The sequence below is a fragment of the Schistocerca serialis genome, chromosome 5 (genome assembly GCF_023864345.2).
Source record: "Schistocerca serialis cubense isolate TAMUIC-IGC-003099 chromosome 5, iqSchSeri2.2, whole genome shotgun sequence".
NCBI lineage: Eukaryota > Metazoa > Arthropoda > Insecta > Orthoptera > Acrididae > Schistocerca > Schistocerca serialis.
In genome coordinates this window covers 368,848,875-368,993,053 of record NC_064642.1, presented here as the reverse complement: position 1 = coordinate 368,993,053, position 144,179 = coordinate 368,848,875, and the positions used below count along the sequence as shown (strand labels likewise).

Genomic DNA, 144,179 nt, shown 5'->3' with positions numbered 1-144,179 from the left:
GAAAACTGTAGAGGAAGACAGAGACTGGAATTATTCCAGCAGATAATTGAGGACGTAGTTTGCAAGTGCTACTTTGAGATGAAGAGGTTGGCCCATGAGAGAAATTCGTGGCGGACCTCACCAGAGCAGTCAGAAGACTGTTGACTCAAAGAAAAAAAAGCACCAGAGGTTGACCAACCTGTTACTGACTTGTTCAATTTGTGATTCTCTTTCTCTTGAATAAATCATTCATTTCTTCTGAAATTGTGATCACTTGTTTGTCTGTACATGTACATAACATCTAGCGATTTCCGTCCCAATCGGATACTTCCTTCGCGATGCGTCGTTTTTTCTTTTTTTCCCTTGGAATGTATTTGGGGCATAATTCTTTTAATTAATCTTATTATATTTATTTCTATTTTTAATGACATTTATGATTTATTTTGTTCCGCTAGGTTTTTCGTAGTACTATTCTTCTTATTATTGCGTCAAATGAAAAATACGTTAATTTGAAATTGTACTGCTAATGCGGTGTTATATCAGATATATTTATAAGACGTGTTGCAGGGAACTAGATAAATTGATAGCCTAAATAAAATGCTAAAAAGAAGATAAAAGGCGTAAAGAACTCTCTGATTGTGACTATATTACGGACGTGAAACATGTTACGAAAGGCCGTCAATTGCGAGTATTCAGACCGCCAGCAAGAAGATAAAAAAGAAAGTGTTGAGGTCTGACGTCTCGCCACTGCGCAGTCGCGCCGCGGTCTGCGGCACCGTTGGAGCGACACCTGCGTCCAGAGACTAGGGTGACGTGTCAGGCGGCCCGTGTGAGCGACATGTGCGGCGCCATATGCCGGCAGACACACGGCCAGAGGCGGCCGGCAAGCCGTCGGCCGCTGACACGCCATCGATCGCGAGACTTACTCACTAGCCGCCGCACCGCAACGTGTTTGCCTGTCCTCGGCCACAAGCGGACAGCTGCCGCCGCAGCTCACTCCCGTCCCGTCTTCGTGTCCACCCGTGCTGTCCGCGGGCGCGCCGCTCGCCACGTGCGAGGAAAGTGCAACTTCCCCTCACGAGCCGAAACGTTATAACCACCTGTTTTATACGTAGTGTGTTGGTATACCTTTGGAGAGCAAAACAGCAGCGATTCCGTGCGGCTAAAATTCGACATGCCCCCTTGGTAGAACTCCATAGCTACCGGGTGTCTACCCTACTGGCTATTAAAATTGCTACACCAAGAAGAAATGCAGATGATAAACGGGTATTAATTGGAGAAATATATTATACTAGAACTGACATGTGATTACATTTTCACGCAATTTGGGTGCACAGATCCTGAGAAATCAGTACCTAGAACAACCACCGCTGGCCGTAATAACGGCCTTGATACGCCTGGGCATTGAATCAAACAGAGCTTGGATGGCGTGTACAGGTACAGCTGCCCATGCAGCTTCAGCACGATACCACAGTTCATCAAGAGTAGTGACTGGCGTACTGTGATGAGCCAGTTTCTCGGCCAGCATTGACCAGATATCTTCAATTGGTGAGAGATCTGGAGAATGTGCTGGCCAGGGCAGCGGTCGAACATTTTCTGTATCCAGAAAGGCCCGTAGAGGACCCGCAACATGTGGTCGTGCATTATCCTGCAGAAATGTAGGGTTTCGCAGGGATCGAATGAAGGGTAGAGCCACGGGTCGTAACACATCTGAAATGTAACGTCCACTGTTCAAAATGCCGTCAATGCGAAGAAGAGGTGACCGAGACGTGTAACCAGTGGCATCCCATACCATCACGCCGGCTGATACGCCAGTATGGCGATAACTGATACACGCTTCCAATGTGCGTTCACCGCGATGTCGCCAAAAACGGATGCGACCATCATGATGCTGTAAACAGAACCTGGATTCATCCGAAAAAATGACGTTTTACCATTCGTACAGCCAGGTTCGTCGTTGAGTACACCATCGCAGGCGCTCCCGTCTGTGATGCAGCGTCAAGGGTAACCGCAGCCATGGTCTCCGAGCTGATAGTCCATGCTGCTGCAAACGTCGTCGAACTGTTCGTGCAGATGGTTGTTGTCTTGCAAACGTCCCCATCTGTTGACTCAGGGATCGAGCCGTGGCAGTGGCTGCACGATCCGTTACCGCCATGCGTATAAGATGCCTGTCATTTGCATATCACAGCATCTTCTTCCAGTCGGTTAAATTTCGCGTCTGTAGCACGTTATCTTCGTGGTGTAGCAATTTTAATGGCCAGTAGTGTATAAAGTGCAGCTATTCACGAAGGTCCAGAAGGGGCTATAATTATCTTATTCCAACGAAACTTGGTAAATACACTAATGAGCGAATGCGGAACCGATTTATATTGGAAAAAAATTACTTCCAATTTTGGCCACCAGGTGCACATCTGGCGCTTTAAATGCTAGAAAGACGAGTAGAGAGGATTAGAAAAAGGACGTGGGCAGAAAAGGTCCAACAAATGAGAAACGCCTATAAAGCAATTTACGCAATTTGTTCATTGAGCGTGGTGGCTTTAATCTCGGCGGCATGGTATTCCACAGGCGCCACTAACTACTCGGGTTGCAGATATCGATTTCAATGTATGTCGCGAGCTAAAGTCTTTGGTCGAGTTGTATGTGTTGTTGTGTTCGCGGGGCCTGTGGAGTCAGTTGACTGGAGAGCACGTGGATGGGAAGTTGTTGCTCTTGGAGGACTCCGAATATTCGGTGCGGGTCTCGAGAAGCCGTGAATGGTTAAATCGGTCTGGAGCAAGCCTCACCGGCTCACTTAATTGGTAGGGGCGAGCTGCGGGAAAACCTATGGACGTCGCATGTAACCTGGTCGGCAACTTCCCGTCCTACTGTGCAAGCTTAAATTTTACAGCACCTCGACGACTACCTGTACTGGTTGGAGGCAATAACACCCTGGCTGGAATTCTGCAAGTCACAGCACCTTCACGCCTGAGTGGAGTTAAGTGTTGTTTTCTTGTTTTTGAGAAATTGATATTGTAGGACCATGTCTGTGTTATGTCGAATTGGCCCTGTTACATCGAGTGCACAATCATCAGTCAGTGTTACTGATTGTACTTTGTGTTCTGGGTCATATGCTATGCAAGTGTATGAGTATTCCCTGTTGTAAGTTCCGTGGACAGAATTAAATTGTAACATAACCTGTGTAGAAAACAAAGCAACCTTTGTAGATGAGTGTGCTTGAGTTATTGCATCAGCAGGTGCTGATATTTGCGCTACTGATTAATGTAACTTTAAGGAATGTTAAACTTGTAGGTTGTATTGGTAGTGGCTTGTGTCATTAGTTCAGATTTTCTGCCCCTTAGGCATTCTTATGTGGAGCCTTGTTTGCTCAGATTACTGTATCCTTTTGACGTGTGTTGGTAGGGTAACTTGGCAGCAGACGACGCTTACTGTTCCTCGGCCCGGAGCAGAGGCGTGTTTGCCTTTTGCCACGGGCGGCACTTCCATCGTAGCACAGCGTCTGAGTTGGCCGTCGTTCAGGTATCTCCGCCAGCCGCGTCGTGGCGGCTCAAGCAAAGTTGATCGCTTGGTGTGTGCCACAGCGAAGTGTCGTCGGTTAAGCGGGAACCAGTAGACTGCTCTATTTAGTGGATGTAATAAGGTCAAGAGGTTTAATGGCTCTGAGCACTATGGGACTCAACTGCTGAGGTCATTAGTCCCCTAGAACTTAGAACTAGTTAAACCTAACTAACCTAAGGACATCACAAACATCCATGCCCGAGGCAGGATTCGAACCTGCGACCGTAGCGGCCTTGCGGTTCCAGACTGCAGGTTTAAGGCATCTCTGGCAAGCCCGACGGTCCTCCTCACTATATCGCCTTAACTACTCGTTTAAACCTTCATCCTTATTACCACTTCTCAGCGTGTTAAGATTACGGCATGCTACTTGTCAATATAAACTGTCAAATCTTGCCTTGATCCACTGTCATTAGCAATCTCCATTCATTGTGAAACTTGGCTGCTCATTCTTTGTTGGCTGTAGTAACGGTCTGCTGTAGCCCTCAACTTACCTTGAATTTTGGACAATTGTATGTTTATCAAAGGACGTTGTCAACGTTTCTGCTGGTCTCTACCAGTTAGGAAGTAAGTGTAAATTGCAGGTTCTCACAACGTATCTTAAATTTCTGGCAACTGTATATTTATTTAAGGTCACTATCAACGTTCTGATCTATACCAGTTGGGAGCTACATTTAAATTGCATCTACTCCCAACGTATCTTGTATTTTGAGACATTGTATTTTTATTTAAGGGTCATTTTCAATGTTTTGTTGGAGTGTGCCGGTTGAATTTATACTTAAATTTTATACGTTCACGGTTTGTCTGTTTTGGGGGATTATGTATTTTACTGCTTAACGCTTCCTTTTTGTTAAGGCTTATACACTGCCAAGCAGCCTTCCAACAGCCGCAGTCAGTGGCATGACTTGTGATTCTTTCTGTTTTGGATGGCTGGTATCGTACTGTGTAACAGTTACCAAAATTTCGAAATCGTTAGTACATTTAACAGCTGTCATTGTAATGAATTTTGTTGATAAAATTTTTGTTGAACTTGCTTGCAGCCACGATCAGTTGGTGTGACTTTTCCTGTTTTTGAGAACTGTATACTTCCGGTTTCAAGCCCTGCTCTTAGTGATACAAATTGTTAAAATTTGTTTTTAATGAATTAAGCCTGCTCAAGTTTCTAAGATTGTGAGAGTTGTGATTCTTTGAAAAAATTGTTTTGAATTGTAATGATAATATTGTTGTTAAATAATGACGTGTATTCCATGAAAAAACAGATGACGAAAAATGTGAGACCACCTTCCATGTGTTTTCCTTGAAACTATCTCAACCCCAGTTGTGAGGTATCATTCAGTACGAGCAACGGAGACGTCGAGGATAAACTGCATCTAAAACGACGTGATGGACAGTTGTTCGCAGTAGTTGCATGGGGGCTTAATTAAATTTTGATATGCAAATAATTTAATTTTAGTAGCTGACTGTCCGGTTACGCTGCCTCGTAAACGGTTGGCCCTGACTAGTATTTGTACGCAATCTGACTGCATAGAACAACAACAAAGAATGAAAGAAAACTTCCGTTAACACAATTAAGTAATTAAGTCCCCAGCAACTATAAAACCTACAAAACAACAAAACACAAGTGTAGCTGTTCTGTGTGTGGAAGTGTGATTCAACGTACACATCTGGCACGGTTCTTCCTCAATAAGACCAGATATTTTAAACACCATTTATACTGAAGTAATTAAAAAAAACCAGAAATACTACAATTGCACATAGGAACCAGAAATACAGTCTAACACAAGAACACGAGCCAGATGCTTTGTTGACTGAACCTGTGACCAAGAGGCATTATTGTTTAAGACATTGAAATAAATAAAAAAAGGAATTTTTTTACCTTCATATATATTGACGAAAAGCACATTACAGCATCCCTAATTCAACAACATCTGGTGTCTAGCCCATCAAAACAATACTACAAGTTCTGAACAAGCACTCCATGGGAACTTCTCAACAACGACTCACCACTGCTACATCTCAACAAGCACTGCCTACTGCTACTTCTCAATAAGCATTCTCCACCACGGCTTCTCGACAAGAACTGCCAGTGGAGGCGGCTGAATAATACTCTTTGGCGCAATCTCTGGCGCTGTGGCTCAGTGTAGCCACCCAACAACAAGGAATGAAAGGAAATTTCCGTTAACACAATTAATTAATTAAGTCCCCAGCAACTATAAAACCTACGAAACAACAAAACACAAGTGTAGCTGTTCTGTGTGTGGAACTGTGATTCAACGTACACATCTTACACGGTTCTTCCTCAATAAGACCAGATATTTTAAACACCATTTATACTGAAGTAATTAAAAAAAACAGAAATACTATAATTGCACATAGAAACCAGAAATACAGTCTAACACAAGAACACGAGCCAGATGCTTTGTTGACTGAACCTGTGACCAAGAGGCATTATTGTTTAAGACATTGAAATAAATTAAAAAAAGGATTTTTTTTACCTTCATATATATTGACGAAAAGCGCATTACAGCATCCCTAATCCAACAACATCTGGTGTCTAGCCCATCAAAACAATACTACAAGTTCTGAACAAGCACTCTCCATGGAAACTTCTCAACAACGACTCACCACTGCTACATCTCAACAAGCACTGCCTACTGCTACTTCTCAATAAGAACTGCCAGTGGAGGCGGCTGAATAATACTCTTTGGCGCAATCTCTGGCGCTGTGGCTCAGTGTAGCCACCTTTCATAGTTCTGATGGAATCTGAGCAACATGTTCGTGTATACAGGCCTCCAGAGCAAGTAGAGACCAAACATGGCCCTGGTAAACTCGCTCTCTTTGATATCCACAGAGGCGAAAGTCACATGGATTCTTGTAGGCCATGCATCTGGAAAACCTCTATAGATAACATATGCAAATGACATAAGGTATTTCCTCATCTTACATGAAAACAGTGATTTCCACTCAGTTGCACTCTTCCAATGCCGGAATCAGATGCTGTACAAGAAGGTCTCGATAACGTGCGGACGTCATGGTACTCCTGACAGGCTGAAAATAAAGGTGCTTGTGAATCCACATCTTACAGTCTCATATGGTGAGTGTTAAGGCGCGTCTTGCACAACACATAGTTTAATAGCACCCCGAATTCGGCAGTTCTGTGTATTCCCTGCAGCTTGATGTGTAAAATGTGCCTTGTCAATAGACAAAATATTGTCTGGTCACGTGTCATCAACTTTGATCCATGCCAGGAGCTGAGAGCAGATTCAGAATGTTGCTGTGGATTGTGAGGTTTGCCGGCCGTGGTGGCCAAGCGGTTCTAGGCACTTCAGTCTGGAAACGCGCGACCGCTGCGGTCGCAGGTTCGAATCCTGCCTCGGGCATGGATGTGTGTGATGTCCTTAGGTTAGTTAGGTTTAAGTAGTTCTAGGTTCTAGGGGACTGATGACCACAGATGTTAAGTCCCATAGTGCTCAGAGCCATTTGAACCATTTGATTGTGAGGCTTCAGCTGCTGCACCGTCTGAATCTAGTACGGGTGCCACAGTAAAATAGACTGCAAAACTTCCTGTAGTGTTGTCAATTGGATAGATAATTCTTCTGACGTTGCACAAGCACTAGCACCGCCCGGAGCAGGTGCTGCTTGGTCAGCAGCAACAACCTCGTCAATAACTTCAACTAGGATAGGAAGTCTTCTCTTACAAGTGACACTCAGAGCTCACCTTTGTTTTAGAATTTCGTTAACATCTTATTTAAATCATTTAATGACATCGGGCCTTTTATTAGACCCTGCAGCCGGAGATACATTCTCAATACAGCACTGTCATTGTTGCCGTTCACATAAAACAGTTTCACTAGCAGTGCATATCTGTCTTCTTGATAGCCATACTACTCACTCACGTTATCGCTTGTCAAATGACATAGTAGATGTCATCCTATCGTGCAGACAGTCTACAGCGACTGATTTGCACCTGGTGACCAAAATTTTTTTTCAGTGAAAATCGGTTCCGCATTAACGCATTAGCATATCTGGCGAGTATCGTTGCCATACGATAATAATAGTCCTCACCGTACCTCCGTGAATAGCTGAGACTTTAATTACAGACACACGGTATGTGGCACGAAGTGTCTACACACAACTTATACAGTCCCAGTAAATTAGGTGCATTGGTTCCGGGAGCCGAGCTGCCGCTCGACAGCATCCCAAATGAGTTCCATCAGGCTCTGGTCTCGTGACATGGATAATTATTCTGCTGGAGGACGATATTACCCACGGGGAAGACACCAAGCACGAAGGGATGCAGATAGTCCATGATAATGTTGACGTAGTCCACAGCTGTCATGGCACTTTTTATTACTACCAAAGGTCCCAATGGAACCTGAAGTGACTGTCTTCCATAATGGCCTGCTTCCCTGGTACAGTGAAAATTTCGAGCAGCCGCTCGCCTAGGTGATGGTTATGCAGTCACGAACATCTACATCTACATGACTACTCCGAAATTCACACATAAATTACTGGCGGAGGGTTAGTCGAACCAGTTTCAAACTTTCTCTACTGTGCCACTCTCAAACAGCTCGCGGGAGAAATGAACAGTTAAATCTTTCCGAGCAAGCTCTTATTTCTTTCATTTTATTGTGATGTGTAGGTGGACATCAACAAAATATTTTAGCAGGGATCTGATGTAACAAGAAACGTGATTCATCCGACAATGTGACGGATTTTCATTGACCCAAGGTCGTTGAGTCTATGCCCACTGCAATCTCAGCTGTGAAGTCGTGTCAACGTGGGAACACGTCGGGCTCGTCCGCTGCAGGGTCCCATGTTCTACAATGTGCACCAATCCGTGAGCTCTGAGATATATGTGCTGCTCTAGCGCTGTACTGTACTACCACAAATCGCCACCTACCCTGTATTAGAGAGTGAACAGGACTCTGAACTCGACATTCAGTAACGAGGCCTGGACGTCCAACGCCTTGTCGCCTACTCTTCACCCCCCTCCCCTCCTTCCCCCCATCAAACAGTTTCCATAGATGCGGACAGCTGACCAGTTTCACCATATCATTAGATGCTCGTTTCCAGACACCAGGACTTAACAATCTGCTCTTTGTCACAGTCGCTTACGTCAGTGGATTTCCCCCTTTGAGGCCCGTATCAGTGCTATAATGATTAAACTACTTTCTCTGACGCACTTATAAAGGGTGTTTCATGAGGAATGCTAAATATTTTAGGAGGTAGTAGTATAGACGAATTGTAATATAAAATGCTGTATAACATGTGTCCGATTTTTATTGAATACAGAGATACAGCTTTCGAATATAACCCAAACAAACTTAAAGTAAAGGCAAATGAGGACGTTCATAGTCGAGTTTCAAAAATTCCACCGCCAACTTCAATGCGCTTTTGACGTCTCTTGATAACACAACATGTAGCTCTTCTGTGTCAGTCTCTGCGTTCTTTTATGAGGGCTGCACTACTCATAATCCGAACGATCAAATCGGCTCTTGTGGTTACTTTTTCATTGTAGACTTCACATTTGAACCAACCCCACAGGTAAAAATCCAAATGAGGTCCAGGGGTCTTGGTGGCCAAGAAAAGTGCCCATATCTACCGATCCATCTTATAGGGAAAGTCAGGTTTAGATGATGTGTCACCTGACGACTACAACATGCAGGAACTCCGTCAGTCTGGATGAAAATACACGTTCTTATAAGCAAAGGAATCTTTTCCAATAAAGATGGAAGCTCATTTTCAAGAAAGTGTAGAAAATGTGGTCCTGTAACACGATGCTGTAATGTAACAGACCCAATCAACTGATCGTCTATCAAACCACGTATGTCTGTCAAACCACACATTTACAGAGAAGCGTTCTTGCAAATGTATCTCCACAGTGGCATGTGAGTTTCCTTCAGACCACTGATGTGAATTACGAGTGTTATTGATACCGTCACGAGTAAAAGTGGTTTCGCCAGTGAAGAGCAAAAATGGGTTTACCTGGCGATTTTCCAGTATCCAATAACAAAATTCTAATCGTCTATCCTCATCTCCTGCTCGAAATTGTTGAATGACCTGTAAATAATACGGGTGGAACCCGTGCATACGTAATGTCCGCCATACTCTAGTCTGTATAACACCGATATGTGCAGAAATTCTACGTGTGCTTGTTGAAGGACTACGTTATATTGACTGAATAATGTTTTCTACGTCATCCACAGTCCGTTCATTTACACGTTCAAATGGAATACGACTGCTGGGCACTGCACCAGTGTCACACAGTGTATTGGACACACGAGTAAACACTCTTGTATCTGGTAGTCTGTGGTTAGAAAATCGTATGCCGTATTCACAACAAATAACAGCAGCGTTTCCTTCACAAATCGCATACACAAATACCATACAGGCATACTCAGCATGTGTAAATACGTGCGGTATGTTTACACGCTACAGTACAGTATACCTGGCCAACAAATCACAGTGAAAATTTCAATGTAAAGTAAATTACAACTTCACGACATAAACATTGACACTCTACGACTGACGTTCGATATATACACCCGTAGCAACAGCTGCACCAGCATACTACGAAAATGCGCTGAACTCAGCTGTATCTCTCTACTCAATAAAAATTGGACGCATGTTATATGGCATTTGTTATTGCAGTTCGTCTATACTACCACCTCCTAAACCATTTACCATTCCTCGTGAAACAGCCTGTATGCTTGCCTTACTGCGTCATGTGCCCGCATCGTCCCAGGATAGCACTCAGTCTCGAACAGGGCTCTGATCATAACGTTATGGCGCGTCGGTGTATGTTCTCGAGGTACCTTATTTAGTAGGTTAATTAATTAGTAAGTTAGTTATATTTCCCATAGATCATTTGAAGGATTTGTTTATCGAAACGATGCAGAACTAGTCAGTTTATAGGATATGTGTGGATGATTAATTGTGCTGGATGGCAACATGATGGGCATTTGCAATATCCTAAATGGCACACTTGCCTTCTTAACACCAGAATTTATTTACAGGCTACCTGTATTAGATAAAAATTGGTCTGTGGCATTGGAGATCTTATCCAGAAGGAATTATAGTTGGTTAGATTTAAAACTTGCTAATTACCTGTCAGACATTTCATGTTATGAAACAAATGATGAAAATTTTTTCTGCGTGTTGATGACCTTTCTAAACTATTGACACCTTGTACAACACACTGATGAACCAAAACCTTATGACCACCCGCTCAATAGCGTGATGGTCCACTGTAGGAAGGCAATGCAGCAGAGATTCGAAAAGTCCTTGCTAAATTTCTGAACAAATGTCTACATACAGGTCATGCAATGCCCGTAAATTACGGACAGGTGGTTTATGGCTCGGAAATGACACCCAATAGGTTCAAATTTGGCAAAGTTTGTAGCAAAGACATCAACGTAAGTTCACTATAATACTCCTCAACCCGCTGCAGCATGATTCTGGTCTTGTGATACTGACAATTATCCTGCTGGAAGGCAGTGGTGGTTATTCCTTGTGGACTCCAGGGCGACGTCCTCCAAATAATATCTATCACGTGAAAAGTACGAATCGTGAATCAAAAATCGCCTCTTTTGTTTTTGTATACTACCGACCCGTGTATGGAAATGATCAATTTTTTTTTTCAATGAATAGGCTACTAGCCCCTCTAAGCGAATACTCAACGTTTTCGTAATGGGTTTACTGTCGGACTCCGGTTTAAAGGCAGGCAATGGACGCCTGTAGAAAAGTAAGGATATTGAGAGTTGGATAGGAGCAGAGCGTTCTGTTGGGGCTGCTTGGAACAGCGTCCATGCGAAACGGGCAAAGTAAACGAGTAGTGCCGCGCCTGTGTGAATGACGCTGAAAGTGTGATCTAGTGGCTAACTTATGTGCTAATTTCCTGTTTAAAATGAATGGTGTAAATAGCGTGAACAGTATTTTAACTATTGATAGTCCAACTCTTACTTTTGAGAGAAAGTTGGAACTGTTCAGGTTAAGACCGCCAAGAGCTGAGTCAAACATTGTATAGACACAAAATGCGTACAAAAGCAAAAGTAATTTTACCAGAAAATTTACTCCTTCTTTATAATTATAAACATGGCGACTGGCTGTGTGGATGTGAAGTAAGAAATGCGTTCTTCTGTTTCACATGTCTGGTAACTTTTCCTGTTAAGAATGGTCTGTCTGATCATGATGCACAGCTATGTACAGTATATGACATAGCTCCATACAGTAATGCAAAACAGTCCTCCAAAATAGTCCGTTCAATTAACGGTCTAACAACTGAAAATTTTAGGGAAAGTATGCAACAGTTAGATTGGGATGAGATGTACAGGGAACCTGAAGCTAATTTAAAATTTTACCTATTTCATGATACTTTTGTGACTATATTTGAAAACAGTATTCCTAAGAAAACAGTGAAATATAAGAAACCATGTAAAAATCCATGGCTTACTAAAGGGATAAAAATATCTTAGAAAAGAGAGATGAATCTTATAGGCAGGAGGAGTAATTATCCCGAAATAGTGAAACATTATAAAACTACTGGACTGTATTAAGAAAAGTTATTAAAAAGTTCACAAGTATGTGCATTATGTCTGAGATTAGCACATCTGATAATAAAATTAAAACAATTTGGAATATTGTTAAAAGGGAAACAGGGTAAATGAGAGCACAAGGAGACCATATTTCTATCAAACTCAATGAAAGTTTGTTTCCAAGAAGTCAGAAGTAGAAAACATTTTTAATTATCATTTCTTAAATGTTGTAGAGAAAATAGGATCCAGCTATTCATTAGAAAATGCAAGGCAGTATATGGAAGAGACAATACCTATGGAATTTGATAAAACTGAAATTCATCCCACCTCTACAACTGAATTTAGGAAAATAATAGATTCACTCAAAAGTAAAAGCTCACATGGAATTGATGGCATTTCCAACAGAGTACTAAAAGCTTGTTCCCAACAAATAAGCCACATATGTAGTAGCTCACTGAAACAGGACATTTTTTCAGATGGACTGAAATATGCTGTTGTTAAACCATTGCATAAAAAAAGGGGATAGGTCTGATGCTAACAACTACAACCAAATCTAACTTCTGACAGCTTTATCCAATATTCTGGAAAATGTAGTGTATTCAAGAGTAGCATCACATATTTGTAAAAATGAAGTATTAAAAAATGTTAATTTGGTTTTCAGAAATTCTTTTCAACATAAAATGTTATATATGCTTTCACTGACCAAATACTAAATGCATTGAATAACTGGACGTCACCCATTGGGATATTTTGTGATATCTCTCAAAGGCTTTTGATTGTGTGAATCATGACATTCTTCTAGATAAGCTTAAGTATTGTGGTATGAGTGGGACAGTGCACAAATGGTTTGATTCATATTTAACTGCAAGAACGCAGAAGGTTGAAATTAACAGTACAGGTAGTCTGCAAAAATCATCAGTCCTCTGACTAGGTAGGTATCGAGAATGGTGTCCCATGAGGTTCAGTCTTGGGTCCCTTATTGTTCTAAATATATATTAATGACTTACCATTCTATATTCATAAAGACGCAAAGCTAGTTCTTTTTGCTGGTGATACCAGTAATCACGCCCAACAAACAAGGATCAGCTGAGCAAATTGTAAATAATGTATTTCAGAAAATTATTAAGTTGTTTTCTGTAAGTGGACTCTCATAAATTTTGAGGAACAACAGTTTATACAATTTTGTACAGTAAACGGCATGACATCATTGATAAATATAGATTATGAACAGAAGTCTGTTGCTAAGGGAGAACATTCAAAATTTCTGCGTGTGTGCATTGATGAGAAATTGAATTAGAAACACATCGATGATATGCTGAAACGGTTAGGGTTATTGCAAATTTTGGTGATAAATATATCAGTAAATTAGCCTACTGTACCTATTTTCATTCACTGGTTTCACATGGCATCATATTTTTGGGAAATTTGTCCTTAAGAGAGAAAGTATTCATTGCACAAAGCATGTAATCAGAATAATTGCTGGAGCCCACCCAAGATTACCTTGCAGACATTTATTTAAGGAACTCAGGATATTCGCAGTACCTTCACAATACATATATCACTTATGAAATTTGTTATTAATAACCCATCCTAATTCAAAAACAATAGCAAAGTGCATGGCTACAACACTAGAAAAAAGGATGATCTTCACTGTTATGGATTAAATCTCACTTTGGCACAGAAAGGGGTGAATTATGCTGCCACAAAAATCTTTGGTAGTTTGCCAAATAGCACTAAAAGTCTGATAGATAGCCAATCAGCATTTAAAAGCTAATTAAAAGAATTTCTAAATGACAACTCCTTCTACTAAATAGAAGAATTTTTAGACATGAAGAGGTAATTGTAAATAAATAAATAAATAAATAATTTGTGTAAAGAAAATTATTTTAAAGTGACACATTCCATATCATTACGAAATGTTGTATTCATTATCTATGGAACAAGCATTAATTTATGTATGTATGTAATGTTGCAGAACGTACTTGAACCACAGGTGGGGTAATGGACATTAAACACTAAGTAGACAAAATTAAAAAACATAAATTGAGTGAGCCATACATAAACAGTAGCACCGTGTTTGCTATGCTTGGCAACGTCGATATAAGATGTCAGCTGGTTACAACTTACAGAATGAGGATTAAGAAGTTTAATAAGATGTTTCTAAGAATTGACTGACTGCGTCAAGTTCTGTGGGAAGTTTGAACTTGCATTAAGGGGAGACAACGATACGGATACTTCAGATAATCCGGGTATTTTTCGGGGTTCGGCCAATCTGGTGACAGAAATGGATTCCACGTTGAAGGAACATTGAAACAACCAATCATCGTGTGTTTTTGGGGCTTTCCAAAACAATTCAGGACGCGCTGCTGGACTCGGTGTATGGTGTTTGCCATGAATTGAGTTGCAAAGAAATATCGCAACGGATTACGTCACAAATGAAGCTGATGAATGGCTCTGAGCACTATGGGACTTAACAGCTATGGCCATCAGTCCCCTAGAACTTAGAACTACTTAAACCTAACCTAAGGACATCACACAACACCCAGTCATCACGAGGCAGGGAAAATCCCTGACCCCGCCGGGAATCGAACCCGGGAAGCTGATGAAACGACTGATTGTGCAACCTTGTCTCAGATCGTATTTATTGGTCGATATGAATTAAAGGAGGAAGTATATTCATAAATTTCATAACACTCAAAGATCATACAGCTGCGTGAATATGTAGTGAAGTATTTAACAAACTTGAAAACTACAGATTGCCGACTTTCCAAAAAAATTTAATAGCTCAGAGATTCAATGGAACTTCAGTTACGAGCAGTAGGCACAACGGGGTGCATCAAAAGTGAAAGCAGTGTATGAAAGAGTAAATTATTTACGCTGTTATGCCCAGCAACTCAACCTCATAGTAGAGTGTCATTCATGGAACAGAGTATTTCTTAGCAGTTTACGGGGATTCTCTACTTTCTTCTCAAAGTCAGTGAAAAGAACTGCCCTACTGGATAATGTAAAGAAACTTACTCCAAGAAATGCTGACAAAAGATGAATTTTAAAGCGCAATGTGCGAACACCGCATTTAAATATAAGAGAGAAATAGCTAAGTGTCTTTGGATCATTGAGGATGATGATAGTAATGATTACTCAATAACCTGGAAAACAGTTGGACTTCGAAAATTTCTCAAAAACGACTAAGAATTTCTCTTTTGGCTTTAGTTTTCCGATAGGTCCTCTCCCACAGCGACATTTTGTTTAATCAGATGCTCCGTAGAGATGTTGATAGCGTGGAAGCTCTTACGAACGTCTCTGATTTCAATTCAACGACACAACTGACGAGAAATTCTCTTGATCTCGATCAGCATTGGGGTAATGGGAATGGAAATGAAGAGATCGACGGCCCAAAACGTTTTGTAGAATCACGAAAACTGTTGCAAAGCAAGTCTGTGATCTTGTTATGGATAACGTTGACGAGCGTTTCGCATTTAGGCATCACTTGTCAGCAGCTACATTATTACAGGCCAGTTTGAGTCCGGCGATAGGAAGGGCATCCGGCCACGCGTTCAAATTAACATGCCACATCCGAGTAACCAGCGGACCCCGTAAGTCGGGATTAATGCTTGGAAAGAGAGTTTGTGTCCAAAAGACAAGCTGTTAATCCCAACAAAGAATTTCAGACAACAGTTAACTTCCAGAATGAGATTTTCACTCTGCAGCGGAGTGTGCGCTGATATGAAACTTCCTGGCAGATTAAAACTGTGCAGGAGAGCTTCTGTAAAGTTTGGAAGGTAGGAGACGAGGTACTGGCAGAAGTGAAGCTGTGAGTACCGGGCGTGAGTCGTGCTTCGGTAGCTCAGTTGGTAGAGCACTTGCCCGCGAAAGGCAAAGGTCCCGAGTTCGGGTCTCGGTCGGGCACACAGTTTTAATCTGCCAGGAAGTTTCATAACAGTTAACTTATTTGGCTAGGACGAGAATTAGCTACGATAATAGACAGTCACATACAGTATAAACGATTTCGAAACTGCAAACGGATCATTAACACTGCTGAATTGTATCTGCGAGAATAATTTAGAAGCTATTTTACCGGAATCAGTAAAACTTTTACGTATTATTTGTGCAATACTAATGACATCAAGCAAGAAGGGATAGAGGTGCTAATGCAAGAAGAGAGACTGAGTGCATCAGCAACGTGCTCTATAGAAAAAAAGCACTTTTGAACGTGCATAATTTTAATGAACTTGTAACTGCCCACTTTCCTGAAGGGAAGGTGAGGAGAATGGACTTCGTGTAGTATCCTATTAATTAAAGTAAGTATGTCATTTTAATTTTATTCCATAAATTACTGTCGTATCCGCATAAAATATTAAAAGCTGTATGTATTTGTGAGTATTTTTTTATATTTTGGTATCAGAGTAAAGAGTTATGTTAGATGAAATTTTAAATCACCGTAACTTGCTAATACATTAAATGCCGCATTTCCCCAGTTCAGGAAACGTTCTGAAAAGATAAAAAATTGCACACGATTGTTTGGAGGCCGGCGGTTCTAGGCGCTTCACTCCGGAACCGCGCTGCTGCTACGGTCGCAGATTCGAATCCTGCGTCGGGCATGGATGTGTGTGATGTACCTAAGTTAGATAGGTTTAAGTAATTCTAAGTCTAGGGCTGTGACCTGATGCTTAGAGCCATTTGAACCATTTTTGACTGTTTGGACAGACAATCTACAGCCCACCGGCCGCCACTGCTGGAAGTGTCATTGCCGCTGGGGAAAAGGTTCAAATGGCTCTGAGCACTATGGGATTCAACTTCTGAGGTCGTTAGTCCCCTAGAACTTAGAACTACTTAGACCTAACTAACCTAAGGACATCACACACGTCCATGCCCGAGGCAGGATTCGATCCTGCGACCGTAGCGGTCTCGCGGTTCCAGACTGCAACGCCTAGAACCGCACGGCCACTTCGGCCGGCTGGGAGGACTTCTAGCAAGAAGGAACAGAGGTGCTCCACAGTTGTCATGGTGCCTTCGGTTACTATCGCAGGACCCGTGGAAGACCAGGTGAATGCCATCCATAGCATAATACTGTCCCTAGCGCTGTGCATGACTGAGCGTCAGGAGACGTCCGTCGACCTGGTGTAACAGGAGATGTGATTCATCTGACCAAACGATACGTTTCCATTGATACACGGTCGAATCTCCATGATCCCGTGCCCACTACAGCCGTAACTAACTACGTTGTTGGATCAACATGGGAACGTGTAGGAGTCGTCTGCTACGAAAACCCAAGTTCAACAGTGTACGCTGAACAGTGGGTCAGAAACGTCCAACACGTTATCGCCTTCTCGTAGTTTCACCGTCCTTCAGCCACTTTCCATAGAAGTTTACGACATCAGCACGCGAATTGTAGACGAGTTTCTCCCTTTCCGAGAAGGTGGTTTCCAGGGCCGGGCCATAACAACTTGCTCCTCTTTAAAGTCGCGTATATCAATAGATTTGCCTGATACCGTAGATGGAATGATTCTCCATTCGTCTCTGCTCCGATTATATACTCTCCTTTCCGCGGACACGCTCGCAACGCCACCAGCGGCATTTGATCTTGCAGAGGGCAGTGGGCATAACGTTTCGGCTCTTCAGTATATCGAAATGACAAGAAACCAATCAATATAGCTTACTAATTCAATTTTTATTGTATAACATACCATGATGACAAGGAACCAGTCAAATTACAGATTATTAAGTTCATTTTTATTGTAATTTTTATTACGCTAATCGTTTACAGACGAAGTCGCGTAACAAATATTAATATTTCGTTTAATAACACGGAACTGTTGGAACATACACGACGTTTAAAAAGTTTATCTCATTATACATTCTTCATAAGTACCTCTGGGGTTATACAAGACAATTGCGTGAGAAGTACGAGACCAACAGACACATATTACTGGATAGAGCATCTCTCAAAGCTTTTAACTCGGATTACAGATGCTCAGTATGGGCACCATTACTGATGCGGCAAACGTCTGTACACACATGCAGTTCATTGAAGCCGTTGACACAAATTGCCAGCAAGATGCGATGGCAACCTGCTTGGAAATTTGTTCATTGTGTTGCCTATCTGCAAGCGTGAACTAATTCGATACCACAATACGCAGCAGATGATTTGACTGCATGTTCTGACCCATCTCCCCCTAGTGCTGTGAGGTGGCTATAATTTCGCACCTTACAGGCACTCATCTACGTACTTTGCTGTGATTTACAACCGGAATTAGGTCCCATTTGATAGGTGGTACATTATATATATGAATATTTAAAGAAGACTGCCATTGTCACATACACCTTGTAAATAGTTGTTAACGCTTATTGCATGAAATATAACAGAGTGTCTTTATTATCAAAACGGCGTAATGAATGATTGCCTATACTAATAGAGGCTGGAACGCCAGTGCAAATGAAACGGCAAGCGTAACTCAAGCCCTGGGTGGAAAAGCCCGCACGGGTGTGTTGGTCCTGCTTGACTCAGGAGGTAGGCAAGACGGACGGTCGGGGTACCTGAGTGATGAAGCACAATACAACGGCGGCCTGCCGGTGTTGTAGAGGGGCCGGAAGGATAACCTGATAATACTTTGCAAACTCTGAAAATCTTGCACGCAGCAGAGAGGAACGAGGAAGCGTTACCTCAGAAATCACGCGGGCTGGGTTATTTCCGATGATATTTACTCTGAGATGCGTACCATTCTATGTATTCCTAATTAATGGGGATAGGTATTTCCTCGCAAACTTTCCGCGCTGGACGATAAAAGACTAATATGTGGTTGGTCGGCGTTAGGAAGAATCTGTAGAGAGGGAGAATATTCTGTGATTTCAAGAATATGATTCGGTTTCTGCAGTCACGAGGGAGGGGAGCCTAGCTTTGCTGGGAAGCCAGCGGCGAACAGAAAGTAGTCTTCCGTTTTGAGCGCCTGTGTTTGACAGTCGCTGAGTATCAGCTTTTGTTGGTACAGACTTGCTGTCTTTGCTCTCAGGAGATTTTGTAGTTAGAACGATTAGGCACTATACTGTTGCGAACTTATACGATTCTGGACTATGCCTCCGGGTAGGGAGTCGTCATTGAGCACGCGGCGTTCAGTGATTGAGAGCACTTATTTTGTCTGTACTCTCGTAGAGACGATATCTGAATTCTGTCCTTCTGGCTGAGAGTTCGTGTTTCTTGTCTGTAGAACACAGGAGAAGACAGTGTTAGATTATACTAGTCATAAGACCGCCTTCTGCCGTCCTAGTTTTTGAAAGAGTTTTTTTGTTTTGTGGCTGGAGTTCTTCCATCATCGCAGACGTGTATGGGAACCATCACTCCGCCGCACCAGACGCAGAGCATACAGTGATATTGCTAACTGCTTCAGCTTTTTGGGGCTGTAAAGCTAAACAGCTGTGATCACGTAAGTTTTATTTCCACTGAGGTTTCACACCACTGTAGATCATCTTTGAAAGTATAGTCTTCTAGTGTTTGGTACGTAGACGATATCAGTCATCTTGCGTTATTTATATTAAATCGCCATAAAAGAGGGCAGTTTTGGGCAACTGATCATTAATGTTAGTTAGAAAATTCATTTTTATCTCTTTATGTCCCAACATTTGTAATATGTAAAGGGGTTTTAATCTACAATAAATGTCTAAACAGAAACAACATTTATCATTTAGTAGTTACTAGTTCCCTTAATCATTCATTTATGTTTATGATGTACTTTACATGTTTAAGAGCAAGAAGGGGGGAATAATATCACAACTAAGAGATTCCAAGATTTGCTTCAGGGGATAGTCAGACAGGGCCAAATCTTCATTTTCGCGTTCAGTATTTTCTCTTGCGCTCATTCATTTTTACACCCGCCTGGAGAAGCATCTTGGAGTGCTACTACGCTATGGCACGTATAATAAATCGGTACTTGGAGAAGTGCTCTATCCACTCATATGTGTCACTTTTTCGTGTGCCTTTAAGTTAGCGCAAAGTCATCTATTGAAACCCCGTATTTTTGCAGCAAATAGTATTGGTCAAAACTAGGGCTTTTGATGAAATGGTTCAAATGACTCTGAGCACTATGCGACTTAACTTCTGAGGTCATCAGTCGCCTAGAACTTAGAACTACTTAAACCCAACTAACCTAAGGACATCACACACATCCATGCCCGAGGCAGGATTCGAACCTGCGACCGTAGCGGTCGCTCGGCCCCAGACTGTAGCGCCTAGAACCGCACGGCCACTTGAACCGGCGGGCTTTCGATGAAATATCGATATTCGACGTTTCTTCAAATATATCGATTGAGGTCGCCAATATTATTATTCAAGAAATATCGATACATCGATATCGAAGCGGCAATCATGGGTGCTGATATTTTTATTTTATATTATATTTTTTCACAGTTTACGGTAAACATTTGAAATTGTTCTTTTGAAATTGTAGTAGAACATAATTTTACTTCACTGTATAAAAGAAGTCTTACTACTTTTTGAGGTTTCATCAGGTTCGGTCTTCCTCTTTGACTGTGTGAAGCATGTTTACGTGGCACATAGAAGAAGTCCAATTTGCACTGGGTGTAATATTGTTGGATTTCAGATACTTTGCATATGAGATATGTGTCATAAAAGAAAAGGACATCCAACGAGCAGTAGTTCGTAAAAATGCTAGGCATCACAGCGCGAGAGTAAAGAGACGAAATATATATATTTTTTTTTAATGTGGGCCTGTACCAAGACGCGCGTCCAGCGTTTAAACACTCTAAATAAACACATTGACCCGGCGGGCGCAGGTATTTAAAATCACTGCCGCAGCTCTCGATAGCAAGAAGCTGCGAAACAGACGAAAGAACACTCTACCTTTTGTTAAGAAATATTCTAGAGACTTGAATGAGATTTTCACTCTGCAGCGGAGTGTGCGCTGATATGAAACTTCCTGCCAGAAGTAAAGCTGTGAGACCGGGCGTGAGTCGTGCTTCGGTAGCTCAGTTGGTAGAGCACTTGCCCGCGAAAGGCAAAGGTCCCGAGTTCGAGTCTCGGTCGGGCACACAGTTTTAATCTGCCAGGAAGTTTCATTCTAGAGACTTCATTACCACTTGTAGTTTTGGTCGCCGAAATGTTAAGACGTACTACATAGCACTGCTACGAGTTGTATTTTTATTTTGTGTAAAAACTATGTGAAACAACGAACAAACATTTCGGTAACTCGGGTGAGGATACAATGTACTTACGCACACGCAAGGACATTTAATTTTAAGAAGGAACGGACTGAAAGAGCACCGATTATTGGACTGTGCCATCCACAAAAGAAATATCAGATGTAAGTCATGTATTTATTGTGTATTTGTCAATGTCTGGAAAGTAAAAGCCAATTTGTTCAAAATATATTAATATTTTATGATGCAGTAATTTTCTTCTTATTCTTTTCTTTCACTAACCAAGAATGATGTTGAAATTGTATATGAGCTTTGTTACAGGTTCGCTCTTTATCGCGGAGTTTCGATTGTATTTGGGAGACCACTGATGTGTTCAACTTCCGACTTGTTAATCTTTCTCTTACGAAATTCCATTAATTTTTTTTCATTTCCATTCTTATATTCAAATTAGGCCCTTAGGCATTTTCATCGAAGATTCTTATTGCGTGAAGGCAATCCGGGTCAAAAGGTAAGTTATTCGCGCAATCAATCCGTACGTCTCCCGAACACAATCGAGAACTGACGCATCGGTGATCAATTAATAATCTCTCTCTCTTTTTGAGTCGTACTAAAAAACGGTCACACAGGATAGCCCCTAAGTACGCAATCTAGCGTTAGGCTGGATTTTGTCACTAAATATTACCAACCAACAGTTACAGCATCGCTATTATTATTTACTACTATTTCTTATACAGAATAAGCAAGTTCCTTACGCCAGATGGGGGATGGCTGAATAGAATATCAAGATTTCCGATTTGAAGAAATAGCACAATTTTTATCGCAATTAGTGTGCTACTTCTTCACATCGGAATTCTTCAGAAACAGTTGCTGAAAATTATGATCAAAAATGTAACTGACAGGACTGGTCCTGCGGTAGACGGAGACGTGTGAGGGGAAATGCTGACGTAATCGCCGCTCGGTGCAACTAACAGGAACTGCAACGTTTAATTTCGCCAAACAATTTTGACACTAAAACTGCTTCGTCGCTCGCGTTTTGCAGAAATGAAAAGACAGGGAAGACGACATGAAGTGTTCCTGACAAGTCCGATACGTGACGAAAGCGAACGAGGGACTCATGGGACACCTTTTATTGCGCCACTTACCTGCAGTTACCATTGTTCGCAAAGTGGTTATCGCCAAACGTGAACGTGCATCGTTTCCCTTTCAATTCTTGCTCTAAGCTGGATAGGCAGGCTGCTAGCTTACTGATGTACAAAATATCTAATAATAAATCAATACCTGAATATACAGCCCTAAAATCGGCAATGTATTTTCAATGTGCAGTCGATATTTTCATAGGCCGGTACGACATTTTTTCCGTCTATATATCGATATAATGATATTTTTCTCGCTATATTGGGCGCCGATAGTAATATTTTTAAAATATCGATATATCGGATTCCCGATATTTTTAAAAATATCAACAGTCCTAGTCAAAACTATAAAAGTCTTCCAGTCATATAACCAGAATCAAACGTTTGTTGAAAAATGAGTCATTGAGACGTAGGACAGCCATCTGTTTACTGACACTACAGCAGGTGCTCAATTTAATTACTGCTCATTATCACACACCCTTCACCCTTTCTTCTCATGAAATCGAGCTGCCTTCGGATTTGGTGACATGCACGGTCATATGCTACCGTAACGTCAGCACATTTTAAATGGGTGTGCAATTCACCGCTGCCTTTAAATGCCCTCGTAGCCAGAAATCTGAGGGATTAAGGCCTGATGAATGGGAAGGCTTCGCTACTCGATCTCCTACACCAATCCATCGCTCATTAAACACATGAGTTAGTTAGCGTCGTTCGAAGTGCAAAAAACGGCTGATACCATACCGTGCATAAGCCACATCCGTTGATTTTCAGCAAGTGCAGCACTCTCTAATTGGGGTAATTTGTTATAAAGAAATTTGTGATAAACAGCACCTCTTTATCTTTACAGCAAAGTGTATGGAACTATGAGACAGTCACCCACAATTATAGCCCACAAATTGTTAAAAAAGTGATACTACTGCCTTGCTTCAATTACTACTCGATAATTTTCATCTATCTACTCATCGTTAATGTGGTAATTTATTATCTTGCTTCAATTACTACGCGAAGATATTCATCTATCTACTCAACGTTAATGTGGTAATTTATTGTCCCACTTTGTGTGAATCCCGTCTCATTTGGAGAAAAGAAACAAAGCGCAAACTGTGAGCGTGTGTGTGTGTGTGTGTGTGTGTGTGTGTGTGTGTGTGCGTGTCTGTGTGTGTGTATGTGTGTGTGTGTGTGTGTGTGTGTGTGTGTGTGAGTGTATATGTGTGTGTGTGTGTGTGTGTGTGTGTGTGTGTGAGAGAGAGAGAGAGAGAGAGAGAGAGAGCCAGACAGACAGAGAGACAGACAGAGGGGTGAGGGGAGTGGGAAGGGGGGGGGCCAAGATTGTGAGGTAGAGAATGAAGGTAGTGAGAGAAGGAGAGCAAAATTTTGCTTATGACAGACCGGTGGGTTGTTAAGCTTATACTTATTACATGATTAGAGTAACACATGCATTGTAATTTAAATGATATATGTAGATAGATATACTCTTAATAATCCAAACAGGTATACACACTCTCAAGCAGCCGGAGTGTATGAACTGTTGGACTGTGGATAGGCCTGTTGGGTTTTGTTATCAGGTCAGTCGATTGTCAATTGTGTGTGAGTATGTAAGTTTAATAATGTGTGATAATGTTAAAAGGCAATGGAAAGGCATGATCATATCTTTTACCACTGACAATAAGATTGGGCAACAACACAAGGAAGTGCAAGTGTATGCAAAAATGGGCTTTCATTTTTCTTACATATGTCAAACAGGGAGATTATCTGAGATCAGATTCAAGGAATACGCCACAGCATTAAGAAACAAAGTACACACATACCACACACCAGCAGTAACCACTGCATGAACCTGTACACCACGTTAATAACACAAAGTATCATCATTCTGCACATTTAATCTAAAGACAAAAATTAGACATGCTTGGAACACTACAAATATACAAACACCAAATAAAACGACTTGAATCCATCCTAAATTACAAAAATACAACAGAATCATCTCTGTTTTTAACAGCACCCTACATTATAGAATTTGACACGCATCTCCTCCCCCACCCCCTGCCCCCCTCCTACCCATAGTGCCAATGTAACGTAGTAATAATAAGTAAAGTGCTATACACAGGGTGTCCCACCTAACTCGGCTCCTCATATACTTCTGAAATGACCAAATCGTGAAAATATCCATAAAAATTAACAAATATCATTTTCAACATAAAATTGTGTTTATTTAAATGGAATATGTATGTTTTCCCTTCCGAAATGAAACCTAGAGGTATAATTAGTGAAGACAGACTTGTTTTCACTGTTCTAAATCTCATATCTTCTGAAATAGTTAGATTTTAAACGATGGCAACGACTCCGCAGTTTCTGCCGTAGTCCGGGTTGCCCGCACTGTACTGGAGCCTGCTGTACACAGACCAATATCAGTACGCACTCTCTAGCTACACTGTTCACTCTATTAGACCGATCCTTGCTCGGCCCAACTTCGTCTTGAAAGTGATACTTGCTTACTTTTATAGATTGTGCTTTCCTGTCTACTGTGTGAGCCCCTGACAGGATTCATTCCTAGTCAACTGCATTTTTCACATTTTGTTTCATTTCGGAAATATATTAGGTAGACTATGTTATATTAGTGTGTGCATGTTGGGGAGAGGGGGAGGGATGCGCACAAATTTAATAACATACGCTGCTGTTAAAAACAGAGATGATACTTTTGTAAATTTTGTATTTTCGTCATTTAGGGTGGACTTAAGTAGTTTTCTTTGGTGTTTGTATACTTGGACGCATAACTTCGTAAAGCACGTAAATCAGTTGTAAGAATGACTTCAAAGAATTATTCATATTCGTATTTATTCACCTTTAAACATTTACATGTAATCAGTGTCATATAATAAAGGTTATAGATACATTTGATACATTATATACATATATTTGACAAGACAAATTGCCTTTATAATATTATATTTCTAATTTTGTAATATACACTCCTTTTTTTTTCAAAATGTACCACCAAAATTCAATATCATTTATTGCACTCTCTTGAAATTCTTGAACTGTATAAAGTACTTTACTTTTTATCCACTTTGCTACTTTTACTTTAAATTTATCTGTGGGCATAGAATGTGCACTTTTGAATTCTTTTTTAAAAAATGTGGGTGCTAGATACTTATAACTGCAGTGAATCTTAGATAGTCTGACAAATGGGATGTAAATTGAATGTCCATTTCTTGTATTAAGTGAATGCATTGCCATCCTCAGGTCAAAGTTATTTAAATTTTCTTTGGCATATATCAGGCAACTATAAATATACAAGCCAGGAACTGTCATTATATTTAATTCATTAAAATGCTGCCTGCATGAGTCTCTGGGTGGTAGTCCTACAAGGCATCTGCCATTTAAACATAGTCTTTGAAATTGGGCAAGTTTCCCCATAGTATAATCCCATAAGCGAAATGAGAGTGGAAGAAGGCAAAGTACGCATATAGTAGGAGTGTTCTACTAACAGAGTCTCTCAGTTTATGTAACAAGAAGATTACACATGAAAGTTCTTTGCGTAGCATGCCTGTGTGAGTTTCCCAGCTAAGTTTTTGGTCTATATGGAACACTAGTAGTTTTACAGATTATTTTTTCATGTTTGGGGCAGTCAAACGAATCTGCCTGAAACCAGCTGGTGCATTTGTCCACTGCCATTGTTACACTGTTCTGTAATTCATCCAAGTTGTTTCACTGAGTAATTAGCATTGTATAGTCTGCATACAGCGATGGGTCACAAGATAATGAAGAAGGCAGATCATTTATGTAGACTACAAAAAAAAGGTTCAGTTACGGAGCCCTGTGGTATTCTTTTGGTAACTGGCAAGAAACTGGTTCTTTTTTCATTTACAGCCACTGTTTGTTTTCTGTTGCATAAGTAAGATTGTAATAACTGGAGAGCACTCTCCCGTATTCCGCAATACTGTAGCTTTCTTATAATAATATTGTGGGATACAGTATTGAATGCTTTCTCAAGGTCCAACAGTCTTGCACTAATTATAGATTTATTCTCAAAGGAGTCAGTGATAATGCTCTCTGCTGCCTTCACGGTTGAGAGACCAATTCTGAACCCATACTGTGTGGAACATAGCAGTTTATTCGATTCAAAATACTGGCTCATTTGCTGGTGGATACAGCACTCTATTATTTTTGAAATTATGAGAACTAGCGAGAGGGGTCAGCAACTGTCTAGTAAATCTTTGTCAACTTTCTTATGCACAGGTATGAAAACAGAAATTTTTAAACAATTGGATAAACTTCTTCATTTAATATCTTATTTATTACCCTTGTTAATGGGATTATTATTTCTTCTCTTATATTTTTTATAACGTAATTAGATAAATTACGTTACTGAGCTTGGCTATTGATTCACTGACCTGTCTAGGAGTTACTAATGCCCATTCAAATTTATCACTCAGCTTTCCATGTACTGTAGGTAACAGTGCTTCTGCCTATCTAACATATTCCTCTATCTTAATGTCAGAGACAGGACTGACAAAATGCGCATTTAATATATGTGGAGGAATTTGTACTCTGTTTTCTTTCTTTTGGCAGTTTAATTCTGTTTTAATGGCTTTCCATGCTGCTTTGCATTTACTTGTGGAATTGCATTTTGCTGTCTTGATTTCATACCTATAGTGTTTTCTGGCTACTTTGTACATATTTTTATCTGCTTCACTATGGCGAGACTTGTCACGATACATGAGCATATCTGTTTTTAAATTATTTAATTGTGGTGTGTACCACTCTTTCATTCTTTTGGTTTTGTGGTGGGTGTTATTCCTGTGGGTTCTTCGGTACTGTTTAGGGTAGGTTTCTTCAAATATTTTAACTACTACATCTAGGAATTTAATGGTTGACTCATTAGCTTTCATAGCTTCTGTGATTACTTCACCCCAGTCTATTTGTTTTAACCTGGATTTTAAATAGAATAGCTTTTTTTTCATTTACTCTTATTGTTCTACCTGGCTCATCTGAATAGATTCCTATTTTATTATGGAGTGGGAATTTAAGCCATAGCCCATCGTGATCTGAAACGCCTAATTTAGTTATGTTGCTCTGACATTCATTTATTTGAAAATTACTGATTATGTTGTCAAAACGTGCATTCTGTCTCGTGGGTGTATAGTTTGTGCAGTAAAAGTTAAGTGCTCTTAAAGTGTTAAGCAGATAGTCTGCAGTTTTGCTTTTAATTCTAATGTCTGTATTTATATCACCGAATATCAAAACTCTGCACTTTTCCTTCTTAAGTAGGAATACTATGAGTTTTTCGAGACTATGTATAAACAAAACCTCATTTTGATTAGGGGTGCAATACACAGTTACCACAGTTTTCAATATTTGGAAACAATACAGCTGCTGCTTCAAAATATGTTTCAGTACAGAAACTACTCATATCTTCAGCTTCATATATTAATTTCAATCTCTTAAAAATACACTCCTGGAAATAGAAATAAGAACACCGTGAATTCATTGTCCCAGGAAGGGGAAACTTTATTGACACATTCCTGGGGTCAGATACATCACATGATCACACTGACAGAACCACAGGCACATAGACACAGGCAACAGAGCATGCACAATGTCGGCACTAGTACAGTGTATATCCACCTTTCGCAGCAATGCAGGCTGCTATTCTCCCATGGAGGCGATCGTAGAGATGCTGGATGTAGTCCTGTGGAACGGCTTGCCATGTCATTTCCACCTAGCGCCTCAGTTGGACCAGCGTTCGTGCTGGACGTGCAGACCGCGTGAGACGACGCTTCATCCAGTCCCAAACATGCTCAATGGGGGACAGATCCGGAGATTTTGCTGGCCAGGGTAGTTGACTTACACCTTCTAGAGCACGTTGGGTGGCACGGGATACATGCGGACGTGCATTGTCCTGTTGGAACAGCAAGTTTCCTTGCCGGTCTAGGAATGGTAGAACGATGGGTTCGATGACGGTTTGGATGTACCGTGCAGTATTCAGTGTCCCCTCGACGATCACCAGTGGTGTACGGCCAGTGTAGGAGATCGCTCCCCACACCATGATGCCGGGTGTTGGCCCTGCGTGCCTCGGTCGTATGCAGTCCTGATTGTGGCGCTCACCTGCACGGCGCCAAACACGCATACGACCATCATTGGCACCAAGGCAGAAGCGACTCTCATCGCTGAAGATGACACGTCTCCATTCGTCCCTCCATTCACGCCTGTAGCGACACCACTGGAGGCGGGCTGCACGATGTTGGGGCGTGAGCGGAAGACGGCCTAACGGTGTGCGGGACCGTAGCCCAGCTTCATGGAGACGGTTGCGAATGGTCCTCGCCGATACCCCAGGAGCAACAGTGTCCCTAATTTGCTGGGAAGTGGCGGTGCGGTCCCCTACGGCACTGCGTAGGATCCTACGGTCTTGGCGTGCATCCGTGCGTCGCTGCGGTCCGGTCCCTGGTCGACGGGCACGTGCACCTTCCGCCGACCACTGGCGACAACATCGATGTACTGTGGAGACCTCACGCCCCACGTGTTGAGCAATTCGGCGGTACGCCCACCCCGCCTCCCGCATGCCCACTATACGCCCTCGCTCAAAGTCCGTCAACTGCACATACGGTTCACGTCCACGCTGTCGCGGCATGCTACCAGTGTTACAGACTGCGATGGAGCTCCGTATGCCACGGCAAACTGGCTGACACTGACGGCGGCGGTGCACAAATGCTGCGCAGCTAGCGCCATTCGACGACCAACACCGCGGTTCCTGGTGTGTCCGCTGTGCCGTGCGTGTGATCATTGCTTGTACAGCCCTCTCGCAGTGTCCGGAGCAAGTATGGTGGGTCTGACACACCGGTGTCAATGTGTTCTTTTTTCCATTTCCAGGAGTGTATATATGGCTACACCACCATGCTTCATGTTAGTTCTACAGTGCCCTGTAGCTAGTTTGTAGCCATTAGGCGCACTCAAATCTATTTCTGAATGAGATATCCAATGTTCATTTACCAAAAGCACAGTACAACTAAGTTTTTCCAGCCAATATTGCAGTTCCCAGAGCTTATTTTTCATTGACTGGAAATTAATATGCAAAAAGAGTAGATAATTTTCATTGACAGTTGGCACTGACTGTCTGTGATTTTGACACGTCTTCCTCATTTCTGACCCATGACTTACCTCAGGGCAACTTCTACTCTTTTTTTCTGGTTTTCCTCCCTATTCTGCTTCCAACTAAAAAATCACTCAGATGAGGGTGAGGTACTGTTTTCCGTTTGGTTGGCAAGATGTGCACATTTTATTTTTCCCTGCTTCTTATTGTATACACTGTTGTTGACGTTGATTCTGCTGATGTATATTCTAATATTGCTGTTGCTGGAGTTACTGTTGATGCTGTTGTTGCTGCTATTGTCACTGATGTTGGTACTACAGTTGTTGCTGTTGACGTTTCTGTTTGATCTGCTGGTTCAACTTCTCCTATTGCCGTTGTTAGAGGTGCTGCAAATGACCTTGCTGCTATCGTTTTTGAAGGTGGTGTTGGTGCCATCGTTATTGAAGATGGTGCTTCAGCTGCTTCTAAATTTTGATCTGATGGTGTTTCAACAGTTGGTGTAGCACTATATTGATTGGCTGGGTAGTACCAATTACGTGCCAGTTTCTTCTCAGAGGTTTTATTCTGTTTCTCTGAAACAGTATTAGCTAATTTATTGGCTACTACCTGCTTTCACAACTTGTTTAGATGTAGCCCATGTTCTGTATAAAATCTACGACCAATATTGTTTATGTCAATGATTTGCACATTTCTGAAGGTTTGCAAATGCTCGTATATTGTTTATTTGCCCCTGTGATTTCACTATTAACGCAGGACCATTGAGGTAGGTCGTGCCTGTGTGGTAAATTGCTAAGTATTACGTTTGTATGGGTATGGTGGCTCAGGTATCTTTTCAGGTTCTGTGTGGCCTCCTTAGTTTCATTTTTATTTAGAGCGTTCGATCCCCTTAACAGATCAACAAAATCATTTTGATTAAGGTTTGCACATTCAGCAGATTGTGCTACCTTCCCTACTTCTGATAGTGGGGCGTTTGGCGTTATAAAATTGGTTGCTTTTAGCTGTTTACACTGATTAAGAAAAATTGTTTCACTGTGATGGAAAAGAAGCTGATTACTGAGGCAGTGGGATGTGCAGTGGAAAAAAAGGCTACAGCAAAAGCTTTCAGGATTCTGTCACACACACTGTCGAAAATCCTGAAGCAGAATATGATTCGTGGAACAATCCGGCGAAGTGAGCTCCCGCATCTTGAAGAACGTTTATTTAAATGGCTTAGTCAGCGTCGTAAATTAGGTGCTTAGAAAAAGACTGTCACTTGCTGGTTAGTCCGGGCATTGAAGGGCACGTCGTTATTAAAGGGTGGTCCACTAACTGTGGAAAAGGACATAATTTGGCTTTTAAGAAGATTTGTGGAGAAAATGCGAGCGTTGATGACTGTTCAGCATAGAAAAATGAAGAAAACAAGTTTACCTATTCTCGGAAAATTATTATGCTGTTATCGTCTGCAATGTTAAAATCAAAAAATTATTTAAGTAGGTGATAATCAACTATACTTCAATTTGAGTTCTAATTGTTGTTTTCTGTTTCCGTTTGTACAGAAATACAAATGTTACTGGAATTACAGCACCATTTTTTTTAAATTTATACTCTTATTTAGACTTTTTCCTGGTTCCAGCTCGATAAGTAATTGTTGTTGAGTCAAACTCTCAGTCATTTGCGCTTTTTGTTATGTTCCTTGAATTTTGATTATTGAGAGCTGACTACATTTAGCAGTTCCTTAGCCGAGTCGTGTGACTGAGCTCATATGAAAAGTGTAAGTGTCAAACATTCTAAGTGCAAAATCTCACATTTGTCAGGATAATCAAAAAACAATGTAGCACTTGTTGCGCATAACTTATTTGTATACAGAGAATTAGGAAGGTACTCTAATAGAACAAAATTACGCTGCTCACTTCATCACAGCAAAAAACAAGGAGAAAAAAATAGAAAATAAACAATTTATTAATAATATTCTACGTACCACACCAGGGAACTGGCTGATTCTAGGTGCCAGTAAGGAAGCTCATGTTTGAAGTACCGTTAATGCAGAGGCACAACGTTTCATTTGCGATAACCCAAGTACAGAAATACAGTAGTAATACTTCAACTATAGGACTTTAGTCAACAAAAACCATTTCTCATATGTTTTAAAATTTATACATGACATTAATAAATGGGATTCAGGAAAAATTTCACAGCACTGAGTTCTGTTTCTTACACAACTACATTCTTGACATCAGTTGTTGGAAACATCGTGAAATGGTACTTCTGTTTTGCAGTTTATAAACATAGCTGGTCTTTTTAGATAAAGTGTGGCATAGTATACCTCAGCCATGGTCTTGCCCCTTTTGAATATACTGACTTTTTCCACTCTTCTATTTTAGTGTAAGAAGTTTTGATAGCTATTTGAGACGAATGTGTGTGAGACACTTTTAACACACTACAATCTTGCGTTAATCTCTGCTTCAGTCGATGTTGCCCCAGTAAAAACTGATGCAAGATATTAGAAGTACTTCACATGTTTACACCTGGTACAGTTCATTGTCAGATCTAGGGAATTGTGGAGCTATCTTCCAACGGTCATGTACCAGTTTTTTCAGTGCTAATTTGTAGCCCAAAGCTCGATGTCACTAATATCAGGGTCTGAATACTTCTTGTGTGCATGCTATTAGGAGACTGTCATCCTGTCCCCCCCCCCCCCCCCCTCTAGATGGGTAATATTTTTATTGTCGATTTGAATACCACGCATTACCCTTTTGAGTGCCATTTTTCTACCTGGAAAGTTCCTGTCATTTTACTGCCTACCTTAACTTTTGTTTTCGTGTTTTTTAGCGTATCACTACTAAGAATTCAGTACCACTGAAAACGTGTTTTGCGAAAACGTGGTACTTGGAACATTTGACGCTTCCACTCTACATGCGGTAGGCAGAGTGCCCCAGCCGGCGTCCACGCACGGTCAGTGTGGCAGCAGACAGCCGTGAATCACGGCCGCCGCTGTGGCGCACGCGCGCGCGGGGTCGCGCCCTGACACGAGTCGACTTGTCGAGTAGTGTGGAGTGGAGTGGAGCGGAGTGGAGCTGAGTGCACGTTGCCGTGCTCCCCTGCGCGTCATCAGCCGACGCGACACGCAGCCGCCCGTCAATCAGGTGCGCCGGGCGAAGCGCTGAAATATTGCGCGGCCACCGGAAGTGCAGTGCCTCTGCAGGTGCTGCCATCTGGCGCCACGGTGACAAGGTCGGGTGCGCCCGACTCGCAAATCATGTTCCGTAATGGCCGGCTCCAAAATTAAGAGCGCCATGCTGGAGGGAGAGCCGTGCGGACAGGGAGAAAGATAAATACGCACCAAGTGGGGGGTGTTACAGCTGCCTGGATAGGGTAAAAACGCACGTCCGTGCTTTCACGCCTATACACGAGCGAGCGAACGAGTTACCAAGTGGTATCCTACCTCAGTGTTTGCCACCTACAGCCTTCTCTTTGAAGGCAGAAAATGGACGCCTACATGGAACAACATTTTTCTTACTTCAACCATGTATTCAACGCACGATTGTTGCATTTAGGGAAAAGAAAAGTTCATGGCGTAGTCAATGTATCGGTCTTTTTATCAACATCTAGATGGTTTCTCTGCAATTTACACTTGAGTTTTTGGCATAGGGTTCATACAACCACCTTCAAGCTATTCCTCGACCGTTCCACTCTAGAATAACACACAGGTGAAATGAACACGGTTGTATTCACCAAGTATACTTGTTGTCAAATATAAGAAGGTGGCAGGAAGAGTATGCCACATACCGAAAATCGTTCCTGTTACCAGGTGGCGTGCTTGCATGCACCAACTACACAGCCTCGTCACAGGGCAAAATAGGCTCAGGTGTAAAATGACGGCAATACAGATTAGCTACATTTTACAATAATTTATTAAAACAAATGTTACAAATGCTTGAATGTAGAGAACGATTACTAAAATCTCTTGCAGAATGTCCACTTCGGCCTTTCTTTGTGAGGACTGTAGATTCGATAGCGACGCTATTGATAATGTGTATGTACCCCGGATATTGTCGCTGATACTGACTGAGAACAGCTGTGTGTTCGCTTATATCCGTGTTTCCCGGAGGGATGTCCTCTTGAAAATTACTTGAATGACCTACGGCGGAAGCACAAAATAGCCCTTGTCTTTAGCGGCCACTGAGCTTAGCTGGGTACCAGGGAGCTCGCTGCTCTTCTACATCGTACAAGCACATTAATGTGACCATGTCCGCCCCCAAGTAGCTGAGTGGATTGCCGGCACAGTAGCTCAGCGTGTTGCTAGCTGCCCTCTGTAATAAAAAAAAAAAGAGATAATCGATCAACAACGAACTCAAACGGATGTCTTACGACGTCCGTCCCGAGCAGATGAAGCGAACAAAATGAGATTTTTTAAGAAAAAAGAAAAGTGGTCAGCGTGACACAATGTCAATCCTAAGGGCCCGGGTTCGATTCCCGGCAGGGTCGGAGATTTTCTCCGCTCAGGGGTGCTGTGTTGTCCTAATCATCATCATTTCATCCCCATCGACGCGCAAGTCACCGAAGTGGTGTCAAATCGAAAGACTTGCACCTGGCGAACGGTCACAAGACATTTACATTTTAAATGTGACCATCTGTCAAAAGCCTGACTAACCACCTTTCGTAGCGCGGACGTACAGAAAGAGAGTCAGTGAAGTTCTGAAAGGTGCCAACTGGGATGTGGAGCCGTGCCGATTCCGTTGCTGTGGCCAGCTGAGCTAGGTTTCTCGGACGAGAATCCATGACGCGAACAGTTCGATCGAGTTGGTCCCACAGATTCTCGATTCGGTTTAAATCCGGGTAGTTTGGTGGCCAGGGGAGTACGATAAACTCATCTCTGTGCTCTCCGAACCACGGAGGTACACTGTGAGCCGTGTGACACGTTGCATTGTCCTGCTGGTAGATGCCATCGTGCCGAGGAAAAATAAACTGCATGTAGGGGTGAACATAAACTCGAAGGAGAGATGCATACCTTGTTCGTCCATGGTACCTTCCAGAGTGACAAAATCACCGAGGCAATGCCACGAAAACATTCCCCGGACGCAAGGCTTCCTCCTCCGGCCTGGTCCCTTCCAAAGATTGTTTCAGGGTGTTTGCTTTCAGACGTTTCATGTCCTACACACCAACGGCCGACTGTCATCTGAAAAGGCCACCTGTCGCCACTCAGTGGACGTCCGGCTACCGTACTGTCGTGCAAATTCCAGGCTTCGTCGCCAATGAACGGTAGGCAGCATGGGTGCACGAACCAGGCACCTGCTGCGGAGGTCCATACGCATCAACGTTCGCTGAACGATCGTTGAGGAGACTCTGTTGGTAGCCCGTTATTTCATCTGGGAGGTCAGTTGCTCAGCGGTTGCACGTTTATTTACCTGTACACATCTCCACAGCCTTCGAATTCAACCCTGTCATTTATAGCCCTTCGTGCACCGCTGTTGTCTCCACGGCAGTTTTGGATAGCGCCATTTTGCCACACACAGTATACTTTAAGCACGGCGGCAAGCGAACACTATAGAAGCTTAGCAGTTTCGGAAATGTTTCCACTCTTCGACAAAAAGCCTCTGATCAGGGTCTTTAGGACGTCAGATAAATCACTTCGTTTCCGCATTACGACAAAGACTGCACTATTTTGCGCTCCCCCCCCCCCCCCCCCTCGACACGCTTTACACACTCTCCATTGCTAGGGCTGCCACGTGCCGTCTGTGACTGCTTACTTCACGTTGATGTCAAACATTGACGGTGGTCACATTAATGTATAGCTTCTGGAGGGCACAGCAAACACCTAACTCTTTCTCTGCGAACTCTGATTTCTCTTATTTTATTACGTTGGTCATTTCTCCCTATGTAGCTAGGAGTAAAAAAATATTTTGGCAACCGCAGGAAGATGGACGATCCATTAACACCAGGATCAAAGAGCATAAACGACATTGCAGGTTGGGGCAGGTGGAGAAATCGGCCGTGGCAGAGCACGCACTGAATGAGACCGACCACGTAATAAAATTCGCCGACACGGAAGTTCTGGCTGTAGAGAAGCACTATCACACGCGCTTGTTCAGAGAAGCTGTGGAAATACAAAAACACGAGAATAGTTTGAACAAGGAGGAAAGCCTTAATGTAAACGGATCCTGGCTTCCCGTACTGCAGCGAAGGACCGTCGCAGGTAGCAAGAGGAGAACCGCACCGGAAATGACCGCGGAGAAGCCCTCGGACGTTGGCGCGCCAGGTGCATATAGTCTGCGCCCGCGAGCTCGGCTCCAGTTCACCACCGGCAATGGAGGGTGAAGCTTTGACAATGCCAGCCACTCGTGCTGGCGAAACGTCAGAAAAATCATTAGATGAACGTCGACCGAAGAACCCGAGACAGAAGCCAGCAGGCAGTTTATTTAAATTACTGGCGCCCTGACTCATTTGTCATATCCGTGACAATCTCTCCCCTGTTTCGCGATAATGCGAAAGAATCTGCCGTTCTTTGTACCTTTTCGATGTCCTCTGTCAATCCTATCTGGTAAGAACACCATACTGCAAAGCTGTACTCAAGAAGAGGACGGACAAGCCACCCTGTTTAGCAGATGTGTAGCATCTTCCAAGTGTTTTGCCATTAAAGGGCATTCTTTAGTTTGCCTTCAACTCAACGTTTCCTGTATAATGTTTCCAATTTAAGTCGCTCTTAATCGTAATTCCCAGGTAGCTACCTGAATCTACAACCTTTAATTTTATGTGTAACACGATATTCCGTAGGAACGCAATTGGATCAAAAGCCGCTTGTGAGGATCGACGTCCAAAGTCCTTCTTGGCAGTTGTCAGTCAGTCGCACACTCTAAGCGCTCTGACATCAGTACGAGCAGATGCGAAAACCAATGTGTTGTTTTGGATACATTACAGCGCTTTCATAATTTCTGGATAGTTCCTGTTTAATATTGTTGTTAAAAATATACTGCTTCGTTTCGGTTTTCATTCGTTTCATGTCTTCTGTGATCTTTACATTGCCTTGTTTGCGCCTGCCTATCGCCTAGAAGTGATAGGCACGGTAGCTCAGCATGTCCGTCAGAGGGTTAGTTGCCCTCTGTAAAAAAATAAAAAACTAAGTGGCTCAGCGATGAACTTGAACGGGTGTACGGGACGTCAGCCCCGAACAAATGCAGCTAACTATAACGAACAAAATGAGATCAAAAATGAAAAGAAAAAGGTTAGCCACACAACTCATAAGCAGATATGCATTTAATAGCTGTTATTGTATTTTAAATGTGTGTCAGTGTTTTTCGGGACAAGGAACGTAGGAGCTTTGTGCAAAGATCTTGATGATAAAGATCGGTTACTTAAAGTAGGAGGAGCGGGAAACAGCCTGACTAGCAACTTAGACCATAGTATTAAAGGTGACATAAACAAACAGGAGCACCAACAACACATACTCACGTGGGATTTGTGGAAGTTTTGTAGCGCAGTGACCAGTCCTGAATTAACGCAGGAGTGTAAGAAAAGAGCTGAGCGGATTGCTTTTGACCGAAATAGTCTCGTATGGGTGCTGTCTCTGTTGCTGCAATTGGGAGATGGGGATACACAAGTCATGGCCTGCACGTGAATAGGAGCGAGAAGGGCACAAGAGCTGAGCATCTTGCAGAAAATGTAAGGGGGAGGGGGAGGGTAATCCGTGAAATTACGGAAGTCAGATGATTACATGTTTTAGGTTACATTAGGTTATACATAAACTATTTTGAAAGAAGCTAGAACAAAACAGGACCATTATAGATGTGACAGTTTCCAGAAGAGTAAAATTAGTTTGTTTCATCAGAACAACAAGATAGATGAGTTTCTTGTATGTCCAGAAGATGTGTAAGACTCTGACACCATAGATGTTCTGTGCGCCTCTGATTACCATATAACGAAAGGGATAGAGATGTTGAATATCACGGATTAACAATAATTACACTTGAAACTCTTCCATTGACACGCGTTCGCAGACTAATAACAATGTGGGATTGTGGGTCTGCCTTGATGGAAAACACTTCAGTTATTTATTTTTTTACTTATTGCCACCAAACTAGTTTCAGCGACAAATATCGCCATCATCAGTGGGTTCTTTCATTCTGAAACATGCAAAATAGCATACTTATAAAACATTGTAAAACACTACTATATGTGTACCGTTTGGTTCGAAATATTGTTTCTGTGAATAATTTCATAATACCTTATTTACTATACGTCATTCATACAGTTGCAGATGACATGACGTGTACCAAGAAAAACGGCAAAAAAAAGAAAGAACGCAGAAAATACGGCGGATGCCGAAAACAGCGGCAACTATTATAAAATCATGCTGTGACGTTCAGTAAGTAACGTATTACGAAATTATTCGCAGAAACAATACTTGGAACAAAACAGTACAAATATCATTTTCGTGTACAGTTAACATGGAAAAATGAGTTGCAACATACGTTAAAGTTGGACATTAAGCCAAAATACTGAGACAAGCAGTCTTTTTGTAGATCAGAAGCTATGATCATGTGCTTGTGAGCTGTATAATAATGTTTTATAAGTATGCTATTTTTTGCATATTTTAGAATCAAAGAACCCACTGATGATGGCAATATTTGTCGCTGAAGCTAAAATAACAAAAGCGTTCTGCATAAAGGCGGGCCCACAGTCCCTTATTGTTGATAAGGGATTAATTATAGGTTAGCATCATTATCGTGTAGAGTTAACATGTAAAAATGAGTTGCACATAAAGTCAAAAATATTGAGACAAGCAGTTTTTGTGCAGATCAGAACCTGTGAGCATGTGCTTGTGAGCTCTTACTGCTGAATTCGTTAGAAGATACTAACAAGAATGACGAACTGGTATCGTTATTTCTGCACCTCTCAAACCGATGTCAGTGGTTAATTTTCCAACTCGTACGCAGCAAGACAGCAGGACACTTATAACATGTTATAAACATTGCTCAGGCTGAAACAACGTGTACCAGATCGCTAATGGACTATCTGATCATGATGCACAATTAATGAGAGTTAACAATGTAGCACCTAACTACTCTGAGGCTCATTCATACAAAGCAGTGACGCTTATTTTTGATAAAACAGCGTGTAAAGAAGAGTTTGTGTGTGTGTTTGTTTGTCGTAAAAGAATATAGTATTATTCATAACTTGATAAAACTTTGTACACTTGACCCAAAAAACTGGGAAAAGTCACTATCTGTACAATATTTCTAAAAAATAAACTCCGCTTTTCCCACCTCCTTAATAAAAAGGGAATACGTTTGTATTAATAGTCTGGAACATTCCGCTGTTAACAATATTGTCAACGCAAGTATCCATTCGCCCTTAAATGGTAGTTGCCTTTGTATTTTTTGTCTTAAAATCGTTTTCGATGTTTTGCTGCAGGATGGAAAGGTGGATTAAAAAAGGCAGTGCTCTACTGCAGACCTGGACTCTTCTGCCTCGGGCTTAGCAAAATGCGCTTTCGATAAATACACTTATGAAAATCACACTGCTCCATCTTTCGGCTAATGGTACAGCAACCTCTTGAGATGTTCAAGAAAGTATAGGCTGTCTCGGTTGCAAAATGGTCTTTTATTTATATTAAAACCATAAAAAACCGTTTTGCTACCGTGACTGCCTATTGTTTCTTAAAAATATTTATGGTAGTAATGAGAGTGATACTAACGAAATCGTCTTAAGAGAAATTATGCCACTAACTGCTTTTACAGGTAATAAACTCAGAGCAGTCACTAAAAAACTTAATTACTGCAAAGAGCTTGCTTACGTGTAGACAACATTTTTCTTAAGCTTAGAACATGGGAAAGACAATGCCCCATATTCGTCTGTCGATATTACCCCACTAAGACGTCATGGTTGAGACAAGACTTTACTAACTCTGCTAGTCCTCGATAAGTCACTATACCCATGCTAAAGCTTACACTAGAAAACATACTATCCACCAACATTATAGTTATTACCTTTCAAAAAGTATTGAAACGCTTACGTCAGTTTAAATATAAACCAATAATAAGATCAAAATAAACTAAAAATAATTTTTAGCGCCACGATAAAACCGTCAGTTACATGAACTCGTCCCCTGTGCCGCCCTACTTCTGGCACCGTCCGCTATGCTCCAGCGCTCTCTCCAATTGACTACTGCTGAGAAAACGTTAGTTCGGCAACGCCTGGTACGTCGGTTTACCCTCGGTCTCCCCCAATGCAAACTGTGGTAGACATTTTGAGACAGGTCTCCTAGAAAATGCTTAAGTATTATGAGTAACGCTAAAATCGAGGAATAATGTGAGGACTGTGAATCCGACATACGTAAGCCGAAGCGGGTACTTGTACTTCGATATAGAACATGTTGGATATCATCTCGTAGTGGCACACACGTTGCAAGCAGAAAAAAGTCTTCCTGTACATCTCCGCTAAAATCACTGTCATGATTTAATCTGTAAAGTAAGGTAAGAATATCGCTATACATTTATTTGTGTTGGTTGTAATATAAAGAAACAATAACCGGAAGGAAGGAAGGATTGGGGTTTAACCTACCGTCGACATTGAGGTCATTAAAGACAGAGTACAAGCTCAGATTGTTTTCAGGGTTCCGTGTCTCAGTCTGTAAAAATGGAACCCTTATAGGATAGCTTTGTTGTTCGTCTCTCTGTCTGTCTGTCTGTCCAACTGTTGAGAACCCTTTTTCTCAGGAACGGTAGACGTATCAAGCTCAAATTTATGTCACATATTAAGATCTAGGGTCACCTGGAGAGGGGTAATCCCAGAAATTTGGTATTCTCGTACATCTCTTGACACTGTGGATCTCGAAATATTGAATTCCCTATCGATTTCCGAAATGAAATGTTCTATTCGGCTAGCGGCAACTACCATTGCGCGTCCGAAGCCTGTTAATTCAAGTCGTGAAGCCATAATCACATCGGACACCTTTTCACGTGAATCTTCTGAGTACAATTGCCAGCTCCACCAAAGCACTGTGCGTTTATAGCTTATGTACCCGATACTACCGCCATCTGTATATTTGCGTATCATTATCCTATGACTGTCACCTCAGTGACACAGTCTGTGGTTATGTGTGTTTCGTCCTTCGCCTATAAAGCACGTTTTACTTCCACCTGCATGAACCGTGTAGGACTTGCTGCGAAAATGAGAGTCGAGTTCGGCAGATGGTAGTGTGTTTTGGCGGGGCTCTCGCCTCGTCCAAGCACGCGCTAAAGCTGATGAATATTTTTGCGTGCTGGAAGGGTGCACTCAGATCGCAAAGCGGCCGCGTCTGTTGAGAGCAGGTACCAAATAACACAACAGCAGTGATGTAGCGGAAAACAGCAGTGATGTAGCGCAAAATCCAACAGGCACTCGACGTTGGAGGTGGATAATTGCTTCCGACCTGAACACGGACAGAACTGCGAAATAATATGTATAATACTAGGGGTACCGATAACATACATAATCAGCAAGTACACCAGCTTATAGTGAATGAAGAAACAAAATTAATAGTGATAACAGCTTCTCGATATGACACTTATATTGAAACATACAATGGAAACCAGAAAGTCCATTAGAAACTGCAAAATTAATAACTTTAAGTATCACAATCAATGTGCCCCCTTCGGGCGCCTCCCCGGGTGGCGGATAGGGGAAAACTTCCAAGATATAGGTGGTACTGGGGAAATGAAATACCCAGGGAGAACCAAAAACCAACAAAAAAATACAAACCCAATGGTGTCTGTTCAGCATCTGGCGGCCAGTGGTCAGCGTCTGTTCCTCTAGTTGAGGCGGCTGCACTAAAATCTTCTCAAACTCAAAAATCGAGTCGCATACCTTTGGTCTCAAAAGAGATCACCATAAAAACCAAAATTCAACTTGAACGCATGATGAAAAAGACGACCACAGAGTCACTACCCCAGGCACCAGTCGATAGACTGGTTTCACCTGATCATCGGATTTTGGGGGATCAGGGACACCATGCGGAGAAGAATCGGAGCTTCTCAGAAACTACTCACACTCTCAAAACGAAACGTAAAAACTTTATTGGTGTCATTAATGTGAACAACCTCACTAAAACAGGCAAATTAAAGCAACTCACCAACGCAATGGAAAAATTCGACCTGAAAATCACTGCTCTGCAAGAGACAAGATTCGTAGATGAAAGACACTTTAACACAGAGAATTACAGGATCTACAAGGGCAAACCTGCCATAAAAGTAAGAGACAGACTACCACTTTTCGGAACTGGATTCGCCGTACGCACTTCCATACTCGACTCAGTTATTGAATTTGCGTCTCCCGATGAAAGAGTCTCCCTGCTTTCAGTAAAATCAGCTAATAAAGCCTACACTTTTATCAATGTGCACGCCCCCACAAATCATCACAATAAAATCGACCCTGAAGCAGTGGACAATTTCTGGGAAACACTAGAAGAAACAACAAATAAAATACCAAGGCACCATGTGAAAATCTTATTAGGCGATTTAAACGCACAGTTAGGAAAAAAAAATCAGAGATATCACTGCCCCCATATCAAACACAATCGTACAAACAAGAATGGTGAAATACTAATCGACTTCTGCAGAAACTTCGAACTTAAAATCATGAATACCCAATTTCAAAAACCTGCACATAAATTAACCACATGGAGATCACCCAAGGTGAATACCAAACTGACCATGTCGTAATTTCCAAGGAAAATATAAAAGAAATTCTGAACGTCAGAACCCGCAAAGGTGTCTTTCAATCAGATCATCATCTTCTCCAAATAAAAACAACATTGCAACCCAACAGAATGCTAAAAAAAGCCACCCAAAAGTACCAAACCAGATACGGAATATCTGAATCTCAACGAAGAAAAAAATCATTTGGCAAATCAATCAGGAAAAGTCAACAGACTGGAAGAAACTAACAGAGAAAATCAGGAAGTCATCAAATTAGGACAACCCCCTGGCACCAGGAAACATCGCTGGCGGAATGCAACCTGCGATCAGGCAATCGACAACCGAATAACTGCGTGGAAAAACTTCAGCAGTCACAAAACTGAAGAAAATTGGGAGAACTTTCTTAAAACTCAAGAACAGACCTCAAAAATAATTAGAAAATGAAAACGGGGATATGACAACAACAGACTCTGCGAAACCCAGCAAGATTTAATAAAAAATAATACAAGAAATTTCTACAGGACTTTCAGAGAAAACTTACAGGGATACCAAGCGCCTAACTTGTGCCTCAAAAAAACCCGATGGATCTTTGGAAACTAACACGAAAAATAACTGCAAAATCTTAGCCCAATATTTCAGTTCCCTCCTCAACTGCGAACCACCCCAAGACAAATTTGTCTTCTCTTCACCAGTATCCACACATCCAGACTCACATGCCCCGGATCTCGAAGAAATTATGGAGACAGTCAAACAGTTGAAAAATAACAAAGTACCAGAAGAAGATGGGATCATTGCTGAATTCTGGAAACTAAACGATCCTGTACTCATGCAGAAAGTATATCATATAATATCAGACATATGGATGACAGAGCAAATAGCAGAGGACTGTAAATGCGCTCTAATTCACCCGCTATACAAAAAGGGCGACAAGACAGACATCAACAGTTACAGAGGAATTTCCCTGCTCCCAGTCGCTTACAAAATCCTTTCCAAAAAACAGGGTAGAATCCCAAGCAGTGGTAATTGGTGAATACCAGGCCGGATTCAAAAAGGGACGATCAAGTGCGGAACAGATCTGGTGCTTAAAAATGATATTACAAATGAGGAAATGCAGAAACACAGTAATTACATTCATCGACTTCAGGAAAGCATACGATTCAGTGGACTGTGAAGCCCTGTTTAAAATCATGGCAGAATTTGGGATCGACCGAAATACACGAAAAATCACAGAACAGACACTTACAGGAACAACATCCAAAGTGAAATTCATGGGAGAAATATCAGAACCCTTCGAAATAAAAACTGGAGTTCAACAGGGGGACGGACTATCCCCAATGCTTTTCAACATTGTTCTAGAAAAGATCACCAGGGAATGGGAATCTCATGCAAAGGACGTCCAAATTGGAATCAATAAAGAGAACCGAATTAAAGTCAAGTGTCTTGCTTTCGCTGACGACATTGCAATTATCACCAATAACAGAACAGAAGCGATTCATGCAGTGGAAAAACTACATGAAATTTCACAAAAAAAACGGACTACAGATATCGTATGAAAAAACCAAATGTATGGAAAGACAGCCAGAAGATAAATCCCCTTTAATCACAAAATATGGTAAATTGAACAAGTCTGTCATTTTAAATACCTCGGAGAAACTATACAGTGGCTCTGAGCACTATGGGATTTAACATCTAACGTAAGGACATCATACACATCCGTGCCCGAGGCAGGATTCGATCCTTCGTCCGTAGCGGTCTCTCGGTTCCAGACTGTAGCGCCTAGAACCGCTCGGCCACACCGGCCGGCAAACTATACAGTCCTCAGGATTAAATCGAATCGCCAATGAACAAAGAATCACCAAGTTCCAGAAGGCCTACAAGCTAACGTGGACGCATTACAACAAGAGGGGCATTTCAATAGACTTAAAATTAAGGCACTATAGAACAGTGATTCTCCCAGAAGCAATCTACGCAGCTGAAACAATGCTGATGGATGGTCATTCAGAAATTGGGGAAATAGAAAAGCAGGCAAGAAAAATTCTCAGGAAGATTTACGGGGCTATCAACAAAAACGGCATTTGGATGAAGAGACCACAAAACGAGCTCTATAAAGACCAACACAGCAACAGACGAAATCAGAAAACGGCGAGCCAAATTTTATACACATATCTACAGGATGGAAGACTGCAGAACAGCAAGGAAACTTTTTAATATTATAACAAAGAGTAAATGTGGCACAGAATGGCTGAGAGAAGTCCAGAGGGATCTGCAGGAGTTCAAAATAAAAAATCTCGAAGACCGCACTGAGTGTTGGAATAAAATCGAAAATGTGAAGTTTGAGGAAACAACATCGCGCCAGACTGGTAAAAAATGGACAGAAGAACGGAAGAAGGAGCATTCTGAGAGGATGAAGAGATTTTGGGAAGCAAAGAAGAAAAACGTCCGCAGATGAAATTATGAATTCAAGTTCAATCGCTCTACTAAAGGGGAACAATCTTATAATAATAATAAATGTGCCTTTGGGAAACTGCCGGTATGCGTTATCAATTCAGCTACTCAGAACTCCGATACGATATACCAGGCTGACGTGAAAACATGAAGTATTAGACACTGAAGAGCCAAAGAAACTGTTACACCTGCCTAATATCGTGTAGGGCCCATGACAGCACGCAGAAGTGCCGCAACACGACGTGGCATGCACTCGACTAATGTCTGAAGTAGTGCTGGAGGTAACTGACTCCATGAATCCTGCAGGGCTGTCTGTTAATCCGTAAGAGTACTAGGGGCTGGAGATCTCTTCTTAACAGCACGTTGCAAGGTATCCCAGATATTCTAAGTAATGTTCATGTCAGGGGAGTTTTGTGGTCAGCGGAAGTGTTTAAACTCAGAAGAATGTTCCTGGATCCACTTTCTAGCAATTATAGACGTTTGGCGTGTCGCATTGTCCTTCTGGAACTGCCCAAGTCCGTCGGAATGCACAATAGACATGAATGAATACAGATGAGCAGACAGGATGCTTACATACATGTCGTCGGTCAGAGTCGTATCTAGACGTACCAACATCTCATACAACTCCAACTTCACAGACCCTATACTGTTACAGAGCCTCCACCAGCTTGAAAGTCCCCTGCTGGCATGCAGGGTCCATGGATTCATGAGGTTTTCTCCATGCCCGTACATGTCTATCTGCTCGACACAATTTGAAACGAGACTCGTCGGACCAGCCAAATTGTTTCCAGTCATCAACAGTCCAATGTCAGTGTTGACGGGTCCACGCGAGGCGTAAAGCTTCCTGTCGTGCAGTTATCAAGAGTACACGAGTGGGCATTCGGCTCTGAAAGCGCATATCGTTGAATGGTTCGCACGCTGACACTTTTTCACGGCCTTGCATTGAAATCTGCAGCAATTTGCGGAAGGGTTGCGCTTCTGTCACGTTGAACGATTCTCTTCAGTTGTCGTTGGACCCGTTCTTACAGGATCTTTTTCCGGCCGCAGCGAGGGCGGAAATATGATGTTTTACCGGATTCCTGATATTCACGGCACACTCGTGGAATGGTGGTATGGGAAAAATCCCCACTTCATCGCTACTTCGGAGATACTGCGTTCCATGGCTCGTGCGCCGACTATAACACCACGTTCGAACTCACTTAAATCTTGATAAGCTGCCATTGTAGCACCAGCAACCGATCTAACAACTGCGCCAGACACTTGTCCTATATAGGCGTTGCCGACGGCAGCGCCGTATTCTGCCTGTTGTTTACATATCTCGGTATTTGAATACGCATGCCTATACCAGTTTCTTTGGTGCTTCAGTTAATTACATATTTAATTAGTTTGTAATGGAGTAGCGGTAAGAAATGTATTGGCACAGAAGCTAAGAGCCTTGTATTAAAATAAAACATTTTAAAAAGTCGTAATATAGAGGCGTTTATCTACAAAAAGAGACAAATCATAATACTAAAACATCGAAGTTATGAAAGAAAGCTCAGAGTTATCACCCCTCTTAATGCTCGTGTGGAAAGAGGAGATAATTTCCTATAAGAGGGACACTATACATACCAGGACTTTATTTTTCAAACCTTTCATCAGACGCGAAATTAAAACCACAGTGAGAATCCAATGAAGCTTTACACATGTCTGGAATGCCCATCGACTGCATCACGTCGAACTTTTCAATTCTGCAAGCACAGTGCACACCAAAGATACTTAGGACAATAGTGTCTCCCGCCAAGTGTGAAGTGCATGCTGAGGGGTTCAGCCTGATTTCAAGCAGCCCGCACAAAGTCACTGTCATGCGTGTGTTCCTTCTTGACAATGTTCGGCTCCACACTGTAGGAGCAACAACGAAGCTCCTGCAGTATTTTTGGTAGGAAGTGTTTCATCACCCACCATACAGCCTGGACTTGGCTCCGTCTGATTTTAATCTCTTCGCTCACATTAATCATTGGCTATGAGGACAACATTTTGGCATAGACAACGAGCTGCTGATCAAATAAGGGAATTGGCAGAAAGCACAAGTGGCCGCTTTTTATAGTGAGATTATTGGAAAGCTGATATCACACTACGACAAATGCCTAAGTTGAAGTGATGACAGATTTCCACGAACGGCTGCCTCCTGTTCTGCTCGACGGTATTCCAATACCATACCAGAAAACAGTTAAGAACTTGGGTGTAACTTTGGATGAGCATCTCAACTGGGCGCAGAATACAGCCGCAGTGCTCTATGTTCTCAAAAACTTTCGGAACGCATTTCCACAGGACTTGAAACGCCAGCTCGTGCAAGCACTCGACCTAACCAACCTCCATTATTGTGATGTAATTCAACAAGGCATGAGTAGTGAAAACAACCGACGGTTAGAACTAACTATGAATGCCTGTGTGCGTTGCACCTGCAACATTCGCCGATATGATCATGTTAGTGCTTCATACCCCCAGCTAGGGTGGCTGCGGCCGGACAAATTGCGTGACTACCACACTCCTATGTCTACTTCACCGACTCCTCGTCGCGCAAGCAACCCAGTATCTTGCTTCAGAGATTAAACACCTTTCATGCCATCATAATCGAAACACGAGGTCACTCTTATTTGGTATGCTAACTGTGCCCACTCAAAAAACAAAAGCTTTTGCAAACTCCTTCTCAGTTGCCGCTGTCAGCCTCTGGAACAAACTGTCCCTTACCTTGTGCAAAATTCAATCCCCTGCTGTTTTTAAGAAGAAGTTGAAGCATTTCCTACTATCATCCTCATAACGTTTTCCACAAAATGAATGTACAAGGCCAATCCTCTCCTCTGTCAAATAGCAAAGCTAATGTCTCCTATCTTGCTCCTTTCTCTTCTTCCTCTTAATCTATCTCCATTAACCACGCAATCTTGTTTTCGCTTATATTTCCTTAATTATGTCTCTATTCTTCTCCTCCCTCCACCATCAGTCTCCCTCATACTCCCTGCTGCTAGCACTCCTATCTAAAATCTGTCTCTTTCATAATATCTAATTACAACAGTACTTATCATCTACGAAAATAAACTCTATATGTACGTATTTTTCCAAGTGTGCCTTTGTTTTATTTCACTTTTTGTACTAGATGTAGTTTAACGTGCCTACTAAAACATATTAATGTAAAATAAGTAGAATGCCTGATTAGTTGTAAGAGAGGGTCTGATGGCCCTAATCTTGCCAGGTTAAATAAATAAATAAATAAAAATATGTAGAGAAGTAGCTGGAAGGTGTAGCTAAATATTGCAAATAAAACATTTTTATTTTCCCTGTGGTTTCCATTTCGTGATCGACTGGAGGTTAAAAAAATAGCCATAATACGCACCTACATACATGATACTTTTTTGTATGATAAAATTGCATAATGGCAGATAACATTAAAAGCAGTCAATTTCATGTACCAATTGACATGGAATCTATCAATCCATCTTGTTTTGATAGAGCGCATGCAACGTAGCTTTTAACTTAAGTGAAATACAATTTATCTAAATAATTTGAATTGTACTGGTAAGACCGGTTCTGACGGACATTTATGACGTCCGATGCCAGAGAATAGGTTAGTATACAGGCAGGAAGCTTCGAGAACTCATGTCCAGTTAGTTTGTGGAAACAGTAGAGTTGCCTGTGCGGAAGTGGTAGTGGTCTGGACGGCGATTCAGCCACGTTCACAAATATCATCGATGTTCTCAACTTCTTCAATACTCATAAAATTTTAGGCATTAGTCTCGCTGAACTTTGAACAGCTTGTGTGGAACAATAGTAGTTTGACGATATGAATTGTAAACACTTGTCTTGTAGCCGGAAGTTGAACTAAACACACAAAATTCCTTTACAACCCTTTTTTGACACACTACACAACTTTTGCGTTTTCATAAGCGTTGTATCAATGGGCTTTTCGAAGCTCCTCATGTCCTTCGACTCTTATAACAGCATCCTGGTTTCTCTACAAGTTATGAGTAATTATTCGCTCCCCGTATTTTATTCCTGTTGCCTTCAGAATTTCACAGAGTATAGTCCAGTCAAGACTCTCAAAACTTTTCCCCAACCTACTAGCGCTATAAACGTACATTTTTCCTTTCTTTAACCTATCTTATAAGTATGACTCACAGGGTTAGTATTGCCTTGCATGTTTCGACTTTTCTTCAGAACTTCTAGCATATTTGATCTTACCCGTGTCCACTTCTGCCAGTTTCCCATTGCTGTGTGAATAATTCGTGTCTATGATTTTCAACGATAAATTATTATATTGAAGGTTCGGTCATTTCCAAACCTGTTACAACCTGACTTTTTTGGAATTATGAATTTTTTCAGAAGGTGTAGTCCAGTCAACACTGCCAAAAATTTTCCCCAATCTACAAGTGCTACAAACGTAGATTTTCTTTTCTTCAAACTATCTTCTACTTATAAGTCACATGATTAGTATTGCCTTGCATGTTCCAACATTTCTCCAGAACTGAAGTCAGATCTTACCCGAGTCCACTTCTATCAGTCCTTCCATTAGCATGTGAGTAATTCGTGGCCGTAATTTGCAGCCATGACTTATTACACTGATGGTTCGGCTATGTCCACACCTGTTAGCGCCTGACTTTTTTGGAATCGGAATTATTACATTTTTCCTGAAGTCTGAGAGTATTTCTCCTGCTAATATGCCTTGCCCACGAGGTGAAATAGTTTTTATTGTAGCTGGATCTCCCAAAGCTCTTAGCAATCCTATGGTAATCTTTTCTACTCCAAGGGCTTTATTTCGACTTAGTTCTTTCGGTGTTCTGTCAAATTTTTCTTGCAGTACCGTATTTCTCACCTCATCATTATTTATTTATTTCCTTTGCCTTTTCTGTAACATAGTCTTGAAGTTCGTTTCCCTCATACAGCCCTTCTACATATTCCTTCCAGCTATCAGCTTTCCCTTCTCTGGTTAGTACTGGCCTGGTATCTGAACTCTTGATATTAATGCAGCCGCTCTTCTTTTCTCCAAAGGTCTCTCTTAATTTTCCTGTACGTCGCGTCTACATTTCCCCTAGCCATGCGTGCTTCTAAAGCCTTGCATTTGTCTCACAGCCTTTCCTGCTTAGCCATTTTGCGCTTCTGTCAATCTCATTTTTAGACTCTGTATTTTTTCTTAGTATGCTACATTTTTATATTCTCTTCTATTGTCAGTTACATTCAATACTTTTTTGTGTTATGTGCCTTGTCTTTTTGACTATTTGGCCCTTTTCCTGTCTTCATTATTGCATCTCTCAAAGCAACCCATTTGTCTTCTGTTCTACTCCTTTGCCCTGCTTCAGACAATCGTTGCCTCATGCTCACTTTTAAACACTTAACAGCCTCTGGTTCTTTCAATTTATCCAGGTCTCATCTCCTTAATTTCTTATCTTCAGGCAATTTCTTCAGTTGTAATCTGTGTTTCATAACCAATACATTATGGCCAGAGTTCCATCTGCCTCTGTAAAAAATTTTCAGTTTAAAATATGGTTTCGAAATCTGTGTCTTAAACATTACATAATCTATTCGAAACCTTCTTTCTGGTCTCTTCGATGTGCTCAATCTTAATTCATGATTCCTAAACAAAGTGTTAGCACGACAAAAGTCGTGGGATACCTCCTGATACCGCGTCATACCTCTGTTCGCCCAGTGTAGTGCAACAACTCGGCGTGTATGGACTCAACAAGTTACTGGAAGTCCCACACAAAAAAATTGAGCCCTGTTTGTTGGCTCTCTAACCATCCACAACTACGAAAGTGTTGTGGGTGCAGGATTTTGTGCACCAATTTTTTTTGACCCATAAATGTTCGTTGGAATTCAGGGCGGGGGATCTGGGCAGCTAAATAATTCGCTTGAACTGCCCAGAATGTTCTTCAAACTAATCGCGAACGATTGTGGCCCGGTGACATGGTATATATTGTCATCCACAAAAATTCCATCTTTGTTTAGGAACATGAAATCCATGAATGACTGCAAATCGTCTCCAAGTGACAGAACACATCTAGCTTGCATTGTACCTTATTGACAACTTGGGTACTGTAGCTTTCTGGGGTCTGCGCCACACACTAATTCCACCATCATTTCTTACCAACTGAAACTGGGACTCATCTGACCAGGTCACAGTTTTCCAGTCGTCTAGGGTCCAACCGGTACGGTCATGAGCCTAGGAGAGGTGCTGCAGGCGATATCATGCTATTAGCAAAGGCTCTAGCGTCAGTCGTCTGTTGCCATAGCCAATTAACGCCAGATTTCGCTGCACTGTCCTGACGGATACGTTCGTCGTACGTCCCACATGGATTTCTGTGGTCATTTCACGCAGCGTTGCTTGTCTTTTGGCAGTGACAACTCTACGCAAATGTCGCTGTTTTCAGTCGTTAAGTGAAGGCCGTCGGCCATTGCGTTGTCTGTGGTAAGAGGTAATGCCTGAAATTTGGAATTCTCGGCACACTCTTGACATTCTGTGTATCGGAATACTGAGTTCCCTAACGATTTCCAAAACGGAATGTATCATGCGTGAAACTCCAACTACTATTCTGCGCTCGAAGTCTGTTAATTCCCGTCGTGCGGCCATAATCACGTCGGAAACCTTTTCACATGAATCACCTGAGTACAAATGACAACTCCGCCAGTGCGCAGCCCTTTTATACCTTGCGTACGCGATGCTCTCGCCATCTGTGTACGTGCAGTTCACTATCGCTTCAGTGTAATTTCTTGCATAATTTCTAACAAATTCAGTACAGTATGTAATAAAAGTTATTATTATAAAAGTGAAATCTCATGCAGTCTTCTAATAAGTTGTTTTTATTAAGATTTTAATAATGAAGCCTTTAGACACTAGGATTTGTTCACATGGGTTTTAATTCCTAAGGGACCAAAGTCCTGAGGTCATCGGTCCCTAGACTTATACACTACTTAAACTAACTTAACTAAGAATAGCACACACACCCATGCCCGAGGGAGGACTCGATCCTCCGGCGGGAGCGGCCACGCAGTCCGTGACATGGAGCCTCAAACCACGCAGCCACTCCGCACGGGCTTGGATTTGTCTGATTTTCTCCACGTAGATGGTTATTCACCAACAGAAACCAGTTCTTTATATAGTGACCACGCCAATAAGCTTAAAGTGAAATAGTATGGATTTTGTCAAATGAGAAGGATCCACGTTTTCCACATTTGCGAAAGGGTAAAGCAGACGAAAGTAACAGGTGTCGACAGCAATCCTCCAGTAGAGCGGTGGCGGCGGCAGCACGGACGGGCGCATGCTGGCTCTTGCCCCCCTCTCCCTCCCCCCACCCCCCTTTTCTGTCCCTCCTTGCCTGTAATTACGGCTGCCATCACTTATTGATGGCGGACAATGAATACTTGACGAGCTCGTGACGTTGAAACGCTCCCTTTCCCACCGACCGCCAACAAATCAAGTATTCACGACACTTTACCGAAACTGCCTTGAAGAAGCCAATTGCAGACTACTTAGCTACCGTGTTTTAATTCAGTTGGGCGATTTATCGCGTTTTCGACTCTTCCAAGAACACAGTGGTCCCGGAAAAAGTTCCTCGAAGATATTTCATATAATCGGCCCCCCTCACAACGTAATATATATGGAAGGCCATCACCACGAAGTACAAGATATTCCAAATGGCACGGTGCGGAGTAATAAATGATATGCTATTGCCCTCTTAGAAAGGCGAAAGAGATAAAAGGGGGTTTTAGCAGTATTTCTGAAGACGTTTCAATGACCTATGTAACAGCTCCATTCTTATTCTTTCATGAACAGCTTATCTCTCCATTCTACTACGGCGCCCCTGCCTTATATCCACAGAAATAGCATTCAGTAGTCTTAGGAGTCAATCTGAGCCGCTTATTTCTATATTAGTTCCGAATGATTTCACAGTATCAGCTACTCTACTCTTCGATTGTCTATGATTTGTAGGCATTACACGAGGCACCAGATTTTCTGTAATTTAAATATAACGGGTTCCGTGGGTAATAGCACGTAGAAACTAAAAATTTGGCCGAAAAGAATTCTGACGAGTCTTTCAGTTTCAGAGTCGATGAGCAAAGCAACGCAACCCAAAAATTATTTTTTTGGGTTGGCAAATATCTGATTTTTTGTGTAAACTAATTTATGCATTCAGGACACCAAAAATCTAATTTCCAGCTACAACTGGCCGGGAAGGCAGAGGAACATTGAAGTGCCAAGGTGTCGCCTATCAAGTACACAAGACAGCTTTCCATCAGTCGCCCTAAAAATGTACAATCAACTGCCTCCAGAAGTGAAATCCCTGCCACCTGAATTATTTGGGAAAAAAATTGCTCAGGACTTGAAACAACATCCACTATACTCCTTGGAAGAGTTTTTCAACAGTGGTTCTAGTGAATGGACAAAATAATAAATATTGTTATGTTTTATATATAATTTTGCCTAAATTTAATCTTCTTTTTATGTTCTCAGTTAACTGCACATTTAATTTTGTGTTTTCCTTAAAGTACATATTTTGCCAAAATGAAACTTTATGTGTGTGATCTACATGGTCTTGTAAACATTTTGCTTTATGGTATTTTCATTTGCTGCTATGAAGTTTTACTTTCCTGTTTAGTTATATTTCATTTTATCTATGTTCTATGTATTTTTGTGCACTGCATAAATATTTTCTTTTATTTGTAATATAAATTTTGTATATGGTGTTGTATAAATGTTAGTTGATAAACATTGTATTTGTGACGCAGTCTGTCCAGCCATGGCTGGTAAACGACAAAGATATAGTAACAAAGTAATAATAAAGTAATAAAGAAGCAGAGATTCAGAGGGGAAGAGAAGGAGGAGCAGAAAAAGAAGAAGAAATATTTGGTCCACTGCTGCAACGAACATTAGCGTGTTTTGTCAACAGTTGTCGAGTAAGACATGAACAGATTACTTCTGTCAAACATAAATGAGAAGTCAAAACTCATGATAGTAAGCATGAGGCACCAAACAACTACTATACTACAAATGTTAAACTGGTTAATTCAAAAATTAATCAAAGGAAACAGTTTTTATTTCCTCAGGAAGCATCATTCCCGGAAATAACGATGCAGTTCTGAATTTGAAACAAGAGTGCCTTTGCCAAGTGCACCTTTCAGGACCAAATAAATTACAGGACCGGTAGTTTACAGGCAAGAACACGAACACTAACACTAAAATAAGAAATGCTTTCGCCAATTTTTGTGAACAGAGAGTACTCCTATGTCTAACTGAATGCTGATTGATATGAAGAAGGGCAAAGGCCACCTGGAAGCAACAAAGGATATTGAGGAAAGCAACCAAAATGAATTGTGCACAAAAGAAATCCCATGTAGAAGCTTTGAAACAAGTATGTGAAAAAAATTCACTTTAAAGAAATGGAGCAGAAAAACTGAAAATAACCGGCCATGCTCCCTGACACATCACACTTTCTATGTTTATTAAAAGTGCTAGAAAAAAGACAAAGCGGTAGACCTGTGAGAAATTACTTTGAAGATCACAAGAAAATGATGGGAAACGAAGTGCTGGGCAGATTCATATATTTTTCATTTATTCAAACACTGCGTTCTGTAAATCTCGTAATGAGTGGAATCTTCAGGGATATGGAATGAGTTATGGATGTAAAGACAAAGGTTTGTTTACAGAACACAACATATAGTGGCAATTATTGTTCATATGTTTGATGGTGCGTTTTCTTCTGATTGAGCTACTTACTAACCATATTAATCTTATTTTTTGTAAACAATTTTTGTTATCTTTCATTGGGTAAATAAATTCCATTACCGGTACTCAAAATATTCAGGTGTTAAACTGTAGTACTAAATTACAGACTGTTATTACCATTGTAGAATTCTTTCTGCGTAGCTATGTACGCATTTTCTGAAAAGAACTGTTTCTGCTATTTAGTTGATATGTCATTGCCAGGAGATCCTGTGGATAGTCCGGCTGCCTGTAATCACTGTTGCTCAATTAGCACCACCCAGGAGGCATGTATAGGGTATTTTAAGTTTAAACCTAAGGACGTGAGCAAGTACATATGTATATGTAATTTAATTTTATGATATGTCTGTATTAGCCATACGCTAAATAAAAATATGCATTTTCTGTGAAAAATTCAGTGTTCACCGTAACAGGATCATCCTGTTTCAAAACACAGTTGCCTGGCAGGGGAATCATGATATAGCATGCCATGTCACTTGCTATGCTGGTTGACAAGTTGAAATTTCACAATATCACTATAATGTTTGTCCGGAAACTACTTTGAAGGCAATTTTCGTTGGCCCTTGCTATTTTGTGAAGGAAGGCTTTCTCTCTTTGACAGTATTGCATTAATGATGAGGAATGGGACACTTCCAAGAGAATGGTAATGTGAATACATAAAAGGGTCAGTTTTGGTAAACAGAAACATACCAGAATTAGATGACAGGTCTTGCCTAGTACTTTGTTTCCAGTTTGAAGCATAGTTTCCAATGTTTTCACCTTAATTCTTTGAATAAGAGAAAGCTGTGGTAAAAATGACTTTTGGGCGCTACTTTGAAATATTAAACAATTTTTGGGATCTAGAAGTTCAAGGCTTAAGTTTTACAACAATGAAATCTGATTTCTAGAAGATACTGTCTTCATGTTCATCAGTTTAAAATCATTCTACCCCCCACCTAGTTCATGATATCTGTAACTATCCGCAGAACTTCAAACTTCATTGCAGATTGCACTGAACTTCAAAAATTGATAGTAAACTAAATATCAGTACTCAGAAATAACTAACAAATACAGCAAATATGAATTTACTAACAATAACCTCATCTGTTAGCCTGGACACGCATGATTATGCAAGTAATCGAATGATTCAATAAAGTAACAACAGAGAAGCAAATATTTTTCTATTCCAATTGAATCCAAGTAGAAGCTAAACAAAGCAGGGATATAAAAGACAAGAGTCACAAAAACCCTTCGTTTACATAACTATGTAAGGTGTACATCCTGCAGTTTTTCTTACGCCTGCAAATTTATAAATCTTTATAAAAATGACATCATTGTAAATTAATACACAGAAAAAAGTGAAACATATCTAACCTATGCAAATTTTTTCCTCTTCTGCAAGCGACAGTAGGTAAAATCCTGTCACCCACACTGTAAGGACAGCAAAAGAAGTTGTTGAAAAGATATTCACAAAAAAATAATTGTCACATGGGTATGCACCTCAGTTCTTTTGCATGACAAGAGTTGTTTGTGTTAAGTTCTCATTTACATGGGATTGCCTCAAATACGAAGTTAACAGTCACAAATTGAGTACAAGAAAATAGCTATTCACTAAGAATTTGGAGCTGCAAAGTTTGGAAGGTAGGAGACGAGGTACTGGCGGAAGTAAAGCTGTGAGGACGGGGCATGAGTCATGCTTGGGTAGCTCACTTGGTTGAGTACTTGCCCGCGAAAGGCAAAGGTCCCGAGTTCGAGTCTCAGTCCGGAACACAGTTTTAATCTGCCAGGAAGTTTCATGCTTTGTGTCAGTCACACGGAAAATAATATTCCAATTTTATTTTGATTGATGCTTCTTATGCAGTTTTCGGCCTCAGGACAATTAAAAACCGATTTTTCTGTTGCAATGTGATATAATTTAGCCATGGTGGATGGGCTTACATAACTAACAGTATCACACCTATACATGCTTGCACACTGAATAGTACAGACATCAAATGTATACCTTAGGCATTGTTGTACTATTCATTTGTCATTTGTAGTTGACCACTATTAAATTATGGTGCTTCCAGCGCCATCTGTTGCTACATTTTGTAACTATTTAGTTTTCTTCTGCCATATGTTTTCCCCCTTCTCCGATAATATTGCATTGCAATTTGATGTCATTGTGACCAGTGGTGTTATTTCTACAGAGGTTCGAAAGTTTAACTTAAATTATCATCACCCTGTACTTGTACCAAATCATCAACACAAATGTGTATTGTGACTAATCAAGCTAGATAACCATTTACCTTACTTTTGAATGTCAAATGGCAGTGTTCTTATGCTCATGCTTATTTCTCTACCCTCTGATTTGTAGTAAGTACAGCTACACATGTAGGGTTGCTTTTGGATAGTACAGTTGCACACCAGTTGTTGTTTAGTATGAAGTGGCTTGATGCACTGTTGTCCATGTGCCTTCATTGCAGCTAAGTTTACAATTGGGACACTGAACACAACATCATTCAGGTAGCCCCACAGCCTGAAGTCACATGGATTAAGATCAAGTGATCGGGACAGCCAGGCTGTAGGCAAATGGCAGCTGATAATTCTAGTGTTTCCGAAATGGCACTTCAGCAGCTGCTTAACTGGATTTGCAATGTGTGGAGGTGTGCCATCTTGCATAAAAGTGCTCCCATCCATGCATTCATGGTGTTGGAGAGCTGGAATGACTTGGTTGCACAAAAGACACTCATAGTGCTTACCAGTGATGGTACAGGTAACAGGATCCGAAGCATCTCTCTCTTTGAAAAATATGGCTGTATGATAACTCATGCCATAAATCCGCACCACTCAGTGACCTTTTCAGGACGAAGTGGTATTGGTTGATTTGCGTGTGGATTTTCTGTTGCCCATATTCGACAATTCTGTGTCCTGACATATCTTGTCTGTCCACAAAATCTTCCACGGCCAGTCATTGTCCACTTCCATGTGAGCAAGAAATTCTGAAGCAAAGGTCTCTCTTGCTGGCAGGTCAACAGGAAGCAACTTGTGCGCATGGGTTATTTTGAATGGATAGCAAAGAAGGATGTTTTGTAGGATTTTACACACTGTGCTCATGGGTATGTCCAATGTTACGGCAATTCTCCATACACTACACATTTGCACATCACCAATCATCTCCTCCTCCATTGCTGTGGCCCCCGTTTCCACTGACATTGAATCAATTCATTTCCTCCCTCTTCCAGGTTGCATACCAAAAGAACTCGTCCCCTCAAATTTCCAAATCATTTTCTCCACACCAATGCCAGTCATCGGAACAACGCCTTTTTTCAAGTCCTTCAGTGTCTGTAACTTCTGCAGAATGATGTGTGCACAGTCATCATTCTTGTAATTCAGCTTTACAAGCAAAGCATGATCTTGCATTGAGACAGTCATGGCGAACATTGCAGATGCGAAAGGAGGAAAAACCGTGTACCTGGTGTGTTAATACCAACTTCAAAGGGTAGTGCACATGACAGGTATTTTCATTTATGTTTTCTGACACATACAGCGCCATCTATTGATCAATTTTCACACTATTTTTTCTTTTCTCCCATACGCTTTCCCCATTCTCCGATAATATTCTGTTGCAATTTGACATCATTATGATCAGTGGTGTTATTTCCACAACGTTTTGAAAGTTTAACTTTAATTATAATCATCCTGTATATCAAAAACCACATGAACCAATGCATTTTACTTGCCAACAGGGCACTTTTCAGGTAGATTGTGGAAACAATCTTATGTGGAGGGTATTTATATGGGATGTAATGAGGCTCCTGGTATGCCTGTCATCATCTCTCACTGGCAAATAATACAGGAACATACTGTGCAATCATGGACATCCATTCGTTGCCTACAGCATCGTACAGGACACTTGTACTTCAACTGAGGCAATTCATTTTCCTATTGTTCCCAAATTGTATCAAGATGATTTGAGAAACACTCCACAGACATGAAGGTGTCCACACAGTCTCATGATCCTTTTAAGGACATCTGGGATGTCACTGAGTGAATTGTGCACACTTTGGACCCTGTCTTAACCAATCTCTGCAAGTTGCAAGCAGCTGTGAGGGGCTCATGGAAAAGGAAGGCTGCCCACTAACACAGGGTATGATTTGAGGAAGCCGCAAAATTAATGGAGAAGTGGGTTGAGATATTCCAAGTGAGAACAACAGTGAGTAATGACACACTCTTGTTGTTGATGAGATGAGATGCTCACTTGTCAATGAGATGAGTTAACAGTTCTGCAACTGACAAACATGGCACACACTTGCTTGTGAATCATACTGATGAATGTAAAAGGTAGTGGGAGGCTGGTTGCATATTTGTGAAACAAATCAGTATCCAAACAGATCTATTTACCATAAAACATCATCCAAACACTTTGTTTACCATAAAACTTTAACATAAATTAAAGAGTGGAGCATATCTCAAGAAAGAAGAGGTAGTCAAGGACAAGATTTATTTATCTACTTACTCAACATACCATTAAAAAATATGAGAATTATTATTTGTACCACAAGAGGAATGAATACACCGATGTTTATCGGAATCCCAACATTCACAATGAATAGCCAAAATGAATCAAAACTCCAATGATCTGTGGAACAGTGTTCTAGCAAAAAAAGTCATTAATATTGCAAAGAGATGATATACACATAGGCAAGGCAGTGCCATCTTTTTGGTGATTAGAAAGGTCTGTCTTACACCAAGAACAGTTACTGCAGAGCTGTCAAATGGAATGGAAACAAGAAATGTTGTAGGGAGCAGTATCAGCATGAGAGTTCAAATGGAGCAGATTGATTGCTTTCTAAAATTGGATTTCTTATATTGTGACACTGTGGGATGTACACTTGACAACACAAATATTAGTCAGCAGGAAACACAGCCAGAGCTAAAGTCTATACAGCACTGACATGAATTAATTGTAACATTTCATTTTATTCTATTTACTTTGGGAACATGGAGAGGTAGAAAGATTACTTTAGACATTACTGAAAACTGATCTTGTCTAGAGCTGTTCCAAACAGGCACAACATACTTTCTGCACATAGCCTACGCTGGTGTTATATATAGATGTAGTGCATGTTAACAGAATAGATACGTGTTCACAAATGATCACTGTAGCTGAATAAACAGTGTGGAGGCTTTATACATAAAGTGTCTCATGTTCAAATCCATGAGATAATTTTTTTCCTCCCATCATATGAGACACATTCTTATAGTTCAACAGTTTGGTCTCTATGAAGCCCTACATCGTAATGTATGAAATGCATTTCGATTGCCCGCCAAAGATGTGATGGAATTTTTGCTATGAATCAATGAGCGTAATTTCTGGTGGAGAGTGACCTCCCTGGAGTCGAAAACCTAAATTTACTACCTCTGTTTGACATAATATCTAGAAATAATTCACACAGTTTCATGGATATTACGTGGGAATAGACTGATAGTCTGTCAGGGCAAGTTAGGCCTCTAAGGGAACCATTTATTCTATAACAGCAAATGACGAACCATGAGCAAGGTAAAATACCTGCACCAAATTCCTTTCAGTCAAGTCATATGTTGCTAACAATATTTATTAACAGGTTGCAATACACATTGTTGACCATACAATATCACCTGCATCTTTAAAATCTTTTGTTGTTTTATTGTTCTTTCCAACTTATTAAAAGTTAAATGTTCTGTTCCAATTTCTATCACTGTCAGCTCTACACTATGACCTCGCAAGTAATAAAGTTACAAAATGAAATGAGTGTACGGCATTGTTGGCTGGGGGGCCCCATCTGGGGAAGTTTGGCCACCTAGTGCAAGTCTTAGTTCAGTTGATGCCACATTGGGCGACTTACGTGCTGGTGATGAGTATGAAATGATGATGAGAACAACAACACAACACCAAGCCCACAAGTGGAGAAACTCTCCAACCTGGCCGGGAATCGAACCCAGGCCTGCTGCATGTGAGGAAAACATGTTACCATTCAGCAAAGCAGGCAGACAATAAAGTTCTGAATTCATACAATACATGGTGGTGAAGGTCAACAGACCACTAAATCAAAACAAATTCACTGAACAGCCAAAGAAACTGGTGCACCTGTCTAATATCATGTAGGGTCCCCATCAGCATGCAGAAGTATTGCAACAAAACATGGCATGGACTTGACAAATGTCTGAAGTAAAGCTGGAGGAACTGACACCATGAATCCTATAGGGCTGTTCATCAGTCCATAAGAGAATGAAGGGGTGGAGATCTCTTCTAAACATCATGTTGCAAGGCATCCCAGACATGCTCAATAATGTTCATGTCTGGGAGTTTGGTGGCCAGCGGAAGTATTTAAACTCAGAAGAATATTCCTAGAGCCACTCTGTAGCAATTCTGGGCTTGTGGGGTGTCCCATTATCCTGCAGGAATTGCCCAAGCCCGTTGGAATGCACAGGGGACATAAATGGATGCAGGTGATCAGACAAGATGCTTATGTACATGTCACCTGTCAAGAGTCATATCTAAACATATTAGGATTTTTAAGTCAAAATCCAGCGAATATTCTCCATTCAGTTTCACTATCCCTTTTGAGCCTTGCAGTGAAACTTTTACAAGATTTGTAGTCTTCTTGGGTATTCCAAACTTCTGTACTTTCTTCCACAAGTTTTTGCTGTTTATGCTATTGTAGGCTTTCTTAAAATCAACAAAAAATATTGCCATTGTTTTGTTGCAGTCCCAGTATTTTGATATGGCTTCTTTCAGTGTAAATATCTGATCAGTGATGGACCAATTTCCACTTGTTTCTCATCTATTATCTCGTTTAAATATGGTTCCAGTCTTTTCTGGAGAACACTTTTGTATGCTGTGCTCATTAGTGAGATGCCTCTACAATTTCTGCATTCTTGTTTATCACTCTTTTTATGGATTAGTACTGTAACCACTTCTTTCTTCATTCCAAATGTTAGTCACAAGTTTGTGTACTAGGACTTTGTGTACTAATTTCACAAACAAAGAATACTGTCATTGCTTTGTTGTGGTCCCAGATTTTTCTCTCTTTTCTTTTCTTTTCTTTTTCCACACACTTCTACTGCTGCTGCTTCCACACTTGTTTTTATTGTTTCCACTGGCCTTCCATATCGAGGCTGTCTTTCATTGTTTGAAAGTCAAATCTGTTTTGAAGCTCAGTGAAAAATTTCCATGACACTTCATTACCTTTCAGTGTGTTTGTCAGTATTCTATTCTTTTAAGCTATTTCCTCCATCTGGTTTTTCTACACCTACTTGTTGTTGTTGTATCTCTGTCATGACTAAGTACTGGTCTGTGCCTGCCTCAGCTCTTATTATGGTTCTAACATTCATTACACTCCTTTTGTGCCCTTTGTCTACCGGGACATGGTCTATTTGGTTTTTTGTTCTACCATCTGATGAAACCCAGGTTTCCTTGTGAATGTCCTTCCAAGGAAAGTATGCCCTAATAGTCCTTAGACTGGCTGTGCTTGCGCGATTAAGTCACACTCCATTATCATTACTTTCCGCATGTAAGCTTTCTGTCTCTGCTGTTCCCTTTCAAGTGGTCTTCCTACCAATTTTAGCACTGGTGTCTCCAACAATGAGCTTCATGTCACATCCTGGTACCTTATTGATTACCTCTTCAAATACTTCATGGAAACTGTCTTTCATTTCATCCTCTCCTACCTCAGTTAGGACATGTAGGGCAATTATGGCCATATTTGTGAGTCTATCTCATAGAATTATAAGAGCTACTCTGTCATGAGTTGATTGAAAATCAATTACTGCCACTGCTGTTCTTTTACTGAGCACAAAATCTACCTCATTTTTGGTATTTTCCATCTTCCAACCCACTGTAATATAGAATGTGTTGGTCTGTTTCCAGCTTCCCTGTGCCTGGGTTTCTGGTTGTCCAACTAGGTCCATTTCATATCGGTCAAGTTGTTCTGACAGAACAGTAGGAGCTCCAGGTTCTGTTAAAGTTCTAATACCCCATGTTCCAAATCGTAAGTCCTTGTTCATAACCTATTTTTGATATTCCTTGTTTCCATTTTCATCTGAAGCATGATCTTAATGTTTCATAACAGGTTCCTTTTCATGAGACGATTTTTTAGCCCAGTGCCCAACCCCAACCTGGAGGACCAGTCCAGTTACTTTTTCATGGTGAGTGTTTTATTTCCTCACTGCCCTACGACTCTGACGGTGGCAGAGCCAGCGAGCTTTCCCGAATTACAGACAAATCCTGACATAGTTCACATAATGTGCACAAATCAGCAGATTTCTCAAACTGTGGAGATATCAAGAATGGGTCCCACAGGGTTGTCTTGCGTTCCTTATTGTTCTTAACATATATTAGTGACTTGCCATTCTATATTCATGAAGATGCAAAGCTTGTTCTTTTTGCTGATGATGCAAGTAATCACACCCAACAAACAAAAATTAGCTGAGGAAATTGTAAACGACGTCTTTCAGAAAATTATTAAGTGGTTCTCTGCTAATGGACTCTCATTACATTTTGACAAAACACATTAAATACAGGTCACCACAGTAAATGGTATAAAACCATTAACAAATACAGGTTATGAACAGAAGTATGTAGTTGAGGAAGAATATTAAAAAGAATTGGGTGTGTGCATTCACGAGAGATTGAATTGGAGGAAACACATTGATATCTGCTGAAATGTTCGAGTTCGCCTACTTATGATATTAGGGTTATTGCAAATTTTAGGGGCAAAGATATCAGCAAATTAGTTTATTATGCCCGTTTTCATTCACTGCTTCTGTACAGCATGAAATTTTGGGGCAATTCATTACTAAGCATAAAAAGTATTCATTGCACAAAAGCGTGTGATCAGAGTATTAGGCGAAGCACACCCAAGATCATCTTCCAGATCTGAGACAATACTGTCTGGTCACTGACTTGATGAATATCATTCGAAAATTGTGAAACGCACCACAGCCATCTCATCTGTCGAGGAGGTATCTTTTCATTGCTTTGATTAAGAGCAAATGTGAGTATCTTATGATCAGTGAAGATTATGAAGTCTCTTCCTTCCAGTAAATGCCTAAACTTTTTTTTCAGAAAGATAAATACCCAACAATTCTCAATCATAGACACCTTTTGTGATTGATTCAGTTTCTCTGAAAAGTGTGGAACTGGTTGCCTGTTTCCTCTGCGGTACAGAATTAACAGTAACATCTGATGCATCTATGCTTAGTGGTAGGAAACTCTAACTCTGAGTTAGGAAAAGCAAGTAATACAGCATTTGCAATATCATGTTTACAGTTTTCACTTTCTCAGTGCACTAAATTTATCTTTTATCCTTCCTTCCACTCCCTTAAGATAGCCATGCAATACAGCCTGAGTTTGCACTGCATCTTTGAGGTAGCAACGATAGTAGTTGACAATACCAAGAAACTTACAGAGCTTGTGGAGTTTGGCACCTAACTTGTATGCCTAAACTTCTTGCATCTTCTCAGATATCAGATGGGATCTCTCTGGTGATACCTAGGAATTCTATTTCATTTACTTCCAAGACAGATATTGTGATGTTGATTCAAGTTCCATAACTCATCAATCGCTCTAGGATAAGTTTGAGGTGTGCTTGGTCTTCTCCAATGCTGTAAGAGGTGATTAAAATGTTGTTGTGTTAAGGAAACACAAAATCCAGTCCAAACATAACCTCATTAATGAATCGCTGAAATGTTGAAGGTGTATCCTGTGGGTTGAAACTCATTACAGAAAATTCATATAATACAAATGGTGTGATTATAGCTGCCTTGAGTTTATCTTATTCAGCAATGAATATCTGATAATAAACTCTAATCAGATCATTTTAGAAAATATGTTTTTGCCTTGCAGAATACAAAGGAAACCTTCTATTCGAGGAACAGGATAACGGCTAGGAACTGTTCTTTCATTTAAGCATCTTTAATTTCCACATGGGCATATCAATCCACCTTTCTTGGGTACCGTGTGGAGAGGGCTAACCCAAGAAAATTTAAACGGCCTTGTGGTGCCACTGTCCAACATGACTTTAAATTCTTGTTTTGCCACTCCTATGTGCTTTGTGTCTAACTGCCTTGCTCTAGGAAAAATGGGACAGCCTTTAGTGGTAGTTTTGTGATGACAATCATGTTTAATTTCACTGGGTACTGAATTAGGTTTAAGTATATGTGGACACTGCAACAATAGGTCCATAAATTTTGTATTTAGTCTCTTAGTACTTATGAAATTTCTCTCTTAGATTGACAGAACTGAGCTTGACTACATCTATTAATCTCTTATTATGGACAACTAATAATAACTGAAATTTATTCAAAACATCAGCTCTCAATATAGCTTTATTGACTTTCGTAATGATAAATGGCCATTGAAACTGATGTTGCAGTTCCAAATGATGGTACAAAGTTTAATCCCGAATGTAGCAATTTCAGTACCATTAGTAGCTGACAGTTTATACGGTGATTCAACATCAAGCTTTGAGTTATTTGGAATTACAGAAACATCAGCCTCATTGTGAACTAAAAATTGCAATCAACCTTTCTTGTCGGTTGCAAATAGGTGATTTCTGCGGTAATTGCCTTGGGCAGTAGAATTTGCCAGTGACTCAGTTGCTCGTTGTTCACACCAGTTAAATGGAGGTGACCATTTTTCATGTTGCTGTCCAGAGTGAAAGTTGTAATAATGGTGCTTGCTTTTGGTTTCATATTTATTACTGTGGCAATTATTACATTGGCAGTTGAGGCTTCTATGGCAAGACCTGCCTCGATAACTTGTAGACACTGCAGCTATTTGTCGCTCTAGCCTCAAAATTCTTGTCATTATGTCACTCATTGTTACTGGGACATCCTGTAGGTTACAATCATCACTTTTCAGGATGAACAATTCATTACAGGGATTCACTTCTATTATTCTATCATCCATTGTAGCCACCTTTTCACATTCCTCTCCAGTGGCAATTAAAATGTTCCTTATAGATCCAGTTTTCCCAGCCAGCATGCCTTAAGGACCTTTTCCGAGACATTTACTATGGCCAAGACTTACATCTTGAGTAATAACTGGCTAGGCTTTTAGTCTCCCAAATTAATTCCAATGGCTAGTCTCTTAATATGTTTAGCTTTGTTTTCTTTTAATACACTCAGTAGACACTCCTTAGACAATGAATATTTATTTACTTCCATGTTGCAAATAATGCCCCTAATATCCTCAACATACTTTGATTCTAATTGTGACATTAGATAGTTAAATTTAGTCTCTTCCGTAACAATTTTGCAAATGTTGAGCTGTGCCTCTACCTCACAGAAACAAATTTTGGGTTTCTCACTCCAAAAACATGGAATTTTGATGCTAGCCTTATTTGCTTCAAGGCAGTCCCTTTGATGCTTCTACTTGTCATCATCAGTGTCATCAGTTATAGCTGCTGTAAAGTGGTATATTTACTTGAACAAAAAAAAAAGTTGCTTAACAATATTTACTTATAGTTTCCAATACACATCACTAATCACACAATGTCACTTTCTGTTGGTTTGTTTTTTCAAACAAGTTTTGCTGTTTTACTAGTCTTGCCATCTTCATAAAATTTATATGTTCTCTTCCAATTTCTATCACTGTGATTTCTACAGTCACATCATTCATGCGCCATGTCTCATGATCAACAGGCTATTTGTGACAGTGTCATTGGTCTTGTGGATGAAGGGAATTTGATGAGGTCAGTTGAGGGGGTAAAATATGGCATTCTTGAGTGCTCTGTACAACAAAGGATAAAACTTTATCAAGATTCTGGAGAGTCCAGTAGGCAAGTCGGAACTGGAATTTGGCACATTAACAACACCTGCCCAGGATAATAAGCTTGTAAACATGTTACAGCAAAACTGTTTTTTAAAAAGCAATGCAGTTGAAACATACTACTGTGGCCATGCAGTGGCTACAATTTGGTTATCAAATCTGCTGATTAGCATTTGCCAAGGACAATGTCAATCATGATTGGTAGAACATGATATTTTCCAATGAATTGGTATTGTCCTCAGCAAATAATGGTTCATTACGAGTATACAGGCCACAGGTTACTTGTTTCGACATCAAATACATCCACGAGTCATCTTGCAGTGGCTGTGTGCCTGTGACGGTTTGTGGCTGGATGTGTACTGATGGTCTTGGAATGCTTCACAGGATAAATGGTTGTCTTGATGCTCTCAGTAAACCCATAGCATGAGTAATATTATGATATCACCAATGCAGCAACTATATCCTGTAGAAGTAATCCATTTCCAGCAGGACAAGTGATGGTGCAGAAGTGTTTCGCAGAAGAGAATGAGATTTCTCTTCTCAGTTGGCCGCCTTCTGCACCAAACCTACATCCTATAAAAACATATAGACAGAGACAAAATCAAACATGTGGGAAAACTGGCCTAACTCTGTGCCAAGAACTCATGATGACCTTTGGAATGTTACCCTAGCTGCTTGGCAGGAGGTGGCACAAAATAAGGACTTTATTACCCATCTCACAGAGTCCCTTCCTAACAGATTGCAGACACTTATTGAAGCTGAAAACCTTAGGATAGGATTCAAGTGCTAAAGAAGCCACATGCTGAGCCCTTTTGAGTGCAGAAAATATCTTAAACCATGAACTATTAATTCTGTTAATTTCATGATTTCTAAATGTTAAACAAATTAACAGAGTAACAGAATCCATCCTGGATTTTCCATTGTTTGATTTTGCCTTAATGGAAGAAAATGTATTTAGCCAGACATGATCCAAACCTTGTCATCAGGCTGTTACCTACTACACTGATGAATATGGTACTGAGCTATGATGCATTATGCTACATGTGCCAACATTTAGATACTTACCACTCTTGAAATCACATCACACAATGAAGTGACTTTACTAGTTCCGCAGTGCTATAAATGACGTGGTGCAGTTTTCATGGGTGTTTTGAGAAGGTGTGTCTTTATGCTAAGTGTCAAAGAGGAGTTAATCCTTTTAGTACACTCTTAGCTACAAGTGTTCTTTGCTTTCATGAGCAGATATGTGCACCCCATAATGTGATTGGGTTCTGCATAACATGGTGGGCAATTAAAATTTCAGCCGCAGACATTTTTTGTGCCGTCAAGTGCACATGGCATATTTCTATCACAGTGATGTGTGTGATGTGCTGGCAGATAGGAGAGGGCTGTACACAGCGAAAGCAAGTAGCCTACAGGACAACAGAGTGTGACCACAAAACAGTACAGAAGTAATAGAGTGAAAAACTTTTCCCACTTTGTTAGCTCAGTACTGGATCATACCAGGTGAGTGGATCTACCCATGGTCTGCGTGCTGGAATGTTGCCATGTATGCCATTGCATTTGTTCCCATTGCAATAGACACTACAAATATCTTGGTCTGCAGCCGGTTTATGAATGCCATCATTTGAATGCTGAGTGGTACGAGGTAGCATTTCTGTACGAGTCCTGCTTCAACCTGACCTACACTGATGGCAGCTTGCATGTTAGATACTACTATGATGACACCATTCGGCAGCCAAACTGTTAAATGGCATAGCAAACAAACATTAAGTTTGATCATTTCCTGCAGCATTAGATACAATATGCACTTTCGAGTTCCGTGAATACAGGCCTGAAGCACTTCTCTGCTTTCTGGCAACTTCATATCCCATATTTCAGCAGAACACACAGAACATGAGGTACAAATCATCTTTAGAGAATGACAAGTACCAATGCTTCCATGCATATTCATCTGACATGCAGCCCATCTAACAATTCTTAGAAACAACTGGGTAACATCTTGTTCATTACCGTCCCCCACTGACTACTGCTGATGTATTGTGGGCTCACATACAAACTGCTGGGTAGGAACTTCATCTGGATTATATCCTTGTCGTCTGTGATCCCATACCCTGATATTTACTATAAATCCACAACAAAAGATATTATTGAGCATCATCAAACAGTAACATCAATCTATCCATGCTCGTGTAGTTCCCTTGCATGGTGCAGTGTGCATTTCACCCATTATCCTAGCGGCTGGGCCACTAATTTTATGTGGGTGGTGATCTATTCAGCACAGTCACACAGTGTCTCTTGATCTAGGCTTCTCAGATACACTGTCAACCTTTCCAGTGCATGGCCTGTTAGAAAACGATCAAACTGGATACTAATTTACTTGTCACAAGGAAACTGTTAATTCAAGCACTGGGTCTTCAAAATTTAGTAATATCTTTGGCAGTCTCTCTACACTTTTCCTTCAACTCAGAATTGTTGTTAATTGCTCATTCTGTCTTGAGATAAACTGATAACCTCGATGTCAGGTAATGTCCTATAACAGCATTCTTCCTACAAATGATTACTGTCCTGTACTTCCCTTGTGTGCAGTACAGATGTCAGACCTGTGCCATTCAACCACACACTACTCTGTTTGCAGTCATGTCAAAGTATTTCCTAATCAGTCAAAGGCAATGCCACATGCAAAAGTAGCCATGCCATCTAGCAGCTGTGTTACAGCTTGTAACCAACCAGGTTGAAACTGTTCCACATGTTATGACTGTAATTCCGTTAACAAATAATTTTCCCCCTTTTCTCAAATCTCATACATTTTCTGAGAAGAGTACATGTGTGAGGTGTTCGAATATCTCGAAACCTCAACTAAACTTTATCCTACTTAAGATTCATTATTCATATTTTTGATGTGCTACACTTAGTTTTACTGGGAAACTAGTAAACTAGAAGATATATCTAATTGAATATTCTAGTACATGACATAATAAGAAAAAATGGGAAACTAGTAAACCAGAAGATATATCTAATTGAATATTCTAGTACATGACATAATAAGAAAAACAATGTGAGTTAAAATGTATTTCTGTGCATAGTGACACCTCTAGTTATAAATAATGATAGTTAAATAACTTATTCCAAATTCTGTACTAATTAATTTATGAGATAATTAATACTGAATTTCAGAATTAGCTACATTTTCCATTGCAGATTTTGCCTCAGTGCACATTAGATTCTGACCTTTGCCACTGTAGTTTTGTTAGCCAGATTTTTATGCATCAGACGACATACTTTATTAATTGATTTAGTCATTAATTAAGATTTTTGCATAACTTACAATAAATTTCAATATGGTGTTTTTACTCATAAAAAAGATATTCCCCACGTGGATGCATAAAGTGATTCCACAACTTTTCTAAATTCCCAGATTGCCACATTTTTCATAACCCAAAATTTTATCACTACTTATAGTCCGTTTTGAGTAGCAAAATTCACATAACTAATTTACATTTAGTCACTGTTGCTAATAGCCATCTGCCTCCCATTTTCCTGAAACCCAGTATTTCAGAACCACACTTTATCCTCTTAGGAGACTGAAAGCAAGTGAGCTCACATGATTTTTGAGTGTGCCTTTGTGCTACTACCCATTCGTTTCTAGGTAAGTGTTGTCTACCATAACGTTTTTAAATATATCTAGAACTGTAATTGCTGTAAAACTACAAAAGACTGTGTAATATTTGTGTCTTCAGGTACACCATAAATTATGTTAGAATCGGTACACTCACAAATTGAAAAAAGCTATAACTTATTTTCCGTATCTGGAATTATTTAATGCGGTAATGCAACTAAAGATGATTTGTCTTGCAAAAATGAGCATAATTATTTTCCATAAAAGTATAAAATCACATATTTTGCCAAAGCATCTTAAAACTTGGATACTTCCCAGTACATTTAATGTTTAATAGTATGGTGCTAGCAATAAACTTTGTTTTTATATCATGGTTTAGAATAAGTTTCTGTATTCTGTTGCAAAGTATTATAGCAGCGTTCCTAGATATGTAAGACAAGTAGCTGGGAATTGCGTTAGCACCAAAATACAATTATAAACAGCTTCCATTCAGGAATTAGAATTTAAATATGTTCTATGGTCATTGTAAAGAGATTTCCATGAAAAATACATAAGTATTTTCTTTTGTCAATTGCCAGAGAATTCTTGTAAGTATTAACCAGACTGCACAACACAGTCCTCACATTTAGTTAACAATTTTTTTTTTTCTTCCCCTGCACTCAGATACTGAAAAACTCGGCAGAGATGGACCATTATTATAGATCCGTTCCCTGTGTCTCCTATCTGGGAAAGGAATGCAGACTGCCAACCCAAAAGAGTGGCCATGATTAACCTATCATGCACATTACCCATCACAGCCTTCATTTATATCCTTTTCAGTATAAACTATCTATACATCAAATTCATATTCAGCACAGAACCTTGCTGATGCACTACTTGCAGAGCAATCTGTTTAAAGACTGTTAGTGCCTGTTTGATAATATAAATGTTTTCACAATTTCAAAATCACTCGTATCAATATTTTCCCATTTATATTTGTAATACCATTTCAGTCCCTCAATCCCATAGATCTTAACTCTGTAACCATGTGCACAACATGCTCATAAACTCACAGAATCACTGAACAAATATCATTTCTGGCTATAACCTAAACAACACAAACAGTAAGGCTTTTATATTTTTACTGGCAGAATTCTTATAATGTTGTCCAACTATTAGCTATAGGCAAATTTAACACCAGTAAATTTTTATGCTTTTGTCCAATGAACATTTCTGTCATAGAAGGTTATCCGTTAATAACAAATCTACATACATCAATACTAGTATATGAAAAGGTAAATTAAATCATCTGATACTTTTAAATTACTTCTTCAATAAATGATACTGTCATACCCGTTTCTGAATTTTATATCTCACCTCACACTATTTTTCACAGCAACTGATATCACTTAATCTGACAAATACCGCAATTTCAATGAAAATTAGGCTGCAACAAGCTCACTCACTACCATTTATTAATGTACTCATTAACTATTTGGTGAACACTATAGTGACAGAACATCTCTAACAAAATGTGAACTTCACTAAACAGAATCTGCAAATAGAGCATGTGTCAACTGCATCCAAAATAAAGCCACAGAGCAGTAGCAGTGTCTCCTTTATACGATACAAACAATTTATAATTTCTGAAAATTATTCACAAAACTGCTGAAACAAGATCAATGACACGTCACAGCAGCAAATCCAAACTGTATCCAAAAATTTAATTACAAGAGGTCATTTCAGGGCATTAGTACAACAAATTGAAAAGATATCTAGTGCTGTGGTATAACTGATGGGGGAAAAAATTGCACTTTTCTCGCACGTATAACGTGAACTGAAAACTAACTCTGCATTCCACCCTTAAGAAACTTCACAACTACTAGAAAATTAACTTCTTATCATTAGCACACACTCAACCTGACTCATTTCTTACATTCAGATTCTGACGACTACAAGCAGATGTTGTTAATAGAAACAAGGGTTTATTTTACATATTTTCACTCCCCTGTTTCTTAGGATATTATCTAATGAGGCCACGGGCTTCAAATAAACTAAGTATTTGTTCAGAAGAAGGGAGCAATGAGATGAGTATGTAAAGCAGTAAACCGCCCTTAATAGTTCTTGTTGGTAACAATAAAAATCAGTTTTAGCTGAACTGTGATTTACATAATCACAATACATGAATGAAAAATAATATTCATGCAGATTTTGCCTCCTTGTCTGTAAGTCAAATGTACCGAGGTGCAAAGTTGTTCAACAGGCTCCCATTTAACGTAAAAAGAAGGAGATTGGGAATCCCTACCAAATGAAAAAAAAAATTAAAGACATACCTCATTAGACACTTTTTTTGCATATTAGTTAATTGTCTTTAGTCAATGATTGACAATGCTTGTTAGCAATGTACCATGTAGCAGAGCTGATTATGCGAGTTATGATCAAAAAGTAACAGGAATTTTTGTTTTTCATAAAGAATATTTATTTATTTATTTGTCAATATCAACTTTGTCGCTTCAAAGTAATCCTCTTTGGACGTAATACACTTGTGCAAGCACTTTTTCCAATCTTGGAAGCACTTCTGGAACTCGCTTTTCGTTATGGTGTTCAGCTCCTTCAGTGATTGTGCTTTTGTATTATTAATGGTGGCAAAATTATCTCCTGTTATGGGTCCCTTCAGAGACTATAGAAGGAAATCACAAGGGGCCATGTCTGACAAATACGGTGGCTGAGACAACATAACAGTTTTGTTTTTTGCCAAAAGATCATGAACAATTGTTGAGGTGTGAGCATGAGCATTATCGTGAGGAAATTTCCATGAGCAGTTTTGCCACAGTTCTGGTTTTTTTTCCCCTTCTGATTGCTTCATGCAAATGGCACATAGCTTCCAGGTAGTATTTTCTATTGACAGTAAGACTGTAAGGCACGAAATCATGGTGCATTATCCCTTTGTAGTCGAAGAAAAGAGTGAGAACAACTTCCCATTGATCGAACTAGTCGAATTTTTTTTTTTTTTTGTCCAGGATCTTTCCACTGGAATTATTGAGCCCTGGGTTCAATGTCATACATGTATATCCATGTTTTGGTCTCCTGTTATAACCTTCTAAAGAAATTTTGGTTCATCATAGACTTCATATGACAATTTCTGACGATGTCTATGTGATACTGATTTTGGTTGAAATTCAATAATTTTGGAACAAACTTTGCTGCTAGATGTTTCATGCCAAAAATTTCCCAAAAATTGCTTGGCATGAGCCACATCATCAGCAATCTATCTGATGGTGATTTTCTAAACCATTTTTTTTACTTCTTCCACATTGTCATCAGTAACTGATGTGCTAGGACATCCAGGGCAGTCATCATCTTTAACATATTCTTGTCCATTTTTGAAATTTTTATACTATTTGTAAAGTCCTGTCTTGCTCATAATAGATTCGCCAAAAGCCACAGTCAACATTTGAATGTGGTGCTGCACTTTACTCCATTTTTCAAACAGATTCTCAGAGCCATCTTTTTTGAAAGAAAAAATTCTCCGAGCATGCAAAAATGTGTATCGAATTTTCGGCCATCTACAATACACTAAATATTCAATATATGTGAAAATGCAAACATACATACGGAATGTATGTACCAACAATATAAATAGATTTGACCATTGGATGTATAAATACTGTGGAATTAAAAAATTCCCATTACTTTCTGATCACACGGTGTACAGCAACAGAAGTATAGTGAATTGTGAGCAGGTCACTGCTGTTACAGTTGTAGGTAACAGATTTTTTTGAACCCCCCCAAGTAATAACTTTCCTTTTAATTTACTAGGTTAAATTTAGCTATGATAATCACAAATCACATTAAGCAGGATACTGATAGTTTATTATTAATAGGATACAGCGTCCACATTAAGTTTCTGTGAGTTGCTAGTCTTCTGATAATGTATACGTGGATCAGTTCCACATTTGTGAAGGTTCTCCTTCTTGATGGGATCTACAAAATGTGATGAATGAATAAGTGAACAAATCAACTGGGTTTTATTTATAAATAAATTTAAATACAATTCATTTCCTTTATGTGCATTTGTTGTTTTCAGGTTCAGAAGGAAAAAATTTTGCTAATATTTCAATATTGCAAATACTGAGGAAATCATTTGACATTTTAAATTTCTGTCTCTTTAAAATATCTCATATTCTCAATAATAACAACAGTAACAGCAGCAGCAGCAGCAGCAAAAACAACATCAGCTGCTACTCACTGCTTGAAAAATTTTAGTATCTTCTTCAAAAACACATCACCCTCAGACTTACACTCAAATTCAAGAACTGTTCTTTGTTCTTGGCTAGGATATGACACCAAACTTTTCATACGAATGATTTCTCCATTTTCACCCTCAACATTTTGTAACCAAACGGAATTGAAGAAGAATGTGTCTACAAGAGTCTGAACTACAGATGCCTGCGGGCTATCATGTTTAACTGAAACAACCAATACAGCTTTATCTTTAGAGTACTTTGCACAAACAGAAGCAGCGTCCAGCAAAGATCCACAGATCAGTGCATTCAGCATCTCATTTTCATGTTTTTCAGTGGATGGATGAGAACGATCATTCATAATACAATAATCTTCCAATCCTTCCAACAATATAACATATGGAATGGATGCATGTGTGTGGATAGTGTAAAGGAACTTCAGAAGATCCTGCCATGTTGGTAGGTACCTGAAATATGACATTGCAAAATTATGTCAAAGTTTAATTTAATCTATCAAAAAGTCAGCTTTTCTCACTACTTTTAATTAAACATTTACAGTGTTTATAAAGATGCTGTTATTCAATGAAACAGAACTTCATCTTCAAACAACCAAGGAAGCAAAATACATTCATTATATGTTGTATTGGATACAGAAAAATCTCAAGGACAGGGGGCTAAAGATATCTTGAGCTACCTTTACTTTTACCACAATAAAAAATAATCAAGTCACATGCAAAGTCTCAGAAAGTTTTATTTAAACTGATTATACACATATACAAGACAATGCAATCTTATGATGTAAAAAAGTTACAATTGTGGTTCTCTTTCTTAAATGACAAATTCTATGCTACTATTCTTCTTGGCAAATTGGTTAATTACATCATCAATAGGACAATAGGCAATGTGAGCAGCCCCACAAGGGGGATGGGGTGCCCCCATATGTATCCGCCACTGGTTGTAATACAGTTTCATAATCGACAAACCAAAGTCGATCAGGACATCTAAAACAACAGACATTTTGAACCTAACCAAAATTTTTATATCCCAGGAATTCGATTCGTTTTATACATAAGACTTATTTATAATATCTGTACATTATCACTGAAAACCTGTATTATAGGAGTCATGTAAGAAATCAATATTCTGACAGTTGAAACCACTTTAATACATTACCCCATATTTTGTCACCATGAACAGAGGATCAATCACAACTACAGACCACTGTAGGATGACAAGTTTAATGGGGGACCCACTCACTTAGCCAATTCCAAAATTATGTCACTTATGGTACAAGGAAGCTGTTGCGTAACATTCACATTCGGTTAACAATTCTTTTCAAAAGAAACATTTATTCAGCAGATGACATAGGACAAAATATAATGTACAGATGTGGCATCACAATAATACAAAGGTTGCTTGATAAGTCTGTGTAAGACCCAAAGAAAATTTTTCTTTCTTAATGTTTGTGAAGTATAAAATGTATGGACCAGAGAGTCCATAAATGTTAATATGTACTTGTAATGTTTTCTATGATAATAAAGGAAGGTGCAGCCTTCACAGTTTTCTGTGGCCAGCAGGGAGATTCCTCACTCTTTTGCTATGTTAGCATCTATCAGGTTAGCTCTCAAGACCCATGAATATATTTACGGATATATAAATTAATACCTTTCAGATTTATTTATCCTTTGCACTATTCTCTTGCAACTTCCTGACAGATTAAAAGTGTGCGGCAGACCCCAGACTCAAACTCAGGACCTTTGCCTCTCACAGGCAAGAGCTCTGCTGGCTGAACTATCCAAGCATGACTCAAGACCCACCCTCACAATTTTACTTCTGCCAGTAGAGGTCGTGAGTCATGCTTTGGTAGTTCGGTCGGTAGAGCACTTGCCCACGAAAGTCAAAGATCCCAAGTTTGAGTCTTGTCCGGCTAGCAGCTTCAATCTGCAAGGAGTTTCATGTCTGCACACACACTGCACTACAGAGTGAAAATTTCATTCTGGAATCTCTTGTAGTTATCAGCTTTGTTTGTAGCTGTTCATTAAAGAAATGCAAAAGTACAGACATGCAGCAGTTCAAGATTGCCATGATCCAAATACTGAATAGTAAAATTATCAGATCCTTTATTATGCACCAATGAACTGGCAGTCTCTCAGAAATGAAGTTCAACACTGAATTAACCATAAAACATAACACAACTGACCAATCATGTTATGCACTTGCCTTTTCAAAATTATGTTGGACCACATCAGTGACTTTGCACTTCTCTCCAATATCACTCTGGAGTAAAGGGAAATCACAGCAGGAATCAACAAGCACTGCTCAGCTAATTTCAATTAACATTACTGAATTGATTTCCTACTAGAATGTGTAGGTGTATTCTCTTCCCAGTAGATGAATTCACAATTGCAATTAATGACTACCATCAGCTCTAGAATAGAATGCTGACAATGAGGATTTATACCGGACGTGAAGCCGGATTTCCCACTTTCGCGTGCAGTCGCCTTACCATTTGGCTATCTGTGCAAGACTCATGGCCAAGCAATTGCTCGCGGTAAGCGGAAAATCCAGGTTTGAGTCCTGGCGAGAAATCTGGGTTCAGTCCCGGTCTGGCACAAATTTTCATTGTCGTCTTTCCATTTTACACCTGATGGTAGTCATTATTTGCATTTGCAAATTCATCTAATGTGTTTCATAATGGCTGTGATCACCACAGTGCATTGTCATCAGAATAACACAGGCATTGCAATATCGTATTCTCTTCCTTCCATCTTTGCAAATATGCAAGGTAGCAATGAATTAGTCAGTGTGTCAGCTGCAATTGAAAATGGAGAAAACCGAGTTCCATGCTATTATTAAACATTGGAGTGCTGTACAAATCAATACACAGTATAAAGTAGTTCATGCAGACTCTATCCCGTCATTGAAAACAATTGAGTTTTGGATTAATGAATTTAAATCTAGTCTGACAAGCACTGGAAATGAAGCACATTATGGCTGTCCATCTGATATCCCCACAAAGAAAACCACTAACAAAATCCACAATATGGTAATGCAATACTGTAGAATAAAAATTCATGAAACTGCTGAGACTGTAGGCATCTCAACTGAACAAGCGCATAACATCCTGAACAAAGAATTTGTTCTGAAGAAGCTGTGCGCAAGATGAGTGTCACAATTGCTCACCATCGAGTATAAGACACACCTGAATTTTGGAGGAAATTTTTTTGAAGAAAAATGTGCATCTTATAATCTGTAAAAAAAACGGTATCACTGTACCCAGATTTGACGATGATGCTACCCACAATTGATACCAATCCTCCCAGTTGGTATTCCATAGCCCACCCATATCTTCACAACATCCTAGTCCATACTTTTGTCACAACAGCTCCCATCTCTTTGCCACATGGGTTACACCCCTATAGAACACCCACATGCAAAATCTGTCTGATGCAACCACCCAGCACATCCTACTTCAGTCCTGTAAAGGTTTATCCTACGCTATACAAGGCAGGGACATGTGAAAGCAACCATTTACCAGGTTTGCTGAAATTCCTGCACAGAATTTTAGGTGTTTAATTAATTTGTATAGCACAATTTCCTATGATGACTGAAGGGCATAGTATAACAGCTATCGACAATTTGTTTTTGGATCCAACAACATGTTGTGGCTTAGCTGTAAAACAATAGCCACTTGTTTACTTGACCATGATAGTCGAATGTTAATAAAATATACTGACCAGCTTGTTAAATATCACATAAGAGAAGTATTGTATCACAGAATCACAAAACATGATATGATCAGTGTTTAGAGAGAAATTATGTGAAGAATGTTCAGGAAAAATTTATAAAGCAGACAGTGTTGACAGAAAATTTAATTCTTTCTTAAACATATTGCTACAGCATTTTGAGTCTCATTTTCCCCTAACACAAATATGGGCAAAATCAAACAAAAATGAAGAAACGGTTCGCTAACTCTTAGGATTAAAGTACTTGTGCTAAGAAGAAAGAGCTCTATCTAATTTAATAGACAAGCAGCAGTCAAGAGCTGAAACTAGATCATCATCAAAATTGTAAAATCCTCCAGTCTGCCATCAGAAAAAATTGTGTACTTAACTTTAAACAAAAGTAAAAATTACAGGGTTATTACAAATGATTGAAGCGATTTCACAGCTCTACAATAACTTTATTATTTGAGATATTTTCACAATGCTTTGCACACACATACAAAAACTCAAAAAGTTTTTTTAGGCATTCGCAAATGTTCAATATGCGCCCCTTTAGTGATTCGGCAGACATCAAGCCGATAATCAAGTTCCTCCCATACTCGGCGCAGCATGTCCCCATCAATGAGTTCGAAAGCATCGTTGATGCGAGCTCGCAGTTCTGGCACGTTTCTTGGTAGAGGAGGTTTAAACACTGAATCTTTCACATAACCCCACAGAAAGAAATCGAACGGGGTTAAGCCGGGAGAGCGTGGAGGCCATGACATGAATTGCTGATCATGATCTCCACCACGACCGATCCATCGGTTTTCCAATCTCCCATTTAAGAAATCCCGAACATCACAATGGAAGTGCAGTGGAGCACCATCCTGTTGAAAGATGAAGTCGGCGCTGTCGGTCTCCAGTTGTGGCGTGAGCGAATTTTCCAGCATGTCCAGATACACGTGTCCCGTAATGTTTTTTTCGCAGAAAAAAAAGGGGCCGTAAACTTTAAACCGTGAGATTGCACAAAACACGTTAACTTTTGGTGAATTGCGAATTTGCTGCACGAATGCATGAGGATTCTCTACTGCCCAGATTCGCACATTGCATCTGTTCACTTCACCATTAAGAAAAAATGCTGCTTCATCACTGAAAACAAGTTTCGCACTGAACGCATCCTCTTCCATGAGCTGTTGCAACCGCGCCGAAAATTCAAAGTGTTTGACTTTGTCATCGGGTGTCAGGGCTTGTAGCAATTGTAAACGGTAAGGCTTCTGCTTTAGCCTTTTCCGTAAGATTTTCCAAACCGGCGGCTGTGGTACGTTTAGCTCCCTGCTTGCTTTATTCGTCGACTTCTGCGGGCTACGTGTGAAACTTGCCCGCACGCGTTCAAACGTTTCTTCGCTCACTGCAGGTCGACCCGTTGATTTCCCCTTACAGAGGCATCCAGAAGCTTTAAACTGCGCATACCATCGCCGAATGGAGTTAGCAGTTGGTGGATCTTTGTTGAACTTCGTCCTGAAGTGTTGTTGCACTGTTATGACTGACTGATGTGAGTGCATTTCAAGCACGACATACGCTTTCTAGTCTCCTGTCGCCATTTTGTCACTTCGTTCTCGAGTGCTCTGGCGGCAGAAACCTGAAGTGCGGCTTCAGCCGAACAAAACTTTATGGATTTTTCTACGTATCTGTAGTGTGTCGTGACCATATGTCAATGAATGGAGCTACAGTGAATTTATGAAATCGCTACAATCATTTGTAATAGCCCTGTACTTCAAGAATAAGGCAAAAACTATTTAGAACATTAAAGAAGAAATACACAAATATAGTAACCTGAATGAAATTGATTCCCAGAGAACAGCTTTAGCAGATATTGCGACACTTGCAAATCAATGCCCATCAACTTCAATGACTACTTTCCACCGAGGCACAAACATTGCACCCACTTGCAAATAACCAAATACAGATACATTTGATCAGTTTGTGCAGACACTACATGAACCACAACCAGACATTAGTTTCAAAATACAGCCCCTAAGCAGATTTAAAAGATCATCAGATAATTAGAAAGTAGTAATTCTGCTGACAATGATGGAATTTCAATCAGAATATAAAAATCTTATACAATTTGATAGGGTTACTTTTGAGCTACATTTTAATAAATTATGACTCACGGCAAATTTTGTGACAGACTTAAATATGCTGTAGTAACATCCATTCACAAAAATGGAGACAGAAAATCACATCTCATTACAGACCTGATTTGCTCCTTCCTGCCTTTTCAAAAGTATTTGAGAAAGTAGCCTATGATAGAATACTCAATGATTTAATTGAACACAACTTGTTAACTACCCTTCAGTTTGGCTTTCGTGCTGCATTCTCTGTGGAGAGAGTGATACTAGGCCTCATAATGAAACAGAGCTAAACGAGAAAAATTATCCAGTGGGACACAAAAATTCTCCTCAGCAAACTAAAGAGATATGGTATTACTGAAATCTTCATGCATGGGTCGAATATTACCTTTAAACAGAAAGCAGAAACCATTCAGGTTCACCATAACAAGCTCTGGAAGTTTTTCTACTCCCAAATGGTCTTCCTGCTCTTCTGCCTTTTAAATACATACATTCTGTTGATGATTGGTCACGAAGATTAATGGATTAGGGGATTCACCACAGCATAATGCATGCCATACCATGAGGAACTTGCGCTGGCATAACATGGGAGGGAGGGAACAGTAAGACCAGAAGACCAAGAACAAAGTGCTCGGACTGAAATAGATGTTAAGAAGCATTGACAGAAACAATGTTCAAGAGTGGATTCCAATTCAAGGTTAAAAGATATCAATATTAAGATTTGCTAATGACATTGCTATCCTCAGTGAAAATTAAGAAGAATTACAAGACCCATTGAACGTAATAAACAGCTTAATGAGTACAGAATATGAACTATGAGTGAAACAAAGAAAGACAAAAGTACTGAGAAGTAGCAGAAATGAGAACAGCAAGAAACTTTAACATCAGAACTGAGGATCATGGAGTATACGAAGTTAAGGAATCTGCAACTTAGGCAACAAAATAACCCATGATGGAAGCGGCAAGGATGACATAACAACCAGGCTAGCACTGGAAAAAAGAGCATTTCTAGCCAAGAGAAGTCTAATAGTATCAAACATGGGGCTAAATCTGAGGAAGAAATTTCTGAGAATGTACATTTGGAGCACAGCATTGTATGGTAGTGAATCATGGACTGTGGGAAAGCGGAACAGAAGAGAATTGAAACATTTGAGATATAGTGCTGCAGAAGGACATTGAAAACTAGGTGGATTGATATAGTAAGGAATGAGGAGGTTCTCCACTGAATGTCAGGAAAGGAATACATGGAAAACACTGAGAAGAAGAAGGGACAGGATAATAGGACAAATATCAAGACATCAGGATACAAAGTTTCACTGAAGCAATGATGTAAGATGATTTCATTGCCTCTTGTGCAAGAAAATATTGACTTTATTGAAAATAACATAATTACTGATGAACGATAAACAGTAATATTTCCCTGTGAGGGCTTTCAGTGCTCTGATATGCTCATAAATAATCTTGGAATATACCATGTTAGTCTTATGCAGACAGTCATTCAAAGATAGTCTATGTTCAGTAGTGCATAAACACACAGATCATGCAATACTAGTTGAAGGTGACTTTAACCTACAAAGTACAGACCAGGATGCCTATGGATTCATTGAAGGGGGTACAGACATACAGCCAGGCGAAGTACTTTTGAACTCTTTTCTGAAAACTCTTTTGAGTAGCTAGCTCAGCAGTCCACACGCAATGAAAATATCTTAGATCTTGTAGCTATGAATAGGTTAGACCTTATCAACAGTTGTCAGTATAGAAACAGGAATTAGTGATCATGATGTCATTACAGCAACTATAGTTACAAAAGTTAATGAATCAGTCAAGAAGGTTATGAGAGTGTTTGTGCTAGATACAGCAGATAAGACAGTGAACTGACATCACTTCGTTCCAGTAACATGGTCATAGGGGAATTATGGTCAAAGTTTAAGCAGACTGTAAATAATGGTCTGGAGCATTATGTGCCTAATATGTGGACAAGGGATGGAAAAGATCTACCTTGGCTTAATAACAAAAATCTATAAGATGCTGAGGAAGGAGAAGCTGCTGCACCCACAGGTCGAAAGAGAATGCACAAATAATGACAAGCTTCATTTGTCTGTGGAAAGACCTATGTGCGAAGCATACAACTATCACTCTACGGCATTGGCTCCTTACCTAGCTTGCATTTATTGTGAATATTTCGCCCAGGACAAAGTTCCAAGTGACTGGACAAAAGCGCAGGTTACTCCTGCATGTTGTTTTTGTTCTGGCCTCTACCACTGTCATACCTAATATGCTTTATACATTGAAGTGACAAAGAATCTGTTATAGGCATGTTGTTGTTGTTGTGGCCTCTACCACTGTCATACCTAATATACTTTATACATTGAAGTGACAAAGAATCTGGTATAGGCATGCATATTCAAATGCAGAGATATGTAAACAGGTAGAATACAGTGCTAAATAGCAAAAGATCTGGCAAAGAACTCAAGAAAACTTTGTTCATATGTAAAATCACTAAGCAAGTCTAAGGCTTCCATTCAGTCCTTTGTTAACCAGTCTGATGTGGCATTTGAAGGTAGTAAACCGAAAGCTGAAGCTTTAAATTTCACATTCAAGAAATCATTCACATAGGAGAATTGCACAAACATTCCATCATTTGACCACTGGACAGACTTCCGTGTGGATGACATACTAATAAGCATCTATGGCATAGAGAAACAGCTGAAGGATTTGAAAGCAAATAAATCAACAGGTCTGGGTGGAATCCCAGTTCTGTTTTACACAGAGTTCTCTACGGCACTGGCTACTTACCTAGCTTGCATTTATTGTGAATATTTCGCCCAGGACAAAGTTCCAAGTGACTGAAAAAAAGCACAGGTTACTCCTGCATGTTGTTGTTGTTGTGGCCTTCAGTCCAAAGACTGGTTTGATGCAGCTCTCCATGCTACTCTATCCTGTGGAGGCTTCTTCATCTCCCAGTACCTATTGCAACCTACATCCTTCTGAATCTGCTTAGTGTATTTCTCTTGGTCTCCCTCTACAAATTTTACCCTCCGTGCTGCCTTCCAAAACTAAATTGGTAATCCCTTGATGCCTCAGAACATGTCCTACCAACCAATCCCTTCTTCTAGTCAAGTTGTGTCACAAATTTCTCTTCTACCCAATTCTATTCAATACCTCCTCATTAGTTATGTGGTCTACCCATCTAATCTTCAACATTCTTCTGTAGCACCACATTTTGAAAGCTTCTATTGTCTTCTTGTTTAAACTATTTATCGTCCATGTTTCACTTCCAAGCATGGCTACACTCCATACAAATACTTTCAGAAACGACTTCCTGTCACTTAAATCTATACTCGATGTTAACAAATTTCTCTTCTTCTGAAACGGTGTCCTTGCCATTGCCAGTCTACATTTTGTATCCTCTCTACTTCGACCATCATCAGTTTTTTTGCTCCCCAAATAGCAAAACTCCTTTACTACTTTAAGTGTCTCATTTCCTAATCTAATTCCCTCAGCATCACCCGATTTAATTCGACTACATTCCATTATCCTCATTTTGCTTTTGTTGATGTCCATCTTATATCCTCCTTTCAAGACACTGACCATTCAGTTCAACTGCTCTTCCAGGTCCTTTGCTGTCTCTGACAGAACTGCAATGTCATCGGCAAACCTCAAAGTTTTTATTTCTTCTCCGAGGATTTTAATTCCTACTTCAAATTTTTCTTTTGTTTCCTTTACTACTTGCTCAATATACAGATTGAATTACATCAGGGATAGGCTACAAACCTGTCTCACTCCCTTCCCAACCAATACTTCCCTTTCATGCCCCTCAACTCTTGTAACTGCCATCTGATTTCTGTACAAATTGTAAATAGCCTTTCGCTCCTTGTATTTTTACCCCTGCCACCTTCAGAATTTGAAAGAGAGTATTCCAGTCAACATTGTCAAAAGCTTTCTTTATGTCTACAAATGCTAGAAACGTAGGTTTGACTTTCCTTATTCTATCTTCTAAGATAAGTCATAGGGTCAGTATTTCCTCACATGTTTCAACATTTCAAAGGAATCCAAACTGATCTTCCTTGAGGTTGGCTTCTACCAATTTTTCCATTCGTCTGCAAAGAATTCATGCTAGTATTTTGCAGCTGTGACTTAATAAACTGATAGTTTGGTAATTTTCACATCTGTCAACACCTGCTTTCTTTGGGGTGGGAATTATTATATTCTTCTTGAAGTCTGAGGGTATTTAGCCTGTCTCATACATCTTCCTCACCAGATGGTAAAGTTTTGTCAGGGCTGGCTCTCCCAAGGCTATCAGTAGTTCTAATGGAATGTTGTCTAGGCCTGGGGCCTTGTTTTCACTTAGATCTTTCAGTGCTAAGTCAAACTCTTCACGTAGTATCATATTCCTATCTCATCTTCATCTACATGCTCTTCCATTTCCATAATATTGTCCTCAAGAACATCACCCTTGTATAGACCCTCTATATACTCCTTCCACCTTTCTGCTTTCCCTTCTTTGCTTAGAACTGTGTTTCCATATGAGCTTTCAATATTCATACAAGTGATTCTGCATATAAGAAGGGACCCACAAAATTACAGACCAATATCCCTAACTTCTGTTTGTTGCAGAAGTCTTGAATTTATTCTCAGTTCAAATAAAATAAACTTTATTGAGACTGACTAGCTTATGTCCATGAATCAGGTTTTAGAAAGCATCGCTCATGCGAACTCAGCTTGCCCTTTTTTCACATGATACACTGTAGACTATGGATGAAGGGCAACAGGCTGATTCCATATTTCTAGACTTCCAGAAAGCATTTGACACAGTGTCCCACTGAAGGCTTTTAATGAAGCATATGGAGTAAGTTCACCTATATGGAGTAAGTTCACCTATATGTGAGTGGCTTGAAGATTTCTTAACTACTGGAACCCATTATGTTGTCCTCAAGGGCGAGTGTTCATCAGAGACAAAGGTATCGTCAGCAGTGCCCCAGGAAAGTATGATAGGACCAACGTTGTTCTCTACATAAATAAATGACTTGGTGAGTTCGGTCGATGGCAATCTGCAGTTGTTTGCTGTGGATGTTGGGTGTATGGTAACGAGTCGAAGTTGAGTGGCTGTCAGAAGATACAAGATGGCTAGACAAAATTTCTAGTTGGTGTGATGAATGGCAGCTAGCTCTAAATGTGGAAAAATATAAGTTAATGTGGATGGGTAGGAATAACAAACCTGTAATATTTGGGTACAATATTAGCAGTGTTCTGCTTGACACAGTGAAGTCGTTTAAATGTCAGGGCGTAACGTTGCAAAGCAATATGACATGGAACATACATGTGAGAACTGTGGTAGGAAAGGCAGATGGTCAACTTCAGTTCATTGGGAGTAGCAAAGTATGGTTCCCATGTAAAGGAGACAGCATATAGGATATTAGTGTGACCTATTCTTGAGTATTTTTTGGGTGTTGGGGATCTGTACCAAGTCAGATTGTGGGAGGACATCGAGGCAGTTCAGAGGCGAGCTGCTAGATTTGATACCGGTAGGTACAAACAACACATAAGTGTTACGGAGACGCTTCAGGAACTCAAATGGGAATACCTGGAGGGAAGGCAACATTCTTTACAATGAATACTTTTGAGAACATATAGAGAACTGGCATTTGAAGCTGACTGCCGAACGATCCTACTGCTGCCAACATACATTGCACATACGGACTGGGGAGTTAAGATATGAGAAATTAGGGTTCATATGGAAGCATATAGACAGCTATTTTTCCCTTTCTCTATTTGCAAGTGGAACAAGGAGTGAGGATGGGGTAGAGGGGGGGGGGGGGGGGGGGAAGAGGGAGGGCACAATGACTAGCAGTGAGCTATGGTACCCTCCACCATGCACCATATGGTGGCTTGCAGAGTATCTAAGTAGATGTAAATGTAGATAAGCAGCAATGTCTTGTAATTTAACCTTAAAGGAGGAAGTCTTTGTAATTCATTACATAACAGAAGGCATCCACTAGACAAAATCTTAATCTGAGGAAGCTAAGTCAGAATTCTGACCAAATAATTATATCTAAAAGTATGTATTAGAAAAGTATTGATCTGAGAATATACCAGAAGTTTATGAATACTAAGATACTTTCATTTATCATTCTCAGTGATCCCCTGAATTTTATATGAGGTGTTGCCCACATCCATTGGAATGAATGAGAACTGATCTGGTAAAAGAGCCTGCATGCAGCCACGACTATAGCATGAGGAATTTTGCTCTCTTATTTGAAATTATGAAATCTATGGGATGACGAATCATGTATCATTAAGCTGATGTCATTGTGCAAGTACAGACTCTGGTGGATCCAATGCAAGAAGAGTACAGACAATTTACAGTTTCAGGTCTGCAGCCTCATTGGAGAGACCTCCAACAGGCTCTTCTTCAGCATGCAGAAATTGACTAAATGAATTTCACAGGTGTTCTGAAACTGTAGCTGTGCTATTGTTAGTACTATTATTCACACTTCTTATACATTGACATGATATGGTGCAATCTTAAGGATTATCAATTTTAAGTCATCATTCAATTTTTGTGTGAAAGAGAATTTATTGGATTTTTTAAAATTAGATATAGAGATACTCAACTTGCATTCAAGTCACATTAGTTTCCTGCCAAGTAACTTAATTACAATTAAGAAAGAAATTTTAAAGAATCAATTATCATTCCTTGTGATAGCATACGGAAATTATTCCATGGGGATAGAGGGAGTTGTTAAAGGTCAAAACTGCAGAGGAAAACAGAGAATGGAAAACAGCCAGTCAATAACTGAGGACATAGGTTGCAAGTGCTGTTCGAAATGAAGAGCTTAGCACAGGAAAGGAATTTATGGTAGGCTGCATCAAACCAGTCACACAACTGATGACTAAAAAAAAAGAAAATTTTATATTAAGCTTCCTGATTCTATTTTAATTTCTAGATCTGTTATGCAATATGGGTTACATATCTGAAATAACACGCAGGTTTCAAGGTCGCTGACTACAATGCACATCCCTCAAAGTTCTCCACAAACAAATTGGCCACAATAGGTGACAACGGGGTCCCATTGCAACTCCATCAATCTGTTCGTAGTACTGGCCACTGAATAAAAAGTAAGTGGAAGTCAGCACATGTCGAAACAAATTTGTTAACTCGACACCAAACTTAACCTCAATTAGCTGCAACGAATCGGAGAGAGGAACTAGAGTGAAAAGAGAAACCACATCAAAACTGACTAAAATATCATTCTTTCAAACACAATCCCTGCAATCGACGTAAGAAATCTGCAGAGTTCCTAATCTGGTGTCTCACCTACCTACTAGTGGGCTCAACAAACTAGCAAGCTGTTTAGCTACACGATATGTCGGAGCACCAATATTAGAAACAATTGGCCTCAACGGGACAGCCTCTTTATGGACCTTAGGGAGGCCATATAATCTAGGTGGTACAGCACAGTAAGAATTAAGACTCTTGATAGTCTCCTGTGACAAAGAACTTTTCTTCAGGAGGTTATTAGTCTTTCTCTCAACGCTCTTAGTAGGGTCAGCATCAGTTTTGCGATATGCCGAATCAGAAGGTAGACCCTGCATCTTTTGAATGTAATCGTGCTTTTTCAACAAAACCATGGCATTTCCCTTGTCCACAGGAAATAAAACAATATCAGGATCCGTTCTGAGTAAACGTAAAGCAGCCGCCTTAGCTGCTGTAATGTTACACTTGGGTGGACGGGCCCCAGACAACACACAAGCTTCCCTCCTAACCTCTTCCGCAGACTCTGAAGGTAGTTTATAAACAGCCTGTTCAATAGAACTAATAAAATCAAGACTGGCAAACTCTTAGGCATCGGTGCAAAATTCAAACCTGTCCCCAGCGTGTTTTTTTTTCAGATATATAGATGATACTTCTGTTGTTTGGCCTCATGGTAGTGAGAATTTAAACCGGTTTTTGGAACACCTGAATTCAATCCACCCGAATATTCAGTTCACTATGGAGGTGGAAAAGAATGGATGCCTTCCCTTCCTTTATGTGTTGGTCAGAAGGAAGACTGATGGTACGTTGGGACATTCTGTTTATAGGAAGCCTACTCACACTGACATGTATCTGCAAGCTGATAGTTGTCACCATCCAGCTCAGTGTGAAGGAGTACTTCGTACCTTGGTTCACAGGGCCCACGTAATCTCAGACCCTGAAAGTTTGGCAGCTGAGCTATCACATCTCGAAGTCACCTTTCGTCAGAATGGTTATAGTGAGAGGCAGATCAAACGTGTGTCATCGGCCTTCTGTGCAACGGGTGAGTGACGATAGCAACAAAGTGGCACCTAAGTCTACAGCCTTTTTGCCTTACGCAGGAAGCATTTCCAACAGGATTGGCCTTATTTTGCGGAAATATGATGTGAAATGTGTTTTTCGACCACCTTCTAATATTAAGGCCCTGTTGGCGTCCATAAAAGATGATCTTGGTTTGCGTAAGGCTGGGGTCTATCGTATTCCTTGCAGTTGTGGTATGTCATATATTGCTCAGACAATCAGGACTGTGGAAGACCGGTGTATTGAACATAAACAACACACACGCTTACAACAGCCGAGCAAATCCGCTATTGCAGAACATTGCCTTGACACGGGTCATCCTATGGAATACAACAACATGGAGATTATGGCTTGCACGTCCAGCTATTGGGATAATGTTATTAAGGAAGCTGTTGAAATCAGACTATCAAGCAACCTTATTAACAGAGATGGTGGATTTTGTTTAAATGCTGCTTGGAATCTGGTTCTGCCTCTCATCAAAAAACAGAGGGACAGAATTAGTGCTACCTCACCTGTTGATTAATAGTAACTATCGATATTTCTGATGTTGGTTATCTTTGTTTGTGTTGACACTTGTTCTGTGTGTGGTGTCTTCCTTGTTTCTCCTCTGTGAACCGAGGTATTAAATTTGCTTGCACATTTCTTCTTCCTTGCATTTGTGCCTTGAGAATGGCAGGGTGTGTTCCTGTCGCTCCTGTCGAAATATCGGTGGTGTTCGACGACGTCACCCGGCAGCAAACCCGTAAGTTATTTGAACACAGTTCCAGCTTTTTGTGGCTAGTTCTCAGCCTATCCCTACTGATCGAACTATGAGTCAGGTGTGACTTTATTGCACAACCAATATTGATACTATATTGAGCACTGCGACAAATTGTGAAATATGAGCCCATTCAAAGTTGAGTATTGTTTCCTTCAGTGTATACGGAATGAGTTTTTCGATGAAAAAATCGATTTTTGGGTAACTGCATTTTCGAAACATTTAGACTCTCCCATTTAATACCATGTATAAAATATTTGGATGACGTGAATAGAACTATTTTAAATAATTTTTTTAAAATAATTTCGACACACAATGTTCCGCACCTTGTATATGAGATGCGAAATATACCTGAAATAGACAGCCTTGCCAGAGATATAATTGAGCACAACAGAGCTAGCTTTTCCATTGGCTACACTGCTAGACAGTTGACAATAGATTCTGCACCATTTGTATTGTTTCCTTTGTGAGTACATCCATGTCATTGTTGTGAAAGTCGTATGTGGAGAAGTCATTGAGTTTTCTTTCCTTCAACATGCCAAGACCTAGTCTGAAGGTATTTAGAAAGAACGTACATTGGCGCAAGAAAGTAAAGTGCACTAAAAATTTGTCCGATTCATCTTCATCGGTATCTGATGTCCCAGTAGCGACTAACCTCAACACTGGTAGTGATACATTGAGTGATGCTGCTGCCACTACACCGGAAAGTGCTTCAAGAAGAAAACTAGCTGGAATTGAAGAAGAATACAAGAAACTAAATGCTGGGACTACAAAATATGAGGTAATTAACGTCTCTTTATTATCAGACATTTTGGAGAACAATGTGTGCTGCAAACAACGTGGAAAATGTGGTGTTTCTTTGAAAACAAACTTACATGCAGGACTTGCTTGTGAATTAGAGTTGATGTGCAGTTATTGCAAACACAGTGTTACTTTCTTCAATTCCTCACATGTTACTGCAGATACAGGTAAACTATACGATATAAACATTAGACTGGTTTATGGATTACGGTGTATAGGAAAGGGCAGGGCTGCAGGTGCCATGTTGTGTGGTGTGATGAACCTCCCTCCTCCACCTTCAAAATTTAACAAACACATAATTGCAATAGGCTCTGGTGTAGAAGATGTGGCACAGGAAAACATGAAAGATTCTGTTGAGGAGCAGAGACTTGTCCATAGCTTTTGATGGAAGCTGGCAGAAGAGAGGCCACACATCTCTGAATGGTGTAGTAACAGCTACAAGTGTGGACACTGGTAAGGTAGTTGATGTGTCAATACTTTCCAAGCATTGCAGATGCAAGGAGAAAATGAAAAATAAACATGAAGAGGAGTGCATGGCAAATTACTATGGGTCAAGTGGTGGTACGGAAGTTGCTGGTGTAAGAAGTATTTATCAACGCTTGGTAAAATGGTACAACGTTAGGTACATAATGTTGTGACTTGGCAAGACCGCCAAGCCACTAGGAGAGGAAGCCGAAAGGCACGCGTTTAAGCTCACGCAGGCTGGCGTGAGGTCTGGAACAGGTAAAGCAATTATACTAGCAAAAGAAGGTACATAGCTTCTGAAATACTCAACTTTAATCCATAATTGGTGAACATCGGTCTGACGGTACATGCATCACAAGATATATAGCAAATGATAATGGCGCCTTGCTAGGTCGTAGCAATTGACGTAGTTGAAGGCTATGCCAACTATCGTCTCGGCAAATGAGAGCGTAATTTGTCAGTGAACCATTGCTAGCAAAGTCGGCTGTACAACTGGGGCGAGTGCTAGGAAGTCTCTCTAGACCTGCCGTGTGGCGGCGCTCAGTCTGCAATCACTGACAGTGGCGACACGCGGGTCCGACGTATACTAACGGACCACAGCCGATTTAAAGGCTACCACCTAGCAAGTGTGGTGTCTGGCGGTGACACCACACATAAATTATCTTGGAGATGGTGACTCAAAGGCTTTCAAAGAAACTGAGGAACTGAGACCCTATGGTAATGATGTGAAAATTTCCAAACTGGAGTGTGTTGGCCATGTTCAGAAAAGGAAGGGATCAAGATTTCGACGGCACAAGGCTAGCATGAAAGGCAAGAAATTGAGCGATGGAAAAACTTTAGATGGGAAAAATAGACTGACAGATGCTACAATAGATCATATTCAGAAGTGCTATGGTCTAGCAATAAGACAGAATACAGCAGATGCAGAATTAATGAGAAGAGCAGTCTGGGCTCTGTTTTTTCATACAGCTTCAAACAATGAGAATCCCCAACATGGGCTATGTCCAAAAGGAGACGATAGTTGGTGCAAGTACAACAGAGGCGAGGTAACTAAGAAACAATACAATCACCCTCATCACCTGCCATCTGCCATAATGGATGAAATAAAACCAATATTCCGAGACCTCGCAGATATTAGTCTACTAAAGAAATGTCTTCGTGGCCGGAAACAAAATCCAAATGAGTGTGTGAACCATGTGATACGGAATAGACTACCTAAAACTGTGTTTGTGGGTATAAACACACTTCACTTTGGCGTTTATGATGCTGTTTCATCATTCAATCAGGGCAATATAACAAAGTGCAAAGTTCTGCAGAAGTTGGGGCTCTGTGTAGGACTACGAACTGCCGCAGCTATGCTTTGTTTGGACAAGGAACGGCTCAGGTCTTGAGATAATGACATAAAAGTATATTCAAAGATGGCTAGACAGCATAGCAGAGCCATCAAGAGGAAGCTGTTGGACGATTCTGATGATACAAGCTATGGAGCAGGCTTGTACTGAAGGAAAAACTTTGAGGCTAATTTCCCATAACTTTAGTTTTTTTATGTATAAGGTACATTTTCTCAGGACCTATTTATAGTAGAAAGATGAAATTTTCTGTAGTTGTTCCTTAAGACCTTCTAATATATCTGAATTAAAAGATATGTGGAATTACTTTGTATTAATGGATGTAAATTTTAAAATACTTGTTAAAATGTATAACTTTTTTTAACATTTACAAAAAATAAAATATCTGAAAAACTATACATTACTTTTTCAAAATTAATAATTCAGCATAAAAGCAGAACATATCTCAGCATTCTGTGAAAAAATCAAGAGTATCGTCCAAATAACAAATGAGAAAATGTTCCTAACTTTTAGCTCAATTTAACATTGTAAGCATAGGGCGTTCTGTATAGTCTTGAAAATGGAGTGTTACTAATGTTTGCTGGGGATTCCTATAGAATGAGTTATGGCCATAAATGGTGGTCCACAATTTCTTACCAGACAGTGCAGATTAACACAAGTGCCATGTTCAAGCTAATTTTTTGTGAAATGAGAATTCATTCCGTTGGGAAGGGTAGTTGCATGGTCAACATACAATGCACATTCAAGTCGACTCCCCAGATTGGTGCTTGATTTGGTGATTCACCAACAATGGTCGAAAAATCTCGAAGTTCTGCAGCACTTGAGTCTCCACTTGTTATCTGAATACTGTGAGACTTGTCACAAATTTCCACATGTCTACATGTATTGTGACTGTATGGTCTTCCTTCTGTCACGAAGACTGTATTGAGTGGACAACATCAATTCACAACAGGAATCATCATTGAAACAGGCGACACAAAATCTGGGAAATGAAAACAACACACAAGCTGTAAAAAAATGCTTCTGTGAGCCCTTTGAATTACAGACCAACAAAGTTTTGTAAGAATAATAAAAGACAACATCTTTCCTGAGACAAAAATCATTAGCAACTCTTTCAGTTCATGTGACACTCTAGGTACTGAACGTTTTTCGGCACCTTGGAGTGAACCAAAGTGTGAACTTCGTAGATCTGAAAGATCATCTGCCTCTAATAACCTTGATGTCAATGGGATGTTGAACCCAATATTCCTTTTGCTTACTTCTTCTGAAAGATAGTTCTGTTCACATACAAAATGTGGAGAGAATGTGGCAGAATGTCAGAGGTGTCATCTCACACTATGCTAGAAAGATCAAACATTTAGTGGGTTACCTATCTGAGAACATGTTCTATAGAACATATCACACAAAATAAATATTAAATCACTATTTTGTTGAGGTGGGTAATATTCACCCACCCGGCAGAAACATAATCTACAATTCCGTGCCTTCCATGGAAACTGGACTCCTCACCATTACAGGCATGTCAAAGCATCATTTTGTGTCTTACTGTACACTTCTGTGTATTGCTTTGGGACATATACTCTATTCATGTTTCACGCTTTAGGTTTCATCATCATTTGCGTGGTCATGCAATTAAAAATGTGATTGGCTGATTACATCATGTGTCATGTGCTCTTATTCTGTGCTGTGACTGGCTAATAAGATCAAGTGTCCTGTGTTCTGACTGCCCAAGAGAAGCACATTGTCCACCGCAATATGTTTCACAGTTCTTGATACTACAGTGCTGTATTTGGTGGATTTTGTATTTATTCTTGTGTATACTGAAAATATGCAGTTTCAGTGACAGAGCGCATTAAAGATCTCTCCAAAATACATCCTCTTTTGTAAAGTTTGCTGTGCTGCAGTAGCAAGAAGTCTGATAACAAAGCTACCCCAGAAAGTCTTGGTTGCATGTGTCAATTCCTGAATATATGATCAAATTTTTGGCAGTTGACCACACTAAATGCCAGAGATTTTGGCAGTGCTATTACTAAGAACTTGGTGGGTCAGACAGGCATCTACTGACAGCCTAATGCCTTCATGATGGACAATGTCTAAATGCCTTGGGGTAGAGAATCAATTGGTTCTTCCATTGATGCATTTCAAAATGTCTCCCTGTCCCTCCTTTCTTTGATGTTTCCATACCTGGTACTGCCTTTCCCTCCTGGCAGCTTTAATGTTCTGAAAAACTTCAATTTAACACATAGGCCCCTGCCTTGAAAAATCTGGGGAATGCAGAATGTGGTGTCACCGCCAGACACCACACTTGCTAGGTGGTAGCCTTTAAATCGGCCGCGGTCCATTAGTATACGTCGGACCCGCGTGTCGCCACTGTCAGTGATAGCAGACCGAGCGCCACCACACGGCAGGTCTAGAGACGTACTGGCACTCGCCCCAGTTGTACAGCCGACGTTCATAGCAATGGTTCACTGACAACTACGCTCTCATTTGCCGAGACGATAGTTAGCATAGCCTTCACCTAAGTCAATTGCTACGACCTAGCAAGGCGCCGTATTCAACTGATATTTATTATATGAAGCATGTATCATCAAGAGCGATGTTCTACAATTATGGATTAAAGTTAAGTATTCCAGAAGCTACGTACTTTTCTTTATAGCATTCATTACGTATCCTGTTTCAGACCTCACGCCAGCCTGCGTGAGTTTAACCGCGTGCCTTTCGGCTTCCTCTCATTGTGTCTAGGCTGTCTTGTCTAGACACAACACAGAACACGAGCAGCAGTGTCATCAGGACTATATGGGCTTCCTGAGGTACCAAGGAAGGTACCCTTTAGTCCCATAGTTACTAATATTGGCACACAAATACATGAACAGACAAAATAACTGAAATGCATTCTCAGAAAATAAATGGGGTGGAGTGAGTACCAACATTAGCACCTCCATTCACTTTGTGCACTGCCTCAGTCAACCAAGTCATGGAATATGGATATTATGGTCAGTTTTGACGTGGTCTTCCTCTTTAAAAAAGTGTCCTTGGAACTATTTGCAGAAACTGGACTCTTTTACCACATTCTCACATTAACTAATTTCCTGATATATGATGAGACTAATATCATGGTCCTAACGCCAGGGACTGATGTGGACTCTGACCACAATCTATTGGTTATGAACTGTAGATTAAAACTGAAGAAACTGCAAAAAGGTGGCAATTTAAGGAGATGGGACCTGGATAAACTGCCAAAACCAGAGGTTGTACAGAGTTTCAGGGAGAGCAAAGGGAACAATTGACAGGAATGGGGGAAAGAAATACAGTAGAAGAAGAATGGCAGCAAGAGGGGGGAAGAAAACCAATGTGCACTGCGTGTGCATACCGGGGGGAGTCATTCCAGATGTGGAAAGGGTCCTTCCGGATGCCATGAAGGGTACAGGGTGCACCCATCTGCAGGTGGTCGCTCATGTCAGCACCAATGATGTGTGTCGCTATGGATCGGAGGAAATCCTCTCTGGCTTCCGGCGACTATCTGATTTGGTGAAGACTGCCAGTCTCGCTAGCGGGATGAAAGCAGAGCTCACCATCTGCAGCATCGTCGACAGGACTGACTGCGGACCTTTGGTACAGAGCCGAGTGGAGGGTCTGAATCAGAGGCTGAGACGGTTCTGCGACCATGTGGGCTGCAGATTCCTCGACTTGCGCCATAGGGTGGTGGGGTTTCGGGTTCCGCTGGATAGGTCAAGAGTCCACTACACGCAACAAGCGGCTACACGGGTAGCAGGGGTTGTGTGGCGTGGGCTGGGCGGTTTTTTAGGTTAGATGGCCTTGGGCAAGTACAGAAAGGGCAACAGCCTCAACGGGTGCGGGGCAAAGTCATGTGAGGACCAAGCAGCAATCGGTATTGTAATTGTAAACTGTCGAAGCTGCATTGGTAAAGTACCGGAACTTCAAGCGCTGATAGAAAGCACCGAAGCTGAAATCGTTATAGGTACAGAAAGCTGGCTGAAGCCAGAGATAAATTCTGCCAAAATTTTTACAAAAGTACAGACGATGTTTAGAAAGGATAGACTGCGTGCAACCGGTGGTGGAGTGTTCATCGCTGTTAGTAGCAGTTTATCCTGTAGTGAAGTAGAAGTGGATAGTTCCTGTGAATTATTCTGGGTGGAGGTTACACTCAACGACCGAGCTAGGTTAATAATTGGCTCCTTTTACCGACCTCCCGACTCAGCAGCATTAGTGGCAGAACAACTGAGAGAAAATTTGGAATACATTTCACATAAATTTTCTCAGCATGTTATAGTCTTAGGTGGAGATTTCAATTTACCAGATATAGACTGGGACACTGAAGATGTTTAGGACGGGTGGTAGGGACAGAGCATTGAGTGACATTATACTGTGTGCACTATCCGAAAATTACCTCTAGCAATGAAACAGAGAACCGACTCTTGGAGATAACATCTTGGACCTACTGATAACAAACAGACCCGAACTTTTCGACTCTGTATGTGCAGAACAGGGAATCAGTGATCATAAGGCCGTTGCAGCATCCCTGAATATGGAAGTTCATAGGAATATAAAAAAAGGGAGGAAGGTTTATCTGTTTAGCAAGAGTAATAGAAGGCAGATTTCAGACTACCTAACAGATCAAAACGAAAATTTCTGTTCCGACACTGACAATGTTGAGTGTTTATGGAAAAAGTTCAAGGCAATCGTAAAATGCGTTTTAGACAGGTACGTGCCGAGTAAAACTGTGAGGGACGGGAAAAACCCACCGTGGTACAACAACAAACTTAGGAAACTACTGCGAAAGCAAAGAGAGCTTCACTTCAAGTTTAAACGCAGCCAAAACCTCTCAGACAAACAGAAGCTAAACGATGTCAAAGTTAGCGTAAGGAGGGCTATGCGTGAAGCGTTCAGTGGATTCGAAAGTAAAATTCTATGTACCGACTTGACAGAAAATCCTAGGAAGTTCTGGTCTTACGTTAAATCAGTAAGTGGCTCGAAACAGCATATCCAGACACTCTGGGATGATGATGGCACTGAAACAGAGGATGACACGCGTAAAGCTGAAATACTAAACACCGTTTTCCAAAGCTGTTTCACAGAGGAAGACCGCACTGCAGTTCCTTCTCTAAATCCTCGCACAAACGAAAAAATGGCTGACATCGAAATAAGTGTCCAAGGAATAGAAAAGCAACTGGAATCACTCAACAGAGGAAAGTCCACTGGACCTGACGGGATACCAATTCGATTCTACACAGAGTACGTGAAAGAACTTGCCTCCCTTCTAATAGCCGTGTACCGCAAGTCTCTAGAGGAACGGAAGGTTCCAAATGATTGGAAAAGAGCACAGGTAGCCCCAGTCTTCAAGAAGGGTCGTCGAGCAGATGCGCAAAACTATAGACCTATATCTCTGACGTCGATCTGTTGTAGAATTTTAGAACATGTTTTTTGCTCGAGTATCATGTCGTTTTTGGAAACCCAGAATCCACTATGTAGGAATCAACATGGATTCCGGAAACAGCAATTGTGAGAGACCCAACTCGCTTTATTTGTTCATGAGACCCAGAAAATATTAGATACGGGCTCCCAGGTAGATGCTATTTTTCTTGACTTCCGGAAGGTGTTCGATACAGTTCCGCACTGTCGCCTGATCAACAAAGTAAGAGCCTACAGGATATCAGACCAGCTGTGTGGCTGGATTGAAGAGTTTTTAGCAAACAGAACACAGCATGTTATTATCAATGGAGAGACGTCTACAGACGTTAAAGTAACCTCTGGCGTGCCACAGGGGAGTGTTATGGGACCATTGCTTTTCATAACTTATATAAATGACCTAGTAGATAGTGTCGGAAGTTCCATGCGGCTTTTCGTGGATGATGCTGTAGTATACAGAGAAGTTGCAGCATTAGAAAATTGTAGCGAAAACCAGGAAGATCTGCAGCGGATAGGCACTTGGTGCAGGGAGTGGCAACTGACCCTTAACATAGACAAAAATAATGTATTGCGAATACATAGAAAGAAGGATCCTTTATTGTATGATTATACGATAGCGGAACAAACACTGATAGCAGTTACTTCTGTAAAATATCTGGGAGTATGCGTGCGGAACGATTTGAAGTGGAATGATCATATAAAATTAATTGTTGGTAAGCCGGGTGCCAGGTTGAGATTCATTGGTAGAGTCCTTAGAAAATGTAGTCCATCAACGAAGGAGGTGGCTTACAAAACACTCGTTCGACCTGTACTTGAGTATTGCTCATCAGTGTGGGATCCGTACCAGATCGGGTTGACTGAGGAGATAGAGAAGATCCAAAGAAGAGCGGCGCGTTTCATCACAGGGTTATTTGGTACCCGTGATAGCGTTACGGAGATGTTTAACAAACTCAAGTGGCAGACTCTGCAAGAGAGGCGTTCTGCATCGCGGTGTAGCTTGCTCGCCAGGTTTCGAGAGGGTGCGTTTCTGGATGAGGTATCGAATATATTGCTTCCCCCTACTTATACCTCCCGAGGAGATCACGAATGTAAAATTAAAGAGATTAGAGCACGCACGGAGGCTTTCAGACAGTCGTTCTTCCCACGAACCATACGCGACTGGAACAGAAAAGGGAGGTAATGACAGTGGCACGTAAAGTGCCCTCCGCCACACACCGTTGGGTGGCTTGCGGAGTATAAATGTAAATGTAGATGTAGATGTAGCTTTGAGGGATGAAATAGTGAAGGCAGCAGAGGGTCAAATAGGTAAAAAGACGAGGGCTAGTAGAAATCCTTGGGTAACAGAAGAAATATTGAATTTAATTGATGAAAGGAGAAAATATAAAAATGCAGTAAATGATGCAGGCAAAAAGGAATACAAACGTCTCAAAAATGAGATCGACAGGAAGTGCAAAATAGCTATTCAGGGACGACTAGAGGACAAATGTAAGGATGTAGAGGCTCATCTCACTAGGGATAAGACAGATACTGCCTACAGGAAAATTAAAGAGCCCTTCGGAGAAAAGAGAACTACTTGTATGAATATCAAAAGCTCAGATGGAAACCCAGTTCTAAGCAAAGAAGGGAAAGCAGAAAGGTGGAAGGAGTATATAGAGGGTCTATAAAAGGGTGATGTACTTGAGGACAATATTATGGAAATGGAAGAGGATGTAGATGAAGATGAAATGGGAGATATGATACTGCGTGAAGAGTTTGACAGAGCACTGAAAGACCTGAGTTGAAACAAGGCCCCGGGAGTAGATAACATTCCATTAGAACTACTGACAGCCTTGGGAGAGCCAGTCCTGACAAAACTCTACCATCTGGTGAGCAAGATGTATGAGACAGGCGAAATACCATCAGACTTCAAGAAGAATATAATAATTCCAATCCCAAATAAAGCAGGTGTTGACAGATGTGAAAATTACTGAACTATCAGTTTAATAAGTCACGGCTGCAAAATACTAACGCGAATTCTTTACAGACGAATGGAAAAACTAGTAGAAGCCGACTTTGGGGAAGATCAGTTTGGATTCCGTAGAAATATTGGAACACGTGAGGCAATACTGACCCTATGACTTATCTTAGAAGATAGATTAAGAAAAGGAAAACCTACATTTCTAGCACTCGTAGACTTTGAGAAAGCTTTTGACAATGTTGACTGGAATACTCTCTTTCAAATTCTGAAGGTGGAAGGGATAAAATACAGGGAGCGAAAGGCTATTTACAATTTGTATAGAAACCAAATGGCAGTTATAAGAGCTGAGGGGCATGAAAGGGAAGCAGTGGTTGGGAAGGGAGTGAGACAGGGTTGTAGCTTATCCCCAATGTTATTCAATCTGTATATTGAGCAAGCAGTGAAGGAAACAAAAGAAAAATCCGGAGTAGGTATTAAAATCCATGGAGAAGAAATAAAAACTTTGAGGTTCGCCAATGACATTGTAATTCTGTCAGAGACAGCAAAGGACTTGGAAGAGCAGTTGAACGGAATGGACAGTGTCTTGAAAGGAGGATATAAGATGAACATCAACAAAATCAAAACGAGGATAATGGAATGTAGTCGAATTAAGTCGGGTGATGCTGAGGGAATTAGATTAGGAAATGAGACACTTAAAGTAGTAAAGGAGTTTTGCTATTTGGGGAGCAAAATAACTGATGATGGTCGAAGTACAGAGGATACAAAATGTAGACTGGCAATGGCAAGGACACCGTTTCAGAAGAAGAGAAATTTGTTAACACTGAGTATAGATTTAAGTGTCAGGAAGTCGTTTCTGAAAGTATTTGTATGGAGCGTAGCCATGTATGGAAGTGAAACATGGACGATAAATAGTTTAGACAAGAAGAGAATAGAAGCTTTCGAAATGTGGTGCTACAGAAGAATGCTGAAGATTAGATGGGTAGATCACATAACTAATGAGGAGGTACTGAATAGGATTGGGGAGAAGAGAAGTATGTGGCACAACTTGACTAGAAGAAGGGATTGATTGGCAGGACATGTTCTGAGGTATCAAGGGATCACCAATTTAGTATTGGAAGGCAGCGTGGAGGGTAAAAATCGTAGAGGGAGACCAAGAGATGAATACACCAAGCAGATTCAGAAGGATGTAGGTTGCAGTAGGTACTGGAAGATGAAGAAGCTTGCACAGGGTAGAGTAGCATGGAGAGCTGCATCAAACCAGTCTCAGGACTGAAGACCACAACAACAACAATAACAACAACAACAATGCCAACTTTCTGGGAAAGCACAATTAAGGAGTCTATGTAAAGCTGTCAGAAAAACTAATAAATCAGGACAGAAGTTTCAATTTGAGCAACAGTTTGGACCCATCACTCAATTTATTATGATCTCATCAACCATCCTACGTATCAGAGCTGGAAAATACTGAGAGAATGGATGTTTCAGAAAACAGTGTGTCTTCAAAAAATAAAATAAGAAAATAGTAAAAAATGATAATCAGAGATCATACTGGATGCCAGAAGCCATCTCTGATACAAATAGAGGCATAAAACCAAAAATTCTTCACAGTCTGGTTGTAGTCCATGCAGAGAGAACACATAACAAAACAGCTAGCAGCTCCTGATCAAGATTACTGGTTTGGTTGTCAAAATGTTGTGCAAAAAAATGGAACAAAAAACTAGACTCAACACCCAAATGCACACCATTAATACAATATACAATTAAGACCCCTCCATGAAACAGGGACCTTGGCATTGGTGGGAGACTTGTGTGCCTCAGTGATACTGATAGCCATACCATAGTTTCAACCACAATGGAGGGGTATCTGTTGACAGTCCAGACAAATGTGTTGTTCCTGAAGAGGCACAGCAGCCTTTCTGGTAGCTGCTGAGGCAACAGTCTGGATGATTACTGATCTGGCCGTGTAACATCACCCAAAATGGCCTTTCTGTGCTGGTACTGTGGACAGCTGAAATCAAGGGGAAACTACAGCTGTAATTTTTCCGAAGGCTGCAGCTCTACTGTACTGTTCCGGAAATAAAATAGTCCCCCATTCTGATCTCCAAGCAGGGACTACTCAGGGGGATGTTGTCATCAGGAGAAACAAAAATAGCATTCTGCGGATCGGAGCATGGAATGTCAGATCCCTTAATCTTACAAGTAAGTTAGGATATTTAAAAAGGGAAATGGATAGGTAAAAGTTGGATATAGTGGGAATTAGTGAACTTCATTGGCAGGAGGAACAGGAGTAGGTTTAATAATGAATAAAAAAATAGGAACGTGGATAAGCTACTATGAACAGCATAGTGAGCCCATTATTGGATCCAAGATCGACATGATGCCCACACTCACCATAGTAAAAGAATTTAGTGTGTCCACTAGCTCTGCAGATGATAAAGTACAGAAGAAATTTACAATGAGATAAAAGAAATTGTTCAGATAGTTAAGAGAGACAAAAATTTAATAGTCAAGGTGGACTGGAATTCGATAGTAGGAAAAGGAAGAGCAGGAAAAATACTAGGTGAATATGGACTGGGGCGAAAAAATGAAAGAGAAAGCCACCTGGTAGAATTTTGCCCAGACCATAATTTAATCATAGCTAATACTTGGTTTAAGACTCATGAAAGGTTGTATACAAGGAAGAGAACTGGAGACACCGGAAGGTTTCAGATTGATTATATAGCAGTATTGCAGAAATGTTGTAAGCAGATTTTAAATTTTAAGACATTTCCCAGGGGCAGATGTGGACTCAAACTACAATTTACTGGTTATGAAATGCAGATTAAAACTGAAAAAAAACCCAAGGTAGGAATTTAAGGAGATGGTACCTGGATAAATTGGAAAAACCAGAGGTTCTAGAGCTCACACAATGGAGACTCCAGGCAGGAATACCATCAATGTAGGAAAAGACAGATTGCTACTTGTCATAAAGAAGACACGTCAAGTTGCAGATTGGCACAATCAAAAGCTTTCAGCCTCAGCCTTCATCAGTAAAGAGAGAGACAAACAATTCACACACACAAGCAGGCACAACTCACGCACACACGACTGACAATTCCAGCATCTCGGGCCAGAATGCAACAATCACATGCGATGAAAGAAGCAATCTGAAGTAGGTGACAAGAGGAAGGGATAGTAGTGTGTGGGGTGGGGAGAGAGATGTCTGATGGAGTGTACAGTGACTACACTGCCAACTGGCACAACTTCAGGAGCTTGTGGGGCAGGGAGATGAAGGAAAAAAAGGAACAAAAATGGATAGGAGCAGGGAAAGATGGGCGGTTGTGTGGCACAGGGTAGGAAACAATGAGGGTGAGAGACAAGAACAGGGAGGAAATGATAGGACAGAGGCAGTGGACACTGTTGGGTGGAGGATGTAGGGACATTGTGTTACCATAGGTTGAGGCCGGGATAATTACAGCAGTGGAGAATGTGTTGTAAGGATAACTCCCATCTGTACAGTTCAGGAATGTTGGTGGTAGAGGGAAGGATCCAGATGGCTCAGGTAGTGAAACAGCCATTGAAATGAAGCGTTATGTTCAGTTGTATGTTGTGCCACAGGGTGGTCTACTTTGCTCTTTGCCACAGTTTGGCAGTAGCCACACATCCTGGTGGGCAGCTGGTTGGTAGTTATACCAATACAAAAAGCCGTGCAACGATTGCAGCATAGCTGTTAAATGACATGGCTGCTTCCACAGGTGACCCAGCCCATGATGTGGTAGGATAAACCTGTGACATGACTGGAATAGGAAGTACTGGGTCTTGCACCTGGGTCTTACACAAGCATATGATCCTTGTAGAAAGTGGTTGCATTGGGAGTGGCATAGGGATGGTCTAGGATGTTATGGAAGTTGGGTGGATGTGTGTGTGTGTGTATGTGGGGGGGGGGGGGGGGGTGACAGAACACCACTTTCGGCAGTGTAGGGAAGATCTCAGGTAGGATGTCCCTTATTTCAGGGCAGACGATAGACAATCAAAGCCCTGGCAAAGGATGTGGTTCAGTTGTTCCAGTCCAGTGTGGTACTTGGTGATGAAGGGGAAAATCCTTTGTGGTTGCTTCTTGGGGGTGGTAGGAGGATTGGGCGTGTGAGGGGAAATGGTACAGGAGATCTGTTTGCCAACTAGGTCTGGGGGTAATGCCTTTCTTGTAAGGCCTTGGTGAGATACTAAGCAAGGGAGTTTTTGTCACAGCACATATGCCATCCTCGTGTGGTCAGTCTTTATGGGAGGGATTTTTTGGTGTTGAAATGTAGGTACTGTTTGTGGTTGGTGAGTTTAATGTGAACAGTGGTGTAGATGGAGCCATCACAGAGGAAAAGGTCAACATCTAGGAATGTGGCACACTGGGTGGAGGAGGACCATGGAAAGCAGATGGGATTTTTTTTTTTTTTTTTTTTTTTTGGTAGGGTTTAAGGGCGCTCAACTGCTGAGGTCATTAGTGCCCAGTCACTGGTGTTAGAGCACATGGAATCTGCTAAAACTCAAGGGGATGGGGGGACACCAGAAGGACCTGACAGAGATGCAGATAAAATAAGTAAAAAGGTTAAATGTCTTTGGACAAGCCAGTTAAAGTTATAAAACGCAGAATACGAGCAGCTGCTCGAGCGTCATCAGCTAAAACATCCGGTAAAGTAGATGGCAGGGACAGGACAACACGGAATTGACTAAAATGGGGACACGACAATAAAACATGGCGCACTGTTAATGCCTGACCACAAGGGCACTGCGGGGCTGGGTCACCGGAGAGCACGTAGCGGTGGCTAAACCGGCAATGCCCAATCCGCAACCTGGTCAGAAGGACCTCCTCGCGCCGAGATGGTCGGGAGGATGTTGTCCAAGCAGTTGGGAGCGGTTTTACTGCCCGGAGCTTGTTTCCTTGGAGGGATGACCAAGCATCCCACCACGACGACACAAGCCTCTTACATACATCCCCACGAACGTCAGATGACGGGACACAGTGGGAGGCTGGCCGAGGCAGGAGGACTGCAATCTTGGCTGCAGCATCCGCAGCCTCATTCCCAGGCACTCCTACATGTCCGGGAACCCACAGAAAGCTGACAGAACCACCATTATCAGCGAAAGAATGGAGGGACTGCTGTATCCGTTGAATCAAGGGATGGACCGGATAGGGAGCTCCAAGGCCCTGAAGAGCACTGAGTGAGTCAGAGCAGAGTACGTACGATGAATGGCGGTGGCGGCGGGCATACTGAACGGCCTGATGGAGAGCAAAAAGCTCGGCCATAAAGCTCGAACATTGGTCGAGGAGCCGGTATTTAAAGGTGGCGGCCCCGACGACAAAGGCACAGCCGACACCATCGTCAGTTTTGGAGCCATCGGTTTAAATAAAGGTGTGACCGGCAAGGCGAGCACGAAGTTCGACAAACCGTGAGCAATACACTGCAGCCGGAGTACCCTCCTTCGGGAGTGAGCTGAGGTCGAGAGAAACATGAACCGGAGCCTCGAGCCAAGGCGGTGTCGGGTTCTCACCCTCTCTGAACGTGGTAGGGAGGGCAAAATCCAATTGTCGAAGCAGGCAACGGAAGCGGACTCCGGGTGGCAGCAGGGCAGACACATACAACCCGTACTGACGGTCGAGAGAATCGGCGAAGAAGGACTTGTAAGAGGGGTGGTCGGGCATAGACAACAGCCGGCAGGCATACCGACACAGCAGTACGTCGCGCCGGTAGGTCAATGGTAATTCGGCAGCTTCAGCATAAAGACTCTCGACAGGACTAGTGTAGAAGGCTCCGGTCGCAAGACGTATCCCCCGATGGTGGATGGAGTTGAGCCGGCGTAAGAGGGATGGCCGAGCGGACGAGTAGACGAAGCTCCCATAATCCAGCTTCGACCGGACTATGGACCGGTACAAGCGAAGCAGGACAGTGCGATCCGCTCCCCAAGATGAACCGCTAAGAACTCTTAGGACATTAAGGGAACGTGTACAACGGGCCGCCAAATAAGAGACATGTGGAGACCAACACAGTTTCTTGTCCAACATGAGCCCTAGAAACTTAGTTGTGTCCACGAATGGGAGAACAACGGGACCGAGATGTAAGGATGGTGGAAGGAACGCTTTATATTGCCAAAAGTTGATACAAACTGTCTTCTCTTCAGAGAACCGGAAGCCATTTGCCACGCTCCATGAGTAGAGGCTGTCTAGACAACGCTGAAGGCAGCGCTCCAGGAGGCATGTTCTCTGGGCACTGCAGTAGATCGCGAAGTCATCGACAAAGAGAGAGCCTGAGACATTAGGTGGAATGCAATCCATAATTGGATTGATCGCGATGGCAAAAAGGGCTACGCTCGAGACGGAGCCCTGAGGCACTACGTTCTCCTGGAGGAAGACGTCGGACAATACAGAACCCACACGTACCCTAAACTTCCGATCCGTTAAAAAGGAATCAATAAAAAGGGGCAGGCGACCGCCTAGGCCCCACCTGTGCATAGTGCGGAGGATACCTCCTCTCCAACAGGTATCATAAGCCTTCTCCAAGTCGAAGAACACGGCTACCGTTTGGCGCCATCGCAAAAAGTTGTTCATGATGAATGTCGACAAGGTCACAAGGTGGTCAACAGCGGAGCGGCGGCGACGAAAGCCGCATTGGACATTAGTAAGTAGTCGTCTAGATTCCAGAATCCAAACTAACCGAGCATTAACCATGCGCTCCATCACCTTACAGACACAGCTGGTAAGAGAAATGGGGCGGTAACTAGAAGGAAGGTGTCTATCCTTCCCGGGTTTGGGTATATGAACAACAACGGCGTCACGCCAACGCCTGGGGACTTGACCTTCGGTCCAGACGCGATTGTAGGTACGAAGAAGGAAGCTTTTGCCCGCCGGAGAAAGGTGTGCCAGCATCTGAACGTGAATGGCATCTGGCCCCGGATCAGAGGATCGGGACAGTGCAAGCGCACGTTCGAGTTCCCGCATAGTAAAGGGGCCATTGTAAGTTTCCAGATTCAGCGAGTGGAAGGAAGGTCGCCGAGCCTCTTCTGCTTCTTTCCTGGGAAGGAAGGCAGGGTGGTAATGGGCGGAGCTTGAAACCTCCGCGAAAAAGCGGCCAAAGGCGTTGGAGACAGCCACAGGATCAACAAGGACCTCATTACCTGAGGTCAGGCCAGGTACCGAGGAGTGGGCCTTAATGCCCGACAGCCGGCGCAGGCGACCCCAAACGACGGAAGAGGGAGTAAAACTGTTAAAGGAGCCGGTGAAAGAGGCCCAACAAGCTTTTTTGCTGTCTTTGATGATTCTACGGCATTGCGCTCGGAGTCGTTTGTATTCAATACAATTCGCCAACGTAGGATGGCGGCGAAAGGTGCGTAAAGCACGTCGTCGAGCACGGATAGCGTCCCTACAAGCCTCGTTCCACCAGGGGACGGAAACGCGACGTGAAGAAGAAGTAGTACGAGGAATGGAACGTTCGGCAGCATTGATAATAACAGCCGTGAGGTATTCGACCTGACTGTCACAACTGGGAAAATCGTGGTCCGGAAAGGTCGCCAGGGAGGAGTAAAGTCCCCAGTCAGCTTTCAGTATGTTCCAGCTCGAAGGACGTGGGGATGGGGTGTGGTGCAGGAGACGAACGACACAGGGGCAGTGGTCGCTCGAATAGGTGTCAGAAAGGACATACCACTCGAACCGACGGGCAAGAGTGGTAGAACAGATCGAGAGGTCCAAGTGGGAGTAGGTATGAGTAGAGTCCGAGAGGAAAGTCGGGGCGCCGGTATTGAGGCAGACAAGATTGAGATGGTTGAAGACATCCGCCAAGAGTGAGCCTCTTTGACAGGATGCAGGAGAGCCCCAAAGGGGATGATGGGCATTGAAGTTGCCGAACAATAAGAACGGCGGGGGAAGCTGAACGATCAGGTGCATCATGTCAGCCCGACTAACGGCAGATGACGGTGGAGTGTAGATGGTACAAACTGAAAAGGTAAAAGCAGAAAGAGTAATGCGGACAGCTATTGCTTGGAGTGGGGTGGTCAATGGGATGGGATGGTAATAGACGTCGTCCCGAACGAGCAACATGACCCCACCATGAGCTGGGATACCGTCCACAGGGGTGAGGTCATACCACTCCGAGGTATAGTGGGTAAAGGCAATACGGTCAGTCAGGCGCAACTTGGTTTCCTGGAGACCAAGGACGAGCGGACAGTGCAGGCGGAGGAGCAGTTGTAATTCCTCCCGATTAGATCGAATACCTCTTATGTTCCAATGAAACAACGCCATCGCTAGTCAAAAGGTTGGGGGAACGAGACGGGGGAAGAGCTGGTCACCTCGACGGCCGCGGAGGGCCAGGTTGCGAGGGAACAACGCTACAACCGACGGAAGGCGGATCCGGTTCCATCGACTCGTCGCCAGCTGCGGCCGCTGTCCTTGATTGTGTAGGAGGGGCCGCATCATTTGCCGACGAAAGGCCGGCGGAGCGCCTGGCAGCAGAGCGTCCCGGCGAAACTGAGGACGGCCGGGAGCAGCGACTCACGGATGAAGCGTCAGACGAAACACGCCGGGGTGGAGAGGGGGATAGAGACTTCTTCTTGGAGGCCTTCTTGGAAGGCCGAGGAGGCACAGGGATGGTGGGCTGGACCCGAAGAAGGTCCTCGCATGCGGGCTCCGTTTTGGAACGCCGGACCTCGGAAGCTGGGGTCCGGAACGTTTCCCCAAGGGACGCCTGAGAAGAGGATCGCTTCTCAGGTGGCGAGGGGGGAGGAGGAGGAGGAAGGGTGGCCCCTGGGGCAGAGGGGGTGGGGGCCACGGGGGAGGAGGATTTGGAAGGGAGGGATTTGGGAGGCGGAGGCAGAGCCCCCTGATGGGCGGAGGAGGCGGAGGGGGGACAGGATAGGGGTGAGGATACCGCAGAAGGAGGGGACACAACTGAGGCAAACGAGGTGGTCAATGGCACGGGATGAAGGCGGTCATATTTCTTCCTGGCCTCAGAGTAAGAGAGCCGATCCAAAGTTTTGATTTCTTGTATCTTCTTCTCCTTCTGATATGCGGGGCATTCTGAGGATCTAGGTGAGTGGATGCCAGGACAATTAATGCACCGAGGTGGTGGGGTGCATGTATGGTCCTCACGAAGAGGACGTCCACAATCGCCACAAAGGGGCTCAGCCTCACACCGTGACGACATGTGCCCAAAGCGCAGACACCTAAAACAGCGCATAGGAGGCGGGATGTAAGGTCGCACGTCACACCGGTAGCACATCACCTTTACCTTCTCCGGGAGAACGTCCCCCTCGAAGGCGAGGATAAAGGCCCCGGTGTCGATGCGACGGTCTTTGGGGCCGCGCTGGACTCGCCGGACGAAATGCACGCCGCGGCGCTACAGGTTGGCCCTGAGCTCCTCATCAGATTGTAGCAGGAGGTCACGATGAAAAATAACCCCCTGCGTCCTATTTAGTGCCAGATGTGGGACAATGGATACTGGGATGTCCCCTAGGCGGTCGCACGCCTGGAGTGCCGCCGACTGTGTGGCGGAGGTGGTCTTGATAAGAACGGACCCTGATCGCATCTTGCTGAGAGCCTCGATTTCCCCGAAGACGTCCTCAATGTGCTGAACAAAGAGCATGGGCTTGGAGGTTGCGAACGTCCCCCCATCGGTTCGAGAACAGACCAAATAGCGGGGGAAGTACTTCGCCCCAAGCCGGCGGGCCTGTCCCTCCTCCCATGGAGTGGGCAAGGGGGAAAGGGCAGGAGAACCAGAACTAGAAACGGTACCTTTTCTTTTGAAAGACTCGGCCGCAGAGCGACCTGATACGTGTTGACGTTTCATCTGCGAAACGTCTGCCCCGATACCACCCACTCCGACCAGGGGCTCTCCCCACGGGCGCCACCCAGCCGCAGCAAGGGCCACCTGGCAGGATGACCATTGCCGGGAGTCCTGATGCCCCAAGGAGACGGGCATCTACTCCTTGGCCAACGTGGGGAGGGTGCAGCTCAGGTATCGGCAGTACAATCCCTGTGTTGTCAGGGGGCTACAACCTAGAGGGTACATGACGACCCCACCACAACGGGCTGGCTACCGTGCTGGATTTCTGGTGCCATGGAAAGTCCATCATGATCGCTGGTGCAGATGGAGATGCACTATGGGCGTAACTTGAACAACCCATCAGGCGTTTAGGCCCAATTTGAGGAATAGTGGGTATGGTTACAACGCCGGTGCAATGCTGAGTGCCAAGGTCTTAGTGCACTTAGGACCAGTGGTACACCATGTAAGGTGTCCTTCCCCAAAAGGCTTGTACTTCTGTAGAATTTTGAAAAATGAAGGTCAAACCCCAAGGGGGACCATCACATAGAAGGCCGAAACGGTTGAAACTCCTTTTAGTCGCCTCTTACGACAGGCAGGAATACCTCGGGCCTATTCTTACCCCGGACCCGCAGGGGGAAGCAGATGGGAGACAAGATGTTGAGGTTGTGAAGGAATGAAGATAGGATGTCTTGGCCCTGGGTCCAGATCAGGTAGATATCATCAATGAACCTGTACCAGACTAGGAGTTTTGTGTTTTGGGAGGCTAGGGAGGTCTCCTCTGGATTGCCCATAAAAATGTTAGCACAGGAGGGTGCCATGCGGGTGCCTATAGTTGTGTTACAGATTTGACTATATACCTTCCCTTCAAAAGAGAAGTAGTTGTGGGTTAGCATAAAGTCAGTAAGATGTGTGACAAATGAGGCAGTGGATCTGGAGTTTGAAGGACATTGGTAAATGTGGTGTTCAGTAGCAGTAAGACCATGTGTATGAGGGAAGCTGGTATATAGGGACGTGGTGTCAACAGTGACAAGAAGGGATCCATTAGGTAAGGGGGTGAGGACGGTGGAGAGCCTGTGAAGAGGTAATTGGTTAGAGGTGTTGGTCCATAAGGGCCAAAATTCTTTCAGTGGAGGCACAATAAGTAGCCACAATGGGGCAACGATGGTTGTTGGGTTATTGGATTCTGGAGAACATGTAGAACGTGGGTGTGTGGGGTGTCATTGGAGTGAGGAGGGAAATGGATTCAAGGGAGATGTTTTGGGAAGGGCGTAAGGCTTTAAGCAGGGACTTGTGGGATTGAATCATCCTCGCAGAGTTTATAGGTGTAGGAGTCGGATAATTGGCAGACACCTTCTGCCAGGTAGTCACAACAGTGGTGAAACCTTTGTCTGCAGACAGGACGATTTGTGTTCAGGTTGTGTATGGCTGTTCTTTCCTCTATTGAGAGGTTTGTGTTCTGAGGATGGGACCTGTGGAAGGACGGTGAGCCTAAGTTGGAGGCAACGAATTCCTGGAAGGTGACCAGTGCGTGGTTAGGTGACGGGGAGGGGGGGGGGGGGGGGGGTGATCACTGTTGGATGGTGGTATGAACTGGAAGAGGCAGGGTTCAGTCTTGGAATTAGCGATTGGTGACAAAGAAGAGCTTCCACTGCAAGGATCGGGTGAAAAAGAAAGGTCTCTGACGAGTCGAGAATGGTTAAATTTGGCTGTAGGACAAATGGTGAGACCCTTCAATAGCGTTGAAACTTCTGTTGAGCTGGGGGTTTTGGTGGAAAGGTAATAGTAGTGTTATGGGAATGTTTTGCTCTGGTTTTGGTGGAGAATTGGTTGGGAGTGTTGGGGGATGTGGCAAGTCGAAAACAGCAACTGGGCGGGGTTTGACTGCTAAGAGATGTGGACAAGGAGGAACATTGTGAGTATGTCAGGGGTTGGTTAGTGGTACTCCAAGGCATCAGTGCGAAACCAAATTTGTATTTTCACATGGTTTCACCTATTTTTGTGTATTTTTACATATTTTTGTGTCTCTGTGTGTGTTTCTGTGTGTCTTCTAAGTATTTTTTGGGCATCTTTACGCATCTTTTTGCTTATCCAGCTCCTCTTACAACCATCAACACCTATTTTGCCATGCTGCCTAAACCATGGAAACCACCTAAACGGCCTAAAGATTCCTTTCTCTGGATCCCACCCCTCCTTTCACAATGACATACACCTTTTCTGATATCACCAAATCACAAATCCCTGGCCCTCACAAACCTGGTACTGCTAAAACAAACCTCCATAGCAAAGGCATCTCAGAACCACCTCGGCTCCCTTCGCAAGATACAACTGCTCTGTAATCCATACACCATTAATAACTCTGAAATTAAATCCTTTGCTCTCCAGCACATGGAGGAGCATTCCAGACACCATCTCCATAAGTTACCCAACCTGCTGACATCCTACTGTCACCTCGGGGCACCACTATCCAACCCCTTTTGTACCCAAGGTGTTCCTCCTTGTCCACCTCTCATAGTGGCTAAACCCTGAGTAGCTGACCTTTTCTTCTTGCCACAGCCCCCAAAACTCCCTACCAACTCTCCACAAAATCCAGAGCCAAAACATTTCCATAACACTATTGTAAACATTTCCACCAAAACCCTCAGCTCCACAGAAGTTTCAGTCCTGTCCGAAGTCCGCGCTTTTAGTCCTACACCCAAATCTAATAATGCTGAACTAGTCAAAGACCTACTCTCCTTCTCCCAATCCTTGTGATGGAAGCAGTTCTTTGCTGCCAATCCCACCAACAAAAACCACCCTAATTTCAACTTGGACCCTGCCTCTTTTTAGTTCATACCACCACTCAACTGTGATCCTCCCCCCTCCTAACCACCCACTGGTCACCTTCTAGGAATTTCTTATCTCCAACTTAGCCTTAACATCCTTCCCCACCTCATTTCCTCAGAACACCAACCTTTCATGAGAGGAAAAAATAGCCATACACAATCTCAAAACAAATCTTAACCTAGTCATCCTACCCGCAAACAAGGGTTCCACCACTGTTGTTATGAATTGCTGTGACTACCTGGCAGAAGAATTCTGCCATTATCTGACTACTTCACCTATAAACTCTGCCAGAGTGGTCATATCCCACATGTCCAACACAAACTCCAATACCTGCTTAAGGCCTCAGGCCCTTCCCAGAATCTCTCACCTGAATCCATTTCCCTCCTCACCCCTATGAAACCTCACACACCCACCTTCTACACGCTCCCCAAAATCTACAAACCCAACAATACTGGACACCCCACAGTGGCTGGTTATTGTGTTCCACTGAAAAAATTTCAGCCCTCATTGACCAACACCTCCAACCAGTTACCCGTAATCTTGCCTTCCATGTCAAAACCACCAACCACTTCCTTCACCAATTCCTCACCATCCCCACCCCATTACCTCCTGGATTCCTACCGATCACTGTCGACACCACATCCCTATACAACAGCATCCCTCATGCCCATGGCCTCACAGCTACTGAACACTACGGTTCCCCATGTCCTTCACACTCCAAACCCACTATCTCATTCCTCATATAACTTACTAACATTATCCTAACCCACAACTACTACTCATTTGAAGCAAAGGTATATAAACAAATTCATGGCACAGCTGCAGGCAACAGTATGGCACCCTCCAATGCGAACTTTTTTATGGGCCATCTAGAAGAGACATTCCTAGTTTCCCAAAACACTAAACCCCTAAACTGGTACAGGTTCATGATCTGGACTTGGAGCCACAAGACACTGTCTTCATTTCTTCATAACCTGAACAGCTCCTCCCCCATCTGCTTCACGTGGCCCTCCTCAATCCAGCAAGCCACCTTCCTAGATGTTGGCCACATCCTCTCTGATGGCTCCATCCACACCTTTGTTCATACTACTCCAACCAACCGCCAATAGTACCCGTACTTCGACACTCAGTAAATGTATGCGGGGTCATTCCATGTCAAGTCACGCAGGCCTTGACACCAACCATGTCAGATTTTGATGAAAGTTGGTACAATTACTTCTTTTATCATCCTGAAAGCACTTGTAAAATTTTTTTGCTCTATCTCTTATAGTTTTTTTTTATAAATTTTTAAAGTTTTTAGATTTGGCGTTGTTTCAGCAGTCGGAAATTGTAACAAACGTTTCCTCACAACTAAAAAAAATTGTATATTAAAGAATACTCAAGATATCAGTATGAAATTTTGGAATAAGTTTGTGTATTATATCTAAATGTTAAAAAAAATTACCATAAAGATATATTAAAATCTTCCAAATGAAAAAAAATTTACAAGTTTTTTATTTATTTTTTTAGCTAACGGATGTTTAGTTTTACAAAAACTGCAATATCTAGAGTCTCAGACCTGATAGAAAGCTCAAATTTGTTTTAAAATATTCTTAATTGTATAGGCTATTAGATAAAAGAAAAATTATGTTGGCTTTTTAACCTGTTTAATAGTTATCTAATTTTTAAAATAATATTAATTATATTTTAAAAATAAAAAATACCAAGTGACTTAGACACCGAAAATAAGTTTTTGTCTTCTTGGAGTAACAATGTACACTTGGATTTTGTTTTGTTACTCCTGTGTTTTGAAGTAAAAAATTATTACAGTATTAAATAGTGCTTGGATGGTATTTCATTAAGTTTATTCGAACTCTCAGTAAGTACTGTTACTTAGTTTACAGAGATTCTCTTCCAATATCCTATAAAAGTAACCAGAACAGTAATCAGACCAAAAGTGAAATCAGTATGTCAGATATTCAAACCTGTAGTGTAGGGTTATTTAAAAAATCTGACTGTTTCCAAACAACCTACACACCTTCAAAAAAGTTACAACTGGTATCAGAATTGAGTGAGGAAGAAAAAGATTTGATCCACTTACAATCTGGAATTAATCTGTGTGAACTTAAGAATATATGTTCACACCACAGCTACTACTTTTTAAATGTTTTTGAAAAGTATCAAACAACATGTGCAGACCCACTAAAAAAACACAAAAAGCCCATCAAAAAATCGTTGAGAAGTGTAGGCTTGAATCTTTCTAAGCAATTACTGACAAAAAATATTAGCATAAAACCTGGACAAAAGCTTTGCTCAACATGCCGTAACTTTTGTGAGGAAAAATTAAGAGTTGAAGTCAATGAAAGTGAAACAGATGATGAAGTCATGGTTGAATTAGAATCATTGGAATCCAGAAATGAATCCCTCGTACAAACAAACATTGCTCTTGATTATTTAGGTTTAACACCGATAAAGCTTCATGGCTTGTCAGAACAAAGTAAAGGGTCTTATTTTAAAAGGAAGGTTAGCAGTATTGAAAAGACTGCAAAAAAGGCGGTTTCAAAAGCATTAAAATATGATGCACCAAGTTCTGATGATGACGAAGAAGATAAAAGTGTGGTTGAGAAAGCAAAGGATTTTGATGTAATGATTTCTCTTATGAAAGAGAAGATTTCATCTGTTGGGAGGTCTAGAAAAATCCAGATTCTGACCTTGGCTCCAGATTCTTGGACTCGAAATAAAGTGATGAAAGAATTTAATGTGAGTGAGTACATGGTGCGACAAGCTAGAAAGCTAAAATCTGAAATGGGTATTTTGGAAACTCCTGGTCCAAAAAAAGGTAAAACTCTTTCTGAAAATACAGTAAGACTTGTAACAGATTTTTACGAAAAGGATGAAAGTTCCAGAGTGCTACCTGGAACAAAAGACAAAGTAAGTGTTCAAAAAAATGTGTACATGCAAAAAAGACTCATTTTGTGTAACTTGAGAGAACTCTATTATTCTTTCAAATGGGAGAATCCCGAGGTAGAAGTAGGATTTTCAAAATTTTGTTTCTTGAGACCTAAATGGTGTATCCTTGCTGGTGCTGCAGGCACACACACTGTATGTGTATGCAGTATCCACCAGAATGTTAAACTATTACTGGATGCTGTGAAAATTGAAGAATCTTATAAAGACCTAATTAAGATGCTTGTGTGCAACACAGAAAATCAAAACTGCATGCTACATCATTGCAACAGCTGTCCTGCAAATACTGCACTAACAGAGTGTTTAACTGAAAAACTAAGTGAATATTATGATTTAGAAGAAGAAATTGTAATCAGTCAGTGGGTTAACACAGACAGGGCAGAAATGATCAAACAGTCTGTCAGTGTTGAAGACTACATTTCTTTATTGGTTAGGTCATTGGAAAAGCTCACCCCACACTCGTTTATAGCAAAATCCCAATCAGCAGCCTTTAAAAGATTGAAAGAAGACCCACCACCCAAAACAGCAATTATTGTGATGGATTTCAGTGAAAATTATTCCTTTGTTATACAAAATGAGATCCAAAGTTACCACTGGAATAGAGGTGGTTGTACTCTACACCCAGTTGGAGTTTTTCTAAGAAATGAGGAAAACAATGTTTTTGTTTCCAACCACAGTTTTATTAGTGATGACCAAGAACATGACACTGGTTTTGTTAACTTTGTACAAAAAGAAATTACAAAGTGGCTCTCATTACATCATACTGACATTGACTCAGTTCACTACTTTACAGATGGTTGTGCTGGGCAGTACAAAAATAGAAACAGTTTTAAAAATTTGACTGAACACTTGAGAGACTTTAATTTGAAGGCCCAACACTCTTTTTTTGCAACAAGTCATGGGAAGTCAATTTGTGATGGCCTAGGAGGAACTATTAAAAGAATTTTAAGGAAAGCCAGTCTACAGCTTTCAGACAAAGAACAAATAATGACAGCAATCGATGTGTATAAGTTTTGTGAAAAAAATATTGAAAACATTCATTTTCACTTTATTGACAAAAAAGAAGCTGATTTGCTACGGTTAAAACTAGAAAAACGTTTTTCAGCAACCCGAACCATTCCTGGAACAAGAAGTTTTCATAACTTCAAACCACTTCCAACAAACAACCTTGAAATTAGAAGGACTACAGATAGTGTAAAACCCTCCTTAGTCTTTTCTTCCCATTCTTCTTCTGATTGGGTTCGTGTTGAACCATCCATAAATAACTCTGTGGCTGCAAATTATGATGGTAACTGGTACTTTGGACTGGTAAAAACAATATTCAATGATGAAGAAGATGCAGAAATTCTATTTCTACATCCTTCAGGACCAGCTGCATCATTTTATTGGCCTGAAAGAGAAGATTCCTGCATAGTGTCTTTGGAGCACATAGTCTGTGTAGTAGACGCACCTCAATCAAGCGGCACTGGGAGAATGTGATGTGTTACTTCAAAAAAGACTGCATCAAAAGAACTGAAAGCTCTTGGATGAAGTGGAAAAACAGTTTGAATCAGCATTAATGTTTATTAAAAAGACAAAATTACTCAAAAAATTCAATGTTTCAAGCAATCAGTTGGGTTATACATAAGTGTCGTAAGTAAACTATCTTTGTACATAATTCTAATGTAATCTACTATAATTAATAAACATGTTAAAAAGCCATCATTATTTTGTTTTATCAAGTAGCCTATATGTTTAAGAGTAAATTAAAACAAATTTGAGCATTCTATCAGGTCTGAGACTCTAGATATTGCAATTCTTATAAAACAAAACATCCGTTAAAAAAAAAAAAAAAATATACATATATTTTTTTCATAGAAAATATTAATATATTTTAATAGCATCATTTTTATCTTCAAATATGTATAATAAATAAACTTGCTGCAAAAATTCATGATGTTATCTAAAAGAGTTTTTAAGATAAGCAAATTTAAAGTTTTGAATACAAATTAAACTGACCATTTCCGAAGGTTCAGAAAACGCAAAACATAAAAACTTTAACAAATTTATAAAAAAAAAACTGTAAGGGATACAGCAAAAAAAATGCAGGTGTTGTCAGGATGGTATTAGAACCATTTGAGCCAAATTTCATGAAAATCTAAGGAGGTGGGTGTAAAATTTATTTTTTATTGGGTGATTTGATATGGAATGACCCTGCGAGTTTTGTTGCATATGTCTGATGTAAGACAGATGAATAATATCTAATTGTAGTTTTCATTGTGTCTTGTCTGTCACTCTATGTGGTGAGCAGCAATCTATTCTTTCATATCATTGTTATTACATTCTACATCTTCCACTGACAGAAGTGTTAGATAAAGGAACAGCTAATGAGCTGTTCCAGTCATACCTGGAAAATAGGGTGGAAAGATAGATACAGATCAAACTTCAGATAGTGCCGAACTTTTAGTGAAACAATGGAAACTCCAGGTAGAAATATCAACAATGTAGGAAAAGATAGATAGCTACTTACTATAAAGAAGACACATTAAGTTGTAGACAAGCACTGCTGTTATGAATCGCAGTGGCTACCTGGCAGAAGGCCTCCCCCAATTATCTGACTACTCCATCTACGAGCTCTGCCAGAGTGATCTCATCCCAGAAATCCACTAAACTTCAATCCCTGCTTAAGGCCTTTCGCCCTTCCCAGAACCTCTCCCCTGAATCCTTTTCACTCCTCAGCCCTATGACACCCTGCACATCCACATTCTCCATGCTCCCCAAAATCCACAAACACAACTGCGGATGCCCCGCTGTGGCTGATTATTGTAACTCCACTGAAAGAATTTTGGCTCTCACTGAACAACACCTCCAAACAATTGCCCATCACCCAGACTATCATGTCAAAAATAGCAATCACTTCCTTCACCAACACTCCACCAGCCTCTCCCCTTTACCTCCTGGATACCGACCTGTCACTGTTGACGCCACCTTCCTACACACCAACATCCCTCACACCCATGGTCTTAACCACTATTGAAACCAACTTTCCCAACATCCTTCAGACACCAAAGCCACTACCTCTTTCTTCATACACCTTACTAACTTTATACTAACCCACAAACACTTTTCCTTTGAAGGGAAAATACACAAACAAATCCACAGCACAGCACCCTCCCATGCCAACCCAATATTTGGACATCTAGAGGAGACCTTTCTAGCCTCCCAAATCCTGTTAATGTTCATTGATAATATCTTCATGATCTGACTCAGGGCCACAACACCCTGGCTTCATTTCTTCACAACCTCAACAGCTCCTCTCCCATCTGCTTCATATGGTCCTCCTCAATCCAGCAAGCCACCTTCCTAGATGTTGATCACCTCCTCTCTTATGGCTTCATCTGCACCTCTGTTCACACTAAACCCTCCAACCATCAACAGTATCTACACTTTGACAGTTGTCATCCCTTTCACACCAAAAAAACCCTCTCTTATAGCCCGGCCACCTGGGGGTGGCTATCTGTAGTGCTCTGTACACTAAGGGTCTCACCATGGCCTTCACAGACAGGCACTATCCCCAGATCTCCTGTGCCATTTCCCTTCACCCTTCCAACTCTCCCACCACTCTCAAGAACCAGCCACAAAGAAGTCTCCGATTTACACCAAGTACCACCCCAGAATGGAAGGGCTGAACAACATCCTTCACCAGTGCTCTGACTGCCTATCATTAGGTCCTGAAATGACACACATCCTACCCGAGTACTTCCCACCCCCTCATAAAGTAGTGTTCTGTCACTCAACTCCCAATCCCAAGCCCTTGCCACATGGGTCATATCCCTGTAAAAGGCCCAGATGCAAGACCTGCACAATTCACCAACCCAACACTTGCTACACCAGTCGTGTCATATGTTTATCCTACCCCATCAGGGGCCGAGCCACCTGTGAAAGCAACCATGTCATTTACCAGCTCTGCTGCAGTCATTGCACAGCTATTTATATTAGTATGACTACCAACCAGCTGTCCACCAGCATGAACACCTACCACCAAACTGTGGCCAAGAGCAAAGTAGACCACCATGTGGCACAACATGCAGCTCAACATAACACATTTGATTTCAATGGCTGCTTCACTACCCGAGCCATCTGGATCCTACCCTCTGCCGCCAGCTTTTCTGAACTGCACAGATGTGAGTTATTCTTAAAAAGCATTCTACGCTGCTGTAATTATCCCGGCCTCAACCTATGGTAAAACACTGTACCTACATCCTCCACCCAACAGTATTCACCCCGTCTGTCCTATCATCTCCCCATTCTTGTCTCCCACCCTCATTGTTTCCCACCCTCTGCCACACACACACACACACACACACACACACACACACACACACACACCTTCTTCTTCCTGCTACTCTCCTTTTTTCTCCATCTCCCTGCCCCCACAAACTCCTAACATTGCACATTTTGGCAGTATAGTCACTGCACACTCCATCAGACAGTGTTCGTCTCTCTCCCCACCAACACACTACTATCCCTTCACTTTTGTCACCCCCACCATATTGCTGCCTTCATCACATGTGATAGTTGCATTCTGGCCCGAGATGCAAGAGTTGGCAGTCATGTGTGCGTGAGGTGTGCCTGGTTGTGTGTGTGTGTGTGAATGGTGTGCCTCTCCCATTACTGATGAAGGCTGTGGTCGAAAACTTTAAGTAAGTGTCTTTTCATTGTGCCTGTCTGCAACTTGACCTGTCTTCTTTACAATACGTAGCAATCTGTCGTTTCTGACATTGTAGAGGTTGTAGAGAGCTTCAGACAGAACATTAGGGAATGACTGATGAGAACAGGGTATAGGAATACAGTGGAATAAGAATGGGTAGCTTTGAGAGATGACATACTGAAGGCAGCACAGAGGATCAAGTACATAAAAAAATGTGAGGATTAGTAGAAATCATTGGGCAACATGAAAGATACAGAATTTAACTGATGAAGGGAGGTAATAAAAAATGCAGTAAATAAAGCAGGAGCAAGGGAATACAAACACCTACAAAATGAGATTGACAGGATGTGTAAAAGGGCTACATACAAAAAGCGAGAGTACAAATGTGAAGATTTTGAAGCATACATCACTAGGGGAAAGACAGACGCCACCTACAGGAAAATTGAAGAGGCCTTTGGAGAAATGAGAGCTACCTGTAAGTATTTCTAGAGTTCAATGGGAAAACCAGCCCTAAGCAAAGAAGGTAAAAACAGGAATGTGGAAGGAGTATACAGAGGGTATACAAAAGGGAGATGTACTAAAGGGCAATATTATGGAACTGGAAAAGGATGTAGATGATCAGATGTGAGATACAATACTGTGCGAAGACTATGACAGGGCACTGTAAAAGCTAAGTCGAAACGTGGCCCTGGGAGTAGACAAAATTCCATTTGGACTATTGAGAGCCTTTGGAGAGGCAGCCTTGACAAAACTCTTCAAGATATATAAGGCAGGTGATACGTCCAATTCCAAAGAAAGCAGGTGCAGGCATATGTGAAAAATGGCCGAACTATTGGTTTCAAAACACTAACAAGAATTCTTTACAGAAGGACAGAAAAACTGGTACTATGTTTACAGCATTTGTAGACTTAGAGAAAGCTTTTGGCTATGCTGACTGGAATATTCTCTTTCAAATTCTAAAGGTGGCAGGGGTAAAATACAGGGAGCAAAAGGCAATTTACAATTTGTACAGAAACCAGATGGCAGTTATAAGAGTCAAGGGGCATGAAAGGGGAGCAGTGTTCGAGAAGAGAACGAGACAGGGTTGTAGCCTGTCCCTGATGTTATTCAATCTGTGTCTTGAGCAAGCAGGAAAGGAAACAAAAAATTGAAGTAGGAACTAAAATCTAGGAAGAAGAAATAAAAACTATGAGGTTTGCCAATGACATTGTAATTCTCTCAGAGGAAGCAAAGGCCTTGAAGACCAGTTGAGCAGCATTGACAGTGTTGCAAAAGGATGATATAAGATGAACATCAACAAAAGCAAAACAAGGATAATGGAATGCAGTCAAATCAAATCAGATAATGCTGATGAAATTAGATTAGGAAATGAGACACTTAAAGTAGTAGATGAGTTTTGCTGTTTGGGCAGTGAAATAACTGATGATGGCTGAAGTAGAGAGGATGTAAAATGTGGACTGGAAATGGCAAGAAAGCTGTTTAAGAAGGAGAGAAATTTGTTAAAATCGGGTATAGTTTTAAGTGTCAGGAAGTCCTTTTTAAAAGAATTTGTATGGAGTGTAGCCAAATATGGAAGTGAAATGTGAACGATAAATAGTTTGGACAAGAAGAGAATAGAAGCTTTTGAAATTTGGTGCTACAGAATAATACTGAAGATTAGATGGGTAGATCATGTAACTAATGAGGAGGTACTGAATAGAACTGAGGGAAAAGAAATTTAGGGCGCAACCTGACTAGAAGAAGGGATCACTTGGTAGGACATTTTCTGAGACATCACAAGATTACCAATTTAGTACTGGAGGGAAGCGTGGAGAGTAAAAATCGTATAGGGAGACCAACAGATGAATACAGGAAGCAGAGTCAGAAGGATGCAGGTTGCAGTAGTTACTCGGAGATGGAGAGGCTTGCACACGATAGAGTAGAATGGAGAGCTGCATCAAACCAGGCTTCAGAATGAAGACAACAACTACAGAAACAATATTTGCTCTTTAACTTACACAAATCTAATTAAGCTAAAAACTTCAGTTCCTGGACTGCACAGGCCATGAATCTGTGGTGGAATTCGAGAGTACCGTCTCACCGAGATATGAAGAACTTTCTTCCCTTGCTGTGCCCAATGAACTGCAAACTGAAACAAAAATATATATAGTTAATACTCTCATATTTTAAAAAGATGCAAGCTACTTTTGTAATCCAATTTCAGCTCCACAAAAAACTAAAAGTAGTTAAAACAACAAACTGAAAGTCTGTTTATGAAAAGTTTCTGTCAAGGATTTGAAAAGGAAAGTACTGCTTCTCAATCATGTTCCGACTTTATAAGCAATACAAAACACTGACATATAGTTGGTGAAACAATAAGGCTATGCATTGTCAGAAAATTTTCTTCCCGTGTTAACAGTTTTCAGGTTGCTATACTTCCATGGTGGCATGTATCTTTAAAGCAGAAGTCACTAATTTAAAACTATTCAACCACACAATTTTTACTAGCAAGACTGAAACATATGCAAGGAAGTCAAGTCATACAAATACTGTTGAGTAAGCAATTATGGGAAATATCCACATTTGGGTAGCTGCCTAAACGTGTAATGTCCCTTTGTATATTATATTTCCTTATATCAAATACACTGGGTCTTCTGAATGGAGCAGATGGGAATTCTCCCTGCAACACAGACTTCATTCCCATAATCACACACCTTATATCCCGCAAGTGCACCTGCATAGTCTCTGTGCATGTGTGCATGCTCCCACAGGCAGCACTAACATCTCCCCCACCCCCGGCCCCCTCCTCTGCCTGCTGTTACTCCCCTCCCCACACCATGCCTCTTCTTCACCCACCCTAACAAAGATCACTCCACACTGCACATGTAGTTGCAATCAAGTCTTAGCACATGGAGATGACAGTGGCCTTGTGTGTGTGTGTGTGTGTGTGTGTGTGTGTGTGTGTGTTGTGAGAGAGAGAGAGAGAGAGAGAGAGAGAGAGAGAGAGAGAGAGAGAGAGAGAGAGAGAGAGCTGTGCTTGAGTAAACGTGTGACAGTTTTGTTGCATATGTCTGACGTATGATAGAAGAATAATATCTAATTGTAATTTTCATTGTGTCTTGTCTGCCACACTATGTAGCGAGCAGCAATCTATTCTTTCCATATCACTGTTATTACATTCTACGTCTTCCACTGACAGAAGCGATAGATAAAGGAACAACTAATGAGTTGTTCCAGTCGTATCTGGAAAATATGATGAAAAGATAGATACAGATCAAATTTCAGATAGTACTGAAATTTTTGTGAAACAATGGAAACTCCAGGTAGGAATATCAACAATGTAGGAAAAGATAGATAGCTACTTACTATAAAGAAGATACATTAAGTTGTAGACAAGTGCTGTTGTTATGAATCACAGTGGCTACCTGCCAGAAGGCCTCCCCCAAATATCTGACTCCTCCATCTACAAGCTCTACCAGAGTGATCTCATCCCAGAAATCCACTAACCTTCAATCCCTGCTTAAGGCCTTTTGCCCTTCCCAGAACCTCTCCCCTGAATCCTTCTCACTCCTCAGCTCTATGACACCCTGCACACCCACATTCTCCATGCTCTCCAAAATCCACAAACACAACAACCGCGGATGCCCCGCTGCGGCTGATTATTGTAACTCCACTGAAAGAATTTCGGCTCTCACTGAACACCACCTCCAATCAATCGCCCGTCACCCAGAATCTCATGTCAAAAATAGCAATCACTTCCCTCACCAACACTGCACCATCCCCTCCCCTTTACCTCCTGGATACCTACTTGTCACTGTTGACGCCACCTCCCTATACACCAACATCCCACCTTCCTAGATGTTGACCTCCTCCTCTCTGGTGGCTTCATCCACAACTCTGTTCACACTAAACCCTCCAACCACCAATAGTACATACACTTCGACAGTTGTCATCCCTTTCACACCAAAAAACCCTCTCTTATAGCCTGGCCACCTGGGGATGGCCATCTGCATTGACAAGAACTCTGTTGCTTAGTACACTAAAGGTCTCACCATGGCCTTCACAGACAGGCACTATCCCCAGACCTAATTCGCGAACAGATCTCCTGTGCCATTTCCCTTCACACTTCCAACTCTTTTCACCCAGTACCACCCCAGAATGGAACAACTGAATCACATCCTTTGACAATGCTCTGATTGCCTATCACCATGCCCTGAAATGAGGGGCATCCTACCCATGATACTTCCCACCCCTCCTAAAGTAGTGTTCTGTCGACCAACAGCATAGTCTATCCCCATGCCACTCCCAATCTCAACCCCATCAGGGGGTGAGCCACCTGTGAAAGCAGCCACGTCATTTGCCAGCTCTGCTGCAATCATTGCACAGCCTTTTATGTTAGTATGACTACCAACCAGCTGTCCAGCAGGATGTGGCCACGAGCAAAGTAGACCACCCTGTGGCACAACATCCAGCTCAACATAACATACTTGATTTCAATGGCTGCTTCACTACCTGAGACAGATGGAACCTTCCCTCCACCACCAGCTTTTTTGAACTGCACACTCTCTGCTCCTGTAATTATACTGGCCTCAACCTCTGGAAACACACTGTACCTACATCCTCCACCCAACAGATTCAACCCCCTCTGTCCTATCATCTCCTCCCCTTTTTTGTCTCCCACCTCTGCCCCCCCCCCCCCCCACACACACACACGCACACACACACACACACACACACACACACACACACACACACACACACACACACACACCTTTCTTTCCCTGCTCCTCTCCTTTCTCCCCCCCCCCCCCACCACCACCACCACCCTGCCCCACACTCTCCTGATACTGCACCTATTTGCATTCTAGTCCCTGCACATTCCACCAGAGGGTGTTTGTCTCTCCCCCACCCACACACTATTATCCCTTTTTTTTATGCAAGAGTCTTAACTGTGCCTGTCGGCAACCTGATGTGTCCTTTACAGTAACTAGCATATCAATCTCTCTCTTCCTACATTGTTGAACTTATAGTGAATCAATTATCAGACCTTGTAGTGAATCAATTAATGCAGTTCGTAGTATATATAAGTAATTTCCTAGGTAACATATGTCAAGGAAGAAAAATTCTCTTTGCTGTTAACAGCAACATTACACCCACTGATGAAAAACCAGAACTTTCATTTGAAAAGACAAATGGAACACTGGTTCGTGTTTACTACAGGTCAGCATGTAATAAATTAACATTGCACATGAAGAAAAAATAACACAAACTTCAGCTTAATTAGGGGAAACAGTTCTGTCACATTCATTCATTCATTCATTCATTTAATGATTCTTTTTTTTTTTTATTTATATTTATTCCACATTGAGCCAACATGTGTAAATAATATGCTAAACAAACTTGGTCATTTTTATACACCAATATACATATGTCCAGTGCACGCTATACTAACAAATATGTTGAGTCAATATATCTTTGAAGTGGTAAGATGCTGTTAAGTGTCAACTTGTCTGTTAGAGTGCCCTATCTGTTACCTACTTCTCTACATATACAAATGGCAAAGGTTGTTAGGTTAATAACATTGACTTTACCATATTTACATATGCTGACTCCTCGTGATCAGAAAATTGCTTTTATTTAATCTGAAGGTAGTCTCACAGAATGAAATTAGCCCTAACTCTGGTGTAAAATATTATCATCTGTAATTGGAATAAATACATTTTCTGGATAATGGTGGATTTTCGTTGTGACCATGTCACAACTCATCAACCATTCGTCATGTTCTGTAGACCTCATCAAAGAGCAGAACCTACAGGGATGTGCAACAAGTCAAGGCATACATTTAAAAAGGGCAAGGAAATTGCAGAAACTTAATTGGATTATTTCATCAAAAATAAAATGTAAGTATACTGTCTAGTGATATTCGTATATTTGCAGGATAAATTTCATCATGTAAATTTGAATGAAAGCTGCTACTTTGAAAAAATGCTGCTGCTTCCCCAGTTAACATCAGGTAACTGCTGTTTATCTGCTGCTAGCAGGTTAATATTTCCTTGATGTTTGAAAACAAAACTAGAAGACTATTTACAAAATAAAAGTTTTTATACAGTAATTAAAACAGGTTACTTAATTTTAGGAAGTTCTGTACTATACAAGCCACATATACAGAAATAATAATTAGCTAAGGCTAAAAAACAAATATAATTCAGGTAAAAGGAAATTCATTATCAATTACTGTGTAAGAAATTAATTTCAAGCTGTTAAATTTTCAATATTTTGGATGACAAAATCCACACAATGTAAATTATTTCATGGATTAATTTTCTTCAAAGAAAAGTTCTGCCTATACCTGTATACACTGAGTCTCAATTACAGTACATTACTACATGTTAAACAAATGAAAAAATTATAAACTGTGTCGCAAATAAAAACTTTTCAGGTTGAGTATTGATTGGCAACTGATATGGAATAAACACAAAGATGCTTGCAATGAAAAATTCATCAGCATGTTCTCCTTTAGGGTCCAATAGTGAGGCAGTGCCTTGTCGTGACATACCATTCCTGCATACATTCTACTACTCTTAGATATGACAATGCTTTATGGCGACCAACTGCACAACACAAAATAATTTTCATATTCCAGGAAAGGCCATAAGAAAAGTAATTCAAAACTAGTGGTGAAGTTCAGGAAATCTTTAAAACACAACTGGGTATCCTTGCTGTGTCATGTGTATTCATCTAGCAGTCAGTTACACGCTCTATGGTGAATACCAATGAATAAGCCACAAATAGTTACGACAGATGATCAGAGAACAAGAGCTCATTTGGATCTACATTTACCAAGGTCATTTGGTAAGGCACTGGCCTCCGATACTGTAAGATCATACTCGTGTCCAGTCGTCCTAATTTTGGTTTTCCAATGTCGCGATCGTTCCTTCACCACGGGCACGACCAAGTACCTATGCTCTCTTCGTTAATAGCCTGCGTATTTATTTATGTCAATATACATGGTGGGAATTTTTCTTGCAGTAAGCCGAAAAACAGTGTAGCACTGAAAAGTAAATAAATTACTACATTGCACTACAAAATTAACGCTGTCCGTCTTCGCACACAAACAGGTCAACTCACACACAGCATCTTATTTTACGTGAAAAGAGAAGAGCATGTAGTGGAAATTTCCTTCTATATGTAATTTGAGACTTAAATGACTCAATATGAAATTTGTAAACCGAACCTGATAAAGAAAAATGGAATGATTGACATCAAGTGACCCAAGCAACAGTAATGTATCAATGTCTTTGGGCTTCATTGGCTTTTCCACAACATTCTTCCTTCCAACTATATTTTTTAAGCTTCTTCAATCCCTCATATTACCATTTGTCCATTTCAACCTCACAATCTCCCGCCATAATCACAGATTACATATATATTGCGAGTATCTTCGACCTTCTATGGTCGAAATTCAATACCCCATTTTCAGTGCGTCACGGGAAAACAGTTGAAAATTTATTCCCTTGTTCTATTATTTCCAACAAGTCATTTTGCAGTATAATCAGTAATTAAAAATAGTATCACTCGTCCATTACACTACTGATGGCTCACCGAAGAAAAACAAGCTGCGAGGAACAGCACTTTCTGAATAAGTGATTTATTTCACTCTGAAATCAGTCTGTGATATTTATGGAAACAGCCGCAGTATTCTCATACTGGTATGGATAAAACAGTACTATTTAACGGTTTATAAACAAAGAGATGTAGTCTCGGTGTTTTGTTGAAGTATGAAGATAGTGTTGGTAGTACTACATGTGGATGAGTGTGTGGTTCACAGATGTTATGCATATACAGGTAATTTACAGTATCTTTGTTCAGATATATTTATGTCTCACATCAAAACAAAAACAAATTGTGTATCGTGATTCTGCTGAAAGTTGTTGGAGGGGGGATGTTGATATGTGTGGCTTTTATTCTAAGCCGCTTTGAATTACTGTTCGCGGACTGGCAAAGTATTACATGAAAAGTCCGAATTGTGTCTGCAGTGTTCGGATACGCCCAAATAAAACATATTACTGAAGATGTGCCCCTCCTTTAGAGACCCCTAATAAATCAATTTCCCATATTGCAGATGACTGTTTTGATTTGTGACTAAAAATAAATAGAGCGTTGAAATGATGGATGAAATATGGCTTTCCTTTATTCTTCAATATTGTGAAGTAATGTGGTATCTTCCGTCACGAAATACTGGCTTCAGTATTCTAGCGAATGCGAGCAAGTATGTGGCAACAACTCTGTGACTTCCATATTATGAAATTATCTAGTGTTAAGCGTACATTCTATCAAACAACTCAATGACTGTAATGCGACAGTCTTCAAAGGAATAAAAGTTAACGTTGCAGTTTGGCGGCAAACGCTGCAACCTTCGTAGCTATATAACAAAGCCATGTAACAGTAAATATGCTTAACTAATCATCATCGGATTCTCATGCCTACCCGTTTTGCTGTGTTTTGCTCCAGTATACTATTTTGTTGCAGGAACCTGGCTTCGTGCAACTATGAAGGGTGTAGAGATACGTAAGTTGTCTCCTGGAAAGGCAGATAACACATTAAAATCTATGTAAATGGTTTAAAATGTTCAAGATGTGATGTGCTAAATAGTTATGCACACATTCCTCATTTGTTGTTTTTTTTATTGAGTACCAGCCATTAGATTGACGATTAGTCAGGTGAGACATTTTTTCCAGTGTTCAAAAGCTCATAAATCATTTGTCGTAACAACGTAATTATTATGTGCTGTTGTTTACAAAATTAGAATATGCAGTAATAATTATTATTCATAGAACTAGATAAATTTGTATTTTGTACACAGGAAGCTTTGACTCAAAATCATTTTTTTGCAGGAGTTGTATGTCAACAATGCCACGTCGTAAACTACCTCAAACGTTGTATAAACTGTGCTTGGAGGAAGCAGAATTGTTAATAGCAAATTCTTGTCAGAATATTCATGACAGATATGGAAATTATGATGACGAATTTTGCAGAATTGCTGCCCAGGAGCTGCAGAGTTACTTACTGCTAAACATTCCAGGCATTTTACTGGATGACATATGCGACCGCAGAAGGTTTTCAGCACACAGCACACAGAATTATGATCCACGAATAAGTCTCTCCATATACATACACAAAAATATGAGGAAATTCTTCATAAGTGAGACGTCTGATGAGAAAAAAATTGGATCGGGTGACTCATTCTGGGTAACACAGTTAAGCAAATTACAAAACATTGTGGTCCTGGACATGCATTTAGCTTGTACAGATGAGATATTAGAAGTTGTGGGCAGAACTTGCTTGAAATTGGAACAAATCAATATTGTGTCAAGGTTGGAACCAGACAAAGGAAAAATAAATTCTTATCCATTTAATGCATTGAAACTAAAATTCTTTGTGTCAGATGATGGTTTACATCATTTGAAAAACTGTAAACTTCTGAAATACATCACTATGAACAAGATAATTCGTAGTCATGTTGGTGGCAAAATGATGACACCTGCTGGTATAAGAGGCCTCGTGAAGTCTCTTCCTCAGTTGCAATCCATTTCCTACAATTACATGGGTATTGTTCTTGGTGAAGAAATGGATGACATTGACTATCTACCTCTTACCTGTATCAGTGACTACATTGCTGATGTTAAACACACTCAAGCTATTGCAAGGTTGTGTCTTAACTTGCATCATTTGTGCTTGGGGGTGCAAAGTGACATTATTGCTCCTGAGATTCTAAATACTTTAACAAACAGTAGTCTTCAATTAGTTGTGCTTGAATTAGACCAGTTCCCATTTTGTGATGAGATGGTTCAATTCTTGATAGAAAAAGGAAAAGCTCTACATAGCCTAAGGTTGCGATCAGGAAATATTTTACACCCTAAGCATGTACGCATAATTGGAGAGACTTGCCCAAATTTAAAAAGCCTTTCACTCAGAGAGAAAGATACATGGAAATATTTAGGCAGAGTGTGTGAGATGCCAAGCAGTTTTACAACATGCAGTCAAGTGCTTTTCAGTAATTTAGAATGTCTTAAAATTGAAGGTACTGACTGGATACCTAAAGACATCATTCCTCTACTTCTGATTAATGCCAAACACATAGAAAAACTGTCCATCTTTAAGAGAAACCATTTTGATCCAATAGAGCCTATTCTTTTCCATGTCCTAAAATATAATCCTCTTCATCACCTGAAAAAATTTTATTTACTGTTAGGCTGTGATATAAAAATGTGTACAGTTGTGTATCTTGCTAAGAACTGCTTAAGCATAAGAGAATTAGCGTTTTCAAAATATGGCACTGATGGATCAGCAGAACTGAAAGAACTGAATGAAGACATCAAAAGATTAAATTTAGATCTAAAAGTTTGTCCATTTAAACTAGAGTGATTTGTACAGGTGTAGTGTTAACTTTCATGCTGTTTTTAACATTGTTATTGAAAAAAAAAACATTGTTTTTTCAACAAAAAAATCTCTACATTACACCTACATGATACATAAAAGTTCTACTACTGTTGATACAAAGAAGTTTCTTATTGCTACCTCACACACACTCATATGATTTTGTTTTGAGAAAATGTCATTGTAATGTCAAAACTAAACCATTTGCTCAACACATTTTTGTTGGAAATTTAGAACAGTTCATGGTTTAGACAATTTAAAGCACCGTTCTTATTACAATGGCTTCGATGGTTTACCATGTGTTGATCATCTACGGTATGTCTGGATATTTCGTCTGAGTGCATATTCAACTCAGACATGCAATTAAAGGGGAAGCACATTCCCCCCAGCCGGGAGACTGGAGTTATGTTTCTGGGAGAAATTAATCATGTATACTACCTAAAAACCCTGAGCTACAGTTACTGTGACAGAACCGTATTAAATCTCTACATTGAAGATGTATTAAATCACGTTTCTACTGTAATTACGTATACAACTGTCAGATGAAATAATAGTTTGATGTTACAGCCATTTTTGATGTAATTGTATCTTTGTTCAATTTTTTGCCGGTGTTCATATATTGTGAATCAGTCATATTGTAAAATTATAAAAAACTGACTCTAAATGTTAAGGTACCAGTATGCGTAATAGAATGACAGCGAAAACAGATATTGTTAAACCAGGATATTTTCACCTCTTGTTACATACGTGTGGAACCTATTTTTCTTTTTAAGCGGAGGCCATTTTTAAATCCATCTGAATATTAAGATGTCCATTTGAAAATTTGGATTTTCTTAGAAGGATCTGTAAAGTGCCACAAAATACTAATAACATAATGGTGATAGATTTTGTGATTAGCTTTTATTTGATTAACATTAACTGCCATACCTTTAGTTTTCTCTCATTATGCTGTATTTTCCTTTTGATGGAGTGGTGTTTTTTCCTGGTTTATTCTCACAATTGTAACAATAGTATCCTAATTTTTGTAAATACTTCAGTGTTAAAGGAGACACTTGCCAAGAAGCGGAAGTGTTGAGTTGTCTATAGGCACACACACAAAAGGTGGAAAACTTGCTAGCTTTCAGAGTTATCCTCTTTTGGTGAGTGGTGTCCTTTCATCCTAAAGTATTTAAATTGTACAAGAAATTTCCTACAACATTTGTATCTTCATTTTTTCCATTCCATGCACCCATTCCATTCCAAAATGTGTTCTCCCAAGGTTATTTCTTTTAGTGATTGATTTTTTTTACATTCCTGAGATTATTGTATTATTATTATTATTATTATTATATTTTGATGCATGTAATTGAAGATTTATGGGTGCTATTCTAATCAAGGAACACATTATGGTGTAATTTACTACAGAGGGTACTATATTTCATACTGTTGTACAGTAACTTATAAACGAAAAAGTAGTCATGCAAGCACAAATTATATTTAAACATGTTTGTTTCAACAAACTGTTGAAAGATGTTTGCTGTTTATGTACCAACGATCTATTATAACATTTTGTTTTAATTAGTGAAACTTAAGTGTTTTTAATAAAAAATTAAAGCTAGTCAGAATTATTAACAACTGATTAAAAAAAGAAATGTAGGTGCAGCTATATGATAACCTAATTCGCTGAAAGGAAATAATTCTTAACCTCATTTGTAACCTTTTCTCTATTGTATGCTCAGAACTAACTGAGAATTATGATCAGTGATGACCCCACAGATGTCTCTTGCCAGACTTGTTGACTATCCATTATGCGAATAGCACTGAATAGTACTAAAAGACTTACTAACTTAGTTGCTAACCAAATTCTACACACAACTTCGCTGAGTGTTAAGAGATCCAAACTATTTCAGTAATTGTACCTTTGATACTTAAACTGTTGTAAAACCAGTCATCACTTCTAGTACTTCCTCTTCTCTTTCCTTTAAATTCTGTATTGATCCATTGTTCTAAATCACTCAATACTTATATCTGTGACGTTTAGATATGGCATTCTTCCTTCGTTTTTCTTGTGAATTACTTGAGAAGTCACCATTTATATGATTATTTAGGCCCATTATGTTCTGGCATTCAGTTTTGGACAGTACAACCACTTTCAGGTGGAATAAGCAATAGTGCTTTCTTGATATTTAGTGTATTGTATTTGGAGCATGCTTTCCAATCTTCTTCCAGATGTCTTCCTGTGCATTTTAACTATCATTAAATGGTCTTCTTTCTCTCCTTATGTTTCTATTTTACTTATGTCAGAGGCTTTCAGGGGGTTTTGCTCTCTCCTCTTCCCCTTAATTTTCCTTTTTAGTAAAGCATTTCTTAATGCTTGATGAAAACCAAGAGTTAACAGAAATGAGTCTGTGATTGTTGAATACCTTTCTTTGCATTTCAAATAGGAACTATGATGCTTGTTTGTTTAGAGGTAGTGTTAAATTATATTGTGTAGAACCTGCAGAAACAATTCATGGTAGAGTATGCCCTGAAACTGGACAAATGTGATAGATATGACTGTACTTTTGAAAAAAAGCGTCTTTATTTGCTGCAGTAATTTCTTGTGTGATTTATTCCAAGAGTTGTGGTCAACTTTTTGCAATGAACTGCTGTGGTAGGTGTTAGGAAATTTTATTATGTGTAACTTTTTATGAGTTCTTGATTCACATAAGATAGACTAGGAGGAGGAGCATGTTATTTTGCAGACATTGTAAAGGAAAAAGGTTTTGGCTGTTATCAGTCACATTAAGTGGTGAAAAATGTGCTTTGAAACAAAATGTTTTGAATGTTAGGGAAGGCAGAAGAGAATATAATTAGGATTTGTGTGTTTTGGAGTATGAAAAGGATCCATTTTTCTTGTTAAGAAAAACTAGCATCTCACCCCCTCCTCTCCCTCCGTCCCTCCTTCCCCCCCTCCCCCATCCCTCCCTCCCTCCTTCCCTCCCTCCCCCCTCCGCCCATCCTGATTTAGGTTTTCCGTGATTTCCCTAAATCACTCCAGGCAAATGCCGGGATGGTTCCTCTGAAAGGGCACGGCCGACTTCCTTCCCCATCCTTCCCTAATCCGATGAGACCGATGACCACGCTGTCTGGTCTCCTTCCCCAAACCAACCAACCACCCTCCCTCCCCCCACCCCCCTCCCTCCCCACATTCTATCTATCTATCCATCCATCCTCCCACTCCCTCACCCACCCCCTCTTCCTCCCCCTCTTCCCTTCAGCTCCTCCAACCTGAGAGGATAGTACTGTGTATGTGTGTGTGTGCGTGTGTTAACTTATGTAGTTGAAGTGTCTTTCAGAATGGATCATGTGGAAGCTGTTCCTTTAAATTAACTTTTATATGATTGATGTGTTTGTCATTTTGTTTTCCATATTTACTGCCATATGCTACTGTGTTACATATTTCTGGTAAAATACAGATGGAATAATTCCATACTCCATGCAATAATTTATCAAATGTTGATGACGATTAGCAGTTTGATAGTTCTAATCAAGCTTCCTACACTGAAGAGATGGTTATCAATGACTGTTTATTTTATGACAAGAAATTATATATTTTTGTTTTGTGCTACAATCACAGTTTTAAGAAAATATAATATCACATTCTTTTAAAATAAATTTGTTTAATACACCATTTAGTACTTACTGTGCATGCAAACAATCTACAATGATAGGTATCAGGTGTTAATTAAATTACTTGGATGGTGACAGAGATTTTTCAATTTGGAAACCACTTATTTCTGTTGAATTTCTTATCATAAATTTTGAAAATGTCTTTCTGAACTTTTTCTTGTTGTGATCGAACTGTACTTATTCAGTGAAGTTCTTACAGATATTCTCAATATGACCAGTAGAATAAATATTTGTTTTTCATCCTGTTAAGATTTCTCCAGGGTTAACATCTTAGACAGTGTCTCTTCATCTGTACATAGATTATAACTTCTTGTAGCTTTATGTCAGCTAAATTTCTCTTGTAAAAATCAAAGTATTCTTAATAAGGTAAAATTTATGTACCTGAACATATGTAATTTAATATGTACGCACACTTAAACTTCAGATACCGATGTTTTAACACTACAAAATATTTTCATAATATGTAACATAAGATTATTTTATAATCATATAACATAAGATTATTTGCAGTGCGGTATTATCAGGAAGAATGTTATAGGTACAGCTGACTGTTTTTTGTCCTGGAATTCATGTACATACAGTGAGTTCCTCTTTACCATATTTTGCAGGTGTTTTCCTACTCACATTTGCATCTATACCATAGCTAACTGCAAGATGTTGAGACAACATGAATCTGAGACATATGTTTTTTTGTAGTGCACAGGCTGATTGCCATGATTCACAGACAGATGTGTTATCTTTTGTATAGGGAGTGCTTTTGCTGTCTTTATATATATGCTGTTTCTACAGGCACTAATACTGTGAGCAACACTTTTTTCCCCAGTAATTTTTTCTACTTTCTAATCAGGACATTTGGTAATACCTCTCTTATTGTTGTAGCTTATTTTGTTTTTATACCTTCATTGTGAAATACTCCAAATTAATTTGAGCTACAGATTAAGGTAATCAAATTGTTATATATTATATTATGTAGGAGAAGGATGGGTCATTATGTACATAATAAGAAACCAGCTTTGAAGTAATGTACTCATTGCTTGCTGTATTATCTGTAGACAAAATATTCCATTACAAATGAAGATATTTGTTTTATTAGGATGTAGTATTGCATTAATGTTAGTTTCATTAGATATAAAACTCTGGCTACTGTCTGTTATAAACGAGGAACTGAAATTGTCTCTTAATTTCTCCGTGAACCCACTCTGATAGCCATCCTTGAGAAGTCTAATGGAGCAAAGAGAATTTTTACTACAACGGCAACCAAAATTTACATGGAGCTTCTCTCACAGATATGATCAATCGTTTTTTTCAAAGACCTATGACCCCTTGTTCAACAGAATAGATTAATGTCTGTTACAGAGATGTATTGGGAATCGATTGCAGTGTAAGAAGTAAAACTCTTATTGGCATTTCAGAAATTGTTGTTTTCCACAGATTTCACCATGCCAATGTCACATTTCAATAACCTAGATGTGTTGAATAGTGTCATATGTGATTGATGCATTTCCATATTTATAGATAATCATGTTGATTGTAAATTCATCAGAGATGGAGCACAGACCTAGGGTTAACAAAGACACAGAAATGAGCTGCATTGTTTCATAAGGCACTCAACCATTCACCTTCATTAATTTAACAGTGTCTAAATCTGGATGAATGGAAGGGGATTTGAACCCAGTTCCTTCCGAATGTGTGTTCAGTGCCTTAAACATTGCTCCATGTTGCTGAGTCAGGCCTTCCCAAGTATGTCACTGGGGTTCCATGAAGGAAATATAGATAAAGGCACTTTCTTACTTTTCTTTTAAACTCTTTTTAGAAAAAAATATTTCCTATGCAACAGTAAGAAACCTCCCTGAGTCATTCCTCTTTTGCCAAAAAGGTAGATTTTGATTTGAATTCTTATGCACATGTGAGTAGGACTTGCAATTGAAAAAAAGTCTGTTTTATTTGGTAGTCTATTTAGTAAAACTATCAACAGTTCCTTAAGTCTTTCATACATGAAAAATTCAAGATCATTGTAAATATAGTTCGTGGTATCCAGTTCTAGGTAACTGTCTATCTCTTAATGTTCAGATTTACACCTTTGTGATAATATATTAAAATGTAATGTACTGCAAGCAATTTGAAGATCATTCTGCACTTTTAAATATCGATGTAACCAGTGGACTGTATATTTTGAGTATCAGTACTGTTTGGAATAAAAAGTTGTTCAAGAGGGCTACTCTTTACATAGCATTTCCTACAAGCATTATTATAATTATATGAAAGCTTATAATATCATATAAATAATTTTATCAAATACTAGTGCTGTGAACTCTTTCAGCACAAGTACTTGCATGATAGTCACAGTTAGTTAAGTAACAGATTCAGATGCTAAGTGCTGAAGCAAGGTTAGGATGACAACCAATAACCGGGTATGAATAAACATGGGCATTATACTGAAGCAGATATTTCATATCCATTTAGGATTTCAGTAGACTCGTTCTTGCCTGATCCCTCAAATAATAATATTATGTAACTGAATAAAAATATTGAACTCACAAAACAGAGGCTATACATTCATAGAACAGTGGAGGGCAAAAGTTTTCTATGCTTCTAATTATTCAGCTGAACTAACATGACTGAGTTCATAACGTAGTTGCCACAAGAGTGAAGAAAGAGGTAACAGGGAAGGAGGAAAACATCATCATTTATAATAGCCATAATTAATGTGATTCCTGCTGTTTTGCTGGTATGACTTGCAGAAGATATATTTTCGGATAATCAATTAGATTGACGAGTCCACTTTTATGCACTGACCTTTATTGAGTTACATAGTGTCTCTTTCAATTGCTTTTGTTTATGGTCTTGGATCTGTCCAATGTTTACATTCAACCAGGCCATGGGGTATTGTTGACAATTCACTCTTGTTTGTTCTTTTGTTCATTACCTGGTATCAAATTCACCTGTTGATGTGTGTTTGCTTTCTGGACTTCTAACAATGTTCCTTAAAGTGTATAAGCACTGGGTTGTATACAGCATTACCTGCTAATGTGGCATGTAATGTTTAGGGCAGAATATGAGACCACAAGTATTAATGACTTATCTGACTGAAGCAGCCAAACAATTCAGCTGTCATCAAGTACCACAAATTCTATAATGAAGAAGTGTGGGTATGTGCCTGATCCACAGTGTTCACTCAGTTTGTGATTTTCAAGAAAGACAGTGAATAAACTTTTCTCAGCTTGGCAGAAGTTACTATAATGACCGACACTATCTTGTCTAATGACATAGCAGTCTTTGTGGTTTGCATAGCCATGCAGAACACATGCAAATGCATTTAGGCTATGAAGTTGCTGTGCACACAGCATTTCCTCTACACCTTGTGTTGTGATGTATCTAAGAAGGGGGCCTACACCTGTTGAGTCACAACTTGTGAGTGCTTGCCTGCATGAAAGAGAATGGGACCAAACAGTGTTGAAAGTGAGTGATAGGGAATGACTGCTGCTCACTTGGCTTCTCTAGCATACAATGTTGAAATGTTGTGTTGTAAGGCCAGTATAATTGTGTATGTTGATGGCTCAGTTCATTAGGCAAATGGCCCAAACTGAACCACACATGTAACAGTGATGTATTAGCTGTGGGTACTATTATATCTGTTATTATTAAACAAGCCAGTGACCTCGCTTTGTTGAGTGCTCCAGTTCCTGTCTGATCACAGAAGTTAAGCAATGTTGGCCATATACATCTACAGCTACATGAATACTCTGCAATTCACAATTAAGTGCCAGGCAGAGGGTTCATCGAACTGACTTAAGTTACTTCTCTACCATACCACTCTTGAACAGCGTGCAGGAAAAACCAACACTTAAATCTGTCTGTGCAAACTCTGATTTATCTTATTTTCTTATGATGGTCATTTCTCCCAGTGTAGGTGGGCATAAACAAATTGTTTTCACACTCTGAGGAGAAAGTTGGTGATTGAAATTTCATGAGAAGGACCTGCCGTGGTGAAAAAGTCTTTGTTTTAATGACTGCCGCTCCAATTCGTGTATCATACCCGTGGCACCCTTTCCCCTAGTTCACGATAATACCAACAAGATTCCCTTCTCTGAACTTTTTCAATGTCATCTGTCAGTCCTATCTGATGCGGATCTCACTCTGCACAGTGATACTCCAGAAGAGGGCAGACAAGTGTAGTGTGAGCAGTCTCTTTAGTAGACCTGTTACATATTCTAAGTGTTGTGCCAATAATCACAGTCTTTCGTTTGCTTTCCCCACAACTGTATCTATGTGATTGTTCCAATTTATTTGCTACTGTAATCCCTAAGTATTTGGTTGAGTTTACAGCCTTAGGTTTATGTGATTTATCATGGAACTGAAATTTAACAGATTATTTTTAGTGCTGGCATGGATGACTTCACACTTTTTGTGATTTTTAGAGTCAATTGCCACTTTTTGCACCATAGACATACCTTGTCTAAATCATTTTGCTATTTGTTTTCATTGTCTGATGCCTTTACATGATAGTAAACAACAGCTTCATCTGCAAACAGATCATTTATGTCGATCAAGAACAACAGAGGGTCTACAACACTTCCTTGGGGAAAGCCAGATATCCCTTTTGTTTTACTCAATGACTCTCCATAAATTATTATGAACTGTGACCTTTCTGACAGGAAGTCATGAATCCAGTCACACAACTGAGATGATATTCCATAGGTATGCAATTTAATTAGAAATCTGTTGTTAGAAATAGTGTCAAAAATCTTCTGGAAATCTAAAAATATGGTGTCAGTTTGACATTTGCTGTCAATAGCACTCATTACTTCATGAGAATAAGAGCTAATTGTGGATCACAAGAAAGATATTTTCTGAATCTGGGTTCACTACTGTCAATAAATCATTTTCTTCGAGGTGATTCGTAATGTTCGAGCATAGTGTATGTTCCTCAATCCTATTGCAAACTGACGTTAGTGATATGGGTTTGTAATTCAGCAGATTACTCCCATTTCCTTTCTTGGGTATTGGTATGACTTATGCAAGTTTCCAGTCTTTGAGTATGGACCTTTCTACAAACAAGTGGTTGTGCAACATATGGAGCTACTGTATCAGTATACTGTGAAAGGAACATGATTGGTACATAATCTGGTCCAGAAGCCTTGCCTTTCTTAAGTGTTTTAAGCCGTTTCTCTACGCCAAGGATATCTGCTTCGAAGTTGGCAGTTGTTCGTGATTCAGATTCTGGAGTATTTACTTCATTTTCTTTTGTGAAGGAATTTCGGAAAACAGTGATTAGTAACTTTAAATTGGTGGTGCTTTCATCAACCTTTATTATCACACAGTCAAGTTATTGATTGTCTTGTGACTGATGTACTTTACATATGACCTAAATCTCTTAAAGTTTTCTGCCAGGTTTCAAGACAGAGTTTTGTTGTGGAAACTATTAAAAACATCTTGCATTGAAGTTCACACTAAATTCTGAGCTTGTGCAAAACTTCACCAATCTTGGGGATTTTGTGTTCTTTTAAATTTGGCATGTTTTTTTCTTTTTGCTCGTGCAATAGTGTTCTGACTTGTTTTGTGTGTCGTGGGGGATCATTACCATCTCTTATTAATTTACATCGTATATATCTTTCAATTTCCATCGATAACATTTCTTTGAATTTAAACCACATCTGGTCTATGATTACATGGTCAGATTAGAAGGAGTGGAGACTGTCTCTTAGGAAGGTGTCAAGCAAATTTTTACCTGCTTTTTTAAATAGATGTATTTTGCATTTATTTTTGGTGTGTTTGGATATTATGGTATTCAGTCTAGCTACAACAACCATGCGGTCACTAATCCCTGTATCTTTCATCATACTCCTTATTTGGTTGGGATAATTTGTTGCTAAGAGATCAAGTTGATGGTTGGGGCTCCTCTGCCTTTGTTCCAAGCCATTGGCCCTCATACCTGCTGTTTTTGGTCCATCCCAGGTATTTTATTTCCCTGGAACCCTCCATATCTGCAGACCATTCTCCTATTTGCCACCTGGGGAGGCACCCAATGGAGACCAACAGCCCCATAGTGGTGGGAGCACGAATACATGTGGAACAGGTTTTGTGATTGCTAAAGAACTGAAACTTGTGTTGATGTGCTTTGAAACAATCAATGAACAGATGTCCATGTTAAGATTAAGAGGAAAATTTTTCAACATAACAATGATAAATGTACGTGCATCCACACAGAAGGTAGATGAACAACAGAAGGCTAAGATTTATAGCAAGATAAAACAGTTGTATGGTCAGGCTCCCAAACATGATGTTAAGATATTAGTAGGAGACTTGCATATCACCCAACTGTAGGAAGACCTAGCCTCCACGAAATATCAAATGACAAAGGACGTACAGTTGTTCATTTTGCAATAAGGAAAAATATGACTGTCAGCAGTACATGTTCTCACACGAAAAGATAGACAAACGGACATGGATGACACCAGATGGACAAACTAGAAATCAGATGGACCGTATATTGATTGATCCAAGACACAGACTGGACATGATGGATGCTAGAAGCCAATATGGAGCTGACTGCAATTCAGACCATCACCTAGTGAGAATTAAGTAGAGGTGAAGGATATCACTAATGAGTAAACAAAAAGCCCACAAACAAAAGAGTTTTGGCATTAAGAAACTGAAGTTAGAAGAAGAATGGAGGGCATATCAGATGAAAATAGAAGAGGGGTTAAGAACAGTAAAGACACGTTAAATGAAAATATAGAAATAATGTGGAAATGATGTAAGACTGCAGTGATACAGGTAGCTGAAGAGATTTTGGGACACGTATGTGCTCAAAAGAAAGCAAACTGGTTTGATGGAGAGTGTATGAGAAGAAGTAATGAGCAAAACATAGCACAAATGGAATTATTTCAGATAACAACTAGAGAAACCTGAACAAATGTAATGAGAAGTGCTGTGTTGTTAATAGGATTTGCAGACAGAAGCAAAGACACTAGAAAATAAGAAATTGAACAGTTAGGAGAAGAGAAGCAAATATGTGAAATGAAAGACTGAAGAAGGAAAGGTTAAGTTTCAAACCAGAATAAATACGTGTAGAAGTAAAAAAGGGGGTTTGATAGGGGAGAGTAATAAAATACTTGACAGATGGGCGGAATACTTCCAAGAGTTCCTGAACCCAGAAGTAGAAGGGCTATAATGAGAAAAACTGGCAGAAATAACTTGTTATCAATGAGAGGTCTTAACATGAGAACCCACACTGGAGGAAGACCTATTAAGACCTTAAAAAACAATAAGGCACATGGAGAAGATTAGATCCGGATGGAACTTCTCAAATATGGTGCAGAAGCACTGTGGAAAGCAATACATAAAGTAATACTGAGCATTTGGCAGGAGGAGGGCATGCCATGGAGTGGAAAACGGCTGTAATGTCCCCCACATGTGAGAAAGGAGGTAAATTAAACTGCTGGAACTATTGTAGAATCTCCCTGCTAAATACTACGTACAAAGTGTTCTCCAAGACCCTAACTGGGAGGCTTACTCCCTATCTGTAAGAGAGAATTGGAGACTAGCAAAGCGGCTTTAGAAGAAATACGTCAATAACCAACCAGATATTCACATAGTGCATACTACTTGGAAAAATGTTATGAACATTATATAAACATAAACCAGCTTTACACCGATTTTGAACAAGCATATGAAAGCATCTCAAGAGCGGCATTGCAAAATGTAATGGAAGAGGCTGGAATACCTAAGAAGCTCATTAAACTTACTATGATGACATTCAGTGAAAGCAATGGTAAAATAAATATATGGGGCAAAATCTCTAGAGGAGTGGAAATCAAGAAGGGACTGAGACAGGGTGATAATATCTCCTCACTGCTATTCAATCTCTGCCTAGTAACAGTCATTAGTCAGATAGAGGTGGAACCATTTTTAATTGCTCACTGCAGTACTTAGCCTAAACAGGCGATGTGGCATTAGTCGCAAGATGCACGGCAGTCAATGTCAGAAAGATCAAATTTATGGCAGTGACCTACCAATGAGACCTACAAAATCTCAGGATAGCTGATCAGGAGTTTAAAAGGGTGAGAGACTTCAAGTACCTTGGATCAACTGTCTCCGAGACAAATGACATCAGCAGTGAGGTGAAAGCTAGAATTGCAGCAGACAACATAAACTACTTTGCCACACTACCCATGCTTAGGAGCTCAATTCTGCCACGAAAATCTAAAATGCTCATTTATAAAACAATTAGAAGATCAGTTGTGGTGGTGTCAAGACATGGACCGCGACTGCAACTGAGGAAAGGATCCTTCATATTTGGGAGAGAAAGATTCTGCATGAGATCTATGATCAAGAGGGTTGGTGGATCTGTATGAATGCAGAACTAGAACAACTTTTTGAAGAATCTGACATTGTGACCACCATTAAAATAAGAAAACAGTAGTGGACAGGACGCTTGGTCAGAATGGAGGAAGACAGAACATGTAAGAGGATTTTTGATAGCAAGGCTGGAGGCAAACAACAGAAGGGTTGTCCCAGAAAGAGATGGATGGACAGAACTGAAAAAGACATGAAAAAGCTGGGTGTCAGAGGATGGAGATGGAAAGCCATGGACTGGGTAGAATGGCAGTATATTGTGATGCAGGCCAAAGCTCTTCAAGGGCTGTAGAGCCAAGAAGTAAGTAAATAAGTAAGAGGTCAAGTATGTTCTCACAACCATTTATACTTCAAGCAGGCTCCTGAGCTAGTTGTTAAAAAAAAAAAAAAAAAAAAAAAAAAAAAAAAAAAAAAAAAAAAATTCTGAAAAGGCATTCAGTACAATTTTGGGTGATGTTTTATGCCCACCACCAAATTTAAACATTTTTTTTCACCAACATATTGAGGGTAGAATGAAATCACCACCAACTGTAACTATACGTGTGGTACCTATTTGAATGACACTCAAGTTTCCTTTGAAATGTTCAGCAATTGTATCATGTGAGTGAGGGGTTGGTAAAAGGAACCAATTATTATTTTATTCCTTATGCATACTAACTCACAGGAACTATCTACTTCCATTTCACTGCAAGGTAAACTAATTCTGGCAGCAATAAACACTCCACCACTGTATTTAATCTATCCTTTCTGAACATGGTTAGGTCATTTGCAAACATTTCAGTTGAACTTACTTCCAGTTTTAGCCAGCTTTCCATATCTTTTTACAACAATTTGAGTTTCAGTGCTTTCTATTAGCACTTGGAGCTCTGGTTCTTTTCCAACCACAGATTATCTCTTCCAATCCAAAGTGACATACATTGTCACTACCAACATGAGTCACCACATGCAGCTGGCTGCACCCTGTGCTCTTCATGGCATCCAGAAGCACCTGCTCCACATCTGGGATGACTCCTGGGATGCATATAGAGTGCACATTTGATTCATTTCCCTCCTTTGCAGCCACATCACTAAGGAGCCTTATTATTAACTACCAGAAATCCCACCATCTGTGAATACCAGGCTGAGAGAATTTCCGTGGAACAGGGCAAATGACTTCATCTGGCTCAAGGATTTCATCAGTCACAGATAGTGTCCGAAATCTGTTTGTCAGATCTACATCTACATGATTACTCTGCTATTCACAATAAAGTGCCCAGCAGAGGGTTCATTGAACCATCTTCAAGCTGTCTCTATACCATTCCACTCTCGAATGGTGTGCAGGAAAAATGAGTACTAAAATTTTTCTGTGTGAGCCCTTATTTCTCTTATTATATCGTGATGATCATTTCTCCCTATGTAGGTGAATGCCAACAGAATGTTTTCATAATTGGAGGAGAAAACTGGTGATTGTAATTTCATGAGAAGGTCCTGTCACAAGAAAACTGCCTTTGTTTTAATGATTGCCACTCCAATTCACGTATCATGTCTGTGGCACTATCTCCTCTATTTTGCGATAGTGCAAAATGAGCCACCCTTCTTTGAACTTTTTTGATGTCATCCGTAAGCCCCACCTGATGCGGATCCCACACCACACAGCAATACTCCAGAATAGGGCAGACAAGCATCATGTAAGCAGTCTCACTAGGAGACCTGTTGCACCTTCTAAGTGTTCAGCCAGTGAATCACAGTCTTTGGTTTGCTTAACCCACAACATTATCTATGTGATTGTTCCAATTTAGTTTATTTGTAAATGTAATCCCTAAGTATTTAGTTGAATTTACAGCCTTAAGATTTGTGTGACTTATTGCATAATCAAAATTTAGTGGATTTGTTTTAGTACTCATGTTAATAACTTCACACTTTTCTTTATTCAGGGTCAATTGCCACTTTTCACACCATACAAATATCTTATCTAAATCATTTTGCAATTTTTTTTGGTCATCTGACGACTTTACAAGACAGAATTATCTGCAAACAATCTAATGGGCTACTCAAATAGTCTCCTATGTCATTAATGTAAGTCAGGAACAATGGAGGGCCTATAACGCTTCCTTGGGGAATGCCGGATATTACTTCTGTTTTACTCGATGACTTTCCGTCTATTACTACAAACTGTGACCATTCTGACAGGAAATCACAAATCCAGTTCCAAAACTGAGTTGATATTCCATAGGCACGCAGATTGGTTAGAAGACATGTGTGGCGAACGGTGTTGAAAGCCTTCTGAAAATCTAAAAATATGGAAGATTTTGATATCCCTGTTGATAGCACACATTACTTCATGACTATAAAGAGCTAGTTGTGTTTCACAAGAACAATGTTTTCTGAATTCATGATGACTATGTGTCAGTAAATCGTTTTCTTTTAAATAATTCATGATGTTTGAACACAGTATATGTTTCAAAACCCTACTGCAAATTGAGGTTAGTGGTATGGGCCTGTAATTTAGTGGATTACTCCTATTTGCCTTTTTGGGTAGTGGTGTGACTTGAGCAATTTTCCAGTCTTTAGGTATGGAACTTTCTGTGAGTGAGCAGTTACATATAATTGCTAAATATGTAGCAATTGTATCAGCATACTCTGAAAGGAACCTGGCTGGTATACAATCTGGACTGGAAGCCTTGCCCTTATTAAGTGATTTAAGCTGCTTTGCTACACCAAGGTTATCT

The 144,179-nt window shown here is 40.6% G+C and overlaps 2 protein-coding genes across 5 annotated transcripts; one reads left to right on the top strand and one right to left on the bottom strand.

Annotated features, from left to right (window-relative positions):
* Positions 1-73,678: 73,678 nt before the first annotated feature.
* On the bottom strand, positions 73,679-126,466 carry LOC126481350 (uncharacterized). 2 transcript variants are annotated; one of them, XM_050105045.1, is made up of 4 exons: positions 126,260-126,411; positions 125,866-126,076; positions 121,044-121,174; positions 73,679-74,366 (listed from the first exon to the last, which is right to left on the bottom strand). In XM_050105045.1, exons 2-4 carry the CDS (start codon positions 125,908-125,910, stop codon positions 73,901-73,903), a joined length of 642 nt encoding a protein of 213 aa, XP_049961002.1. In that variant the 5' UTR covers positions 125,911-126,076; positions 126,260-126,411; the 3' UTR covers positions 73,679-73,900. The 2 variants fall into 2 exon arrangements, with proteins under 2 accessions (XP_049961002.1, XP_049961001.1); XM_050105044.1 differs by lacking the exon at positions 125,866-126,076 and having other exon boundaries at positions 73,698-74,366; positions 126,260-126,466.
* A 438-nt stretch (positions 126,467-126,904) lies between these two features.
* On the top strand, positions 126,905-129,456 carry LOC126481596 (uncharacterized). 3 transcript variants are annotated; one of them, XM_050105462.1, is made up of 3 exons: positions 126,905-127,294; positions 127,555-127,745; positions 127,920-129,456. In XM_050105462.1, exon 3 carries the CDS (start codon positions 127,927-127,929, stop codon positions 129,448-129,450), a length of 1,524 nt encoding a protein of 507 aa, XP_049961419.1. In that variant the 5' UTR covers positions 126,905-127,294; positions 127,555-127,745; positions 127,920-127,926; the 3' UTR covers positions 129,451-129,456. The 3 variants fall into 3 exon arrangements, with proteins under 3 accessions (XP_049961419.1, XP_049961417.1, XP_049961418.1); XM_050105460.1 differs by having other exon boundaries at positions 126,905-127,470; XM_050105461.1 differs by having other exon boundaries at positions 126,905-127,745.
* The last annotated feature ends 14,723 nt before the right edge of the window (positions 129,457-144,179 follow it).

What these genes read in the sequence shown, in the direction of transcription:
- LOC126481350 (XM_050105044.1), bottom strand. Translation starts at nt 126,334, where the DNA reads ATGAAGCCCAAAGACATTGATACATTACTGTTGCTTGGGTCACTTGAT. An exon ending in ATTCCATTTTTCTTTATCAG is followed by an intron (nt 121,175 to 126,259) that starts GTTCGGTTTACA and finishes TTTTTGTTTCAG; the next exon opens with TTTGCAGTTCATTGGGCACA. An exon ending in TTTAGCTTAATTAGATTTGT is followed by an intron (nt 74,367 to 121,043) that starts GTAAGTTAAAGA and finishes GTCATATTTCAG; the next exon opens with GTACCTACCAACATGGCAGG.
- LOC126481596 (XM_050105462.1), top strand. Translation starts at nt 127,927, where the DNA reads ATGTCAACAATGCCACGTCGTAAACTACCTCAAACGTTGTATAAACTG.